Consider the following 144,179-nt stretch of genomic DNA (forward strand, 5'->3'; position numbering starts at 1 on the left):
AAAATCCGGAAGATGTAATGTAGCTGGGCAATCCAGCTACCCATTCATTAGTACAGAGACAGGGAAGACGACCTACCGCTCTTCTAATCTCCACACTAAAAGCACCAGAATGGCAGCACTCCAGCTTTCTGGCACGTGGTTCTTACACTGTTTTTTAATAGAAAAACCAGATCTCTTCCATGAATAAAGAAATGGTTTTAGGTCACAAACCCAGCTGGCCATTGAAAACAAAAACAAAGAGTGAAATATAACTTCTCACACTCCTCTGGCCCAAGACCCTCTTCATAGTTAGTGAGAGCAGCAGTCACCTCTGAGCCACAATTCCTCTAAAACAGGTCAGATAAATTGCACCCAGAAGCACCTATTTTTCTCCATCGACTCCCAAAAATGTTGGAGTAACTCATCCAGATATAGATCTCCAATACTAGGTGAGATCAATCCCAACTCTGGTCTTCAGTCACACACTGTTCTAGTGGAAGGAGAGAAAAGAAAGGAAAGAAAGCCTTCCCTTGGGTTAGGAAGTTACTTTTTCTATCTCTTCTGAGCTCTTTTTGTCCACGCCTTGATGCTATTTCACAGAGTGATTGTTGGATCTCTTTCAGAAGAGTTTCACACCATTTTCTGAAGAGTGATGAAACAGAAATTTTCAGTCCCATTTCTTCTCTGTACTTTCACGTAGCTCTCACAAAATTTCAGCAATGAAAGCTAGACTTATGCTTTGTAAAAGAGAACAACACAACAGTCTTGTTCTGAATAGGGTTTTTGGTTCAATTTCCATGTTCAGCTCAGTGAAGTAAATAATAAAATTATATGTACCTTTTGATATATTCCTGCAATTCTAATTAATTTAACCAAAATCATATGTGAGTTTCAAGAAATGTCAGCCTGCGGTCTGTATTCACATCTCAAGTGCAACACTTTAAACTTACATTGACTTCTTTGAAGTCAATGGATTCAGTTCAGCATAAATGACAACAAAGTCTACTCTGTGACCCTAAAATTCTCCTAGTAGAAGTAGTCCATCTGTAAATGTACTTTATGGCACATTACAGTGTAGGCAAACAAATTTGCTGCAGAAATCCACTTTTGAACGTTGCATTCTTTTCTTTAAACTGCTATCTTAGTGAAAGAATTCAGGAATATTTTTCCATCAAAATATGTAAAAAAAAGATATATGAATCAAACTTCATGAGCATAAGTCAGCAAGTATATTTTAAATCCTTTCAACACCACTAATCAGCTATTCTTACATCTATACAATTAAAATAATAGAAAACGGCTGCAAAGGTCTGGAGACATCATTCAGTTCATCCTTTACCCCAAAGAAGGTGTCAGCACTTAAGAGATTAGCTAAGATGATACACAACATAACTTTTTTTTTTTGCCTACCACAACATGAAGGTATTCGGAAAGTCCCATTTTCAGTATTTTCAGGAGTCCAGTCCAGAAACTTAGATATATAAAGGCAAATGAAATATTAGTTACCTAAATGTTTGTATGTTCAAGTTCCAGTTGGCAATTATCTATATCTACACATAAGGCCTAACCTAACATCCACTGAAATCAATGTGGATTACTTCATCATTAACTTTCATGGACTTTGGAGTAAGCCCCTGTCCAGGCCCCCACGTGGAATGATTATATACACAACCGCAAACATACAATGTTTCATACAAATCTGACTACATGAAGCTCATTTATTTGAAAGTTTGATCCATAAATGAACACAAATCAGCATAAATGTTGGAAGAAAATTTCTCCAGCTAAATTAAAGCATCATTCTTAAGATCAGAATATATTAATTAATATAATCACTAGTGAATACAAGGGTGTTTCCCCCTCTTCTCACATACTCTTGTTGCATATAACTTCATACACCTGAATAACTAGAAGTTTCTTCATGCAGCTCTAATAATAGCTCTTAACAAGGCTATGAGGACAACTCACATGAAAAATTTAGGTATCTACGGAGAACCTTTAAAAACACTAAAGCTTTGTTTTACTTGTTGTTTCTTGAACAACAACCTTTTACCATTCTGAGTATTTGCCGTACAATGGAGATGTTAATAGTTAGCCTCAGACTGTACCTTATCCTTTACTGTAAACCTCTTAGGACATTTCATGTCCTTTTCACAGTGCAGTTCACTTGAAGACAAAAGCAAGAGGAATTTGTTTCAGTTGAACTATTCCTTTTTAACAGACACTTTCCAGCTCACTTGCAGAAGCTGCCAAAAGGGAAATCAAGGATTGAGATTAGCATTTTTTTTCCAAGATTTGAAAGACAGGTAAGGTCATGGGGATTTTTAAAATTTATTTGTCATTGATTAAAGCGTCATTGAAGTATTTGTTAATTGATGGGCTGTCAACTATGGGACAGTCCTACACCTCCAATCCTCTAATTGTACAATCTTCCAAGATGTCATCATCAGATCTTAAATTTGTCCTGTTGGAAACTGCTTCCAAGTTTTACACTTTTCCAACCATTGTTATTGAATTTGTTTTGCTACAAGAACAATAAAAGACTAATTATGTCAGTTGTATATTAGTCTCAGGCTGGGCATTCTAGACACGGTGCTGAGCTTTCATTTGTCTACATGCTGCTCCAATCTGATGTTATTATAGATGCATGTAGATATATAGATGCATATATAGATGCAGGAAATGTTTTGTCCAAATATTTTTAAATATACTACTAAAAATAACAATGGGAAAATTTTTTCTAAGCTTTTGTACTTTCATATCTATGTTGCTTATGCACAATAAAGAATTAAGTTTCATTCAATCAGAATTTAACCAACTTAAAAGTACATGAAATTTTTACTATTTATTTTATGTTACACAGAACATAATGTCTAAATTACATATTACCTAAAGACCTTAAAGATGATTACCGCCTTGCAATACATAATATTGTTTTAAGCAGAGATGCACCCAGTCACTGATTTAAAGCCTCATTATGAGAGAACCTATTTCATCAAGAACTTATGATGAACCTTTTGCCTACTGCTTTCCATTGCAGAAATGCTGGAAAGCATATAATAATTCTTCTATGCATCTTTCTACTCTATTTGCAACCCCTGCACAAAATCTCATCACAGAGGGACCGCTGATGTTCATGGAGCCCAAAGATTCAACTATTTTTCTTGTCTCTAAATGGAGAAGAAGTGAAGTAAATGTTGTCTCCAACCTAGGTCTTAGCACTAGGTAAGCACAGTAGAAAAAACACTGTATCAATGCCCAATGTGGTGCTACAGCTGTTTTCACATTATATTCTCCAAAGCTTCCAGAGAGTGACCTGTCTCCAGGCCCTCTTGATAGCAAGGGCTGGTTCCCTCGCTAAAACCTATACCATTGTAATAACTTACAAAAGCACTTTAATATTTCCTGGGTTAAAACATACTACATAAATGTACAAAATTTTCAAAATTATTGAGCAACAGCAGGAGCAGAGCTAGAAGATTACTTAAAGGGGAAGGACACAACGCTGTTGTGCCTCTGTCGTGTTTTGTAAGGAGAGAGTGTAATAACCATTCGTTCTGCCCATTGTGTGGTTACCAAACCTTTCTTTTAAGGGTGAACTATTATGAACTAGTTTTGGATACATTTTACTGTGAATATGTAGATTTAAAGAAAAAATTGTACATAATATAATGGTGACAGTATTTGAAAAAATAATGTATTCTTTTAAAAATATTGTAATTAATACAGTATGTTTCCATAATTTCTTTTAAGGTTTGGGACCAGATCATACAAGATGGATTTCAGCAGTGGAAAGTATTATAATTTGGCATTTTTTATATATCTTCCAAACTGGGATGTTGTTTTTTTCTCCGGCAGAGGTCTGCACTGAGCACTACTGTCAACATTCCCACCAAGAAAAATACTACCAAAACTGGTTCAGATCGTCTAAGACCTACACAAGGGACAAGGCCGCCTATGGGGGTCTTTACCTTATTACTGGCATTGGGCCTAAGCCTTGATTTAAGTTCCCAGGCAACAGATCTATTAAAGCTATATTACTAAGGTTCACACTGCCCCTGAAAGCTTTATTAAATGATTTTTTCACAGCATGGAGGGAAATCTGTTGAAAATTAATATGCAGCATCAGCCAGTCATGGCTCATAGCTGAGATATGCTCTTTGTGTCAAAAACATAGAATTTTCCAAATGAGAAAGTGTAAGTGAAATTCCTCTCATTAACTTCACTTGTCTAATCTGACTTCTAGGGCTATAGTCAATGGGGAGAAATGGCCATTTCTAGAGTTGATTTCATCTTTCTTCTGTCCTAGGAGACCAATCTCAGGTAGGATGCATTGCCCTCTGGAAGTGCCCCTCTGTTTCTGCAGACCATAGAAGGAGCTGTCTCACCAAAGTGGCTGAAGTTAAACAACATGAACCCCAGCTTATGTGAAAGGAGTAAGATTTGGTGTATCCATCCGACCCAGGGGATTCTGACAGACTCAAAAAAGCATCTTGAATATATACAGGATTTAATCTATTAGGTTATCCTTTTTGTAGAAAACAATATCTGAGACAACAAATGCCAAGTAAAATCATGTCCACACATATTTCTTCAAAAGAATTGTTCTGAAACAGTTAATTCGCTAAACTTCTACAGTGTTGCCACAGTCAGAATATACATATTTTCTTCTATAAAAACACAATTACATGTTTTATGAAGGTGATTTTTAATGAACAGTTAAGATCTCTAAATAATTTAAAGATACAATTTAATCATAACAAAATTTGTCATTTTACATTATTACATAGCTAAGACATGTGGTAATTCGGATCATACAGTCCTAAAGTTATGAACAATTAAGTAAATGGGCAAGATCTCTTGCTGACTTCAATTAATTTGGAAGGTGAGGGATAGGAAGAGCCCAAGCAGCACCTTCTATCCCTCTGAGCACCAGGTGGCAGTTCGGCGTTGACTGACAGGTCTTCGTTTTCTTCTGCACTCCCCAGACCAAAAGCTTTCCTTGTTACAGTACTTGTCTGACTACTCCTGTTCTGAAAGTCTTCTACACTTTTCTATCTGCTAAGTAATATATATTCACCCTGGGGATTTAAGGGCAAAAATACTTTTTGCAGAGAATAAGATTCATGTTTTTCATAAACTTATCCATACCACCTTACTGATGCTGAAATGCCAGGGAATTTCCCTTACATAAAGAATATTTTCACAAATTAAACTCTGAATTTTGCTGGTAGGCCAGACTACACTAACATGCCCCCCAAAAGTTTAAATAATCTACAAAACCATGTACAGGAAATATGAGGCATATAAATCTTTTATCTACTAAGTCACCATGTTTTTCACAGCACATATAACAAAGATCGGTTCAAATCTCTATTACTCAAAATGAAAAAAAAAAAGAAAATCTTCACAGCTCCAAACGAACACTGGAAAAAATACTGGATAAGAGATAAGCGTACATTACAAAGTTTATAAAACAGGTTAACTAGTATAAAATCAGTATCTTTGTTAGGAAATTTGATGGTCTAAAAGGTCATGTTCTGGCTACATAAGCTATTTAGAACAGCTTACAATCTGAGAAGTTGAACTGATTTTATAGCTTTTCTTGCTAACCTCTAGAAGAAAAATAAATTTTATTATATATAAAAGAAAAAAATTATACTAAGATGTACATCAAATTTCTCAAACATCCATGGAAACTATCCTACTTTATTTGTTACTCATCATTGAGTCATTTTAACTAGCCTGGTGATCCATTTAATGATTAAATTTTGCTAACAAAGGAGGTAAACAACAACAAAAAATGGAAGGAACAGTAAAAATCTTATAATCTCCCACGTAGTGATAAAACATATTTTTTTTCTAATATCAGAAAAACAAGTTTTATTAACAAATACAAATGTTTCACTGAAAATGCCTGTTAATGCCTATCTATATAAACATGCAAGTCATTCTTATTCATTGGACCTTTTCTGCTAAGCCAAGCAGTCACTTTTCACCTTGTAAAAGTGTGCTCACAGATAGCTCAAGTTTCTAAAAAGGACCAATAATAATAATTTAAGTATTTACAATGTTGATTTATTTTTTATTTGTCCATTTTGGTAAACTGTTATTTGAACTGCATGGTGCTTCCTGTCCTCATCTTTGTGTAACCACCAAGGCTTACATCTTCTCCAGAGGATACCTAAAGTATTTCTGAAGCTGAGAAGGCTGCATTTTAATAGAAAATTTTGTTACTGAATATTGCTAAAAAAATAAAGATACATTAATTTAGAACCTGTGACAGTATACATGAAAATAAAGCTAGTAAAAATTGTGGGGTTTTTCTCAAGGAAATCTAACAGATTTGGAGAGGTGTGACCATGTTTATTGAACTATTAAATGTTAGATTTGCAAATGTTAAATTTAGTAAGAAACTATTGTTTTAATAAGTACTCACTAACAAACAGCTCAAGGACTGTTCAAATTACTTGCAAAAAAAGCGGGAAGCCTGTGCTCATCATCTTGACTAGACAACTGAAGAAGTTTACTAGTCTTCTATCATACGTACATTCATTTGGTTGCAGTGGATATATTAAGAATTTTAGCTTATGTTCCTTGTGCACTTTTTCTAAATTCTTCTCCACATAATTCTAACATTTGTGAAATCTCATATTATAATTCTAATGAGATTCTACCCACAGTGGGCATACAAAATACATTTATAGAAATTATATATAATTTGTCTTACAAAGAAACAAATTGTTTCTTCCAGAGCACTCTCATGTGGTTATACTCACTTTAGTGATGTTTCAAAATTACAGACTGAGGACAATTTTACTTACAATTAGTATATTTTATCCTCTCTTTAAAATACACCTGTGGAATCTTCAGTGTGCACAGACTATTCTCATCTTTTATGCTGTTGTGATAGCATGGAAGAGCTTTATAGCCTTAGATAAGTCTACGAGGGAAAGCCTGTGATGCAGACTGGGCAACTCCTGCTGTAGTAGGCAATGCTGGTGGAGGACCCAAAGATAGGGGCAGAGTGGCCTCTAATGAAGGGACAGGAACACGCTCTAGAAGGGATTTCAGCTAAAATTATTGCTCAAAGGGAAGCGGGGACAGCCTTTAAAGGTCATACCTGCTCTTAAAACCACCTACAAAATAGTATATGATCAAAAGTAAGAGAATTAATACTAACTGGTTTTCAGTTGTAACTGGGGTGGGATGAAGATCATACATATGGCCATGATCACTGCTTAGCTGAGAGGCAATACCTTGCTATGCTACAGTAACTCCAATGGTTTCAGTTTCTGTGTCCACACTTAAAATCAGTAGAGCACAATGAGGGCCTAAAGGTTTTTTCAATCCTGCATTCTGGGTTGAAAGTTGCATTTTAATAAAGATGCAGCACAAAATTTCACCATAGTTATCAGTAAATTGTTTAAAGCAGAAGTCTTCAACCAGTCCCTCAGACACAGCTTCCCTTCACAAATTTTATAGTAATCACTCCAGTAGACAGTACTTTTAAAACCAAAATATACATACATAAACTATTGACACTTTAATTTTTAGGAATGTCTGGGACAGTCATACTCCCAGAGTGCCGCAAACCCATGATGATGTCATAATTCTAACATCACTAGCTGTGTCCTATGAGGACATAATCTTTGTAGGTTTTGCCTTCCCTTTTTGGAGGTAAATACAAAAAAATCTTTGCCAGGGTTGCGAAATGGCTCTCTATACACATTTAAGTGTCATGTTTCACCTATCTATTTTGGGGGATTTCCAGCTTTCACTGGATTAATTACAGTTTATCATCTTAAAAGTATAAACAACTGAGAAGCAGGTATCATGAAAAAAATCAATTATTTGATATCAATGTATTCAAACATTATTTTATAAAGTTCAAATAAATTTAAAAAAGGAAATGTCTGCACAAAGAAAAGAAATTAAAGCCAGGTATTATAGGAAAAGATCACTAGTGATGACCAAAGGAATAGGAATTTGACAAACTGTACACTAGCTAACCTCAATGAGCCACAGGTAAAAGAGAGTAGTCCTGCACTTCTTAAAAATCTTTTTCTTTTTTCCCCTACCCTGAAGTGTTACCATGTCTGAGTAATAATAGCACAGTTTTATTCCACAGAGCCAGTCCTTTTGAGCATTCTGAGCGGGATCTGCTGACTTCAGTAAGGAGAAAAAAAAGTTTTAATGCTTTTTATTGCAGCTAGACCTGCAAAACCAGCACAGCCGAGAAAGATGGATTCTGTTCCTTCTTGTTCATCTTCAACAGAATTCTTTAAAATGCCAATGAAAAAAATGCCTGGTTGTCATAGGCCATTAAATGCAGAAGTTCCCAGGCATGAACTGTGCTAAAGAAGCAGGATTCTGTGCCTGCCTATAGGCTTGCAGGACAGGTGCCTCATAAATGACTTGGAAGCAGTACATATCTTTTCTGAATCAAACGCAGAAGGGGATACATATCATGCACTGAAAAACAGCTCACGTTCCCAAAGTCACTTAAGTGTAGTCAGTGATTGGCCTTGTCCAGTCAGAATCCCGGTGGCTTTGAAGCAGCTGAGGCAACCCCATAACCAAGTCTCCTAGACCAGGCTTTGGTGTCCAGGCTGCCCCACAGCATCTATATACGGTCCCGTGTCCCTATCATCCACAATGTTGACCACAGACTCCCTTTAGTATCGAAGAGAGACAACTTGGCAAAATGCTTATTCCAAAGGTATGTTGACACAGGAACTGGCTTTTGACATTGATCTGCCACAGCCTTGACTTCCTAGCCTTCAATATGTAAGAAAGCCCATTTTCTTCTTGAGTCATCTTTAGTGCAACTCTGAGCTTCAGTTAGAGGGATACATATTTGTTATGGACTATTTTCTATTATACTTGCCTTCAAGTTTTTATTCATGGTGTAAATTGAGACAACGACAATTAATGTTAATATGCCTATGGAGCAAGCAGTGCATGTAATGGGCACCTCTTGAGACTTTTTCATCAATCAAAAATAAATATTTCTTAAACCACACATGCACTCCGTGCAATATGTGATTTGCTGTGTCTTTTATAACATGAACTACTTGCTTGTCATTTTAAAAACTAGCTTTAATTGATTTTCAGATTTCGAGCATCACTACAAAGACCTATTTTTATTTTATTGCACTGGCTTCTACTTTATTGTTTCATTTTACGTTAGTCTGTTGAGATCTCTTTATATGAGGTATTTTCTTCTTAGCCATATTTTATTGAAATGTCAACTAGTACTAGGGATCTTTCCATGGTTTTTTGAAACTTAGAAATAGCTTGGCTCTTACATGATACTTTAATAATGTTGCCAATCCTCTGATAAGTTGTTCACATCAGATATTTAGCCCCAATACCTAATGCTTGAGAATCTACATTGATTCTCTTCACGTTCCGCCTCTGCATTCCAAGATTTATGAATATTAAGTTGTGCTTGCCCCAAAGCAAAAGTATACTCACTAAGATATTTGCTGAGATCAGGAGTCTCTCTGCCCCATTTTTAAAACAAAGGCATTAATAAGGAAGCACTATAAAATGTACGACACTGAAAAAATAAGGAAAATTCAGTATTTTTAATAAAGTGAGAAAAAAATCCTCTAGTTCAAAGCACCCTGAGCTACCCTAAATAATGCAAAAGAGTAACAATTTATGACACTTGTACAGAATTATGTCTGCTGAGAAGTGTGAATAAACCCTGATTTCTAAAACTATGACCATTATTTTTAAAAACAGTGGTCACCTAGTGTAAAAAGACATCGTTGTCTGTAATTTTAACCCTTACAAATACGTGGGTAGGTACCATGTACAGCATCTATGGAGGTCAGTTAGACCCAGCAGTAATGGTTGCATCGTTACCCAGCAAGCACATAATTACTTTGTGTACCAAGCACAAAAGTCATAGATCTATGCAGAGGGTACACATGTACATCTTTCAATGCTGAAACATCTTTCACAAGAACTAACTGAACTTTATAATTTTAAATGCATACATAAACATGTGTACATTTAAAATTCCTGAAATGTCATCTTTCTTTTTTTTTAATAATTACATTTCTTAAATTCTATTCCAAATGCTCTCATCTTCCTTTGGGATTTGGCCCATTTTTATGTATGCGTGAAGATAAGGAACTTATTTCAAACAAGCTGAAACTGGTACAAATGAAAAGGAAAAAATCACAGAAGAAATGTGAATTAGGTGGTTTACTGGTTTACCAACAGGTGGAATAAACGTGCTATGGCAAAAACATCCCATTGAGATAAGTGCTGAAGCAAACTAATACTAGTCATTTATGTAGGCATATATTAAGATACTCAAGGCTCAGTTTCTAAACTGTGACTACATATTACTTCTGCCCCTCTGTTTGTAATTACATCGCTTTCAGTTTTATATATTAAACAGTTCCCCAGCTGCTCTTTAGAAAATAATAAATTGGTTAATTTTAAGAGCAACCACATATGGTTAAGATAATTCAAGAGATACAACTGAGTAATGTAATTCATCTTTTTTTTTTTTACACAAAACTTCATATTAAACTAAAAATAGAGCTCGACTGTGTTTATTACAGAAAATATTCTTACTGAAATCAACAGTATATGAGGTATTCCCAGCAGGTTCTGTATAAGCCATTATTGAAATACCTCATTGCAATTATTTTTCAGCAATTTCCTCCCACTGCTATTCTATATATTACAATATATTGAGCACAAAATAAGATGTTAGTATCTCTCCGTATAGCTTCTATTGGATTATGAATTAAGATGGGTATAAACTGGATTGTAAATTAAGAAACACGAAAAGTCACCCCTTGGATGTAAAAGCTCACTCTGGGCGGCGGGGACCTCACTTCCCCACCAGCAACAGGGCTGACACTCGAGACACTTCAGGATAACGCTCTTATTCGCCACACTGGCAGTAATAAGAAATTCCCTGGCTTCAAGAAGAAGTGCTAGAGAAATTTTTTCTTCTCTTTACTGGCAATTGCTATGTAGGACATTATATGGATTCACGGATAGCATTAATGGTTCTGTTTTCTGCATGCCTCAGGCCACAGGGCTGTGATTACTTTTAATCAGTTTCAAGACTCCCCACCCTCAGCTGTGCTTTGGTTATCTTCAGACTGGATCAGTACATTGTAGCCTACCTGCCGTAGCACTTGGAAGTTTCCCTGAGGCTTTCAGGCTATGCAGAATGCAGCCAAAATGAAAGTTTAGGTCCCTTTCCCTCCCCTTCCTCTCCCTACAGGAACTTTGCTGGCGGTTCCCTGTTTCCCATCAGTAGTCCCAAATATTACACAGCAACCAGAAATCTTGCCCTTTCTTTTGTGAGGCAATACCATAAAACAAAAAAAGAAAGGAAAATAAAAATAGAATAGAATAGAAAAAATAAAATAAAATAAAATAAAAATTTTTCCTAGAAGATTGTAATGTTGTTTCTTATTTATATTACCCTCAAATTCCTTCTGAATACCCATGCAAATACATGCAAATTCACTTTACACATATTCCTGATAAAAAACAAGTCCCAAAATCATCAGTCTGTGTGATCAGAAATAAACTTTACCAGCCTTCAACCCCCAAGACTCAGTTTAATGGGTGCAAGGAAGAGACAATCCTTGGTAGTCACGCATAAACACAGTGAAATAGATTCTGCCATTCACATTCACACTTGTTCCTCACTCATTAGCCTTCTTCATTTCAGTGAAACTTATAACTTAAGTGTAATTGACCTCTGCCAATACAGCAAGCACCCTTTCTGTTTTAAAAGATCTATGAGATAACAGTCATTGCACAGGGATGACGAATCTTAACGTAAGTGCTTAAAGAAAGTGAATATTGCTGACAACAGTAAAATAATTTTCACTATCATGCTAGCTATCAGTGGCAAAACCCCACCAAATTATGTACCAATGTGGTAAAATCATGTCAGTGAAGGGGGTGGGGAGCAACTGGGAAGATGCAGTGACAGTGCCCTGTGCATATGCAATTCTTATTATTCAGAAAAAGAAAGAAGAGAAAGTTGAAGGGAATGTATTTATAAAAATCCCTGGTGAATAATATATTAATTATCAAAAAGGGCTCAGCCAAACACTCAGACAATTTATATAGCACATCAGAAAATATATGCCAGCTATTCAAAAAACCCAGGCAGATGAGATTAGGCTTGTGCAGGTTGTCTCACTGACATGCAGCGTCCTAGACAAGCAAGTGAACATGCTACTAGACAAGCAAGTGAACATATTACACAAGGACCTACGCAAACTACAAAACGATCAAAGACTGCTTCAATATCATAATGTAAAATTGTAATGGGAAGGCAGACAGGATGATAAAAAGAAGCAGATCTCTTTGAAACGTGAGTCAAGAGAAAAAAAGTGACAGGCTCATAACATTTTCAGATGAGGATTTAAGATTATGGCACCTTCCACAAGAAAAACATAGGAAATGAACACCAAAACATGCAGCTGTTAAAACAACAAGATTAGCGTAATTTTTACAAGCTATATAACTCCACTGTTAAAGAACTCGGTTAATTCCAGGGAGGAAGATATCCAAGGACAGAGGGATGGAAGGACTAATGAAATGGAGAGCAGTGCTGCTAAATAAAGTCTAGAGTGGTTTTCTGACTTCAGTACAGTAAAATAACAGGACTGGGTTCCACTGATTTCCCAGCAGCAATTCCAAAAGCAAGAAGCTGCAAAAGCTCTGTCTTTTTTGGTAGTTTTGTGATGAGCAGCCATAAACTCAATTTTAACTGAAAGGAGAGTTTTGCAATTGCAAAACCAAGAGCTGCGGTAGCACTAGCTTTTAAAAGCTGCCACTTGCAGCACTGGCTGTGGGAAGCCTAATGCAAGATTAAGACTCCAGCTGCAGGAAACCATGTGTTTTTATTTAATGTTGACTACAAAACTTCTCTTTACTCATTGTTGAAATACAGGTTGCAGGAAGAACAGTTTTGTCCTTCAAATGGAGAAGTACCCAAGTTCCAGTTAACTCCTGCCGGCGAGACTGGCTGACTGGCCATGCTGTGATGAAAAGAATAAAGGCAGAAGCTCCGCAGGAATGGACAAGAGACTGTCATAACAGCCATGAAAAAGACAGGCCAAAACCCTTCACAGTATGATAAAGGGGAAAGAAAAATAAATAAATAAAGACAAATAAGATTAAGAGACACAACCAAGTTACACTGGAAAAAGCAAAAACAAAATAGCTGTTAAACCATCTGTGAGCAAAACATGCTTTTCATACAAGAGGAAAGTTGTCATATGATGGCTGCCCCACAAGTCTTGTAATTCCTCTGGTTTCAAAATAGCACCTATCTTCCTGTTAAAATCACCAGTAAAATCAAAGGAGAAGTGGGGCAATCTCCCAGGTTTTGATGGATACTCAGGTTGCCTACCTCTTACAGTAATTCTGTAATGCAAATCTCCATCTTGAGACATAGCAAAACACCAGGTAGCAGGTTAAAAATGCTTCTAGAAGTATCAGAAGTATCAGTTTGGTCCTACAAAGTTAAAACAGTCTAATATATAAACACAACACTATACAAGATAAAGAGCAAAAAAAAGTTGCAGATTCAGTATTAGGATCTACTATTTTTATGGTAAGTAACAAACACTTTGTATTAAGCAGAAAACAAAGTGAATAATCACTTTTATGATCAAGCTTATGGAGACAGACCTGCAGACAGACATAGGAGTATAAGCTGCTTCTGCACACAATCTTTGTCCGCAGGCACACGATTCAAATACTACAGGATGAGTATTGGTTACTTTTCAAGATGAACTATTATCTCTTTGATAATCTCTTTGAATATCTCTTTCTGGCCTTGCTAGTGACCAATAGCAATAAGAAATCAAAGCAACATAAAAAGTAAATATTTACAAGCACATGTACCAAGGAAGCCAAAGTGGGAGAAGATAAGAAGCAGCAGGTTTTCTCTCGGTGCCAGCTAGCAGGATGCGTGCTGTAAGCCACATGAGGAGGCAGGTTGCCTGGCCCGCAGGAGCTCCAGCATTCACAACTGTGATTTGTGGCAGGGAGCAAAACTCCAAACAACTTTAAACATGAGGATCAATTTCAGCAGTTCATATACTACCAATAACTGAAAAATGGAGAAAACCGAAAACAATCGGATGTTTATTAAAAAATGAAATATCCTTTGTTCCACTGAGAACAGCAATTTATTTCTGCTGTGTATGTGCTTTGTATGAAGGGTGGTGATTTGCTGGTGTGTGCAGGGAGGGGAGGAAAGAAAAGGTGTTCAGGTTTTAAAAATACACATTTATGAACAAATGCTTGGCTTTGGTCCAATGGTTTACTCATTATGATCTTAATACAGTCCTATAGTTGTGAGATCTTCATTTTTCCTCATTTTGAGCTTAAAAAGAGGCCAATGTTCATAGTTCTTCATTTCTGTGGAATCCTTATAAATGTTTTTCTGCAGTTTAGCTGATATTGTGAATTATTTCCTTGCATAGCTCCACAAGCTACCCCCGTACAAGGAACAGAAGACAAGTTAAGAAAATGATAAGAGAAGTGCCTAGGGAAGACAGCACTGCACTGTATATTACAAAGATCAGAGGGAGCCCAGAAGCAGAACTAGAAAAACATTCTGTTCACAACATGCATCGCAGTGCAGAAATTCCCAGAAAATTCAGATACCATCGCCATTTTTTAAATCAAGAAAGCTGGGGACAAAAATTGCAGATGGGATCTGATAAAAGTACAAACTAACGAGTTGCTTCTATGGAAAGATTTTATTGAGACATTTGACCTTCAACAACAGACACAGTAGATTTTTAAGTCTAGTCAAAAGACTATCAGCCCTTGAATCCAAACCCCCTTCATATCGGGTGAAGAAAGCTACTAAAAATGCATATTTCATTTCCTTCTGCGGAAGGAATTCACTGAAACAACCAACCAAACAACAAAGTTCTCAGCCTAAGCAAACAAACAGAAATCGTATTAGGAAGAGTTTGGAGCAGCATATTCTTCCCGAAATACTTACCGTGACTGAGCAGTAAGGATTAGGTGAGAGAAGTAAAGGATGTGTCAAAACACAGAATGTGACAGGAAACAACCCTTAAGTTTGTACATACACAATACGAATCCCTCAGTTTTGTTTGCTGTCACATCTTGTTGACTGGCAACCTCAGTTCATAGAAGAAGTGATAGAACATGTTTTCTTGGTATGTTTACCAGGTGACTGGTTTCTTAGAAATAGAAACAAAATTGAGAAAAATGGCGTTAGTGCTTTTAATAACTAACTGGAAGAAAACATGGAACAAATAAATCTACCTGGCAACAGAGAGAAATTAGAAATCTTCAGGATCATTTAGTGGACTAAATGACTTGGAAGACCATTCAGAAAACCTGAAACACAGACATCCATGCTGAGCCTGATCCTACTGTACATAAATACTGATCCATAAACTGAGATGCAGTACAGAGAGGCTTATTTAAATTATTTTATTAATACTTATGACACTATCTGAGAAGCATGCTGTGAATTGGCGCAAAATTTGCTCATCAGCATACCAAGGAGAAGGATTGGTTACATTGCAAATGAAATAAAGATAAGCCTTTGTGCAGATGCCTGGCATATCATTGTAAGTCGTACAGTATCCTGTATTGTCTTTTAAATGTCAGCTAGTGGAATAAACAGTTTGTATGAGAATCTTTGTTTTCTTAACTTTTTTTTTAAGTTATTTTTGCTACTGCTTTTTAAGGAAGCATGTGGTTCCAAAGAAAATCTTGAAAATAAAAATTGTGTTTTCAGGCACCCGACTACTGGTCTGTCATCCAAACTCTGCATAGTTGTAGGTCATACAGTAGTAGATCAGTGATCTCTGTGGTTAAAGATATTCTAATATATAGCAGTTCATAAATATTAGTACATATGGATTTGTATTTCTATATAAAACAAATCTAGACATCACTCTAATTTGTGATATTCTGACATTTTGTTTATTTGAAGAAGGAAAAATAACCCCAAATGAAACATGAATTATAGTATGGCTAAGTTGGGAATTACAAGGTCTACAGAAAGGATGATGAAGTCTATGTCTGTGTCATTTGGGAAGCGCACATCAACATAAATTTTGCTCTTTCCTGGATGCGACGTTACTACTATCCAGAGAAGTCCAACTTCTACATGCTTACATGCGATATTCCCCTGACGCAGTCTCTTCCACTAATCTTCTAAGTGTTGTAGTGATTCCTTCTGTGTGCAAAAGCTACAGGGCAAACTGCGATCAATGTGTAATTTGACTTGATGCCCTTTGAGTTTCCCAGTACTCTGAAACAGGCAAAATCACTTAGAGTAGCTGATTCAATTTGTCAGGCAGCACTGTGTGTAACATGTGTATCGGCCCTAATTCAGCTGTAGCAGAATAGGGTGTCTTGTCAGTCCGTCAGCACGTTAGGTTATTCACAGGAGCAGGGCAGAGTGGGATGTGAGCCATAAGCACTCCAAGCAAGAATATTTAGTTAGAGGGGAACTCATGTGCATGTACAAATATTAACATTTACAGTTACATAGCAATACATTTTATAGAGATAAATTCAGTGATTGTAGATATTGAAAGGAAAGTTCACAGGACAGACGCTTTCCCGCGTACCTTACCAAAGCTCTCTGAAGGAACAAAGAAATTCTTCCTTTGGCTGTTTTTTAACATGGTTTCCAGTTTCCCAGGCTATCACCTCTCAGGAGGTTTTGCAGGTTTTGTTTTGTTTTGGGTTTGGGTTTGGGGTTGGGGTTTTTTTGCTCTCAGACTGCCTGACACCACCTGTCCCAGCACTCTGAGGTACATTTCTGAGAAGGGAAGGAAGAGGGAGATGCAGGTTCCTCCATTTAATATTGGTTTCAACAGTGAAGTTTTTCATACAAATCAGCAAAGGCAGAAATTCCAATGCCATAGCAGGCTGCTACTCTGCCGTCAGACCTTTATACGCAGTGCTTGAAATCAGCTTAACAATAGAAAATCATAATACAACAAGCAATGCATGTCTGTTGTTTAACATCTTAATGTCAGGAAATAATCCTTTACACTAATTATATCTACATGTGAGCAATCAGTTCCGTTGTTTATGGTTTAAAAGTCCATTAAAGAAGACTACGTATTGATACGATACCCTTAATTCCAGGATTTACCTGAAGGCTACGGTAATATTCATAGAGGTAGGCAGACAATGGGCCTATGCAAATGCAGATGCACATTTGTAATTCCCTTTTATAAATAATAGTTTTATAAAATATACAAATGCGGTGGTTGAGTTACATCTCAGGATCATATCTTATCTTCTGTTTGAAACACGCTACAACACCTTTGGCCTCTATTGAAAATACAAAAAGATCTAACCTGAGAAAAAAGTGAGGTATCCTACATTTATTTAAACCACATACTACACTGAAGAATCTTTTCTCAAAGATGCAGGAGCACTTACCTTTCCTGATACACTATTTCTTGAAATATCAGGATCCTAGAGAATTAGCATTAAGCCTCCAGACAGCATGTGCTTTCCCTGATTGTCTCTTCTATTGTTTTTCTGAGCTCAGAATTGGGCCCAAATAATTCAGACACAAGGTTTCAACATATTAACCCAAGCAGCACTGCATACAGTGTTGCATACATAATTAGTAAAAAATCAAGCATCTGAAATACAGTCAGCACAGAAGACATCACAAAAAAATTGTGCCTTTCCCATTTTAATTTTAACAAAAGGTTTCAAAAAGTCTTTACACTTTTGTGCAAATTGCCTGCCCTTTGCGCGCCAGCATCCTCGCTGGGGTGCTGATAGCCTACTCAGGGCACCTACAGTCAACAGGATCTTGCTTTTCACTACCCTGATTAAGTAAGTAATGTTCACTTCCCGGGAATCCCCCACGGAGCAGCAGCGTTCCTACGTGCCCGGCCGTAACACCAGTAATGACTGGATTCTGAGAGAATTTGAAAACCCTCCTCAACACACTTATTTCTGTTTTTCAACCTATATTCAAAGCCATACTTTGGCATTGTTATGTGATTTTTGACAGGGTTACAGTAAATTCATCATGCTAAACTGAAATATTTCTGGCAGATGTCTACTCTACAACAATCAAGCTATGTGTACAGTAAAATGTGACAACCACAGGGCTAATTCTAGTTGTAAAAATTACACATATAATACTTTATTAATGCTAACTGGGAGCACAATTATGCAGTATATTATTTATTTTTTCATTAGAAAATTTTTATTGCCAGAAGTTGCTTCGGTATGTTATATGGAATTAAAATTTTTAAAATTTAGTCCTGAGTCAAAAGCTGTTATTGGTAAAAAGAAAATAAACAAGTGTATGTGCTAATAAAAAAGAGTTTCTTTTTCAACCCTTCAGACTTTTTTTCTTAGTCACTATCAAATTATTTTTTCAGTCATTTCTACTTTTTTTTCTGAAAGCCACCCTGGAACAACGGATTTAGAAAGCTATTTGGTGGGAAAAAACCTTGAATCGTTAAAGGGGAATAACTTTTCTAAAAGCAAACATTATAAAACAGGAGACAAAGAAGTAGGATTTATTTTTAAAGCAATTTGAACTATTCATATTTACGGAAGTCAAGCTTAAATCACACAAAACAACTTGTGCCATGAGTAGTGGAATTAATTTTCATTCATGTGATTTCAGTCTCTCAGCTTGATTCCCTTACATTTAATGAAACGTGAACTTCAGCTGTAGGTTTTTCCACAATTAGACATTTTTAGTAAGTCTCCCTTCTGTGGATTCTCTGACAGCTTAAAAGACCTGAGCAAATTCTGCAAGTGTCCCCTCAGTGGGGTAAGAATAGGGACACTCTCCTTTGTTAGGTTTGTGGGGGTTTTTTATTTGCTTTCATTTTTTACTTGGTTTAAATGGGACCAACAGGCTTAAAAGTTATCAGGAGGGAATAAGAAAATGGACAAACACGCATGCAAGCATATACATCACAGTGGATTATTAAGCCCTTTTCTCTCTAGAAACCAGGCTAAGAATAGGGGAAAATTCATTTCTGTCATTGGAGAAATCCCCATATGTCTCAAAATATAGTCTAACAAACTAGTTATGATTTCCATAGGGGTCAATTTTCATTTTATCATTTGACTCCCTCGAGAACACCACAGAACCGAGGAAGTAGCCTTGAGGGAAATAAATAAATAAATAAATAAATAAATAAATAAATAAATAAATAAAACTAATGGTAGAGTTTGTGAGTAGGGGAATGCAAAACTATTGCTGAATCAATGTAACACAGCATTGTATTAACCTCTAACTAAGGAGCAGGGAAGTGAAATATGCAGTAAAGTCTCTATACATGCCTGACCTTTCCACCTGCTCCGTAATTTCCTGCATTGCAACATGTGGAAGGATAGCGTACAAAAGAAAAGCCAGTCCCCACTTCTTTTCCCTGGCCCAGAGGAACTGGGCCTTCTACCTCTGTATTTTTGCTCTTTTAACATTTCAGAGTAGATTTGTAATGGTTATGATGAGCCTACTGACAGCTCACAACACACAAATCCCAGTAGTTCTTTGTTTAATACACTGGAATGCATTTTGTCTTGTAAATTTTCCATAAATTTCTATATCATAGATGAACTTTCATGCTTTATTTCAGTGCGAGTGGACTATTTATCTTAACACTGCTGCTCATCTTCCTTTCACAACCCATTTTATTAACTTTTTTATATTAAGTAAATTCACTTTTTATCTATGATGTTTGTTTTACAGGTAATTCATCTAATTTAAAGTATTTTCTTAGGGACTTCAATTTAGCTTTGCCCTTGAAATTAACATTTAATGTGTTTTACATTTTTGCAATAGAAATTAATCTTTATTTGAATTATTAGTCCAGAACTGTAACCTACATTCACCATATTTGAATGTTGGTATGGGAAACATCTGTGACCACCACAATATCCCACACAGCTACTGTGAGAGACGACATACATCTTTGTGTTGTGAAGATGCTGCACTAGTGAAGAAAAGCACCGTTTCAAGTCCATTTCAATAGATTAGACACATATACTGGTACTTCTCATGCTCCCACGAGTAAGGGTAAGGAAAGAAAGAAAACCCCCACCAAATAAAACCTCAACCCACGGAGGTGTTGTAGAACCTGTTATGGGAAGACAGTCAAGGAGTAATCCACCTTGTAGACCCAGGAGACTTTATCTGATGCACGTATCTTACTTGCAGAGCATGGGTCAGAAAACGTCACTTCCTCATTAGATAATCTCTCTGAATACAGGTGATAAACAGCCCAGAATACTGCTACTTTTTTTGTACACCTAGAATATATAGAGATACTATGCCAATGAAAGTTTTATGGAAAAACATTTCCTTCTATTCTTTTTAATGTTTGACAAAAGTAAGAATTCTATGATCCCCATTCATTCCCCAATGATTAAAATAACCTATTAGTGCTGCTAACAATAAATTCATGAGTTATTATTGCACTACCTCACCTAACCTCTCCAATATGAAAGGAAATCAAATTCCATCCAGTTCAACTTTTATTGAGTACATACTTATTTTTTCTCTATATATGCTATATATAGTATGTATGTATGCATATGCATACATATGTAAGCAAGGACAGGTAGCCTAGGAGGAATACAGAGAAATTGTCCGAGCAGCCAGGGATCAGGTTAGAAAAGCTAAAGCCCTGATAGAATTAAATCTGGCCAGGGACATCAAGGGCAACAAGAAAAGCCTCTATAGGTACGTCAGGGATAAAAGGAAGATTAGGAAAAATGTGGGCCCTCTCCGGAACGAAACAGGAGACCTGATTACCCAGGATATGGAGAAGGCTGAGGTACTCAGTGACTTTTTTGCCTCGGTCTTCACCAGCAAGTGCTCAAGCCTCACCGCCCAAGCTGCAGAAGGCAAAGGCAGGGAATGGGAGACTGAAGAACTGCCCACTGTAGGAGATCGGGTTTGAGACCATCTAAGGAACCTGAAAGTGCACCAGTCTACAGGACCCGATGATATCCATCTGCGGGTCCTGAGGGAACTGGCAGATGAAGTTGCTAAGCCACTATCCATCATATCTGAGAAGTCGTGGCAGTCCAGTGAAGTTCCCACAGACTGGAAAAGGGGAAACATAACCGCCATTTTTAAAAAGGGAAAAAAAGAAGACCTGGGGAACTACAGGCCAGTCAGTCTCACTTCTGTGCCTGGAAAGATCATGGAACAGATCCTCCTGGAAGCTATGCTAAGGCACATGGAGGACAGGGAGGTGATTCAAGACAGTCAGCATGGCTTCACCAAGGGCAAGTCCTGCCTGACCAACCTAATGGTCTTCTATGATGGAGTGACTACATCAGTGGACATGGGAAGGGCTACCGATGTCATCTATCTGGACTTCTATAAGGCCTTTGACATGGTCCCCCACAACATCCTTCTCTCTAAACTGGAAAGGTATGGATTTGATGGGTGGACTGTCCCGTGAATGAGGAATTGGTTGGATGGTCGCATCCAGAGGGTAGTGGTCAACGTCTCAATGTCCAGATGGAGGTCGGTGACAAATGGTGTCCTGCAGGGTCCGTATTGGGACCAGTACTGTTCAGTACCTTTATCAATGACATAGACAGTGGGATCGAGTGCATCCTCAGCAAGTTTGCAGACGATACCGAGCTGAGTAGTGCAGTTGACATGCCTGAGGGATGGGATGCCATCCAGAGGGACCTGGGCAAGCTCGAGAAGTGGGCCTGTGTGAACCTCATGATGTTCAACAAGGCCAAGTGCAAGGTCCTGCACCTGGGTCGGGGCAACCCCCAGTATCAATACAGGCTGGGGGATGAAGGGATTGAGAGCAGCCCTGCTGAGAAGCACTTAGGGGTACTAGTGGATGAAAAGCTGGACATGAGCCAGCAATGTGCGCTCGCAGCCCAGAAGGCCAACCTGGGCTGCATCAAAAGAAGCTTGGCCAGCAGGTTGACGGAGGTGATTCTGCCTCTTTACTCTGCTCAGGTGAGACCCCACCTGGAGAACTGTGTCCAGCTCTGGAGCCCTCAGCAAAAGAAAGACATGGACCTGTTGGAGCGGGTCCAGAGGAGAGCCATGAAAATGATCAGGGGGACGGAATGCCTCTCCTATGAAGAAAAGCCAAGAGAGTTGGGGTTATTCAGCCTCGAGAAGAGAAGGCTTCGGTGAGACCTTATTGTGGCCCTTCAATACTTAAAGGGGACTTATAAGAAGGATGAGGACAAACTCTTTAGCAGGGCCTGTTGTGACAGGACAAGGGGGAATGGTTTTAAACTAAAAGAGGGTAGATTTAGACTAGATATAAGGAAGAAATTTTTTACAATAAGGGTGGTGAGACCCTGGAACAGGTTGCCCAGAGAGGTGGTAGATGCTCCATTCCTGGCAACATTCAAGGTCAGGTTGGACGGGGCTCTGAGCAACCTGATCTAGTTGAAGATGTCCCTGCCCATGGCAGGGGGGGTGGACTAGATGACCTTTAAAGGTCCCTTCCAACCCAACTATTCTATGATTCTATGGTATACACAGCCTTTTAAAGGTAAGCATATCTTTGAGAAAAGCATTCAGTTGTGACCTAAAACTATCAGGAGGCATGTAATCAAATGCTGCCTTTGGTAGTTTGTTCTACTCATTACTATCTTCACAGTTACATTCTGGTAAGAAATTGGACACCAATTTTTGTTTGGCTTTAGATTTTAGCTCTTTCTGCATCTCTCTGGCACAGTAACAAAAGGTTCAGAACACTGTAATTTATGCCTGTGAGGATACCGGTACGGTGTGATGAAGTCACATTTCAGTGTTCTGCTGGATAAACTGTGTAGAATAAGCTGTGCAATTCTCTCCTTTTAAAGCAATTTTATGTCTCTAAGTAATTTCTGTGGCTCTGTTTTGGACTATTTCTGTTTTTCAAAACACAAAGGTCAGAAAGCAGTGTTCTGAAACTGGTTTCCTAAGTACACACTCTTCCCTGCTTCCACTCACTGCATTACCCATTTAAAAATCAAAAGGTCACCATGAAAGGCCACAGCATTTCAACTGAAAACCATTGTTCAGTATGTTCTTTATTATGATCCTCAAGTCTTTCCAAAGTGTTGAAAATGAATCCTTTTTCTACAAAGTAAATTCTAAATATTTCCTTTCTCTTTCATATTTCTCAAAATAGGTCCATCCTACCAGGTCCAGACTGCTCTGCAACAAGGTACGTATTTAAATTTACTGTTCCATCAACTATTGATTCATCTACAAATTCTGCTAGAAATGCATCCAGATCATTGATGAAAACATTGAATAGTGGCACGCACAGCACCAATTTCTGCAGAACCTCTCTAAAATCACCCTTTTCACAATGATTTCATTTGACAACTACTGTTTGAGACCTATCAGTTACTCGGTTTCAGTCTACATCATCTGCACATATTAAAGTATAATCTTGCAAATCAGGATGTCATATAAGTCCTAAGTTAAATGTGTTAAGAACTCAAGTATACTATGGCTACACAATTATTTTATCAGCCAAAATTTTATTCTCATTAGTGAATAATAATTGAGAGGTATTTCCCATAAAACTACACTGATATGCATTAGTACTTTTTCCGTAATTTAATTTGTCATTATTTCCAGATCAACCTTCCAATAGTTTTCCCTGAGAATAAAATGAGCATTCCTCAAATTCTTCTAATTATGATTTTTGAACATGAAGAGTAGTAAGGGAGCATCAACCTTTTGAAATGCAGTTTGTTTATGTTAAAATCCACTCTTGGTTGAGGTCTTAAAACCACATTGTAAGGCTACCACAAATCTGCAGGTAAGTTTAATAAGCAAAACACCACTTTTCAGTAGCAGGGGTTTTTTGCATAGATAAATATGTATAAAGCATCAAAGCAGCAATGAGAACCAATAGAACTGGAGAGGAAGTTTTAGGGAAAACACGGAGGATGCTGGATTAGTAAACAGAATGCTGAACAGAAATGGCAAGCAGCTGAAAGCTGAGATGGAGCAAAAATACAGAAGTAATTAAAACTTTAATGACATGGTAGATTCATTTTCTCTGTTTGTTTGCTAAGACAATACTTGGCAGGTCTCCACCCCGGAAATTTTTAAAAGTGTTCTACAAATCCCATGAAAATCTTTCAAGCGTTGTATGTAGAAGATCATAATGTTGATTCTTTGGACCATTTCCTTTACAGAAGTTAAGGTGCAACTGAAATACTGTCAACTTTCTTGCCACAGAAATCCATGCATGTTATAGACATGAATGTATTTCTTAACTCAATACACCATCCAACACCTATGTTTCTCATTAGCAGAGAAAGTCCCTTCACTAGTTGTTCCTGAAGTTTTGTGATACTTCAAAAGGAGAAGCATAGCTCATACAGTACATAATGCCTGAAATGAATGTCATACTGAAGAAGACAGGTTGGAGAAACCTGACTGGATTTCATTGGACTAGGTAAGAGAAAACTAGGCAGGAGTACACAAACTATATGAAAGGTTAATATATGAAAGGTTATGACAAGAGAATGGTGATTGTTCTACACATCCACTGGGAATAGAACATGGATACATCAGTCTTACTTGCAGAAATGAAAATAAGATTAAATGGGATGTTAGGAAAAAAGCTTTCTATCTGTAAGACCACTGTAGCACTAGTGCGACTATCTCTAGAGTGTCCAAAATTCCCTTCATCAGAGGTTTTCAAGAACATGTTTTTAGACACTATTTCAGCTTAGACTGCTGAATTACAAGTTCTGTAGAAGTTCCTTCCAATCATGTACTTCTGTGTTTCCACAATATTTGTGTGTGCATTTTGGAATTAATCTCTTTCAGTATTAGCCTTATTTATACAAATGATTCTGCAATTTCCAGAAAAAGTTGGAGGTTAGTATTACTCAGAAACACAGTAAATTTTTGTCCTTTCCAAACAATGTGTGAGATACAAGTTTAGTATGATATAGCCTTTTTTCATTTACATGTACATATACTAAAAAAAATTGCAGTTCTGCTTTCAGATGCTATAAAAATTAATATTAGCTTTAAAAGGATGTGTAACATTGAAAAATATAATTTTAACACCAAAAAATACATTTTCACCACAGGTTTTTGTAACAAGACTTGTATATGCAATACATGGAATAATTTAAAAATCATTTTGATGCATTATGAATCACCTGTAAAAAAATAAATAAGAGAAGACATTCTCAATTTTGGTAAATATTTATAGAACCAAACAATATGAAGTATATGTAACAATCAAATTTCTAGTGAAAATGTGTGCAAGTAGGTTTATTTTGAAAGGAAAATTCCTACTCCCAGTGTCATACCCAATTAAATTCTCCAGGTAATGACCCCATTTGCATAGAGAGCTGAACCCACAAGTGGGAATTTTAATGGGCACACCACCTGAGTACATTAATTGAGAGTGACACTACTTGAACTAGTTTTGTGCTTACCCCACTGAAAATTCTACTCATATTATTTTTAATGTCAAGCTACAAGTCAAATTTCAAGATGATGGATTTGTTCTTTTTTAAGCATTGAATTTGAATAAAAGAAAGCTTTAATTCTGTTATGCATTGCATAGCTTTAACTAATCTGTAGTTCTGATTCTCACCATTGCTTCATTTTTTCAGTGATTGGAATTTAATTTTATTCATTAATTTGTGAATAATTAGATAGAAAATAATGCCTTCAGCAGCTAAATTGCTTTTGGATTGCTGCTTAATGTACTTTTACCAGAATATGTGTTACAGTTAAGCTGGCATAATAGTTTACTAAAATGTAATTGTGTAAATATGTCTAATTATTCTTTCTGAAGAAACAAGACTGAATATAAAACTTCCGTCATGGATACCTTAATTTTCTTAAACTTAACCCCATGAAAGCTTGGTTGCAAAGCAGATTACTGATGCAGAGACAGCAGTTGACAACAGTAGTGGAATCCTTGCACCGTGTTTCCCTTTATCCTTCACACGCTACTTGTAATGACCTTGAAGTTATTGTGGATTCTAAACCACTGCTGTTAGTCTACATTAAATATGTAATCAAGGTGTCTCCTCCTCACATGAAGAAACAGACAAATGGAGTTGCATTTCCTAGGGAGGAAAGCAAACCCATGTGGTTTAATACACTTCTTTTTTCAAGCTTGTTATTACTACTCTTCAGTAACTGAAAGTAGTACAGAATCTAAAAGCTACCATATATATGCTACTGTAAAAGGTATTCATTTTAAAATAATGTACTGGACTTATTCTTGTGAGTAGAACTATTTTGAAGATTGCCGGTGTGCAAGACTCTGCAGAGTCCATCTCAACAGAACTTTCAGTTCTTTATTTCAATAAGCAAGACACAATCAATATATTTTGAACTTCATATATTCAAATATAAAACACTGTTGAGATACAGTTACTTAGATATATTCCAAAGTTCCAAAGATACCACTTTCACAAGTCTATTTGACTAAGAGTTGCATATAGCAGTGAACATAGAAAAGATGAAGAAATAATTTACAACATAATATACATCTTGGTATTGTCCTAGACCTCCATAATAAAAGCCCTTTCTGTTCTCTTCGAATAACAAAGATTACAAAAACCCAAACAAACCACCCTGTGATAAAGCTAAAGAAACAAAGGTAGGCACTGTGGAAGAAGATTGTAATGTGAAACACATACAAGTTGGAGTACAGTGTATTCACAGTGTGGTCACTTTGTGCAACTTGGAGATGAGACAAAATGCAGAAGCCTACACCACTGATTGAAGAGGAATTGTATAGTGCTCGGGCACCAATTACATACCCTACTGAGATGATATAAAGAGCCTCAATTATAGTGGAGTATTTTGTCAGTTAAAATAGCATATGCATATCAGAATAAAAATTAGTAAGATACTATTAAAGGTATAAAAGCTATTATACAATCTTTCACCTAACATCCCATTTTTATGAGTATTGAATGGTAATGTACTAACGATTGCTATAATATACATACATACATAAAGGAGGCAAACAGGATTGCATGTAGTGTTTTATTAAATTAAGTTTTAAGTGAGGTGAACTGATATACTAAAAACCATATAGAGATTAAGATCAGCTAATCAAACTCAACATCTGCCTGTTTTGCAGAATGGAAATTCAGAGAAATTTCTCTCTTTCCAACTATAGTAGAAACAGCCCATCACATCAAAGATTTCTAACGAAGAGAAAGACCATCCTTTTATGTGACTTACACCAAATTGCTGGTAAATAGCGTAAGCAAGTGCTTATGAGGAGGTTGAATTTTGTACAAGCAATCAACTTCACATTCGAGTATACTGAGCACAGTGAACAAGTGCATCATGGAAGTGGGTGCAGGGTATAATTTTTATTGAACTACTTTCAATATCCTGATGCTAAAATTGAGCTAAGGTCCCCCTGCTCTCTTTGGAAGTTAAAAGAACTGGCAGAAGAGTCAGAAGGTAGAAAAAAGGTAAGATCAATGTCTATAGGATTCTAGGGCTACTACTGTCACCATCAACACTACCTGAAGTCTTCTAACACATGGTGTGCACACTCACATAGAGACAGAGAGAGGGACAGAAAGAAGATACCAGGGAGATATTTCTCTAATCTTTAATTTAATTTTGGGGCTAAGAGTAAGATTTCAGATATATCTGTTGCCTTTGAGAAAGTTAAAAGGCTGCTGACAGAAGGACCCTTGCTGTGGAAATACATCAATACAATTGGCATTGCTCTCCAAGAACATACATCAAATATTGCTGTCATTAAGACTTTTTTTTTTTAAATGTGTGAAGAGCTCAGAAAAGCTTTTCATTCAGACGATTACTTTATAAAAGCAATGATTCACCAAACTCAACAAATAGTTCTTAACGCAAGTACTATAGTTGAAATAGTCAATATTCAATCCAAAATCTCCCAAATGTTGATCACGATCCCTCTTCATAGAAGCCATTTCTTTCTAGAAATATTATGTACTATAGATACCAGCTAGAACACCTGTAATAAGTCTCAAACAGTGCTATTTGTCTCTGCTTTTATTAGTTCTCTTTCATGAACAATTACTTTCTAAGAGAAGTTTGGCATACAGTCTCAACAGCAAGACTTCATGGTACACATTCACGCACAGAATTTCTGTCAGTTTAGACATAGAAAAATTAGTGCAAAAGACTGTAGACATGCAGTTTCTGCAGTTTTAAAGTAGCATAGGCATGTTCACACTCGGCTTAAGCCAACATGAAAAAAATCTTTGCTTAAATGACAGATGAAGCGGTCTACTCTATCTGTGTTTACACTAACTGATTTTAAAAACATACCTTACTTTAAAACAGTGGTACTACGTATAAGCCTTCAGTTTCGTAGGCCACAAAGGCCATTAGACCTTAGTATGTCTACTGCAATACTATGAACTGACTACACTCTCTGTTCAGCTTGTTTTTAGTAAGCTGAAGGCTGTTGCAGCACATGTATTACAATAATTTTCATTTTCATCAAATTTAATCATTACTGGAATTCCACCTCATTAATACAATTACACTAAGGAATTAATTTGCCCTCTTAATGACAAACTTTTTTTACTGTTGGAGATTCATGCTAGCGCAGCTTCCAGCGTCTGAGTTGGTTTAGCTCCTTATGTAAGACAACTCACCTACACTGGCTCACTCTCTGTGCAAATCACCCAAAGGCCAAAGCTTTCACTGTTACAACAGAAAAATCACAAATAAGACATGAAATTATCATTCAGAAGAGTAACAGGGCAAGACTAGAGGAAGAAGATATCCCAAAGTTTCAAAATAAAGATCTTTATTTCAAAATAGTGTTTGAGAATAGCACATCCAGTTGATATAAAATACAAATAGCAAGTTACCATTTTTTCAAATGGGCCAGTTTGCAGAACTATATACTGAAACACTGTACAAGTTCACAAGAACTATTATAAAACAGTTAAGTTCTGATGTTTTAATTTCATTTAAACTATATCTTCACATTTGTCTCCTTCTAATTCTGCTTGTTTTAATTACACAAGGTGCTTATAGATTGCCTATAGAGTGAAAATTACAGAACAGAATTTAAGAATATAAATATAGAAAGGAATTCCTTAAACTACATACTAATATTCTCTGCTACAAAGATACATTTTACAAAAGTGCTGATATCTCTATGACAAGTAGTAGCAGATTACATTTAAATGTCAAACAAATCACACAAATTTTTTTTTCAGTTGTTCATAATACTTTGATACTTCTAATCACTATGAGGGCTAATAAACACTATTTTCACTTCCCAGTATTTCACAAATGAAGTGGGAAAAGAAATAGTATATCTGCAAATGTGTGTGTGTGCACATGTGTGAGAGAGGGTCTGTACACATATGCATATATGCATGAACAGAGTTCCTGTATTTAGTATTTGTATTTTAACAGTAATGGAAGTAAATGCTTAATAGTAAATACATTTCCCAGGTTTTCATAATTTCAATCAACCAAAAAAACCTCTAAGTTCCCGTAAGCAGAAACATGGGTTTGTGCAGAGTAAACTATATAAATAAACTTTTACACAGAAAAAGGACTCCTTAGAGTGGGTATGGACATCGGGCCAGGACAGGAGACTGGAAGTCCTCTTCCCCATCCCCTCTGTGACCAGAAGGACACAAGGAAGGACAGCTAATGGTGCTGCCTAGCCCCAGAGAGCATGTCCCCACCACCATGGTGTCAACCATAGACCTACAATGGGCAAAGCACTGTCTACACTTTTTCCAAGGTGCATCAAGTCCCAGTGCTCACTGTGATGCCCTCAATTTCCCCAGAGGCATTATGCCTTACAAAGGCAAAATGCCTCCAGGCACTGCCACTCAACCAAGGCATCTATTCCCCCTTCCCAATGTGGTTCAGACTTTTAGGAGTCATAATTGAGCCCCATGGGCCTGATTCTGAGCTCAGGGAATTTATCAATTTAACTATATGATTCCTTATTAGCCTGCCTATTACCATAATATCTTTGTGCTCTCTAGCTGGAGGTAAACCAATGGAATATTCTGACATTAATGGAAATGCACTTCGTTGGTGCAACACAGATCTGAATCTGGCCCAGTATACGGGGGAAAAAAACCATTATAAGAATCAATTCTTGTAGTAACTATCAAAAACAGTTAAGAAACCCTCTGAGTAAATCTGTATTGCATCGGAATACACCACAATATTGCAGATGTTAAGGCAAAACGTAACACCTCCCAGCTCCCTAGTATAGTTGAGGATTTGGCTGTTACCTTCAGTGATAACTTGCAGTAGTAGGCACTACTAGTCAGTGTTCACAGGGAGAAGCTTTAGTTAATATCAGACCATTCGTTGACTTAGCTTCACACTCCTGTGATCTTTAGCTTGTCACATTTGCATAAATTGAATTCACTACAGTGGAAGGAGACATTTATGGTCAATTCACTCAACAGAAATATGCTATTGGCTATCGATGACTCTTGTAACAAGGCCCAAATTTAGGAGATCCAACAATCTACAAATGGGAAATCTGGAGTGTAGATAGGAAAGTTTAAGTATGTGAGATCAAGATGTATAGGTGGTTTACAGAAAAGTTAATGAGCTACAGACATGGCGGGGAGAAACTAGCAGATGGTAAAGAAAATGGGTACCATTATTTCCTAAATCTGGGAATGCCATAAACCTCTTTATGTGTTGGACCAAATTCATTTCACAATTATGATGACAAAGACAGATATTTCTCAGAAAACCTTAATGGTATAATAGGCAAAGTTGCCCACTGGATCCTAACTGTATTTTTCAAACATTTTAAATCATATTCCTTTTATTTTTAAAGGATATCATACATTTTTAAAATGTTCATTTTTCACACAGTTATTTAAAAATAATACTTAAAATGTATCTGAGAACAAATATTTTTGCATTTGCTTTTTGCATTCAATGACAGAATTCCTTATCAAGTCAGTTTTAATTTGGTCGGTTGGACACGATCTTAGAGGTCTTTTCCAACCTTAATGATTCTATGATTCTATTAGGACAAGAGGAAACGGCCTCAAGTTGCACCAAGGGAGGTTTAGATTGAACATTAGGAGAAATTTCTTTACTGAAAGAGTGGTCAGGCCTTGGAACAGGCTGCCCAGGGAAGTGGTGGAGTCACCATCCTTGGAAGTATTTAAAAGACGTGTAGATGAGGCCCTTAGGGACATGGTGTAGTGGGCATGGTGGTGTTGGGTTGACGGTTGGACACGATGATCTTAGAGGTCTTTTCCAACCTTAATGATTCTATGATTCTATGATTCATACCCTGTTTAAATTCTGCCATCCTCTGTGGATCTTTCTCCCACAGCGAAGAAATAAATACCAAGTTATGTGATTCTGGCTGTAAAGCCACAAACACTGACAAGGCCACCAATGTACAGGTTTAGATTCTTGAGTTAACTTCTGATAATTTCCCTTTTATAGCCAAATTTTGAAGATTTGTTAGTCTATTAGTTCGTCTGTTAGTTTAAGGATATATTTCATGTCTACACAGATTTCCAAAGTCTCTTTCTAAAAAGAAGCATTTCAAGTAATATTAGTACTGAAGTGAAATGTAAGTTCTCTATTCTGTCGTGATTGATAACAATAAAATCTTGGTACTCTAGTCCATGGCAAAACTTACATTGACTTAGTTTGCCAAATCTTCCCGTCATGTCAATATTGACAATGGAAAATACCAGGAATCTCTCACAAACCAGTAAGACATTCACAACAAAAGAAATCTTGCCAATGTGACCACTGTAGCAAAACCAACAGTAGATTCCTGATGCTGACTTTTGAATTAAGTTTAAAATAACAGAGCAAAGTTGCTTTCAACCCAGAGAGATTGAAATAAAGACATTTTGCTTTTCAGAATGCCTGTAAAGGCATGTTATGCATGGGGGCATTCGAGTGTTTAAACATTAAAGTAGGTGAAGGCAAATACTTAAGGCTTTGCCCTTTAGTCTCTTCTCTGACCAAAACCTGTCACTCAATTCGAATGGCAATTTTGCCCTCATACAGCCCACAGTATCAGGCCTATAATTCGGTTTCAGTAAAGTCTTCCATTTGCAAAGCCAAAAGGAAGCTGGAATGTAGCTTCACATACAAAACTATACAATTTGTGTTAGAATACAGATTTGAGGATTGCTTTTAAAAAAAATATTTATATATAGGGAATTAACAGTGCAACACCAGTTGGTTGTGTGAAAATCTTACCTTGTCTTTCTTCAAATGTATTTAAAGAAAAGCTCTCCAGTTTTATAGAGAATAAAATAAAAAGGGATAAATATTTCATGATGGGAAGCAGATCCCACAGCATTCCATGCAGATCTCCAAGCAATCTGAAGATTCACAACATGCGTCCATTATGCCACAGTCCATATCACACGGGCAGTTACAGTCATCCCCCATCTCGTCCCCACAGCAACAGCAGCAGGCCTCCGATGTGCAGATGCCACAGGATGCTTGTCCCAGAACAATGTTACAGAGGGTGAGAAATTCACAGAACAAGCAAGCCAGGATACAGTGAACACAGCAATCTTCATACGTACCAGTTCAGTAGCATGTCATGTATGAACAAACAAAACAAACAAACAAAAAAAAAAGGAAAGAAAAAAGAAGAAATCATTAATATGTTATTCTATATGCAGATATATCACAATGTCAAATAAGTAGCTGAAAGATAATGATTCAGAATAGACATAATCTAATACCACAAAGAACATGTTTCCCATCTTCAAGGTCATTTTTGCAGCCTAACTCATCTCCAATTCAGAATTGGTTTTGGTGCAAGTTTCCTTTCACCACTTCACTTCATGCAAATCCCAAGTACTAAACATCCACTTAGATCCACTTCTCCAGTCATTTATTATGTAAAATATCCATATCTATTATCTTCAGACGTAACTTCTTCCAGCAGGCCCACAAAGTGATTAAAAAAGAAAACATTTAAAAATCAGCTTATGAAGGAAACTATTTAAAATTACTTCCAGCCTCTTCCAGTGCATCTTGCCCTTCTGCATCCATTTTGTTGGCTTGCTACTTATGAAGAAAAACAAGGAAGTTGCCACAACATTTTTGCTTTCTTTATAGTTGTATGCACACCTTAAAACTAGCATAGCAGCATGTTATATGTATTTCTGTACTTTCAAATTTTTCTATATATAAAACGTTCAGTCAAAACATAGATTTTTCTATTGCTTTTCTACACAAATCTCTTGGCAATCTACTACTTTAATCTTCAATAGAGTTCATAACTACACCGGAACATCAATATCCATCTCTCATAAGTACTACTAAATCACATGAGATAATCGAGGTGTCCCGTAAACTGTCTGCAAAAAATACGGCACCCAAAGAGTAAATATATGGAATAACTTCAAACAATTAATACATCCATGAGGCATAAGGAAAACACAAAGATTGGAACTAAACATGCGCCAGTGAAAAAGAGACTGCAGGAGTGAGGGATACATTCAGTTGTTTTCACTCTCCTCCCATAGTAAGCACATAACATGTATAAATATATTTGTATATGTATATGGACAAACATACGTAATTTCTAAGAGGCAGTGAACAATCCAGAAAGAAAATGAAAACTTAGAAATAGAAGAAATGTCCAGGATAGAGAATTATTGTTCTTTCCTAGGCTCAGCTTTCATTCTTCTTTTTACTGCTTGCAAGCCTTGAACTCCTTTAGCCACAGACAGCAGAAGATTGGGAAAATGTTCGGGGGAAAAATATCCTGCACCATCTCATCCTTTCCCTGTCCCTACAATCTATCACAGGTATCTGCTATGAGAGGCCGGTAGGAAAGACAGGATATTGAGCTATATGGGCATTTGGTCTCACCATCTACAGATGGTATGTTCTTACAGTTCACACTTGGAGACTGTTATCATAGGGGAAAGCTTGCAATTACTTGCAACACAATTACCAGGCCTCCTAAACACATTTATAATGTCAAAAATGATGCAGTAACTGTGGCAAGTATCTTGATTGATTCAAAGTACCTCTAACATTGCAGAAACTTTGACTGCAGGATAGTGTAGAGATGACTTTACACTAGCAAATACAAATACTTACAGCAATGCAGCGATAGAGGCTCAGACCTGCAAAATCTGTTCCAAGAAGCAAACTACCTGAGCTCTTAGCCCACTCTAAACATCACACTGCTGGGGATTGATTTCTCCTACTTACTACACTACTTAGTCCCAAACTTAGCTTGGGAATACCTGTACTGCAATGTGGTCACAGTCATAATATACATAATGGACACTTATGGCCAAAAGAAAAAATGGAAATACCAGGAAAAGCAAGAAGGAAAAAAAACCCAACCTCAAAAACTCCCTACTACTGTGCAGGAAGCAAAACTGAGAGGAAACCACAGGTAAGATTGAGCTGTTTTTAAAGAAAGTTGTTGCTTGTATTAAAAGGCTGCTTCTCCCAAAGAAATACTGTCGCTAAATAAATGACCTTCATAGAAAACCCAGAAGATATGTGAAATAAAGCTGGGGAGTATCAGTTCACTGAAGAGGACCAACGCCAGACCGATAGCGATTAATTAGCTGGTTGTCATGGAGATGGTGTTAAATTTGTTCAGGTACAATCTCCTTTTAGATTTTCTTTTAATATGAAGGAAAAAGATAAAGAAGCCAAGAGTTCTATCCAAGAAGCCTTCATATTTGAGGAACTGAGGTTTTTACTATTCTGCATCTTTAAAACACAGCTGAAAGAAGCTCATACCACAACAAATTTTGTTCTACAAATGTTTTTTTAAACAAAACACCATAATAAAACTTTATGTGTATCAGTATTGAAAATAAGATGCTCAAACAAATCTTTCCTGCTTCATGCAGGGATATGTAAAATTGCAGGAAGAGAAATAAACATTCACAGAAATTATAATATATGTATTTATTGATGGACAAGAGACAGAGTTCCATAGGTTAAGCAAAAGGAACTGCACTCAGAAAGCACTTTCTGGACCCACAAGAGAACTTTTCCCTCCTCATCTAAAAAAACACTAAATCAGTACTTACAAGGAGAGGCTGTGTTGATTTAAATAAAGGTATTTCAAAGGTAAAAGCTATCAAAAATGGTCCAAGACACAGAAAGAAATTTTGACCATTAGTGCTATGATGGAAACTCTGTGGAGGGTCTTTCTTTCCATCTGTTCTTCACTGACTGAAACACTAAAAGGATTTATTTACCTACTGTTTATTTTTATTTCCTTCTCCCCGGATTGCAAAACAATTTATATAACAATTTTATATATATATATATATAAAAAACAATTTTACTTAATCTACACAAACACTTAACATAAAGTAGAGATACCCTTTACTCTCTCTTCATTCTTGCAATGACTCATTTGTACAATGAACATAAACTTTGATCCACATTTCAAGGACAAACCTGAAATAAACATGTTTTTATATTCTTCATATTATTGATTTTTAATAGCTATCCAGGTAGCATTTATTTAACACATGACAAAACATGCTGTTACCTAGCCCTGCCTAACTTGCTGAATTCAGAATCATGACTCTAAAGGTCTGTAATACATTCGGATAAAATGGGTGGAAGAATAATTTCTTCCATGTATGACTCCTACTTCTTAGCTTCTTATCTACAGATGTAATTGTAAGGAAAAGGAAAAGACACAGTCACAGTGTTTTTTTGTAATAATAAAAAATCTACATGCTACACAAAATTCACACATCCTTCTCTAGTACCCATATTCCTACAGCAACCTGTCAGTGCCACAGAAAAAATTATACAGCTAAAACCCACTTCCTTTGGTTGCTGTTGCAGGGTGTCATGATCAGTGGAATCCAACCACGAAGAAAATGCTATATAAAACTCACTCCAAAAGAGATGACCTCAGGTTTCTCATTACCATGTTGGAGATCACTAAAAAATATTTCCCTGCTTGCACTAGACTCCCTAATAATTCTTTCTTCCTTCCAAGACCAAAGAGACTATTTTAAATTACAGATTATTTTAAATTTCAAAACTATTTTAACATGTTAAGAATAAAGATTGTACTGTACTTCCACTCTTTGACCTTATCATATCAAAATGCTAACAGTTTTTGCAGATGAGTGAGTAGTGGAACACATTAATCCAACTGGAACTAAACTTAATTTATATATTTGGTAAGAACTTGGAAAAACATAAATTTTATTATCTTAACGTGTGACAACATGTTTTCTGGAAACCTTGAATATATTTTAGTCTTTTCTGATAATGATATAGCAATATCAGTTATGAGACTGTGTTACTGTAAAGAGAGGTTAGCTTAAATTGATCTATTTCTTTACTTTCTTTTTTTTTGTTTGAGAATTAGAGGTTTTCTCAATCTTCTTTTCCATTAGATATACTAATGCAATTAAGAATTAGGGGTACGTCTTTACCAAGGACAAAACTCCATCTGCCTTGATGTTCATGATGCAGCACTGTCGATAAATAGTTAACTCCCAAGTTTCTTGGGGTTTAAGTTTTCATTAAATACTTTCACAGAGAAAGACGAAATTAGTCTATGTCTAATTACGTAAGCCCACCATTAATGAAGATTAGCTTTTCCTTAAGACTTCCACACTACACCACAGCAGTCTAAAATTTCCATTGCTTTTCAATTTTTCTATTACACTTTTCTCTAATTGATGTAGAAATGCTATACAAGATCGGCACTACACAAAAATGAGGATGTGGGGTGTCACACACTGTACAGAGGTATACTTTATACAAAAAAAACCCCAAACAAAACAGTACATCTGCCTTAGTTCCTTTATCAAATGCATTTGATTCCATCATAACACATTGCCGTCATAATACATTTGTTGACTATGACCCAAGCTCCCAAAAGCTATGCTGAATGGCATTAATTATGATAGGCTTGGTCTGTAGGCAGTGATAGTGTATTTTATCAGATCAACTCACAGTTGGGCAAAAAAGATGAGCTTTCAGACACAAAAGCTTGTGTTCAATTATCCTTTCATTTTACCTGGGATGAAAGTTAGACCTGAAGTTAAAAGGGAAATCCCATGCAGCATTTTTAAATACTGATGTAAGTAAAGCTGTTTCCTTAGTCCTTTGGCACATCCCCAAAAGTTACAGATTTGTTAGGGAACTTCATCAAAACTGTTAAACAATGCCAAGGCAAACAGAAACCCAACCAACTCGTCCAAGTTTTTGCTGCTTATATCATACATGCACATCCAGCTACTTTGTGCTGATTTAACCAGAGTGTATACAGTACATGTAACATCTACTTTAACTGGGTTATAAATGTTACCACAGACAATATCCAGACAAGAAATAGCCTAAAATCCCCTAAAACTATTTACACACTGTTATTCAGAGCCCCGAGGGCCCCACTCTGTACCTCATCCCAGTTGTAACAGCTATGCTCATTTAAGGAAAAGAAACTATCAACAATAAAACAACTTTAATTTTTGTCCATGTCTTTAAACATTTGCACATGCACACCCCTTTTTATTCTAAAATCTTTGCATACAGATATTACCCTGATACCCAATTCCTTTTAAATACTGAAATGTATATTTCTTTTATTTCAACTTCCCTTTTATCACTTCCTCTTCATTTTTATGAAAAGGTGCAGCTCTGCTTAAGAAACAGACTTTTAAGAGAACTATCGATCATCGAAATTGTACAAGGGACGCAGAAGTTAAACTGAAAAATGTGCAGAGAGACACACGCCCAGGCTGATCTGTGCTGCTTTTGTGATGTTTGACATTAACCTGTCACAAAATGACCCAATAAGCTTTCATACCAAGCAGGCAGGTCACATATGATAAAAGGTTTTCATGTCTGCAATGGTAAATAAGCTCACTTACAGGATGGTGACCTTGGTCAGCTTCTTACTAACTATATTCACCGAGTTCAGACAACTCAAAACAAATCTCCAGGCACTCTGCTGTCTCACAGCAAGAATCAGAAAGGGCAAAACCGCAATCAAAGTGGCAGCTGAGGTCCTCAGCGGGGGTTTACTCCGGGCCCCCGCAGAGCCCTGAACAGAAGCCCCAGCAGGTGCTACAGGCGTCCTGCCGGCCAGCGGCGCGGAGCCAGCAGCGGCAGGGATGAACACGCGGTGCTGACGGCGGAGGCAGCCCACGGCCAGAGCGGCACAGTGAGAGAAGAGAAACTACCCAGCACAAGTTTCTTAAAGGTGTGCATCACACAGAGGTGGGGCATAAACTTACCGAGCAGCGGCATGCACACCCTCACACAACAGTTCCTCTAACGTACAGCGTGGGTGTGCAGCCTCTGCTACCCAGAAAACACACTGCCCCCAGAAAAATGCTCAAAGAAACATAAGAAATGCAGAAAGAACAAACTGACCTGTTGCATGGATTATAGTTATCCCTAGATAACAGAGCTACATTTATTTAGATGGGGGGGAAATACAGTTACAAATCATAATATATGTGATATTTCAGCATTTTAAAATAGAAAATTATCATCTCTATTGATCAAGAAGATTAAAATGTTGCCTTAACAAGCAAATTACACTGCAAAACACATGGAAACTTTCATCAAAGCTTATATTCTAAAATCTTGATACAGATATAACCTCAGGAGTAAAATGATCCAGTTCAAACATACAGATGTACTAAGAAATGTGCCAATTTCCATCATCTAAGGCTTCCTTAGAATATGAAGCTTTCATTGCCATTGCTCTTCACTGCAAACACTGATACTAGTTAGGTGCTAGCTAGACCATGACCTTGTAAAATGGATACTGCGGGAAAGCCCTGTTTTCCACTCAGTCCTGTAACACAACATGTAAATCACCTCCCAAGACTTCTATGCAAGCAAAAATATAAACCATGCTTAAAACACACCACTCTTCAAAACGCTTTCTTAAAAATCACAGGTTTCACCATATGATAATGTTATGCATCCACTGCCTGACTGACAACTGTGTTCTGATACAACCTTGCCTAACAAAAACCCCTCTGTTTAGCACTTCGTGCTCAGACACAAATCCACTTTGAATCAATTTCTAAAAGATAACAATGGAAATTTTGGCCTAGGTAGAGAGATTTGCAGGATACTAACTAAGTAGCTGCCTAAATGCTACTTAATGCTATGGGATGGATTTCGGAAGTGTAGGTATGTTTAAAAAAAAAAACGAGAGAGAGAGAGATGGCCAGCAGATATTTCTGCAATGTTAGGGTATAATGGTATAATGCACACTCATACCGAATTTCAGTAAATAATACCAATCCAATGACAGAACAGTATATAAAAGAAAACTTATTGCTGCTCTTGTGGCACTTAAAGAGGGGGAAAAAAAAATCTTGTTCAAAATCATATGCCCAAAAGAAAAGTTGACTGAAAACTATTTTTCAGTTTATACAAACTTACGTAAACCGAAGTAAGATGCTCATACTTCAGAGGTCTGCTACCCTGCTAAGAGAACTACTGACTACTTCCCATGTGTATGCACCTAGTGGTTCTTAAGACCCTGGCTTAACACAAAGGCTATTTGGTGGACTTGCTTTGTCTTCAGTTAAGCCATCAATATCACTTGGGATACTCTTAATAAATTAATGTAGTCAGCAGCGTGAGTTAAATAGTGCTCACCAACCCCATGCTTGGACTCAACATCTAGAACAGATGAAGTTGCATTATACTAAAAAGGAAGGGGGGAAAATGTCTCATTCAAATGCACCCTGAAATGTTGAATTTTAAACACTGGATTTTAAAAAAACACACACATCGGGTGAGATTGTTCACTGCATCTCTAAGCTCAGTAGCACAAGATACACAGTCCAGAAGGCTGAGGAAGGTTGCTTCAGGCCTTGATCCTGGAAAAGCACGAGTGGTAACTTAAATCTGGTGGCAAGCCTATATTGCCTGTCCTTCCCCAGAGCCTCACCCCGATGCTGCAGACTTTCTTTATCTACTTCACTCCTGCATCTACCCTTATTACGCTTCCTAAGACCTATCTTGAAAAAAATCCTTGGAAAGAAGATGCCTTCTAGTGCCTCTCTAGTTTAGAGAGTCTGGGAAGGAATAAAGTGAAGATCTCACCGTACATACAGGAGGCAGGCTCATGATCCGCTCACCTTAGTTTAACAAGCTACCATTTCCAGATGAATACAGCAACTGTGTATGCTCTCAGCCTTTTGAATACGTGAAGTACCACCCCAAATACAAATTATCACAAGTTACTGGAGTTGTGGGAACTACCCTGACAAATGTAGTAACTTGTGAGGCCACAGCAACTTGAGGAGAAGTGAGAGCTCCATTTCAAAACTGAATTAAAACCTGTACTCCCTCCCTCTATCATTAACTTTTTATAAATGATTGCTTTGATTAAAAAAACGCGTAACATCAAGCTTCATAAGGTTTTGGTAAGAAAACTTGTTTGGTTTTTACAAAATAATTAGTGCCTACTTAATTTTGCCCGCTCCACCCCCTTAATTAAATTCCTCTTCCATCCCTCCTACTGCCCAGTTTCTTCTTCTCTTTCCTCCTCCAACTCTGCATATGTCATTATTACTTACCTTCCACTACTCTGATACGCGTATGTATGTATTCAATTACCCATTTTTCTTCATTTCCTAACATTTAGATTTACTGTTCAGCTGCCTCATTGCTGTCTCCTTTAGACCTTTAAGTCTTTTAAACTCTTTAAGTTGCTTTGGACACGTACCACTGCTTCCAAACACAGCAGCTAAACTGCCTTCTTTTAACTCATTTACAATTGCTTTTTCAGGTTTCCAAGGTGTTTCTCTGCACTACACATAACAGGTGCAAGAGAGCGACAATTCTCTTTCCTAGTGGTCTACCAACCAGAGTTTTGGAAGAACTGTGACACCTCTGACATCAATAATTTAAAATATTATTAAAATTTCTTTGAATAAAAAAAAATTTTTATTCCCAATATGCACTAAAACCTATCCAGTCTCTCAGAAAAATCTTTAGAACTGAAACAGTGTTTAAAAACTGCTTTTTAAGAGAGACACTCCTACTATTTCATAATTCCTTTGTTTTTTTGTAGTGTAAGTTATGGAGCTGAGTAAGATTTCTTCAGGGACAACATGGATTAATAATAGATGCAGAGGAAGAGCAGAGCTGGTGAGTGCACTCACACCCTCCTAAGCCTCACTGGATGTGAAAGTGTTTCTAAACAGCATATTCTGGAATGCTGACACAACTCCATACACTAACAGGCTCATTTAAAAAGGCAGATTTTAGAGCTTTTATACTACTGCTACCAAAATATCTGTGACATTTTAAGCACTGCCAAAGCAACTTCAATTCCAAAAGCTCACAAGATGTCATCTACAGCACAAGTGGAGTTTGCAGCTGGAACAATTAATAAAAGAGTTGTTAATTATGGTGGGGGGATTTTGGTGGGGTGGGGGACTGAGGGGTTTTATAGCTTGCATTAGGGCTGTCTAGTACTTTGGAGACCAACAGGAGCAGTACTGACCTTCTTCATGGGAAGACGTGATATCCTGGGTAAAATAACACTGGACTTCATTCAGCTTTCTGGTATATATACTGAAGTCTGCAGTATATGACGCAGCATGCTGCATTTGCTAACCTTTTAAATAAGCATAAGCCCAAATACACTCCTGCACAGGATGGGTGGCAAGCCTGGATGTTTCTACCCTGCTTGAAGCACTACCAGGTTTTCTGTTCTGTCAATAGATAAGATGTTCTAGAGCAAAATGCTACCAGATCTGGACTTATTTTGTATTATAAATAGGTGTGGTGCTCCAGAAATACTCACATCTTGTCTTTTAAGAAGAAACAAGAAGAATGAAGCTTTTGGGAGGGAATAAGAAAAAGTGAAAAATATTTTCTCTTTACTATAGTCTAAACTCAGCTTGATGACCAGAATTTTCACCTTTCTTCCTTCTGAAGACATACTCTATTTCTTTTCTCTGGCCACTTTTTTTCACTTAACAAAACCAGTTATTCTCCTGACTGGAACTGGAGCAGAGCACTCAAGGTGGAATATAAGGCAGATGAAGTAAAAATACATGGCATGTATTTTCAGGTTTAATAATTTTAAAAAAAGCTATAAATTAGATTATAAAATCCAAGGGCGTACATAAGGAATAGCAAAATTAAAGTGAATTGGAATATCTGAAAACGTTCAAGTTTACCTGTATTTCTTTCTACTAAAATTGTCTGGACACTATAGTAAAATGAAGTCACTGAGTTAATTCAGGTGATTGATTATTCAATACTCATAGTACAAAAATTAATATAATTTGTCTCCTTCTACATAAGATTACATAAGAAACTGCATACAAGTTATATTATTATACTGTATAGGTGTGCACAAACACAAACACACACCTTCAAGTAATCTCAAACCCAGCAGCTCTTCAGCAGTACCAATGCCTTATGAGGTTAACATGGTGCAAGTTAAAGCAAAGCCAAGTAGTTAAGTGACGTTGCAAATAATTTCCAGTAGTTTCTTATCTTTTCCATCTTCTTGTAAACCTTTTCAACAGTTTCTACAGAAATGTCATTGGATCAGAAGAGACAACTGCTCACAAAAATACCTCTTTGTCCACAAAAGTATGATTCATAATACAAAAAATCTGTAGAAGTTAGGTTCCAATTAATTTGTGTATATCATTTTGAAAGAGTGTCTATGCAATCCTCAGTCACAGGACTCACTAGTGTACTCTTCTAGTTTTGTATAGTTAGATGTATTCATCAAGTATATATATTGCTGGTTTAAATGCAATTAAACTCCTTTGAACAAATAACCTGGCTAATTGTATCAGTTTTTTAAGTGTAGCCTTCCAGTAGTAGTCATAAGGGACTAACATTTCTTAAATTCATGAACACCATTAGTTTTAAGTTATGGATAAATAATTTTTCCTTAAATAGTGATCTCTTCTTTGTGTTATTTTAGGTATTTCAGCTGACCATTGCCAGAGTCTCTGATTATGCATCTTATCAAAAAACTGATGGATGATAGAACAGATTATGTATATATTGATACTTCCTGCAAGGTAACAGCTTGATAAGAGTACTATTTATAGACTATACATCCCCCATGCAGCACTACAAGCCAAATTACTGAAAAGCTGAAGAAACTGTCAGAAGGCTTGTACATGTGTGCATGCAGATATGTAGACACAAATACCCTAGATATACTTTAATCATTGCACAATAAAACTTGTGCTTCACTCAGATCGGTTAACAGAAAACTTAGAGCAGCAGGTATTAGTAGCGTGGGTCAAGCTATTCAGAGCATATATCCAAGTTCCTACATTCAAAATGAGAACATTACATGGCTAGATGTATAACGTTGAATATATTTAATTTTAGCTATTAGGTGACTACACACAGTAAGGATTACCCTGTATTTCTGTACTTTGAAAGTATGTAAGTTAGACAGTGTGACAACACAATGTAACTATCTATATTGTAATCAGACATAGCTTTAAAAATATCAATTTCTGACTGTATATAAAAAATTGTATATTGGCATTTTCAGGCAACTAACACAACCATGTGCTGGATATTAAAATCAGACATTAGAATTTATAGCTATATCTGAAGGTATCTTATTAATTTTCTCCTCAATCACTCAGTAATTTGACATAATCATTGCCAAGGTTATTAAAAACAAACAAAAAACCCACTGACTGTATTTATTGCAATATAATTTTAGAAGAAAAAAGAAAGTGCTTGCCATAAATAATTACATAAGGGCATGAACAGGGCAGGCACCGTCTCTTTAAAACTCCGTAATTTCTTTTTCAGAGGTTGAATTTCCTAAATTTGGAAGCCTGCACTTTGTACCAGTCATGCAAACAGATCTAGGTCTCTTGACTTACAGTTTTTTGATCTATAAGAAAAATATTGGGCTGGAGAGTGAACTGGATTTCACATAACAGAAAGAGATAAGGGGAATATAACAAGTATGAAGTTGTGATTTTGGAAAGAAATTTTAGAGGATTGAAAGTGCAACAGCAAAATAACACTAGATTCTTGAGGATAAATATGAAAATAAACCACAGCAAGGAGGACCAGCCCATGGCACAGTCAGAGTGAAGCTGTGCATGATACTACCACACAGATTCACTCAGTAGGTTTGATTGAAGTAGTTGAAGTCAAGAGAAGTCACTCCACTGACATCAGTAGGCTTCATTCAGGCCACTACATGCGGTCCTTCTGATCCCTCTTCCTTTCATCTAGGCTGAGAATCTTCCCCATTTCACTGAACAGTACCGTTTCCCATTTCTCTAAGAATCTGTGTCTGTACCCACCCCCCAGAGTTTTTTTTAACCAGTCGCATCTATGCCTGCCTCAAACCAGTAAAATTTACAGAGCCTCTGCATCCCTCTTGGAACGGGCAGGAGCAAAGTCCGTTGAGTATATTAGTGCTAATGGGAAGGCAGTGGATTGAGGGGAGGCTCGGGAACTCTGGGACCATTAGAGTAATTGCAAGCAGTGAAAACATACACACACAGCTAAAACGTAAGGGAAATTATTTACTTTTGCTTATTTAAGCTGTGCATAGGGAGTACGAAGCTTTTTCATGCAAATTATTTACAGCCCAAATATAGCATGAGGCACGTTAAACATTGAAGCACAGGTCCAAATGTTACTATGTAGTGTTCAGACCTCATGGCTAGTCAGAATATCTGCTAACAGAACATTTTCAAAAGCAAACTCTACCCTCATGGAGCCTGCCACTACTGGATTTAAGTATTTACTATGCTTTGAACTACTGCTTTAACATTTTTTTCTGGTGTGTATGTGACAATGTTGACAGGAGTTTCCATCACTTCAGGATACTAACTAGAGAGACTAAAACATTATCAGACTACGTTGGCCAAATGTTTGAAAGCAAGAAATCTCCCATTGCTTCAATTTCCTTCAAATACTTAATATTTTCCTTTGGGGAAGTAACTTGTGTTTTATCATAATGATTTCTATTTGCTTCTGGAGCATGAGTCATGCTCTTCAATTATTTTCAGTTGATTGTGTAATTATTGGTGAGAATGAGGTTTGGCTAGTCTTTATTCAGTTTGGAGGTTTTTAATAAGAATTTCTGCTTACCTTCAGGTGAAGTACCTGGCTTTTGAGAAAATGCAGAGCTTATTTTACTCTTCTTGCTGCTGTTGCTGTTGACAGACAAGGTGGACTGAATTTTTCTGTGCATTTTTTCTGAAACAGGAGCTGAAAGTTTTCTGTTGTCTGCAGGTGCGTGCTTGACCCCGTTGTGAATTCCACTTCCATTACTCAGACCCACGTGGCCATTTTGGATTTTGCCACTTTCTTCCTCACTGCTTTCCAGTGCTGAAGTATTTGGCTGAGGCAAACGTTGAGGTTGTGCTTAAAACGAAAGAAAGAAAGGGTTAATTTAAATCGTAAATTGAAAACTGAACACTTTAGGCTAGCCTGGGAAGGCAACTTTCATTGCTTGTATTGGTCAAAGAATAGACTGAAAAGTTAACATTCCCCCATCGAAAAAAGAAAGCAAAAAATATCTCCACATTAAAAATAATTATTAGGTATTCAGAAAGCACCTCATGTCTGTATGAGACCTAGATTCCCCCTTTGTCACTGCAGGGAAATGTTCGCAATGCGCTGTGAATTAGATGGAGAGCATAAGGCAAGTAATTTGAAGAAGGAACAAATTAGGAAGGGAGAGAAAGTAGCAAAACTGAGATAAACTTGGCTTAAGGGAGCCAAATGAAGAATGGGGGGAAATGGAACAGAAGGAGAGAAAAAGGTATGGGAGAGAAGATACAGACTGCAGTAACAGAAGTGAAGCTGCAGGTTGGCCAACCTGCCAGTCTTCAGAAAATAACCTGAGTGAGGTTAGGGGCCCCCTGACAATGAGCCACCACAGACCAGTATATTTGAGAAGAACAGGAGTATCCAGGTAACTAACAACAGTTTGAGCTTAAATTCATAAAGAATGTGGATTGCTGGGAAGAATAAAGCCAATCAGAACCTGGTTTTGTGGAGGAGGTGATCCAGTAACCAGAAGGAACATGCATTCAAACACCGCACAGCTGTGGCAAGCCAGAGTCCTCCCCCACCCATATTCCTCAATTCAGAATCCCAATCTTAAAAATGGCTGTAATGGGCCAGTTAGGGCTTTAACAACAACAAATTGAAATGGCCAAAGGAAAAAAAAAACAAAACCTGTCAAGGCAGGAATCTGCAGTGGCCTGGTTGGGACTCCAAGAGTACATTCTAATAAGAGGGCACGAAACAGGACCGTTCTTTGTTGAGCTACAGTATCATAAAGGAGTGTATTTTTAATAACATGGAAAATACATTGTCTATGTATTTAAAGTCTGTATCTAAAGAAACAAAAAGATGCAGGATTTTTTCTTTTATGTAAAGCTTTGTAATTTAAAAAGCAGTTTCGAATTAAAGATTCTTATTTAGAAAAAAATGCAGACTTTGTTCAAAAACTAATTAAACTATACACATAGTAACACAACAAGATTTCATAATCAAAAAGCATCAGCCCAATCACCTCTCCTAATCAAAACACTACGTATCATGCTTGGACATAAAGAGGTTTTCAGACAGTCCAATCTTCAACTATTTATAAATCTAATGACAAGGAAAAAGCCCAGATTCTACTGAACACTCCACTGAAGAGAGATTAGACAGTGCCAGCAGTAAAGAAAAACAGTGCTGCCGTTCATTCTCTTTTCAGATGATTCATATCCATTTTTAGATGATTTCACAGTATAGCTTCGTATGTAGATTACACTGTGTCCAAGAAAAAAATATGTATTGATAATTATAATTAGCTTCCTCTAAAAGAAACATCTCCACTGATCACTTCAGGTACAAGTGACCAAACTTTGGGACAAATACTACTGGGACACACAGACCAACATGATCTCTAAAAAGACACTCAGTTCTGAATTTGTCTAACAAATCCTCAATGCTTCCCTTTTATCAAGGACACTGATACCATTCTCAGATTGCTTCCTCCAACTATCATATACTTGCCAGATTAAACTTCGGATAAACCTTAAACTTTAACTCCTGGTCATGTTCACAGGTAAAAAGAGATACTTTTCATAATATTTTAAACATGAACTGGTTCATGTTTTCTTGCCATTTGATTTTTTTAGTCACAGCAACTGAGATTTTAAGAAGATACCCTAGACTACCCACATCTATTTAGGTCAGAGCAACCCTGATTGAACCTACTTTACAAAAGTGACAATTTTGTGTGGCAGGAAAGGGAGGGCTGGAGGCTGCTTTAGCCTCCCCAAAGATCTTGCAGGGAAGACAGAGATCATTCCCTTCCATTACCAGCAGTAACTGCTCACAAACCTCCAAGCCAACAGAGCAGGAGCACAATGCCATCTGACACCTGATTTTGATTAGTGCTTGCAAAACCTATGAACAGAAGCATAAGCAAGGCACTTTCTGCACTCTGGAATTTCATTTGTAGCATATATTCTGCTAACATTTCCAGACTACCATAAAAGCCCCAAAACAAGTTTTTAGGGAGTCTTCTCCTACCTGAAAAAGGATTCTTCCTGGAAGTATACTACCAGGAACCCTTTGTGTAGGGCATCTTTCCACATATGTGCAAAACAAATTTTGTTAAAAACTAATCAAATCCTTCCATATTAAAAATAGTCATTGTAGACCTAACTACAGTCAAAAATAAAATCTTTAGCAACAACAGGAATAAAAATTTTTACTCTCTAATGTTCAGTGTTCATACCCATAGCTCCCCATAGCTTTATTTTCATTATCCCACTCAAATGTAAATTGTACTATTAAGAACAGTGTTTTTCACGTTCCATGTAATGATGTTTCCTCACACTGTGCCACTGCCTACAATTCCCAACTGTGGACTGGTGCAGTTGCACTAATAACCTAGAAATACTGTGGAGGGATTAACCTTCCTCAATAAATAAAAGCAACAAACTATACTACAAATTCTGTATGTCTGGACATGCAACTTTCTAAAACTGACAGTTATGACTTTTTCCAAGCCAGCTAAATTGGTGGTGGTAGCTTACAATTGTTTGTATATTTTTGGTGCTTTGCTACAATACAGTAACTTGACAAATTATCCAAAATTCCATCTTCAAAACTAGGTGTGTTTCTGTCAAACTGTGGGTGAATGGGAAGTCTTGGGGAATCTAAACAGTCATTTGTGTTTACTTTTATTATTATTTTTACTAAGTTTTTTTGGGGGAGGGGGTAGGTGTTTTTTTGTTTGTGGTTTTTTTTTTTAATAATCCTGTTCCCAAAGTACTCTTACTTCAGCCTTTTAGCATTAACATACAACTTTTTAGCTGACTGGCTTTACAGTATTCACATGTGATATGCAGGTCAAATCAAAATGGAATAAAACCCCAAATGGATTAGTTATCTCAATTTAAATTTATTTTAACTTTATTGATAATTTTGCACTAGGGAGACTTGAATCTTATGGTTAAAACACACTTGAAACCAATTAGGAACCATATGACCACTTTCTAGCATAAAGAACAAAAGCAATTGACAGTTCCAAGATTAAGCCACAACCACTCAGTTTAAAACAGAAATATTTTTACCTTATTTTTTAAAGGTTGTGTATACCTTAAAAAAAAAAAAGGTGTAATATGGGGAACGACACAATGCTTCTTAAAACACAGTGATACCCAGGGACTCTCACTCTCTCTTTAATGATCCACTGCTCTCATTCAGCTGTCTTTCTTTTTTCAAATCTTTACATATGTGACAGCTCTCAAAAGTAGACCATAGACCATCTGGCATTTTCAGAGGTGTAACTTGTGCAAATTCAGCTCTACTGGGAACACAATGCTATCTTCTGCCTGCGTTATAAAAGATACAATAGAATGTAGAACTTATGAGTTGTTTTGAATTATTCATTTTTTGCCTGTATATTCAAGAAATTTTACAAACTCTGCATTTTGTACTACATAATCACATGCGTTAAAGGTACAAAGAAACTTTTTGACACCTCTTTTCTACAGAAAGATGGCATTTTGTTTGATATGTGAACATTCAGCGCCTGTTATATCATTCTAAACAGGCCGTGTGCTGCTACAAAAGATCCCATTTTACACTCTATGTATGAGCAAAAATTTTATTCTTGATATTCAGTAACTAATGCAATACATATCAAAATTTCAAATATGAGTTGGATGAACATTCAGCATCTTCAAATCAGGATGGCACTGGTCACCTACTATATGTTAAAGATTTAAAAAAAAAAATCATTCCTCACACAACATAGAAATATTGTCATTTCAAACATCCACAATGAATAGTTTCAAATGTCCTAAGAAATACTGTGCTTTTTAGGTTAATATGTTTTTAATCTTTAGCAAAACCAGTAGATTTAAGTCAATATTTTATACAGTGCTAACACTAGTGGATTTTCAATAAGAATGATAAATATTGGATTAATGATTCAATAGACTGAATCTTTTTTGATAGAAAACTAGTAGATAATGTAGCTAGTAATAACTATACATGAATCTGCTGCCTGTGGAAAAGCAATAAAAAGGCAATATATTGCTATAGCATATAATCTATTAGTGTGTTTCACTGCTTCCTTGTCATTGGTTTCCTTGCAAAGTGGGCCTTAATACAATAACTTCTGCTGTTATTTAACTGACTTTACCTAATAATTTAATTGTGAGGTTACCATCTGGTGAATAAATATTCGAGTACTAAACATTTACTATGGTTTTGATGGTTTTGAAGTAACTACGCATGTTCTCATTCAGACTGTAAAATCCTTAGCAGTTTAAACGAATATATACGTATATATGCACACGGACAACATGTTTACACCTTGCAAAATAACAGCTATTCTTAGGAGGAAAATCCTGATGGATGCATTTAACAGAAAAATGTATGTCAACACAGGGAAACTCTCAACCAAAAGAGGACAGTCTAAGCTATCATTAGGGATTTTAGACAAAACACAAAAACAAACATACACGGAATACGGACTCCTCGGAGTCAAAGTGAATCAAAAGAAAACATCAGGAGGGAGAGAAGGACTGAGACAGCTGATTAGTAGCCTAATCACATCAAAAGCAATTCCAAGGCAGCTGATACAGATGCCCATGGAGTTTGGTAGGCTGGCCAATGCCACCGACGGAAAAAATACTTTCCAGTTTACAGTCTGGGTCATCTGACTGCATTCCCAGAGAGGTAAGAATGCTGTTTTTCTTCATTTATGACACGACAGTTTATGACATCAGATCAGGCCACTGAAGCAGTATTTTTGCAGGTGGACTAAGGAGGAATAAAAATGCATGACTCCGGGGTGGAAAAAAAATACAACCTTTGGGATTTTCAAATATTGAGAAAATACAAAGTATCCCTTCAGTTCAAAACATCCTGGACGCTTGTCTGCCTCCCAAAACAGTTGCAACTACAAAAAGAGGATGAGCTCTTTTTAGGAAATACAGAGGTCCTGCTTCGGTCCATTAATTTTGAAAGCCAAGATCTACAGGCTAATTTCAGCTGGGGAAATTGTTTGATCTCAGTGGTAGCTGCTCCTACTCCCTCTGCATGGATCACACGGAAGAGACCACATGAAAGGGAGGTAAGAATCAGGCCTCAGGTTTTTGTCAGTACTTTTTCGTAACACAGACCTAAGCTTGAGGGGAAGAATAAAGCATACGACAGATAGTCATGGATTGCACAGTAAAACCAGGGGCTGTCTGAATTCTAGAGTAAAATTAAGGTGATTCCAAATTGCTTCTGGAAAAGACATAAATTCCTGAGATATAAAAGGCAACATTTCTAACTGACTAGCAAAAAATCTTACCTTTTCAAAAATATTACAAATTGTATGCATTCACACGCTCAATAAGCATAAAATTTCAGTGAAGCTGGGAGAACTCAAATATCTCAATCTCTCTCCCTCCCCACTTTTCTAAGTAAAATCCTGACTAGTCTTTACATGGATCTTCAAACTACATCAATAGTTTTCTCTGCCTAGGTATCCAGAATATTAACATTCAGATTACAAGATGTACCTCTGAGTCAACCTGTGAAGTGGCTTTTGTCAGCAATTATTTTTGAATATTTTCTAGGACATAAATAGCATATACTGCAGCTTCCATATCACAGAAGGCATACATTAACTAAATAACAAGGTACCATCAAGGTACAATCTATCTTTTAAAATCAATTTTTTACACTGAATTTTTTATACCATGCTGACTTTACAAGGAAAACAAAGTACCAACTAACAGCATCAACCACCTTTTTAGAATCGCTTCTTGTAAGACATGAGGACATCTTCAAAATGAATACAATATATTATTATGAAACAGGATGTCCTTTGTAATGAAAATACTGTAGTAAAATTGCTGGTACGAGTTTTACAGGACCCACACTGAGAACACTTTGTTAAAATACGTCTGAGAACACACCCAGGGAACACCAGGTATAACAGAAATGGGGTTGGCAGGGGACAAAGGGAAAAGACATTTTATCCCGTCAGCTCTCAGTTGGTAAAAGGCTGATGAGAATGGCAAACGCATGTGTGCATGTGTGTTTATGGGTTGAAAAGGTGACACAAGTGCACGAGAAGGTGCCAAGAGTACTCTTAAATCTGTGCAAAGACACCTGCAGTGCCTTCCTTTGGAAGCACTGCAGGACTTTACACACTGTTTGAAGGGTTGCAGGAATTGTATAAAGATGACATACCCAGAAAGAAGCAGTTACCACAGGGAAGCATGAAAAGGGCTGGTAGCCAGAGGTTTACAAAGTTGATGATAGACATTCCCAATGAAAATGTGGAGTGAATTTCTCTATTTACAAATACTCTTTCCTGATATGTTTTTTCAAAATGAAGAAATGCCTGCCGATTTTTTAATGACAGCAACAGCAAATTTTTAATCGTTGCTGAACTGAGTAAACCCTTAGCATTTTTAATTACCTATCTTTTAACAATTATCTCAAAATCCAAATATCTTTTTGTCTTCTAATTACCATTAGATTATCAGTAAATTCTCCTTCTTTATCATACACAAATCTTGCAATCATTAGGAATGTTTTTTGTGAGACTGAAAATATTGGCATCTATGATAAACTTTGAAGATGATTTGAAAATACTTGCTAGATCACAATATAGTTAGAAATAAAGATGATTCACATAATGCAATGATTGCAAACCACATCTACATGAAGTGACATATAGTTCCTACTGTAGCATATAGTTCTTCATTTCTTGAGAACAAGCAGCAGTAGCTCGCCAGGAAATATCCAAGAGAAGAGCCACACACAAAACAGGACATTGTAGGTTACAAGCATTCAGACACCTGGGGAATAAATTTCTGTATAAAGCTGTGTTCAAAAGTGGGAAATTTTACTCCAAGCTTTCCACTTGCAACATTTAGCTATCCATTTTTCTCCTCATACATTCTGCTAGAGGATGGAAAAGAACTGCAGTCTATTTGCTCTTATGTTTCATAGCATTACAACTATTTCCAGCAGTGGCAATTGTTGCACAGACATGTGCAACGGCAGGTTAACTCATGGTCACCATTCCCACATTTCATGGTGTTTTACACATTAATCAACCACTTCTGAAGGTGATTATTTTTTTTTATTTGAGGCGAAACACCTAGTTATTTCCTCCTATGTTTTCTACATAGGTAACTTGTTAAGAGGCATAATGATCTACTTAGTTTTTCTTGCTGTTGTTGTTATTGTTAAGTCTTTCTTTATAATGCACCGCAGCTTGTAGAAATTGGATATGAGAACAAAATAATACAAAAATTAAAAATCAGAGAATTAGGCTTTTTGTTAATTTCTAAAGTGTTGAAAGTGATCTATTTCTGAAACACAAATAATCAGTAATTTAGTATACATGAACACAGTCCCCAAAACTATAAAGGATACAAAGGGATGCCAACCCAATACAATCCCACCACACCAAGGAACAGAATGCTTTGCTCCTGCAGCTTTAATTTTAAACGGAAGGTTAATTAACCACTAGACTCAAAAAAGTAATCCAAGCTGTTGGCATGACAATTACAGCAGTTATGCAATTAGTAGCTATTACAACATATGGTTATACACTACATAAAGACACACCGGCATCCCATGGAACTTAAGACATTAAGTCAAATATTCAGAACAGTTTTGATGCCCCTCACCATTGTGTTACTTGTTCCCAAATCAAATAATAAACATCAAAGAGAAGCTACAAACAACAGGATATCACTTGCTGGGTATGGCCTCATAAGCAGCAGAGCAGGATGTACCAGACAGGAGAGATAACCTCAATGTCATTAACAGCCGTAACCTGGGCAAGTGCACAAACAGGTCCTCTTGGCTCCACCACCTCCTGCTCCCTTCCTCAAAACCCCAACAACCACTGACAAACTAGACAATGTTTCATTGCAAGAAAAAACACGGGATGGTGAGGCAACTAGCTTCTCAGCCTAACCCTGGCCATTCGCCTTTGAGTGAGAAAATACTCAAAGGTCAGGTTTATTCTCCACTGAGTTTTCGGGTGACAAGATTACAGTGTTCAGTTAAACCCATACAAATATATACAAAAACTGGCTGTACTTGGTTTTAAAAAGAACATGAAGGCAAATGCTTGGAATGAGCAATTCCCTTAATGCTCACTGCTCCCTTGATTTCTAGTCCTCCACTCATGTAAGTGACAGAATTTCAGAAGACTCCAAAAAGTGTTCCACCTCGTGTGAATCTGACCCCCTGCTCTTAGTGCTCTGTCTTTTGTCATCTCTGTAATTCTAAATATTACCCAATGCTACTATTAACAAAACTAACAAGACGCAGAAAGAAAAATTAGGAGTAAAAACAGGACAGCGACAAAGAGAGGGTAATGTAAAAAGGTAGTGGGAAAACACAGAATATCAGTACAAAAATAGTAATGCATACATGGATATCTGAATTTCTGACCCCTTTGCTGCACTTATTTTCCCTCTGCTATTCTTTCTAGCAACCTAAAGCTGATGCTAAGTTTGGCATCAGCTGATACCAAGTACCAGAAAACCAAAGGAAGAAAGAGAAAGCACAGCTGCAAGGAAAATGGAAAAGGAGAAGCGAATGGGCAGTAATCATGAGGGACAGGTTAAAACTTGGGATTTTACATTATTAAAACAATAGTAGGGCAAAAACATCAAAAGAAAAAAGAGCGGATAGCAACCACCCAGAAGAAGACAGCACTGGAGGGGAAGAGACAGAAAGGGAAAAAATACATAGTGAGCTGAGCCACTTCATTCTGTGAGGGCAGAAAAGAGTAGGGAAAAAGAAACGAAAAAAATTCACAAGTAAAATCCCACTAGAGCTGAAGTATTTGGTACAAATTTTATAAGTGAGAAAAGAATTAAATGATAAATCATTAGTTGATAAGCAATGAAATAAAACGAAGATAAACACATCATACTTGCACAGTGATCTAGAGTTGAAGCAATAGTTCCCCTTCCGCTTGAGGTCAGAGAGGCTCCTGGAGCCCAGGCCAAAAATCAGCTATATTCAGGAACAGCAACATGATGGAAAATGGAAATTCTGTGTCAGAAAGCAGGGAGAGGACTTGAGGTCCACAACAATACTCCTCATGGCCCAGCTTGTCCTTACTACAGACCAGACAGTTAATAGAGTGACGGTCAGTGGGAAAACAGAAGTGGAAATGTAGCAGAGAGTGCAGCAAGTATCCATCTATTTCCCAATCTTGAAAAACCAAAGTGTGAGGAGAAAGAGAAGCACCATGTATCTGCATGGACAACATTAAACACACTGAGAATGGTTAGTCTCTGCTATGGATGCCCTTGGGCTACAGGAATTCCCTTAGGGGAAGCAGGGTCTAGGAGATGGGCAGAGGACCCCTGTCACCCATCCCACCTGGCCGCTTGCCTGCAGGCAGGATGAGCGGGGCCTCCCCATCCCGAAGCACTCCAGGGACCCCAGGGCACCAAAGGATTTTGAGTCACACACAGAAGGTCCAGGCAGAGCTGCCATAGGACTAGATGACCTTTAAAGGTCCCTTCCAACGCAAACTATTCTACAACCAAAGCTGGCTCTTGGACTGCTTTATGCCAGTAACACATCAGCTTGGCATCATGATGATCCAGAAGTGAGAGCTCTTTTTAGGTTTTTTAAGCAATTGTTTTGGTGTGCCTTGAAGAGATATAGCAAAATCTCACCCAAAATGTTTTTGTGTAAGCTGTACAAATCAGATTCTTGAGAATACACCTTGAAAAGTCCTCTGATGAGAGCCCTTGGAAAGCCTAAATTCTCCTTTTCTTTTCCCCTCACACCCTGAACCAGACTCAAAACTGCAAGCAGCCATGGAGTAAAGGCTGCATCTCTAAATCAGAGCTCACTGCCCTTTCCCTCCCTCACCCCAGAGGCAATTTAACTTTGTTTTACACTAAAACAGCAGTTTCAGATGCTGAAGGGAAAGGCAATGATGTATTTCAGAAAGTAAAAATTTATCAGCTAAGAGATTTGTGTGTTCAATTCAAAGCTGAATGTGCTTAACACATAATCATTGTCACCAATACTTAGCACAAAGAAAAATATTTAATTTTACTTACTTCTTATTTACTGCATTCTACCAAAATGATCTGGGAAGTCCTCTTTCTGACTCAGCTGGACAAACCCACCCATCCTGGCCAAGCTTTCCTACACGACCTCATTATATGAATTCAATATAGTAAAACAAACCATGCTAAATGAGTTTTTGCCTGCTGCTCACGCACACGTCCCTTAGAGCAGTGCAAAAGTCAGATTGCTGACTGTGCCTGGTGAAGACCAAACTTCCTGGAAAAATGATGCACTTAGTTTCCTGAAAGGAAGCAAAGCATAAGCTGCTCAAACAATTCACATGAAAGCTCTGATATCTGAGCCACACAGTTATAAATCCGTCCTGCTAGAAAAATACAGTATCACATCAGTGATCCACAAGCACAAAAATTCAGAGAAACAAACACATTAACGTAAAGGAGAATGTACCAGATTATCTAAAGAAACAGGTAAATTGTCTTAACAGGATGAAATGACCCATACAATTTTTTCTTTCATCCCACAACTGAGCTAAAATTCTGATTCTCCACTCCGTTCATGAAATGATATACAAATCTCTATGGAATTATTATGCTCAAACTATTTCAATATAGTAGAGACCAGTAGCACCTGCAAGTCCTTATACTGCAGAACTGACTGAATAGCAGAATACTGTTTTTTCTCTCTAACATACAGAAAGGGAATATTCTTATTTCAACATGTTTAAAAGCAATCATTCCCTATTAAAAATAGAAAAAAATATTTCTTTCAACTTATAAAACTACATAATTTGGCCCACTCAAGTTTATTTAGTTCACCTATTGTTTAAAAATACTTCTAAGTAGCATTTAAATTTGGACGAGGCTCATGCTTTGAATCAATGCTTCTTGCAACAAGGATCTTTTTTCTGAAAACCTTTTGTTTTGTCTTATTTAGAAGACATACTTCCCTTTATTTGAGGGAAAAAGAAAATCCTTCCGCACACTAATCACAATTACTTTTTTCCTAAATGGAGGGCAGATACCGCAGTGAAATCTGTGCTACGTCAGTGTTACTCACGTAACTGAAAAGTGTCCATTTTTACATTTTAAAACACTTTGTTATAAGATTTTGCAAATAAGCTGAAGGATTTCACAGGAAAGAAACAGCATTTTAAGTGAAAGCATTAGAATTTACAGTTAGGTTCATTTTTTTGTCCTTTTACAGTTCAAGAGCTTTGAAAAGTCACAGCTGAGACAGCAACCCCCTCTTACCCAAAAAGACCCAAAGTACAGCGGCAACCCTTGTCTCATAGCAAAGACAACAACTACATCACACGCAAACAACTTTCCTTCGCTGCTTACAGAAGCCTTCGGCCCCACAAAAACATTCATGTCACCATCAGCAACAGCAGCTCGACCAGGCTGGTGATGGGTGAGCCAAGCTGCTGCCTCCATCCCTTTGTGCTGTGCAGCTGTTTCGTGCTTGGGAAACATCTCATCCTCCCTTCTGGCATTTCTTGGCCCCAAACAGAAAAGCTCTTAGGAAACCATTCAAACAACTGCCAAAAGGACAGAACTGCACTGATTTTGATACATCCTTATCCACTCTACTAAAGATTCATGCCATCTGCCATTTTATTTGCACTGCTGCCATAGCCCTGCCACTTGGAATTAATTCCAGCACCCTTTTCTTTACTCTTCCTTCAGCATAACTAGCTACATTTTATCATGCCGTATCATTTTCTTAGGCTGCTGGAATTAACAACTCACAATGGGAACATCTCCCTGCCACCTTATATTTAATTAGTGTTACGTTAATTTAGACAAAATTCCTTGTTTCTGTACAGTGTGGTACTGCGAAGCCAAACTACTCAAAAAGCATCAATCACTTTATTTTTAAATATATCTTTTCTCTTGGCATTCTCAGTTTTGAGACTTTAACTTTCAGCTTTCATCAGTAGCTACAAACTAAGACCAGGTTAATTTGTTGTTTATTTTATGAAAATTTAAATCTGACATAACCACATAGACTCCAGAAGCTGATATTTTCATAGTCTGTTGTAATATGAGTTGTTTTTTTCTTGAATGCACAGTACCTTTTCATAATGTTTAATTTACTGTTAATTCTCCAATAGTCAAAATATTAATTCTAATAAGAAGGTTCATTGCTACTTAGAAAATAGCTTAAATGTTGATGTTAACTCACTGATGCTGAAGTGAACAGCCCTTTATGCTGAAGCCCTTTAAAAACATTTCTAGTCACCCTCTAAGCACAACCTTCCTGTCACTGCTTAGAGATATGTAACTGTAATAAAGAAAGAAGTGGAGAAACAGGAAAAAGGATTGTTAAAACAAACAAACAACAAAAAGAGGGTAAGGGGGGGACAAGAGAAAATTACGCAAACAGAAAAGAGAAAAATGGCTTAAAGACAGTAACTATAATAGGGATGGGTCAGTCTTTTCTCTCTTTTTTTACTTTATAAAATAAATATGGGAAAGAGGACACAGCACAATTTACTAAGAATGAGAACAAACCTTCAGCACTCCAACTTTGACTCCACCACGACAGCCACCACTCCTTTTCCTACCATATCACCAATCCATATCCTTTACTTTCTTCCAAAATTACCATAATTCCTAAAGGACTTTTTCTTTTAATAATCAACCCCCTGAAATGCCATTCCGTTTTAGTCACTGAAATGGATGTCCAACTCTAAGTTTAAATTTTGAGAGCAAAGTGGATCATTCCACAGGAACCTTCCCTGTGCTAATCAAACAGGTCTTCTCTCCTTTTCCATACGGACCTGTTCCACAAATATCCAACAAAATATTGATAATGAGGACTAAACTTCTTGCCCTATTCCACCTATCCCAGCAGGATCCCTGTTGCAGATGCAGACATGCTAACGAAAGAAAGCTTTTGCCAGGTTATTTCTGTTGTTCAAGGAGGCAGCACAGCACAGCAAATGAGGTCTCTGTTAGGCTGATCTGCTCACAGAGCTAGAGCAGCGGATGCTCTGTAATACACAAACGGTCAAAACCAAACGGTGATATATTTAAAATTAAGATTGAGTTTATCGATTAAATTGTAGGGAAAAGATTCCTCAGGTGTAACACTACCCTACAGATGGGAATCAGAAAATCAAGTGGACAGAGAAGTAGATGAAGTAACAGTCAAAGGAAAGGAAAAAGAAGAGCAAGGGAGGAAAAAAGATAACCTTTATTATTTTACCTTTAAAATGGTGTTCTGTGTTGGTTTTTCCCCTCCCATATCTTTTAAAAGTTAAACACTGTCTTATTTGTTGTAAATATAAAACTCATACTGCTTTCAAGTTTCCAAGTTTTGATCCAGCACAAAACAGTTTACAGAATGGCTGTGATGAAGACTGTTACAAAACATCTTTAAGAAAGATGTTTCATCTTGAAAGAAAGATCTTTATAATTACTTCAGATGCATGAACATACACTGCTAGATACTTTATAGAGTGATTAGTGTATAGTCTGCTGAAAGAGCTATTCCCATATAAAAATATTTCTCAATATTGATTTTACATTATAAATATGATAGTGACTATTATCACTAAAAAGTCAGCACACAGTAAAAAGAATATATATTGAGGTAGGGAAATACTTCATAAGGTCATAGTTACAAAGCAAATAGCTAGGAAATACTAAATTGTTAAATGTGCTGGTATAATTTAATAAAATTATGTGCGTTACCCAAAGTTAGTTCCGTATCCTGCCTCACCATCAAAATTTTTTTTAATATCACTTCTATGAAAAACTCAGTTTGATGACTCAGATAAACCTTTCCAGGCAGGCTGAGCCCAAATCTTCTCACCAAAACTTAATGTTTCCTTCATTTTGAAATTCAAGCAAAGGAGCATTTTTCACTTATCTCCTGTATTTCTGAATTGTACAGACCTAAAAGATGTTCACTCTGGTTTGACACTGCTCTCACGGCCAATTTTGGTCAGCGTAAGAATCTTTCATTGCTTTTCTGTTAAAATGTGAATTTTATTTCAACTTGCAACTTATACAATGCAGTTAAAATATGCATCTACCAAAGGGAAATGGGAAAAGGCACATGCCTTTTAACCGGCTAAGAGGTTTTATTTTTGAAGAAAGACATATTTCATAGCTACCCAGACTTGAAGGCAGCCTTGCTCCTGCTCCACTGAGGAATGGCTAAATGGCTTGTGCTGTCTCTCAGGGGCAAAAACTTGCCCTGAAGGTCAAATCTGACTCATAGGCCACATATTTTATAGGCTTGCCTAACAATTTGCTCTACTTGACTTGTCTCAAAAGCAAACTTCATAACATTTTATGCAAACATTATACAACCTTAGTCTGAGCTGTAAATCAATAAAACTCACTTAAACTTGAGGAACCTCTGCAACAGGAAATAGTCTCTTAGTTGAAATTCTGCTGTAGTTAACATTAGCATTGCTAAATCTTACGATTTTCTCTAAACAAGTGTCATAATATTTATAGCTTCAGATTAAAGTAAAAACATGCATATGCATATGCATACTGCATAGAATTTGAGGGAAGTAGGTTTAAAAATAAAATTTAAGCCTCTAATTTTCATGGGTCCAGACATAAAACTCAGAATTTTAAAGCTCTTGTGTTAGAATGCCATGGGTTTACATTTCATGATCACAAATTTCAAGAGCAGTCTCCATACAAAAACATGTTACCCACATGGCAGAACACAGTTTGTGTAAAAATAGCTAAGGCTCAGGTGGCAAATAATTCATCATTCTCTTCTCAATATTTCTGGAGGCCTACTTATCAGTATAATGAGTTAACAAAACTGGTATGAGAAATAGCCTGAGTGACCACAACTGTTTCACATTTGAATGTTTTTCAAAGGGATCCTTTGGGTTTGGATCATGAAGATTATTTTTTTTTTTAAGGGAAAACAAAAACCCACTACTACCACCACCACAACACGCAAATAGGTCATAGACTCCTGTTTTCCCTTGTCCTTTACAAAAATACCTTCAGGGAAAGGTACTTGTGGGTACTTTTACGCTGCAGATGTTACCAGAATGCAGAACAAGTAAGTAGTATTCAGACCTTTCTTTCCTCTGCATAGCTATTTAAAGAAGAAAAATGTTTAACCATAATCACTTAGCTAAGCCTTCTGCTGTGACCATGAGCCCCTCTTCATCTTTCACTTTTTTATCAGTAAATACAAAATTCAAAAGATTAAAAACTATTTTGACTCTCTAAATTTTGAAGAATTAATGTAATTATTTTGATGTACACACAATATACAGTACTACTTTTCAGCTGTATAAACTTACTCCAAGTGTTCCACACACATGACAGCAAATATAAAATAAAATTTAAAATGAGAAAAAATAAGATAATTTTTGCCATGGCTTAAGTTCAAGACATTTTTGCCAGAAAACAGGTTCCTAAAAGTACAACTTGCATGGTGATATTTTCACGCACTTTGTAATTTGGTGTTTTCTTTGCTAAAAATGGCTAACTGAATACTGTTACTACTGAAAATAGCAGATTGAAACCACACTGACTCATTGGTTTTGTGGTAGAATATCTCACGTAGAACGTGGTCAGAGTTTTATTACTCTTCCTCTTTAAGGAACCACTACAAATATATTGTACTTTTTCCCCTATACAAGGAACTAATCCAGGAAAGAATATATATATTCTTTTTCATCTAGGCATAAAAGCACATTAATTCTGAGACAGTACCAATACAACAAAGGAAAATATTCTGAAATTAAGATACAATTTACTTCAGGCTCAAACACAGCAAGCACAGTAATCTTTACATTACTTGAAGAATTTCACCTCTGTCTGGTACTGATGATTACTGCCATCCAAACTTCCTCAGCCTCAGACCATAAATTGAGATGATGTTCTGAGAGTCAGAAGTAAGGTAAAACAGAAAATAAAAGGCTCCAGGTAATTCTGGCTACTAGTGATATGCAGAATACATGCATCTATCTTATGTTCATCTGGTGCAGTTTAAAGTTCTCACTGAAGTTTGACTACTGTTCTGTGAGTGGATCAACAATAGCAAGAAGTTTCTTTCTCCACATGGAGTCACCACAGAGTATACAAATTCCTCACCTATGGCAGTCCATCAGTAACTGCATTGCTTCAAAACATTCAACCGAGTCAAAGGGGAGAGGCTACATAGAAAACATCTGCATCCCACAGCAGCTCTATTTACAAGTAAGGGACTACTAACTTCAGCAACACTCAGGTCGTTCCACAGGTGACTTCTGTAAACACGAAAGACCCAGTCTTAAACTCTGAAGACTGCAACTGTAAGGATACAGCTATCTGTGAAAATGCTTCTCTGCCCAGGAGAGGATTAAATGAAAATTAAATAAAAATGCTATGGTTGTGCAATAATGAGGTGTGAAATTCCTTGGATGTAAAATTGTCTCAGCTGAGAGGTTTGACCCCAGAAATCCCTAGGGGAAATGGCAAGAAGACAGACACACTTTCAGCAAGAAAAGGCCTATCTTTCTGCACAAGTCTTCCAGGTAGAGACTGGAAAGAGTGCATCATCATTAGTGCATCAAGACTGCATCAGGGGGAAGGCCAACAAGGCGGATATCATGGTGGGAGTCTGTTATAGACCACCTAACCAGGATGAAGAGGCAGACGAAATATTCTATAAGCAGCTGGGAGAAGACTCACAATCGCTAGTCCTTGTTCTCGTGGGGGACTTCAACTTACCAGATGGCTGCTGGAAATACAACACAGCAGAGAGGAAACAGCCTAGGAGGTTCCTGGAGTGTGTGGAAGATAACTTCCTGACACAGCTGGTGAGTGAGCCAACTAGGGAAGGTGTCCCGCTGGACCTGTTGTTTGCGAACGCACAAGGACTTGTGAGTGCTGTGACGGTTGGAGACTGTCTTGGCGATCACAAAATGATAGTTTTCGATTCTTGGAGAAGTAAGGAGGGGGATCAGCCAAACTGCTACCTTGGACTTCTGGAGGGCAGACTTTGGCCTGTTTAAGAGACTGGTTGACAGTCCCTTGGGAGGCAGTCCTGAAGGGCAAAGGAGTCCAGGAAGGCTGGACATTCTTCAAGAAGGAAATCTTAAAGGCGCAGGAGCGGGCTGTCCCCATGTGCCGAAAGATGAGTTGGCAAGGAAGAAGACTGGCCTGAACAGAGAGCTTTGGCTGGAACTCAGTAAAAAAAGGAGAGTTTATGACCTTTGGAAGAAGGGCCAGGCAACTCAGGAGGACTACAAGGATGTTGTGAGGTTATGCAGGGAGAAAATTAGAAGGGTCAAAGCCCAGCTAGAACTTAATCTGGCCACTGCCGTCAAACACAATAAAAAAATGTTTCTATAAATACATTAGTAACAAAAGGAGGGCTAAGGAGAATCTCCATCCTTTATTGGATGCGGGGGGAAACATAGTGACAAAGGATGAGGAAAAGGCTGAGGTCCTTAATGCCTTCTTTGCCTCAGTCTTTAATAGTAAGACCGGTTGTTCTCTGGGTATCCAGCCCTCTGAGCCGTAAGACAGGGATGTGGAGCAGAACGAAGCCCCCATAATCCAAGGAGAAATGGTTAGTGACTTGCTATACCACTTAGACACACACAAGTCTATAGGGCCAGATGGGATCCACCCAAGGGTACTGAGAGAGCTGGCGGAAGTGACTTTCAATCATTTATCAGTAATCCTGGCTAACCGGAGAGATCCCCGTTGACTGGAGGTTAGCAAATGTGATGCCCATCTACAACAAGGGCCTGAAGGAGGATCCAGGGAACTACAGGCCTGTCAGTCTGACCTCAGTGCTAGGGAAGGTTATGGAGTTGAGTGCCATCATGTGCAAGCCAACCAGGTGATCAGGCCCAGTCAGCATGGGTTTATGAAAGGCAGGTCCTGCTTGACTAACCTGATCTCCCTCTATGACAAGGTGAGCCGCTTAGTGGATGAGGGAAAAGCTGGGGATGTTGTCTACCTAGACTTTAGTAAAGCCTTTGACAGCATTTCCCACAGCATTCTCTTGGAGAAACTGGCTGCTCATGGCTTGTACAGGTGTACTCTTCACTGGGTAAAAAACTGGCTGGTTGGCCGAGCCCAAAGAGTTGTGGTGAATGGAGTTAAATCCAGTTGGCGGCCGGTCACAAGTGGTGTTCGCCAAGGCTCAGTATTGGGGCCAGTTCTGTTTAATATCTCTATCAACAATCTGGATGAGGGGATTGAGTGCTCCCGCAGTAAGTTTGCAGATGACACCAAGTTGGGCGGGAGTGTTGATCTGCTTGAGGATAGGAAAGCTCTACAGAGGGATCTGGACAGGCTGGATCAATGGGCTGAGGCCAACTGTATGAGGTTCAACAAGGCCAAGTGCCGGGTCCTGCACTTTGGCCACAACAACCCCAGGCAACGCTACAGGCTTGGGGAAGAGTGGCTGGAAAGCTGCCCAGAGGAAAAGGACCTGGGGGTGCTGATTGACAGCCGGCTGAACATGAGCCGGCAGTGTGCCTAGGTGGCCAAGAAGGCCAACGGCATCCTGGCCTGTATCAGGAATAGTGTGGCCAGCAGGAGCAGGGAGGTGATCGTGCCCCTGTACTCGGCACTGGTGAGGCCGCACCTCGAATACTGTGTTCAGTTTTGGGCCCCTCACTACAAGAAGGACATGGAGGTGCTGGAGCGTGTCCAGAGGAGGGCAACGAAGCTGGTGAAGGGCCTGGAGCACAAGCCTTATGAGGAGCGGCTGAGGGAAGTGGGGTTGTTTAGCCTGGAGAAAAGGAGGCTTAGGAGAGATCTTATCGCTCTCTACAACTACCCGAAAGGAGGTAGTACTTTTCTCCCAAGTAACAAGCAATAGGACAAGAGGAAATCGCCTCAAGTTGTGCCAGGGAGGTTTAGATTGAATATTACGAAAAACTTCTTCACCGAAAGAGTTGTCAAGTATTGGAACAGGCTGCCCAGGGAAGTGGTTGAGTCACCATCCCTGGAGGTATTTGAAAGACGTGTAGATGTGGTGCTTGGGGACATGGTTAAGTGGTGGACTTGGCAGTGCTAGGTTAACAATTGGACTTGATGATCTTAAAGGTCTTTTCCAACCTAAATGATTCTATGATTCTATGATTCTATTATCCATTAAAAAATGGGGAGGGAAATCTAAACAACCCCAGGTGAATTATCAAGACTCAGGTGAACAGTAGCGAACATGAGCTCCAGTTGCATACGTGCGCACCAGCTGCAAGCTCTGATTAATTCATTTGGAATACTGAAAATGTTTCAGGATACTTGGTATCCTGATAGTAGCGACTTCTGATTTCTTATTTGTATTTCTCAGCCTACTGCAAGAGCACTATTATTCATTCTTCTCCTCAGCTTCAACTGGTGCACCATCAGTAGGAGTAAATCAATGGGTCTTTCAGAGGCCCTAGTACTTCTGATGCGCAATACACTGGTCTGCTTTCAAGCCAACTAAATACCAAAATTTTGTTAACCAGCATAATTTTCACTACTACCTTTATGAGATGCTTTATCTTGACTGGCATGAATACTCTGAATATGCTGTAGAACATACTTAGTTAGCTTTTTTCCAGTTTATATAATCAAAGTCATATTTCACTACTTAATAGCTGAAAACTTGCCCTGATGTAACCCCAGTAGGCAGCTATGAAGAAAATTAACACTTTCCCAGCCAAAACCAGTGCAAGACTATTATAATTCATTGCCTTTTACCTCCTGTGTTGTGCTAAGGCAACTAGCTGATGCACAGTATTTTTAAAGAATGTTTTTAAAAATGCACGCATTGTCAGCCATCTTACAACTGGTTGGGAAGAAGTTAAAAATCCATCAGGCTCCTCAATAGGCATGAGAGGAGTTTTTGAGGACTTTTGGAACAGAAGTAGTAAGAAATCTGCCAGGGTGGGGGGAGAAACAGAAGTAACACAGGCTAGGTGTCTGCTGGGGAGAGGATTAGAAAATCTCTCCAGCAGAGGAGTTCTCAGAGAGGTCCTTCACACCTCCATTACTTCTACTGCCCAATTCCTCAAAGATTTATCTTTCTTAAAGAAGGATCTAAATATCAAATACTGCATTCCTGTATTTAAGTATTGAACTGGTTAAAGTTTTGCTCATTTATAGGCTCACACCTTTTTCACAGCCAGATGAAGTGAATACCTGGGTATATTTGGAACATTGTACACAAATTGCTTCTGTAACTAAAAGAATACACCTTTCAGATTCAGCAATATATTTTGAATAATTTCCATTAACCTATTCTGTGCGATTTCTGTACTCACACATTCAGTTACACTGCAAGAAGACTGTACCTGTCATACTTTCTAGCTTTGAAGAGAACCACTTAAGTTATCTGAAGCACTTTGTACTATTTTTTACACAGAATAAACGCAGTCATCTGAAATCACAATAATTGTAAGATGACTGTGCACTATAAATTAGCCAAGAAAAGATATATGGATTAATATCAAACAAAAAGAACAGTTCTAACAGCAAATTATCTTCTTCTTGTTGGGAAAAAAGTCCCAAACCCAAACTGCATCATTTAAACTACAGAAATCAATCACTTACTTAGCCAGTAGGAAAAAGGAATTTCCAGACGTTAAAATTAAATAAATAGTCATGTAAAGTAAAAACGTCAACATAAAAATATAGAAAACAAAAAGATAAAAAATATCTAGGTTTATATTTCAAGGAAAAAAAACGCAATAAAGAAGAATGTAAAGTAAATAAAATAGTGGGCATAAGAACATGCAAAATTGTTTAATCCTCAAGAGCTGAATGAAGCATCCCTTTCTCTGAACAACTCTTATCAGGAGGGTGTTTCATGGAGGAGAAAGAGACAATTGAAGCTAGGAAATGATGGATAGCAATGACCTTTCTATCTGTAAAACATGGGCATATTTTAGGTATTTAATCTTGAGAATTGGATTATTATTAATCAATTATTCATGACAATTTGAATCTATGGTAGATGTTTTTTGTTTTCTTAAATATCACATAGCTAAGGTCCTGCTTGAGAACTGGAAAGGAGATTAAATCCTCACAAGCAAATAGTGTTCAAGACTGGCATTTTCTTCCCTCTTAAACATTTCTTCCCCTGCATAACAGCACACACTGATGATAAACTAGTACCTTCTGTAAAAATTCTGCCTAAATATTCTGAAATCCACCTTTATAGTCTTTTTTTTAAGAGAAAAAAAAACACAACCTTTCCCAAAGAACAAAGCAGGGCATTGTGGTAATGTGGAGCAGCAAAAACTCCTATGGCTTCATTCCTATAGCCACAGGTTATCCTGCTGCATGTTTTAACATCCACTCACCACTTTGCCAAAGGTGAGCAATAACAGAAGCAGAGACCGTCTTCATTACAGGCCACCAGATCATACAATGAAAATAAGCAGAAGGTGTTTGCAGATATTTAAAATGCACTGCTGAAGAAGACGGAAAAGCAGATGGAGCTATTCTAAGGCTAAGCTCTTTTGAAAAGTAGAACCTCTACAGCATGAAATAAAATGCAAAATATGTGTGCATCTGTGAAGGGAAAGGAATAGGTCTCAAAATTGCCTTGAAGAATACCTGAGATGAAAACCCTAAGGTTATCCCAAATTGGGGGAATCACGATGGAAAAGAGACTGTCCCTTACTCAGGTTCTAAAATTGAGGATATGGATAGCAACAGCCACCTTGTGAAAAGTAAGGCTAATTTAACACACCTGAAAACACCAAACATTTGGCAGTTCTTCCTGTTCGCAACTACTCCGTTAAAAAATGCACACCTTATTTCTAGTCTAACTAAACTTCCAGACATTACATCTCGTTCTCCCTTTGTCTGCCACAGTTGAAGAATTGTCCTACTAAATTTCTGTTCATTGTGGTATCATGCTTCTTAGGAACTCGGCAAGCCCCTTTTTATCCTCCTTGTTAACACTAAACAGATTGAACTCCAATAGTTTTTCCACAATAAGGAATGTTTTCAACTATTCCAGTCATTTCTGAGATATTTGTGGTTCTCCCTGACCCTTCTCCAACTGAATGCAGTATTCCAGTAACAGTTATGAAAGTGCATTAACAATTAATACAGAAAGGTAATATAACCATTTTCTTCTTATTTAGCTCTCTCCTGTTTATATGTCAGTATACATATGCAGTGGTGCACTGAAAAATAACATTCCTCTACTATGACTCTCAAGCTCTTTTCAAAAACGATTAATTCCTTGGTTGAAGCTTCCCATAAGATCACCCATTTACCCGGGACATTATGAACATTTTCATTCAGGGGGAGAAGGGATGCTCCAAAGGAGGTGGGGAAAGGGCTAATCTGGGGGAATCTCATATGTAGAGATTAAAAAAAGGGGGCTTGAGAAAAGGACTGCAAGGGCAGGGCAAGGTGAACTGAAATCGTCTTACTGTGGAAAACAGGGCCAGCATTTTAGTTTATTGATGTTGCCTGGTAAACTGAGTTCACAAGTGCAAATGAGAAATCATACATAATGAAGTCATTACAGAGTCTCTAACACTGGACTTCGTTGTTGGTGTGCCAGTAAAACTGACTGATTAATCTACTTCCATATAATAGCAGGATAAAACAGCTGCAAACAAGGAAAACCTTGGAAATTAAATGCTGGAAACATTTATAAAGTGAAAACTAAGGCTAACACAAATGGAGTATGCATCAACTGTGGGGGTGGAAAACAATCTGTATGGGAAAAAAAGAAACGGAATCATTAGGATAGTGGTGAATGGTTGTTAATACCTGAGAAAACTGAAATATGCCCTATCTAAAACAATTTAAAGAAACAGTTTTAAAATATACCATAATGATCAAAACGCTGTTTATTTCTAACATCAAGCTTCTTTTAATATGCAATATTCTGCAAACTTTAGTCTAGTGGGGTAATTGATCTGGTTGAATCACAGCCCTTCTGAGCTATGATACTTGGTATTTAAGTGCAAATACCTAAGTAATGTTTGTGATAAACAAGCTTCTTTTTGCTCTACTTGTTCTATTTTTCAAACTTTAGTTACTAGGTAGATCAAGTTGTAAAACTTCTGCAAACTACAAGAAGTACTTGTAATTAAGCCAAACACTGTTCCTCAATTTTTTTAAGTAGAACAGACTTCCCTACTTAGAGCCACAGCCCAAAAAAAAAGAAGAAAAAGAAGCTGCTTTAATTTCATCATTTTTGTTTCTTCCATCTAGAATACTTTAACATTAAAGGTTAAAACAATCATGAATTTGAAACAAAGAGAGGATTGCATCATAGCAGCTACTCAAACATGTCTCATAATAAAGCCACTACACTACTACGCAAAACTCAATTATTAAGACTAGGAGTTTTAGAAACTTCCAGCTTTCACCTAAACTTGCTTTTCACAAAGTCAAGGGTAAAACTACTAGTGACTCCAGGAGGAGCGCAGTTATGCACACTGGAGCAGTACATTATACCTCAGAGTTTTATCCTATCTTTGCCCTTTTTCCTGTTACTTTTTTAATTCAGCAACAGATAACCCACCCGTCACAGAGACATATAACTGCATATAACTGTCAAGTCACTTTACCAGGGACTTGCACAATCTGCTGCAATTTCTACTACACGTTGAAAAATCTACCTTTTCCCCTCCCACTTCCCCACTGCAGCCACTACAGTATGTCCTTGCGGTGAACGGATTAGAGGAAGCACAGCACCATCCTACTGTCCTTGGTCCTTTCCTCCATAGTTCAGGCACGCTGCTGACTGCTACCAAATAAATCTGCTTTCCCATGGTCTGGGAATAAGGAAGCCTCTAGGAAGAAGGAATGAGAAGGAGGCCGCTCCAGAAGCAGCAGATGCCATACGCACCTTCCCATGTCCTCAACACAAGCGCAAAGCAATTGCTTGTCCAGGGACAGCTAGGTCTAAAATAATGATCTTTTGGAATTAGGTAAACTCTCAAACTGTGAAGGAAAATTCTTCCTCTTTATAGCCCTCTAAGAATTATTTTTAAATTGTCAGATACATTGTCAGATGAATATCTATCTAAATATCCAATACATTAAGGATATAAGTATTTATTGGGATTCATTATTTAGAAAAAACTATTAACTAAGGTTTGAAAAGAACTTCAAATGCTAACACAAAGTTCAGGAGAAGTTGACTGTATAGATAAGATTTAAAAAGAAAAAAAAAAACAAAATTAAACTAAAAAGAAACAGATAACTCCAGAAAAAATCACCAATTATAGCAACAGCAGCTTCAGAAATATGAATTTACCCCACTGTGTATCGTGTAGCAAGTGTGCAGTGTAAAGACAGACTGACCCTGAAGTGTGTGGTCAGACAACGATCTCAGAGAGCTGGAGCACCACTCAACATTTACTCCATTTGCTTTCTGAATACACCCTATAATTAGATAACAGTTTCTCATGCTGCTCCTCCCTTGAGTAACTAACGTTCAAGCATTCACAGAATTTTAAAGTAGTATTAGTTCTGGCAGTTGACAGAAACATTTTTGCCTCAGGAGGGTGCAATTGTGGATGATCTTTTGGACAGCATATGGTCTTCAATTCAAGACAGAAGAATGGGAATAATCTTGCATACCTTTTTACGTTTTAAAGCATCCAAGGCATACACTAGGAATGTGGGCTGGTAAAAACTAAAAAAAAAACACAATTCCATAGCACTTAAGGCCTAAAACCTTGTCTTACAGCATTCTTCTAGTTTTGAAAGGACTAGCTACTTTAGGATTCAAACCTCTTTATAAACTTACATCTGATTAGGACTCAGTGTACCTGGAAGCAACTGCTCTCAGCATAGTTTACTCTGCCACTTGAATGTATAACCTGAGAAACCAAAGGCGATGACCTAGCACAGTTGCATACTACAGCTCACGTGCCTACTAAATATACAGATCCCATTGTAATGCTAAGAGAAGAATATAACACTAAGGCTTTAAAATGTAGATGCTACAGAGGTCTATATTATACTGCACCACTCGAATCACACCTTTCTTTGAACTCATTGCTTACGCATGCTGACACGAATCATTTGGGAAATAAACTCAGTAGACATGCATTACAGTTGCAACACAATTGCATTTGACACACATTTAACTGAGTCAACAGGCAGTATCCCGTTACACTGCGAAAGCAAGCCTAAATGGCAGCAATTTGTTCTGGAAATACTTACTTCTGATGAGGTCACCATCAGTGCGATTTCCCCAGACGGACTGGTCTTGTATCTCTGGTTGTATACTTTGGTTACTGGAAGGCTGTTTTATGTCCTTATCTCCTGCCGCAGTATTCTCTTGGTCAGATTTTTCTAAGTCAAAAGAAATTTTAAGATATTAGTTTCTATGGTGTTTTTCCTCCATGTGAACAAAACCCAACTTTGAAAATTAAAAACAAGAGAGCACCAAATATAACTTGTCTTAGCATCTCATGTAGTTTCCTTAGAAATAATTCCTAATGAAGTTGATTTTCAATTTGTTTTCTTGTCTAGATCAAAATAATTCCTCTTTAAGAAAGTCTTTTAGCTATATAGTGTTTAATCATGCAAAATAATACTCAGCAGCTTTTGTAACAACAAGTTACGGTTGAGTTTGTTCATATTTAGTTACCTTCCACAAAATTTTCAGATAAAAATTTGAATCGCTTTGTCACACAAAAAAACATTATTTTTTGCCCACATACATGTGGCTCTGGCATATAAAAGCCACCAAAAATTCCACAGAAGTTTGTTATCTATTATTTATAATTGAATGTATAATTAAAGACAAATATTGTTGAAACTTCAAAACTGATCAGTACAGAAATTGAGAAAATTGATTATAACACAATTACCTATTTTTCATTAAAAAAAAAAAGCTTTTTAAAAGCCATTCCTGAATAAAAATCAATGTTTAGCCTATGATGAAAGGAAAATGATTTCTTCTCTCGCAGTATATACAAGATGCAGGGAAATTTCCATGGTAAGGTTATTTGAGGGATTCTTAACCTTATTTCACGGGATAGCAGTTCTTGTTGTTTTGATGATTTCACCAGTTAACACATGAAGTCCTGCATTTTCTCAAACCAAGGTAAGTGACAGCTTTCATTTTCGCTGTCACTAGTGTTTTAATAGTCAAATTCACATACACAAATCTTTCTGTCCTTGCTTGCTACAGGTTTTTCTTACTGGCATTCAAGGAAACATTTCCAAATCTGGAATTACTTTGTTCATTATTCACAGTGACAGATTATCAGTTTATATCACTTACTCGAGGGATCTGTAAAACACTAAATATTTTCAGTCTTGCGTATTTTTTGAGTATACGTACAACATTTAATATTTACAGTAAATCTAAACGAGCAACTGTTGAAAAGTCTGTTAGCTCTATTTATGTGTTTCAAACAAGAATGTGTTTATAAACCAGTTAGCACAACATAATGATACCATATCTTCTAGTAAAGCAATGATTCCAGTCCTGAGACACAGGAAAATCACTTATTGCTACTGCGACATATTAAAGGGTAGTTACTTTATGTAACCAACAGCAGTTTGATTTTAAATCCTAACTTTCTGCCTTTGTTATCCACCCTATTAAACTGAGGCATTGAACATCACTCAAAATAATATATGCCATATTGTATGTATAGTAGCATGTGCCTTCAAGCACTGCTGCTCCCCTTCTATTAATTTCCACCTCTGAAATGTCTGATCCAGCTACCTCCATGGTACTTATCTCTCAGCCCTCCCACCCATCGCCATTTCTTCAACAACTTGTCAATATTTCCTCAAGCCCATCCTGAGATTAACTGTTTCACTGGGATTGCTGTAAAATTACTCAAGCGATTGGGAAGATATCCATTAACTTCAATGAGTTTTACATTTTGCCCTGATGACTTAATCTCACCTAGGTACTTATCCCATCCAAAAAAACCTCCAGATTTTTTTCAACCCCTTTGACTGACATTAGATACAAATTATTTCTACCTGATATCGATCAGATACAAATCTGATTATCATTGAAGTATGATGATTTTGCCTGTGCAGTTAGGTGCAAATGTGTTTCAAAACTGTTTGAAAAGAGTCCTGAAATAGACTGAATGAAAATAAGTAGTGTCGTGGAGAAACCTAGTGTAAAAGCACTCTGCTTTCCACATAGAGTAAGCTTATATGAGCTTATGAGCTCTATTTTAAGAGATTTTGCTCTTAAATTACTTTACTGCAGTAACAACACCAAGATTACAACAGTATCTACCCAGCAGTGGTAGTACAAAACTGCAGAGTTACTGTATACAATTTTCTTGTATAGGATACAACTTTGCAGACCCCTACTATTTCATGTAGTAAACAATGAACAGCTCTAAGGAAACATTAATGTTAATATTATGGGGCCCTCAGTGTTCTAGAACACATTTTCTTTTAAGAAATCTGAAGGACTGCAAAATACAATCAGTCATCATTATTCATAGGGATTTAGTTTTCATTCCTCTGCTTGTTTTTGGTTCGGTATCTTTTTCTTTTTTTTTTTTACTCTGTAGGTTGTATGTGTATTTTTCATGTTTACTTTTACTATTCTAGCTGGATATGGTAAACGGCCAGTCAAAACCGTGTAAATTATATTAACAGTTAACAAGAAAGAAGTAAGAGGCACTACTAAAAAGTAGTTGCAACTGAACACCAAACAATTTTGATAGGAAGTTTACAACAATTAACATTAATTGAGTATCTGTTCTTTGATCTATTGAATTCACATGAAGACTTCCCCGTGAATGTGCATAACAGAAACCTACACCATTAAACATGTATTTGGTATCTTACTTTGCACTCCAGAATTACCCACTGGAGCAGCTATCTCCTGGCAGATGCTGCTCTGTGGGTGTGGTGGGCTGACCCTGGGCAGCAGCTAAGGACCACACAGCCGCTCCTTCCCTCCCCAGCCCCCAGCGGGACAAGGGGAGAGAACAGAAAAAGCACAAGTGAGGAAACTCGTGATTCGAGATATAGTTTAATAAGTGAAGGAAAGAGGAAGAAAAAACAAAATAAGTGATGCAAAGGCAATCACTCGCCACCTCCCACAAGTAGACGGATGCCCAAGACAGTCTCCTGGTAGCAATGGCTACCGCCCCCAAAACCTCCTCCCCTCAGTTTTTATTGCTGAGCGTTATATGGTGTGGAATATCCCTCTGGTCAACCTGAGCCAGCCAGGGAGGGCAGAGTGGGAAAAGAGAAAATCTTGACACTGTGCAAGTGCTGCTCAGCAACAGCCAAACCACTGGTGCGCTATCACCCTTGCTTTAGTCACAAATGCCAAACACAGCACCACAGGGGCTGCCATGAAAAATATGAACTCCATCCCAGCCAGACTGAATACAATGGGGCTTTAAAAAAAGTAGACCTTAAGCTATGTTTATTTAAGATTTTTTCATACATCCCTTCTGATGCATCAGAACACTGAAAATAGACAAGCACTGGTGTTCTGATTAATTAGTTGTTTTTTCTTGAATGTGCACCAGGTCTCAGTTTCAGTACAAAGGAATTTCTTGATTATTCCTTTATAATAAACAGCTGATGATGGGATCATAACTTTTTTTTTTTATTCTAGAGGTGCTACTACAACATACCAACTATAACCAATCACACATGAAGACAGCCTCAAGAACACTCTTGAGTCTGTGTTTTGTTGATGCCGTTATTTTTGTGTTAGGTGCATAAGAATAGTGATAAGAGTAGTTTATGAAAGATAACATATATTTATGAGTCCAGTAAGAATCGACGCAAAGACCTAAATCTTCTCTGATGTGCCATGCTTGTGGCAGAGCAGCTTTAATAAAGCCTAAAGCTGGCACAAATACTAATGGCTGGATCTGGCCATAGGCAGGCATGGCTTTTTTCTACTGCATCTTCAAATAAATTTATAACACTTCTCTGTTTTAATCAAGCTTAACCTTAAGAATTTTTATGTAATACTTCCTTAATATTTTAGCTTCTGCTTCCTTTAGTACACCCTTCCACTCTCATGTGACTAACCTTCAAAACTGACAGCCAAGAAGAAAAAGAGATGTTCTTCCTAGCAGTTCAAATAACGGAAAGAAAAGACTCATGTTCTGACTCTAGCAGTGCTGAGGTAGAAATGCAGTCTCTCTTCAAAACCACAGTAAGTTACTCTAGGTCATGTCACAAAAGCAACATAGTCTTCTTACCTACCACAGTTCAGCCCCCAGACCAGCAACCTGTGTGGGTATGTACCTCTCCCAAACTAACAGCAGTCCCTGGGCTGAAGAGCTTCTAGCCAAAAACCCCCCGGGAGTGACATCCACACAGGGTACCCTGTGATTTATCCTGAAGGTAAGCATGGGCACAAACTCTACTTATGTAGAGATTAATGCAAGTTTAAGGTTTAAATAAGGAAGAGATACAACATGCTGGCCAAGTTAGAACTGAGAGGGTTAACAGCCCAAGTCATATCTATATTACAGACAACCGGTAAGTCACTTAGTGAAAAAATTTAAAATTTTAATCACATCTCAAAATTACTGTTCCATGAAATAAGTGAACAAAGTGAACTCCTAATTTCTTGTCATTTGGAATTATTAAAGTATATATAAATCACTTTTATAGTACATACATTCATTTTACCATAGTCTTATTACATTTACTTTTAAAATTACACAGCAATACATGTATTTCATAGAATCAAAGCTTGTTTTCACCATTGAGACTATTGTAACATTGATTGTTAATTCCTGTTTTAGTTTGGAGTATGTGCCTCTGGTTAGATACATTTCTTTGCATCATGACAAATACATTTTACAAGACTCCACCAACAGAATAGTGTCAGCAGCCTGGGTCAGCAACAAGGCTACTATTACAATAGCCCTATCAAAAAGAAAATTTAACAAATAGCCAGAATTGTCAAGAAAGACCTATGTATAGTTAGGCAAGAAGGGTATACAAGGCAACCTCTCCAGATCCCTTCCAATCCTGTCTTCTATGCCTTTATAATGTTGCTGGGATATAGATCAAACTAATTCCTGAAAATTTCTTAGAACATCCCAGTAAAGTATGCCTCTTTTCAGAGCTATATTTATTCTATCTATCTCTATGATAATGTAGAGCATATTGATCGGACATCAAATTAATACACAAAACTGATAGAAAATACAAAAAAGACAGGTAATGGATGCACATTTGCAGGACACACCTCAAAGAGCTCAAGTTTTTGACAAATAACCAACTTTTCTTCTCCAAGTGCTTGTCCATTTGTACATTCACACTCCAGCTGCCCCCACATGCCCCACTACATCTCTTGAGTTTACTCAGAAATGGGTCCCAGTGTGTTCAAACGTGAATGCATCAGTACCTTAGTGCATCAGTAACTATGTAATATTCAATCTCTGAACACACACAAAAAATGGAAACAAGTGCCCACATTAAGTGGGTTGCACGTCCTAAGAGTGTGATTGGCAGCTGATTTCTGTTCATTAGATGACACATAAGTGCTTGACTAGCAACATGACAAACTGGACTTGAGAAACAGGTTTAGAGTTTGTCTATTGACACAGGGACACTGTGGATGTAAAATGAGTTAAAAATCCTGTCGCTGCAACAATAGAAGGCTTTGTTGCCATGACACATTCATTTTCTGTTCACCAGGAATGTGGGGACTGCACCAAAAAACAAGTAAAGCAAAAGCAACTGCTGAGAAAGGCTTCTGGAAACCTGACTTCATCATTCTCATCAAGGAGAAAGGGACAAGCAGAATGGACGGGCACAGTGGAGTCATTGTGATCTCCAAAAATGCAGAGTCAGGAACAGTCCAACAGTTTTACTGTTTAAGGGCGGAGGAATGATGGAAGCACATGGCAAAGCTCACTTAGGCACCTAAATTTGACCCAGCTGCTGGGATGTAAACATGAATCCTCGGAAGGCCTGAGTTATCCCTGAACAAGCAAATGCGGATTTAAACACACACGTGCAAAGCTCAAACCATCCCAAATGGAATTTTGTCCCTCAAAGCAAAGAGAAATTAAAAAAATGGAAAAAAAAAACCAAACACAAAAGTAGATCTATGAGGAGCAAAAAAAGTTGAAGAACGATTCCAAAAGGAAAGATAACAAAACAGTTCTCTGTCTCAAGCCTGCAGCGGTTGGGAGGGATTGGAGAGCATGTAGCAAGCACTGCATTTCTAACACTTCCTTTGTTCATTAATATCCTCGCTGGCAAGGAACCACCGAGAATGCTATTTCCTACCGAAAATTCCACTGTTCACAACAATAACACAAAGGAACCGCGATAATACCAGGTTTCACAATGCAACCATTAACAGTAACACCCACCAGCTACTTCATGAAATGCCTAAAACTTTTAGGCATTTCACATAACAAGTAAGTTCAACTGTGCTACTCGTGTAATAGAATGCCTATTCCAGTTCATGATTTGCCTGAAACAATCTCATTTTATTAATGACTGGTTGTACAATCTGATTAATATTGATAATCTACGAATTATGGAGTTGGAAGCCTCCATTTAGATGTTTGATTGTTTTAAAACTAAAGTAACTAATTTGTTTTTATTTCATTTCAGTGGCTTTCACTTAAGTGTCTCTTATTGCAACTTTCAATGGCCTCAAAAATGCCACTGAAAAAATCAGTCTCTTAAAATTAGAGCAATTCAACTGAACTTCTTGGAAAGCTCTTACACAGAATTTTCCAGGTGCAAGCAATGGAACAATTATGAATGTACTACAAATTTGACAGCCCTGGACAGATTTCAGTCATGATAAATTAAAAATTAATAGCAACATGCAAATAGGTACTCCGCACTATTAAAAGCATTAAAAAGTTCAAATACGCAAGTGAAGACTTCTTTTAACAAATAATCACACTAATTGTCATGCCATCAGTTATAAATTTATGTCATTCATCCAACAATGTTTCATATGCGTACAAAACTAGTTTCATGTAAGTGCTAAGCAATACTCAGTGGCTATGGCTGTGTTAGCAACAGCATGGGCCAATAAAAGTGGGCCTGTACAGTGAAAGAGTTGATTTTAAGGACACATTCCATATTATATGTGTTCCAGGGGCTTTCTACTTTGGACTAGCTCTCAGATTTAATCTCAAAGACTGAAGGCTTATTAGTGGCTGGAGTGCATCAGGCACATTCCTGCAGTGCATCTTTCAGATTATTTTGTCCAAAAGGAATCCAGTCCAGGTCTCTCCCCAGGATCACTCCACAATGCAAACCAGACTGGGGGAAAACAGGAGATTCACTTCAAAACTGCATTGCTGATCCAAATGAAAACGCTAGCATAACACACTCATTGCTGGATGCTACTTATTAGGAAAAAACAAGTGTTTAAAACGAAGAGAAATCTAACTTCTGAGGGCCTGGAATGGAATTTGAGAAGAATTATTCTGATATAAAATTAGCCTATGAGATGGAACAAAAGTATTTCAAATTTGATGCAAGACCTTTACAGTCAACTCTATGAAAGTCTATCACACCCATGTAGACATGACTCACTTTACTGGAATGGCATCCACGTGAAACTGAAAGCAGAAGTAGATTTTTATGACAAACTAGTGTTAGACACTTAAGAAAGTTGTAGGTATTTCAGTCAGTAACGTTCAATAAACGCCTCAGTACTGACAGACAGCGACGAAACAAATTAACAGATTCACTCAACTCTTGTCAGATTGCAAGTGGGAACACAAATAGAGAGGAAGTATTTGGTAAGTCTGAGCAATCTGAGTGCACTGGTTAACCGTTAAAATAAAAATCCATTACTCATAACACTGAGGCACTGCTGGTAAAGTGCAATAATTATGGTGATAGTAATCGTTGTTGCCTCAAGAATGTCCAAACATTCCCCGCAGTAAGTCTTCTGTCACCCCATCTCATCTAGCCAGCACGTTCCTTTAATGGTCCTCGTCATGAAAACAGTTAAGCACAGAAAACATGAAGAGGTTTGAATCACATTCTTGAAAAGGAGCACATGCTTTTTATTCTTTTCTGAATGGAAGTATTAGTTGCTGAATATAGTTTCTTCAGACACCAAATCAGAACTGCACCTTCATTCAGCAACAGTGACATGATTTGCACCAGAAAGAATGGTCACTTGCGGAACTTGACCCTTAATAGTTCCACCAGACTTCTCCATCCTCCTCCCCCATCCCATTAAGAAAAACAAATTCTAGTGGATTTCCCTCATCTAAAGAGTTATTAGAAAGTTCTTACAGTTGAAGTGCAATTATTAGTCTCAATTTCATACTAATTTTTTTATTATTATTATTTTATTTATTTTCTTTCTGAATTGAGAAAGCTAAATATTATTCACTTGTTATTCTAGGTCACATTTGGTTACCAACAAGCAAAGGTAAAAGCGTTCCAAATACTTTATAGATGACAGTCCTACATTTTCTAAAATGTGCCCTGATTCTCTAAATATAGTTCCGTGTTCATTGAATTTCTCTCTTGTATTACATGGTTTATTCAAATGCAGAGGATTTAATGAAGAAAGTCTAGCCATAGTCCAGGCAATAATCACAACATGACCTCTAACATATGAAACATTTTCCTTAAAGCAGAGAGGCTAACGGTCACTAATTGTCACATTCCTTGCTTAGGGACATTATTTTGGTACCTACCAGTGGAGAAAATACTCGATCACAGCCGAATTGAAGTGGTCTGAGCATATTCACTGACTACATTACACAGCACACAGGTAGAAGTAGTCATAATCTGATTCCAAGGCCTGTGGAGCTACAGGAGAAGAGAGACGGCATGACCAGGATCTTGAACAAGGGTGCACGACTAGAGCTATACTTTTGGAAGGATGTGGCAAAAATTAACTAGATGTTTGCAGAAATTAGATTAAACCTTTCGTCCTGTAGTCTGTACCTTAGAGCAGCAGGCTCCGTTGGCACAGATAATGGTTTAAAGACCATTGAAATTGAGTATTGACATTGCCATAAAAGAAGACGCTATGATTTCATTTGCTTTCTCTCATAGCACACTAATTGTGGAGGGGCAAAGTCCAAGAATCTCACTAATATTTATGCACTAATTCAAAAATGAACTAACAAGGAAGAACACTGACGGGGGAGATGTTGAGAAAGCATGTTGGTTGAAGTAACACACAAAAATTCTTTTTTAAGTTGCAAAAGCCAGAGCATGCCACATCTGTAGGCCAAACTATGTCTCAACCCACAGTTTTCACCGTGTCCACAACTGATGCATATCCCTGCAATCTGCCTAAGCTTTATTACTTTTGTCTCGTTTTTAATTAGGTTGTGGGAGAGCTATTTGTTGAATATTTAAAATTCAGTTGAAGTTTCTTTTCCTTTCATGGAGAAATACAATTCGGCTTCAGCATCTGAATGTATATGATAGCAAGCAAAAGGAGCACTTTGAAGATCTGGATTTTTTGGTGATACTTCAAAGAACTACAGAAGAGGAGAAGCTTGTTCTCAGGATATAAGGTACGTATACCAGTTAAACAAATATAGAAAGCATATTAAAGTATGCTGTTACCAATCAAAAATTCTTTCTCACTAGAATGCACTTAATACTTTATTATACGTACAACATAAGCCATTGTTTTCCTGATTTCAACTATCTCACTGTAAATATATGGAGTCATCACGTAAATATGATGAGGTGATTCTAAGTAAAGTAATAATTATTTCAAATTACTGCAGATTTTTCCAAATACCTCTAGCCTATTTCCAGAAATAATATGAATTTCAACCACAGCTTTTAAAATTATCGCCAAATTCTAGACAAGTCAGTGTACTTTTGGATGTCCTGGGGATAGTATAGAAAGAGTAGGGAGTGTTGCAAGTCCCAAACATATTATCTCAGATCTTCAGTCCTGGAATATCTGGACTACCTTACCCTGTAACCACACACTGCAAAGCTGACAACAGAAATGCTGGAATATAGACTGGAAATGTTATGAACTCACCTCTTCCTCTTTCCACCCCCATTTCCCCAACAGACTTAGGCTAAAAAAAAGCAACAAATATCCACAGTTATCCTTAAATCTAAGTTCATTAGAATAAAAATTATGTATTTAAATGCTGAATTCTGTAAAAAAACAGCCTTGTCTTTCTGTGAACTATACATATGCTTTAAAATTGCGCGTGTGCCTTGAAAGTTGTGGCCAGTGAGCAAACCTGAATCAATATATTACACTTGTTTGTACCTGACTGATCCCTAAGAAAGTAACTTTTTAATCCTCCACCTCAACAGCTGTGAGCTGTAATTGTGTCATTCAGATTTTCTCCACATAACTTGTCTGTGGACAGATCAGTATTTGCTTCCTTACTTTTCATAAAAAGAAGAACATGTATTGATAATCTTACAAAATGGAATCACATAAGACTATTTCATAGTGAAAACTCGATTTAAAGTGGCACTGTAAGAATGAGACCACTTTGCAGGCTAGTTAGTTCACTGACTTACAACTTCAGTAACCCTGATGTATGGCCTACATGCAGAATTTAACCAGTGTGGCCACTTGATCACATGACAGATAAAAACACCACATTGAAAATAAACATGTATCACAGATATTGATGTTTCTGGCAAAAACATGATTCTAACAGTTCAGTTCTGCATGCTTGATCTTCTGTATCTAATCTTTTTTTATTATTATTTTTTACTGTTTAGAAGTTATGAGTCATTCTCTAGGACAAAAAAAACCCCAACAATAAGATAAGTATAAGCCAATTTAATATGTCTCCCTGCCAGAACATTTTTTACTAAGCTACAGATACTTTCTGATTTCTCAAATGAGTCCTCAACTTTGATTTCACATACCTATTGATTTTCCAAGTTACAAAAACAAGACTGCATCTTTAATCCACAGTTGCACAACTGTATTACCAGGCTCTGCTCCAGTTAACCAGTTATGAATAAAGTTACAGTTTTTGAACAAGCTTATTTGTCTGTTCTTCAGAGACTTTTTAAACTCCTGTCAGAATTCTGGAAAATAAAGGTGTAGCTGTAAACAAAAAAAAAAATTAAGTCTCATCTTCACAGACCAGGGCTCAGGAGGCAAACATACTTCCCTATTTTGAGGATAACCTGCAATACACCTTGTCAAACTTCCCTACATGAAGGTGATCAGAATATCAACGTATTTTGTGCAAATGCAAATAAGATGTAACTTAAGGAATTTCTCTTTAAGATGAATGTACTTTTAAACAACCTTTTGAACAGCTGATAGGAAACAAGCTAATACTCTTAGAAACTGGTTTTAGCTGCAGCATCACAGAGTAATCTAAGAAACAAACAGGAAAGTGACCTCCAACCTGAAGAACGCTCCTGCTCTGGGATCAACCTTTCTCAATTTACTGCAAGACCTGGAAGGAGAGCTTTACAGGAAAGAGCTTCTAAACACAAACACAAAGCTGAGAAACAAGAAAGTGATTTTTAAGGACCAGCATCTGCCTCTGAATGACTGCAGTTTTTCAAGTACTGAGAACCGGTGCTGACATCAGTGCATCTTTATTTTCTTCTTTTTTTTGCATTTTCTACATAGGAATTTCTGGTTAGAACAATGAAGAGGTGGAAATGAAAGTGTTACAGAGTTACACCAAAGAGGGGAAGTGCGGGGGAGGGGAAAGAGAAGAGGGGTTAAAACCCACAAAACAAATCAGTAAATGTATCATTCAAATAAAAGGCGCAACAATTACAGAGAAACTTTAAAGCGACTTACCTCGAGGGAGAGAGATCAAAGAGCTGCTTTCCGTCGGAGCTTGCTCTGGCCCTTCAGGCCCCGGAGGAAGAGGTTCTCTCACTTGGGACATCTGCCAGCTCTCTCACCGAGTAATAACGAGCCTGCACCCCCCTCCAACAAAACTAACACGCCGCCCTGAAGGAACAAGCAAACGAAAGGGCTCGTTAATGTAGTTTATGCAGAAAACTCACGGCTCGGGGGCGAGGGATTGAGGAGGGACAGCAATGAAGCGGCGGCAACTTTGCGGCGCGGCGGCGGGCGCGCCGCCCGCCCCCCGCGGCGAGCACCCGCGGGGCCGGGGGGCGGCGGCCGCGGGACGGGGGCGGCCGCGGGCCGTCAGCCGCGCGGCCGCGGGGGGTGCCTGAGCGGGAGGCGGGGGGGGGGCCCATCCGCCGCGGCGGAGGCGGCCGGCAGCGCGGCGCGCCCTACCGCCGCATTTCCTCCCGCTCCGCCGCGGCGCCCGGCCCTCCTCCGCGCCCCAGCCGCGGGAACCTCCGCGCCGCTCCCCGCGCCGCCGCCGCTCCGTCTCCCCCGACGGCCGCCGCCTCTCCCGCCGCTCCCCCCGCCGCCCGCCGGCCTTCCCCCGGGCAGGGGCGCGCAGACACTGGCACTCACACCCGCTGTCCCCCCGCCGCCACAGTCACTCCTTCTCCATCATTTCCGGACAATGAAACATCCCACCCCGGCTGGCGGCGGCCGCGGCTCGGGGCGGCGGTTCTGCAGGTCCTGCCGCCCGCCAGCGACGGGCCCGCGGGCTGGGCTGGGCTGGGCTGCGCGGGCCGGGGCCGGGACAGGGGCGAGGGGGCGGCCGGCGGGGCGCCTCGCTGCCCCCCGCCCCCCGCCGGGCCTCCAGCCACGGAAATTCCCCCAGGAGGCTGAAATCCGTCAAGCAGAAATAGGGAAGAAGGGAAAAAAAAATCTGAAAGGCAAGCTTTCATGCCTGGACAGGGTTTGCAGCTGTAGCGCTTGGCAGCGGTGCAGGGGCACTTTTAATGGTGCAACCGCTGGCTCAGAAGTTGTCCGCCGCGGTTATTGTTTGCCGTCAACCAGTTGCGCCTCTGAAGCCGGGTGGGCAGGCACGTGAAACGCCGTAGGCCTCAACGCCTGTCCTCCCCGTCCTTCCACCCCTCTCAAGGACCAGTTCTAACAAAACCTAACCCTCTCGTGTACCTTAACTGGTAACGTACAGATATGTCTACAAAAAGGACTTCAAAGCGGACATACAAAAATATTCAAAGGAACACGAAGGACAGAACAAGCATTTTTCAAAAGTTGAACCCTAAAGAGCAAACTACTTCCTCCACTGTCGCCTGCCAAGCGATGTTACCCATGCTTTCTCTGTATAGGAAATACACTTCTTTCCAATGGCACAGATTGATTTGATTGTCAGCCTCATGCTCTGTTCTTGCCCACACCATGGAGTACTGCAATTCTTGCTCATGTGTGTGCTGGTGTCCACAAGCTACATGCTTTACCTTGCTTACGCTATCATAGTATATCACCTTTCTTTATCGAAGCGTGTCCATGTTTAAACTGTAATTTTCTTAAAACTTACAAGCAGATTTTTTGTTACGGTTTAATAGATATACTTTACTAGTATGTCTCATTACAGTGTACAGCCAGATATTTTTGGGGAAACAAAAGTAGGAAGACAAAATAGCCAAGTCAAGGGCTATCTACATCCTAACATAAGAGACTATAACTGATGGATATTTATTTTGATATCGTAAGTGCTAAGGCATATGTTCAGATATTAAAAGTTCATTTCTTAAAGTTTAGCATTTCCCTGCAATGCTTGCAAACCAACCAGGATAGAGGGTAAGTACCTGAGCAGGAGCCAATTCTGTGTGAGACTCCACACACTTCAGGGCCTCCTCTTATTTCAGAAGTCATCAATAATTTTGCACCACTCTGTACTTTATTACTGGTCATTATTGGTGCAAAAGAGAACAGTGTGATGAAAGGTGCATATACTTTCCTCTGAGAAATACAATCCTTTTTAAGTGTTTGAGTAACCTAGGATGTTCTCTGGTACAACATAATCTTTCTTTAAACTTTTTCATGACAAAATGGAGAAAAAATGTTTTATGTGGGGAAGAAGCTATGTAAAAAATCCATTCTGGGCACACAAAATTATTATCTTACAGCATAACAATAATATTGGTCTCAATATCTACATCTTCATCTACGAAAACATTGCATAACTTTCCATAGTTCCTTCTCTCCTTGCTGTCCTGGGGGCAGAGCGATTGAGACATAAGGTAGAATGACTTACCTCAAACTCCCAAATGAGTCAGTAGCAGAAGAGAGGTTATGACTCATACTCAACATACAAGCTTGTGTTTTTCCCTCTGAAACTGGAAACATAGCAGAGAACAGTGGGAGGAGCAATAATGTAGCCAACCACACCCTGCCTTCAAAATATTTCATTGGATAATAAATGCCTACGAAGAACTGATACCATCCAGGGTTGGTGTTTGGGTTTGGTTTTTTTTTTTTAACCTTATCTATGAAACCCACATGGTAAACTCCATGATGTTCAGTTTATCTGCTTAAAAAAGATGATGGGATGAGCTCCCCCTGCCAAGGTTCAACTGTGTAGAAGCCTACAAAGAGTTTAAAGTAAGTAAATGAATGGAAGAGTATCTTCAACTGATATTGCCATATTGCAACTGATGCAGTGGGAGATAACCCTAAGCAAAATTCAGATTAAAAAAAGGTAAGAGAATTCAATACACAAAAAGCACAATTCACTGAAATAGCACATTAAAAATATTGTGCAACACATAATACACTACATACCAAAGACTGCGATGATTGTAAAAAGATGGGTCCAGATGTGGTCACTGTTAATGAGATACCACAGATAGGCAAAGTTCACTGGCATAAGACAACCGTACAGCACTTCCTGACAGTACAACATAGTTCTAACAAATACACAGCTAATCTAAAATAATTGTTTTATTGCTTTCCTTTAAAATATGTATCATTCTAAAATGTTATTGAAAATTCTCAGGAGGTGGGCAGTTCAGATATTAACATCAGCAGCCTTTCAAGTAGGCTACAAATATGAGATATGTTGTATCTTACCACAGCCACCAAGTTATAGGCTGTTGCACATATGTATTCCAGTATGCTCTTCCATTGCTAGATCACAAAATTCAGGTATGATCTTCTAGACCATTAATGGCATATTTTGGGATGGATGTGAAAAGAAGCTCAAAACACTTGTAAATAGGCAGGTAAAAATTTCCTGAAAGCAAAAAAAAAACCCAAAAAAACCCAAAAAAAACCAACCCACAAAAACAAAACTTCCAGGTTTTTTCCCTATTAAAAAATTCTGTAAAACAGATTCCTATTAAAATGCAGAATACAGAATATAATCATATGTCTTCAGGACAAAATTGGTCATCACCATTTTCTGGTCTGAGCTTTTACACACGCCATACGATAGATATTGCCTCCAGCCAAAACAGACTTGTCATTGAATGAAAGAAAGTGGTGTAGAAAGACACAAGTTGTTTTTTAAAGTAAACCCACAATATCCTGAAATTAACTGCTGCAAAGATTATTTACTCACATTATTAAAAACTCGAGCTATATTTCTAGCTTGAATTTTCCAAGGCAAACTTATAGTCTGAGTTTTTTTGGATATCAGATTGTTTCTTGTGAAGGAAGTTTTGGGTGGCACAGTTGCTCATCTCAACAATGCTGTAGAAAATTTGTGCAGAACTCTTCAAATAAAAAATATTTTATTAAAAATATTACTGCTTACACAGTGAAGTGATCAATAACTATTACTTATGGATCAATGCAGCTGTAGGTACCCAAATTTTCTCCCCATCCTGACACTTACCTTCCCCTCCTCAAAGCTACCCTTTAAAGGATGACTTCCTTCCATCAGCAGGAACAGAGGAAACTGGAAACATTTTATACCCTTCCTAACACCCTGGATCACTTAAATGTTTCTGAAAGATGGACAATAATATTTAGTAAATCTTTTTGTGAATGATTGCTTGTACCTTAGTACCTGTGAGTTCAAGTTATCCTTCTGCTATGTCTAAGAACATGATTTGTGACTTTGTAATATGCATTTTTAACACATGTATTACTCTAAACTTCACAGCTCTTTTCAGTATTAGGATCATGGCAGGATCTCTATCCTAAATATTTTATCATGTGGCAACACTGAAATGGAAAGACTGTTATAGTTAAAAGGGCTAAAGAAAAGACTTGGACTTAAAGCCACATTATTTTCTGAAATAACAGTATTACAAATGAAGCTTATATATTGTTGGTGTTGGTGTTTTTTTTTTAAGTTTAGATCAAAAGCAGAAATACATGCAGTATATGCATAAAAGCACAGCAAAAGGGAATTTGAAGGTCACTGCCATGCCTGGTTTGGAGTACGTTTGGGTCCTGGTGTTCATGGCCTAGTTTGTATATCACCCTTCTCCAAAACGTCCCATTTAAAGCCATGTAACTTGTCAGGTGCCAGAACAGAGCTGGATGCAGCTGTGTTGTAGATGCAGACTTGTACTCTATAAAACACAACCACTGAAGTGCTGTGGGATTGACAATGCCATAGATGCCAGCTGGTCCTAACAGGGCAACGATCCCCTTCTAGTCCAAGGAAATCCACCTCCACAGAGCTCAAACATAGAAACAAATAAACAATAGGATGCCTAAAATGCAGATTCAACTCCTTTCATAACCAGAAATGGAATAAAGAAATGCATTCTCTTTTAGAGAAGCAATTGGTTCCAGTAATGCTGTACATTACCCTGGGAGCAAGAAGAAGTCTTTCTACCGTAAATGATTCTTGTCCAGGTTTGATGGTTTTCTGCCACAGGATGGACTCCACAGCGGGGAGAAAGAGAATATGAGGCTTAATGACTGCTTTGTGCTCGCCTAAGCTGGCAATTGAGAATTAAACTCAGTGTAAACATGAATTTAAAATATGAAAGGTAATTTTTGCCATTTTATTTTTCTGTTTATAGCAAGTATAAGTATAATAGTATAAGAAATATTTTGTTTCTGTAAAATATTTTCTAACACAGATGGCAAAGATTTCATTAAAATTGATAAATTATGAAGTAAAACAAAATAAAATATTCTGAGATGAATTATTTCTGATGTAACCCCAATGAAGTCCGAAGAGTTGCATGAAGATGAATTCAGCTCAACAAGCTTTATCCTACTTAGGGCAAAACACATCACATGGCATGGTTTATGGTAGTTTCAGATATTCCTTAGCAAGCTCAAGCAAGTAGCTCACTCAAGCAGGTAATAGATCTCACATGAAAAAGTAACAGATCATATATTGAGGCACGCAAAATGACGTTTCATCACAACAAAATGTCAAGTAATAATTCATTACATTCCTGCAAATAAGTCAAGAAGAAATATTCGGTATTCAATTACAACTAAGTGTGCTGGATTGCAACAGTTAATTTATTTGCATATATTCCCTTCAGTTATTCAGCTTTTCACTCTGCAGTTAATATTGCACCTTAATAAAAAACTTTTTTAGGACTTCAGGAGAAACTTGAAATTCAGCAAAAGTGAATGTTTCAAACTCTGTACTGAATTTTAATGCATTCAAGATTATTTGGAACTTGTCTTGACATTAAGGATCATTTCTGCAAAGGCGTATGATGGACCACAGCATCTTCTGAGTTAATGGGACAGGAAGTTTAAGGGAATATTGGTTAAAAAGTGTGGCTAACTGAACACAGAATATTGTAACATGAACTATATAGAGACTTAGTAAATTTAGAATAACTTAATGAATTTACCTGAACCACTTAGTCATAATAATCCTAGAAGCTGGATTCATAGCAAGCAAAAAAAAACTAAGCCAAATATTTCTGTTGCTTTTCCGGTTAACAAGGCTCCTTTTGCTTCTGCAACCTGAGCAGCATCTGGATCTGGCATTATTCTACGTTAGTATTTTATGCACATTCCTTACAATTGTGAGTATTCATGAAATTTACATTACCTTTTCTCAGCAGTATCAAACTAATTGCCGATATCAAATGACGTCTGCAAAAATACCATATCTAGAATTCCACAAAAATAAACATATTTCCATATGAAAAGAATAGCTAGTCAATCCTTCCTAAAAATATTAAAATGAAAAATACTAAAACAAGCATATTTTACAAATAGCATAAATAACGCAGTGGAACAGAAGACTGTATGTTATATTGCTGTGTGAGATCATGGTATCACATCCAGAGATCTATAAAAAATTAGTTAATTTTGTGCATCTTCAATATGAGTTCATAATACACAGTACAGTTGCTCCTTTTGAGCTGCCAGAGAGTACACTATGAATGAGTATTAAAAATATTGTGCATTCTGTGTTATACTTTCATAATATAGAATGTTCTTACTTACATATTGTGTATTATTCCTAATACATATTCACAGCATATATTGTAACAGCTCCTTTGGAACCACTAACATGTTTGCTGTGAATGTGTATTAACAACAGAATGCATTTGCATATTATGAGTCCATAATACTGAATGCACAATCAAGTCTTTGATGTCATTGCTATACATACAAGCAGAAGTTTCATGCTTCTCACTCACAACTGTGCCATCTTGCACAGTCATTTCTCACCCATATCTTTACAACTCACAAAGAAAAAAAAAACAGTACTGCAAAAATTTTATGAATTATAGTTTTCTTGAAGTAAAATATTTCATGAGGTCTTTTTTTCCTCTCTTTGTTCTAACCCATAATCAATATTTTCTTTAATCACCTGAATATATCTTCTTGGTTTTTCATTTTGGCATCCATGTAAATGACTAGACTAAAGTCTTAGCAACAAATGCTCATTTGGATATTATATGTAAAATACAGGTCATGGGAAAAACAAACATAAAAATAAAACTCAGTCAGTTCTACTGGTATTTTTAACTATCGTGATTTTGTTTGTATATTTGCCTAAAATAATGGGGTTTTTTGCCAGCCAGGACCATACAAATCTCTAGACTGGACAGAACTAAAATTACAAAATAACATTACAAAAGAACATTACAAAATCACATGATTACAAAACTTCATTTGGATCAAAAAGTTATTGCTTTTCTACATTGACAGATGAGCATCCTGGCAAGCCATGCAAGTAAAGATGGAAAAAGGCACCCTTACTTGTCTAAAATAAGGAGTTAAAGAAAAATAGTCTTCTGCCTCAGTTTCTTGCTTAGCTAAATTACAGTAATGCAACTCTTGGGTCCAGGTCTGATATAATTCTGTGTCTATGCTCAGAGGATGGGTATTTTCCCCAGGCAGCAAAAGAAAAGCTAAGGACAACTTGGCTTTTGCCCAAGTTCCCTTCCTCATCGTTTAGACTTGCTGGAATAGCTAGAAAGACACAAGAGGAAATTATCTTATCTATACTATTTCATGGACTGCATAGTGATCATACTGACTATTAGTTTTAAAATACTTTCAGTTGTATTGTTTTAATTAGCAGTACTGAAAGGTATTTTATAGTTCTGATATCGCCACAGAGACATTAACTCCAAAAAGTATACAGACAAGTATTCTGGCAATTAATAGCAAGTATAATCTACCAACCATACAAGAACCAAATATTTATGGATTAATATGATAATACCTCAGCTAAAATATTAATAAAATCAGAAAACACAAGTTAGATTCAAAGGGTCCCCCATATAGCTGGTACTTTTGGATCACATATATGGGGATGCAGTCCTGCCCACTGAATGGTGGACACGATTATATTCCCCATTAAGGTGTGTAATACCTGCCACATATCAGAGAGAGAGAGAGTGTGTGTATGTGGCCATAAAATCCCTGGAATGTTAGTGTTTTCCCTTTAAAAGAAATGATTACATTTTAGTTTAGAGAGGAAACCTATTACACTGTACAAATTCCTTCATTTCTCTTTGCCTTTTTCTGCGGTTTATTTCAAACATTTCAAAGTATTAATGAAAATGCTGTAAAAGTCATAATGTTAAAGTATAATTTCATTTAACATTGTTTTACATTATAAGAGCTATAAACAGGCTCCTGTAAACTTATACAAGCAGTTATTTTGACGTCTGAGCTGTTTTTTTTCTTTTATGATTGTAAATAAAGTAAGATAGTTTGTACTCAATTATTTTATAATTCTAACACACTAGCTGCTCTCTCTCAGAGATTGTTTCAAGATATAAATGCCAGCAGTCTGTAAGTTACCTTGATCATCAATGATCAACAAAACCAAGTTAAATACTTTTCTGTGGTTTTCCAAAGTGAGCTTTACATCTTCTCAACAAATTATTTGGATTTTCAGTTTATTATAATAAAAGTAAAGTTCTGATAACCATGATCTACAGCCAAGTAAAATTTAAGCAATTGTGGCATGGGAGCTTTCACTGTAGAATCTCTGGTGTTCCAGTCCTGGTTCTCTGACCAGTTCCCTGATTTTTGCCCAATTTTGCTATATTAGTAAAATAATTTTTTTCAATGTAATAGTGGTAAACCAATCCTGAGCTTGATCCAATACTCTTCAGAGTCTAGTTAAACTTTCAAGTACACTTTTATTGTGGGCTTCAAGAAGATTTGACACCTGGTTTTTAGGGTAAAAGGTATACTTTTAATTACTTTACACCATAAATATAATTAAGGAGTAAATCAAGGGAGTAGCACAAATGCTACTGCCATTTTTTCTCAGGCATTTGTCACTTGCAGCGGGGACGTGCGATGTTCCAGCCCGCTCCATTTTTCCCCACCTCAGCATCAGTCTGTTCTGGGGCTGGGAATGGGAGCAGTCCTCCTATGGTCACCCCGCACTCTCAGCCCAAAACAATAAATACTTCTCACCAGAATTGTATCTTGCCTTCTCATATTACCCTTTGTGGGTCATTCTGAAAAAGAATCATGTAAAATTTAGGAAAGGGTTACTGAAGTGCTCTCTCAAAACACCATAGCATCACCAAGGTCTTATTTTCTTGGGGAAAAAAATACAATTTACATCTGGAAATTTATGTGAAGGAGCACTCAAGGCCTATATTCAATAAGTATCTCCTTCTGCCTGCCATTGTAATGGGATCAAATTTGCTAAGAATTAAAGAAGAACACCTGAAATAATCTGTGAGCATGTGAAAATTATGCAGGTCATGCTGTAAAAGCTTGGTGCCATATATGAAGAATTAGTACAAAAACCCTAAATCTTCAGAAACATCTAAGTTATCAGCCATTGAATTTTCTTTTTATAAAACTGTAGCTGGAAAAGACAAAACATGAGGGTAAGCAGAAACACAAAGGTATGCTATTTTTTCCTTTATAATACAAAAAAAGAACTCTCTCTTATGACATCCACAGCTTCTAATGTCTTGTCACACTTAAATTCTTCTCCTTTATGAGATTTGTTATGGAATGAGAAGTGGTGAATAGCACCAACAAGCTCCTGTGACAAAGGAGACAGTATAATACTTTTTAAAATAAAGCAGAAGATATTTGATCTCATTTTCTCAACATAAATGAGTGAACTTGGGAACAATGGAGTGACTTTGGCCTCACATTGCTGCAAACGACATCAGAATCTTGACCCATGGATATGGCAATCTGTAAAATATTACATTAATTTGCTCTGCAGTTTGCAGAGAAATACACAACTTGGGAATTTGGTAAAATAAAGTGAAGGTTTTAGAAATACACAACAGATTTCTGTACATATACATTAGTGTTTGTCTAAGTATCTGTCTAGACACCCATAGTTAACAACACTCACAATGTGCATGCGTAAAGGATATGCTACAGTAGACCATGAGATTATACATTTATCCTCATTTGTGAAGGTGGATGCCTAGAACTCATGAATGGAAAAAGATATACTATAAAGTATTTAATCCTAATCAATATTTATTAAAGGAGACAAAGTAACAGTAAGGCAAACCTACAGTACTTTAGAAAAAAAGCAGCAAGCTGGATTTCTTATCTTGCAATAGTTAATGAAGTTCTATGATTTATTTTAACCCTGAAGTGGGTTTTAAAAAACCCTAATTATATTAATGTACTAAAAGAAATACAATTGTCAGTTAGTTTCATTAAGCATGACAGGTGACAGTTCCAAAGATAAATACTGGAACTTGTGAAAATTGCAAGTTCAGGTTGAAGTGACAATAATATGGTAGCAATGGGATGGAATTGTGCTTCTCACTGCATTAATCAATACTACAATTTATTTTTTAATGTATGAAGAATGTTTAATTTCATTAATTTATGACTAGGTTCTTTCTACTTAAGTCTTCCTTTTGGTCTTTGGATTTGGGTTTCATTTTAAAACATTCTGGCTATTTATAAAACCACAGGCAATCTCATAAAATATCACTGTTGGGAAAGAATCAGTTTTCTGCATGCCATGTGCAATTTGGGAGGTTGATAATATAACTAAATCAATTAAAGGGGACGTGGCTCTGTTAAGACTGGAAAAGTTGTACTGTTGTCACCTGTGCTATACTCTGTGCAAAATTAAGATTTAAATTTGTTCAGTTTATGATAGCTCACTTACCTTTGCAAACCACAGGCTACACCTGCAGTCCTCTAGCAAAACCTAGCTTTTTTGTTTCCAGTTGTGAATACATACACTGCTGTACCAAGTCGGTGTTATATTTAGATTAGCACAGCCTGTATCATAGTGTCACAGATCTGAAGCTCTTGAAATGGGACTGAGAGGATCCCACCATAAAATATTTTCATTACAACTTTTACGATTCAAAACACAAACTCACACACACACTCCTTGCTGCCGTATGCGGACGGGGTTTGCTTATGTTGTACTTTGTGATAGCCCACATAGTTGAGTTTTAGTACTTTGGGATAAGCAAGCAATTAAAAACTTTAATTTCTAATACATACAGTTAATGAGCCATGGTAAGGTGTGTGTACAGTAGATGTTTATGGACAGCTATCGGCAAGAATGCTTCCAGCACCTAGAATAAGCACGTATTTGGGCTATTTTCTTTAAGTATGGTTAAATAACATATATACAGTAATTGATATGTAAATCTAAACTACAAAAATGGCAATAATGAAACCATTTAAGCAATCTCCTTCACCGTACTATAAAATCAATACGTGAAGGGTTTCTGGAGCAAACTTTTAGTTCTGGTTCGGGATACAAAACCCTTTCCAAGTGAAAATACAGGCAGTACCGAGTATCAGACAGTACTGAAAACTACCCCCGTCAACATGTCTAAGCGTGTCTTTGACCCCATTAGGGCCAAGAAAGTATTTAAACATTTTCATGTTGAATGTAAATAAATACATTATGTCAAGTGTAAATGACCATGAACCTGTTGGTCGCTTCCTTTGCTAATATCACGTATTTCTGCTCTCTGCATGTTGTATAAGCTTTAAGTTATGGACTTGCAACTTATATTGCTCTTTACATCTCCTGTACATCTGGCTCATTATTCTCATGACCTACCAAAATTCACATATAAATGGGTAATGTCTCTTAAACTTATTAATCCAGTTTGATTAAGAGACAATGTTCATAGTGGAGGAGTATATGAGGCAATTTATGGCTTTTGAGGGTGATTAAATGCTGAAGTGGAGCCGAGGCATTTGATAATCAGAAGAGCTATTTATTGCTGGAATATTCCAGCCACATGAACGTTTTTCCCATCAGCCAGTAAGAGAAGCACATTTGACAAACAACATTAAGAAGTCAGATTTTTCTACGTAAATGAAGGTTTGAGATTCTATAATGTAACTGCAGTTGAGAACCCCCACTCATGTCCCATGAAGGGCAGGTATAGGTAAAGCGTATATAGAATTCAGAAGGAATATGTTCCTCTCCCTAAGAGTAGGGCTAAGGACAAATAATTGCGTGAGGGAGTTACCTGTGTAGAAACTGAGGGCTGAGACTGAAGTGTGAACATACGTGATTTGAGTTAGGATTTATGACTCATTTTCATGTTGCTACTGTAAATGAGTAACAATTATCATCTGCCAAAGTGGCCTGTTAGCACATGTTTTAAACAAGTCCAAAGCGGCTGCAATTCTCCAATCTCATGGGAACCAGCCTGTTTCATTTATACCTCCAAAAATATAAATGAAGTAAGGAATGACGCCTTAGGAATAGGCCACTACAGAATTAGGAGAAGGGAGGCTCTGGTGGAAAACACTCATAAGAGCTTGGAAAGGAAGTTGGAGTTGAGGATTTGGGGGATTTTTTTAATTTTTGCTTTTAATTTATGCCATGACTCACAAGTAAAAGGCCAATGCAGGGATACTACTCCATATTTATTCAGACAGTGAATACCGAGAGACTCGAATCATTCGCAGAACACATGCAGTAGTCTGCTATACACAAAATAGCAATGTTTGTTTATTTTATTTTTTTACAAAGAAAGTGCCACTAATACTCATGTAAAAACAAGGTAATATCTTTTGCAGCTGAACTACTAAACCCAAGAACGTTAGCTGTAATCTGGTGACTTCCAGAGCTGGGGCAACTGATCTGTACATGCCCAGTGACATTTCTGATCATCATTCTGCTTCGTCCTATTCCTCTGAACTCATATGCGTCAGTCTAAAGCGGTATAAAATTCAACCCTCTTTTCATTTAGTGGAAATGAAGAAGAAAAGTGGAAGGAAGATGCTGGAGAGCCGGGCAGGCAGGTTTGGAGAGTCTGTCCAAGTAGACTACCCAGAAAGAAGGTAACACTGCTTGCAGAGGCAAGCTGGCACTTCCTTAACTGTTAGCCAGAAAAGAAACATAGACTGTGTGTCCTTCTCATGGACCATTATGGAGAAAAAGAATTTGCCCCAACAGTTTTCTGTCTTCAGTTTTCTGACTTTCTCACTTCATATCCACTAGCAATGATTCACAGAGATAAAAGGGAGGAAATCCAAATTTCTGAACGTACCCAATAGTCTTTTTTAACAGCATCCTAGCAAGGACTGGAGATAGACTATTACTGCACCGTAAAATACGTGAGTACTTTTATTTACAGTTGCTAGATGTCGAATTTCAATGTCTAGTTTCTTCTCCCTAGGTAATTTCAGAAGGAGGTGGGAAGACAGAGGAACGCAGCATTGCAGGGGGGCACTGACTTTCACTCCCCTTTGCTCACGGATGCTCTATAGCTCCCATTACACACATGGTCTTACGCGGTGAGGGGGCAGAACCGAGGAGCTGCCATGTTGAGTCACTCCAGAGACTCTCCCAGAGCAGTCTGTCTCAGAGAGCAGGCAACACCAGGTATTTCAGGGATAAGTGCAAGAAGTCAGTGATAAACGTGTGGAATAATTCCTGCACTCTACACACAATGAGATCTTATACTAATTTGCAAAGAGCTGCTTTTTCTTTACCTCAGACATCAGACTTTGTCCATACAAGAGACCATCCCTATGCATAAATGGTTTATACAGTTCAATCATTTCATTCTGTTCTTCACAAAGAAATGTATAAAATCTCACTCTAATGTGATGAGGGATTCCATTTTTTCTCTAAAAATCGCTCAAGCTTCAAACTGAATACAGTCTCAGTGCACCTAAATTCTGAATCCCAGCTACGTTTCTTCAAACACATTTCTTCTGCATCTGCTATTGCCTTTTTTTTTTTAATGCAGGAAACCTCAACTCTCTTCTAAAATCTACCACAAACTTTCACTGTATCTACAAGCAAAACACTTAATCTTTGCATGTCTTCTTTTTATTATCTATGAAATAAGGATGGCAGTATTTGCTTCCCAGGGAGGTTATATTTGCCTGAGATCCTGGGACAGCAGGTTCCAATGAATTCCAAGCAGTAATTATTTGTCAAAAATCTCAAGACAAGAATTTGGGAAATCAGCAAAAACACCTGTCAATCATCTTCCACAGGACCATGTCAGGAGCTCTATCAGGAGGCACCATTACCAGATTTTCAGTCTTGCCCAACTATCAGTGTTCAAGTTTGGCCTAGCTCACCTGCGGTATTATTGACAGAGTCGACTTTACCCGCTTTCGCTTTCCTCAGGCCGTCAGAACGGATGTGATGACAAAATAAGAGCTACCACCGAGATAGCAGGGTAGTTATCTCTGAAAGCGTGCTGGGCCACGGTTTCGGAACAATCCCACAACACTATTTAGAAGTTGACTGGCTTCTTGTTAAGGACATAACAAATCAGTTTGTTCATTCTTGGGATGATAATGCCATTTTACTGAAGTACAACTGAGTTCCTTTTACATTTTCTGTGTGCAGCAAAAAACCCCATAACAATACTGTTGAGCCTTCTGAAATGAATACCTCTTGAAGCAATAAATCTGTTAAAAGAAAAAATGGTTTCTGGGCACCAGGGCTAGGTGTTTAAGGATTTGAACTTTCTTAATGCCTAAAACCTGGGAAAAAAGTCCAGAAAGGACACCCAATTAGAAAGATATTGACTCACCCTGACAAAGAGGGGGGGGAGGGAGAAAGGGAGGAAGGAGGGAAGAGATCAAGGCTCACAACAAAAGACCTATTCATTTATAACAGCTTGGCTGTGGAACCATTCCAGCATGCTTAAAAATACTTTATCCATTAGTTGGGAACTATTTTCTAAATGACAACTTGCTGCCCACATCTGACCACAACCAGCTCCCTTTTCACATTGAACGTAGCGAGGTTCACGTTGTCAAAAGCAGCTTGCCACCTCTTCTGGATGTTGTAGGGGGGTAAGGCAGAGGTAGGCAGAGGTGCCCTGTGCGAAGCAAAAATCCCTGACCTCCAGCATATAGAGAGGGGAAGTACAATGCCTTTCAGTTCCTCCCAGGCTATTTTAAGAAAAGAGGACAAAGGAATACAACATTTAACTAGACTTCTTCTCTCACAAAAAACAGGAAGAGCATTTTAGGTTAATCAAGTTATTAAAAATAAGATCTGTATATGAGCTCAATGATAGTCCTTTGCAATTTTATATGAGGCTGCTTTATGTTAAGCTCTGATTACGCACCCGAATAAAATCACCAATGTTCCTAGGTATTAGCCAACAGATAAACATTTTTAATTACAAATACTATATACTTGTTGAACAGCAGGATTTTTTTAATCAAATGATTCTCTCCTAGGAACACTTTCTCCTCAGTTATAAAGTGGTATAGCTGGAACTATTAATATTTTATGCTAGGGACTGTGGTTACAACTTCATATAAAAGCTTTTCTTTATCTGAAATGTGACTGTTGGTGTAAAGTCGGCATTTCTACCTTCTCCCAGTATTTTGTTGCATATGCTTTCAGAGCTTAGTTTGAGGAAAATGAATGTCTGGTTTAATGTGTGTTTATTTCTCTTGACACATACTTTGCATCCTTATGTTAGTTTGCATTGAGACTCTGGAGGAGATGCTGGGAGAATATTGTGCAGTTGATCTTCTCATCAAAGTATCAGCTTTTCTAAACGTGTCAGTCAGTTACAGCAAAAAGTACTCTATATTACAATATATGTTATCTGATTCACCTTCTTACAGGGATCATCTTTGTAACCTTTTCTCATGTGGATATTCTTAATAACACCAGCCCTGTGTAAATGCAAAAAGACTGCATCTGTATCTACAGCATTTGTTTAAAGTAAAAATGCAGTGAACAAATGGTGAAGTTCTTAAAACAAAGTATTCAATAATTTATATTTGGGATTTAGATTTTAGATATAGAGTCACAGGGTTCGAAAGAATTCCTTGCTTTCTTTTCTTGGTTTAGTTGATTACTTTCAAGCCAAGTGATGAAATTGGGCATTGTAAATAAATATTCATATGTGTCCAGTTGTGCAGAAACATGGTTGTATTGTACAGAATGCAATGAATGCACAATAGCTGCCTTTTTAGCTTCCTGAGACATGATAGCTCTTAACCTAGGTTTGCAGGTACCTTGAAATATTTATGAATAATACAATACAGATTCTAAAATATAATGTCCTTTTATGATTACTGGCACATTATAACCCAGCTCTGCAAAAGGCCTATGAAAAATGGAAGGGCAAGATCAAACATTTGTTTACATCTCACCTCCGACAAAATATAATTTTACTTTGGCTGACCTTTAAGTAGATGTAACAATTACGTAATGAAGTAAACCACAAGCCAAATAGAGAAAGAGGTCACACAATCCAAAATGTACGAAAACCAAAATCTAGTTATAATTTTATCATGAGAAATGCTATCTAAATTTTATGTGCAATGCTGGGCTTGTAAATGTTTCTAATTTAATGGGGAAATGTATCCAGATTTTAATAGCTCATTTCATTTTCTAGGCTACATCAAAGAGTGAGATGACCTCAACGCAATACCAGGAATGAAAAGAATTCCTGAATCCTGAGCCCAGCCGCAGGGTAATTTCAGAAGCCTTCCTGTCACTGCCTGGCTCCTGTCTTCTGACAAGTCGGGATTTTTTTATTTAATGGCAACATTTACCTACTGCGTAGGAACACTGTGAAGATTAATTCACTCGCATGCCATGTGAAATATGAAATGTGCTGGGAAACAGATCTCAGTTGTGGAAGTGGAAAGGGCAGTTGCGGTGCGCTCGCACACTGTCCAGGAGAAAGTGCCTGGTTGGCTCTCTTGACTTTGCTCTGTCACTCCCTCCTCAGAGAACTCATTAGGGCAGAAAGGAAGGGGTCTCAGGGACTGGCTCCTCTTTCCAATCCACAGTGAAAAATGCTCTGTGGCCCTCAGCCCAAGCCTGTGCAGTCTGCTTCCATGTCCTTGGAACATGGACAGGTGTTGAGCCTTGCATAAACTTCTCTCTCATTCACGCCTGGGCTTCTCTGACAAAAGTGCTTTTAGCTGAGGTTGGAGATTAACATATGTACAGAATTGCTAATGAGACAAATTTGACCCTCAAGCAAAACAGAGGATGATCAGCTTGGCTACATAGGTGTAACCCATATAGCATGTTCCACTTGATTATTGAATTCTAATTTGTGGGGCTAGTGGAGTCCTTAAAACAAAGAAAGGCTTAGAAATCCCTGCATCCTCAAATGTGAGCAGTCTTAAGCAAGAACTTAGCACAACAAAAGGTAATTATTAATAGCAATATAATATTTTTACAATGAACACCTCAGAAACACAAAGTCACTATTCTTCGTGGCTACAGTAGCAGTGTCCTGTGCTCCATTGCATGTTTTAATTACTTAAATAAACTTGTCTAGAAAGAAAACTGTACCGAATACAACAAGAAACAGAGCTATGCACTTGTTAATTCTGTTTATAGGGATATATAAGAAAAGGAATGTTTGTTTAATGAAATATAAAAAATAAGTAGACAACATAATAGACCACTCATCTCTGTACCAGGTAAGACCAAGTTCAAAGTAGCTCATTATCTTGTCTCTGACATTAGCCAGCACAAATGCCTATGCAAGAACAATTATATTTCCTGAGTCTACTCTTCCAGGCCACACATATTTGCAGTTCAGAACTAGCTGAACTAGATAATTCTTCTTATTCAATAGCCTTTTTGGGTAGTTCATGCATTTTTTTTCCGATTCTTTTTCAAGCCTCTATCAACTTTTAACACCACAAATGTCCTGTAGTAACTTAATTACATGAAGAGGGGTTGTTTTTTGTTTTGAACTTGCCATATTTTAAGTTCATCTGACAGCTCCCTTTTCTCTCTGCACAATCATTCCCTTTTTAACTCCTCTATAACCTTGATGATTTTATAAAATGCTGTTACATCCCTCTTCACTTGTCTTTTTTGCTAGCCTGAAGAGTCTTAAGATGTTTAATTAAAAATCGTGCTGAAACTGTTTCATACTTTTGATCATCCTTGTAACCTTCTCTGTATCCTTCTGACTTGGGGAGGAAGGGGAGAAAAGTGAACCAGAAGTATATACAGTGTTCGAGATGAGGGCACACTGTGGAGTTGCATAGAGGCGAAATGATATTTTCTGTTTTGAGCTGACGTTTTCATAGAACTGTTTCTCTACACTTATCCACTATTTATAAGTTGAAGATCTCATTCCTGAGTGACAGGTTGTGTATGTTAAGTTAGATTTATATATAATTAAAGCTGAGGTTATTTTTCCCCATGGACATACTTAACATTTATTTACATTTCATTTAACTTGCTTTTTTATTACCAAGTATTCTGTTCTACAACTCTTCTCAGTTGGTCATCATTCTTCTTGTCCTGAATAACTTTGTAATACCAGCAAACTTTATCATCTCACTTTTCACCCACCCATTTTCTACTGTGTTGAAGAGCACAGGTCTAGCACACACTTTTGTAGGTCTCTGCTACAAGTCTCCCTCAACTGAGAAAATTGACTATATAAACTTATTTTTCCTCTACATTTTGAGCAGTTATTCATCCATTCAAAAACATTCCCTCTTACTCAATGGCAGTGTAGTCTGTTTTACAGGTCCTTGACAAGGAACATTGTAAAAAGCCTTTTGGAATTGCAAGATGACTTTGCTTTACAAAAGCCACAGAGCTTCTCCTCACACAATATATTATATTTATTCACATCTACTAATTCTATTCTTCTATTCTGTTTGTATTTGCCCAGTTCAAATGGGAACAAGTAGTTTTCTTGATCTTCCTTGGAATTTTTTTTTTTTTAATCAGCATCACATATGCACCTTCCTTTCCTTATCAAAAGGTATCAAAGCAGTTTAAAGCAAAAAGTTACACACTGTAGTAAATAATCTGGCATCCTCATACCTAAATTACTCTCAAGTTCTTGATTTTGTACACGCTAAATTATCTTTTAATTTTGTAACTTCTTTCCATGAATTCTTTTGTTGAAACAGATGCTTTGATGTCAGAACCTGTTTTTCAAGGGCTTCTGACATGGGACCCAAGTTTCTCCACAGTTAACACAGATGCAGAAAAAATACTTGTAGTTTCAGCTTTATCTTCACTAAATCTTTTTTGCATACCTTGATTATCTAACATCTCTACAAACTCTTGTTTTCTTCTTGTAAGCTTCTTGTTCTTCACGTGTTTGGAAAAAAAGAAAATCTCGCTATATCTTTTGCAAGTTTTTCCTTAATTCATATTTTCCCCTTTTGGCTGTCCTTTCCAGTTTCTTCTTTAAGAAGTTTCTTCATTCTGATGTAGTTCACTTTTTCAAAATTAATGGGATTTTTGGCTTTGTTTTTCTGGCAATGATTTTGAAATTAAGTACGTTATGGCCACTCTAAGCTTTCCGTGTTGATTGCAAACCGAGATTAAAACATTAAAACCTGCTATAGCTCTGCTTGCAATGACATTTACATTAACACCTTTTATTTTAATGTAAGGGAAATGAAATGAACTCTTGATGTACCTAGAAAAGGGCATACACATAGTAAAGAAATGGTGGTAGATCGTGGTACAAGACTATTAGGATAGCACCCTGGAATTTAAAATTGTTCTTGATCATCTCAAAGATAGAGAATGACAGTAGCCAAAAACCAGCATCACCCAGTGCAACTGACCTTCACATCAGCTCCAGCCAGTGGCAGCTGGACAATGTCCTATGTGCATTGCTGAGCTGAGGATCACTGTCAGCACCAGTTCACAGGCCTAGGCAGAACAGATGATTGCTCCCACAGCAAGCACTGGGATATTGGCTCACATAATAACACATTTGTCTCTTTCCCAAAGCTTCACTGTTTTTGACACCCTTCTCTGATTTGTATTGTCTTGCCACAGTATACTCAGGCAGTCAGGTCATTGTGGTGGTGACAAGCAGTGACAGGCACAGCCCCTGTATAGAGCTGCTTGCTGAGGTGATGGATCATACATGATGCAGAAAAGATAGCTATTAAAAAGAAATAAAGGGCAGCATGTTAGGGATGCAGCCATTGTATTGGGCCTTCCATGAGCACCTGATGGCAGCTAACTTGCAGTCCAGATGTCAAGATGATCCTCCAACCTGGAACAGTCTGTATGTGGTCTCTGACCACCACAAATGGCACTGTGATTGACCCCCACAGATTAGACTCTGTGGAAAAGCCCAAAATACTAAACTGGATACAACAGGCAACACTAAATAGAAAGAGGAAATTGGGATCACACTGGCAAAAAAGACATTAAATGGGACAGAGATGGTGATGGATTTTTATACAGAATGGTTAAAGAAAAGTAAGAGATGCTGCAGGATGGTGAGTACCTATTCACCTAACAGGTAAGACAAAATTTGAACACAGAAGTTTGGATAATAGTGATAGCTTTCAATACTCACGGCTACAAAGTCACTCTGTATTTAGGAGGACGGCTGAAGAGCAGTTCAGAATTCAGTCAGTCATGGAGCGTGTTTAACATTTGGCTTCCAATTTGAAGGATCCCAGCCAGACCGGCAACAGTAGGCTCTCCACGACTTACCCTTGTGGCTGTTACCTGCAGCATTTATAGTCTTAATCAGCTGTTAATGCTTCCCCTGTAAGATTATAAAATAATTGCAAATAGCTCAGATCAGGACGTGTGAATGTCACTTAAAGCTCATTTCTCTTTCATATGCTATCCAGCATTCTCTGTAGGCAGCAGATGAGGGTCTACAGAAAAACAGGAGCCTAGAAACAAACAAAAATAACAAGCACTAATCAGAGTGTAATAATCTTTTGAGTTGCACTTATGTTAAAAGGTAATCACTGATATTCACACGGCACTGAATAAGTAGCATTTCATATGGACTTCATAGTTACAGAAAGAAAATAAAGAATCTTATTTCCTAAAGGACATCAGCAACAAAGCACGAAGAAAACACAGTTTTAAAGTTTTAGCACTGGCTTTCAGGAGAGCTGCGTTTTCTCAGTTACGGCATAAGATCCTGTGAGCTTAAGCAAATTTTGCATCAGTTCTGTGTTAACACTGTGCTTGAACACACCTTTTCAGTTGCGATATTGCAGCAGATGGGTGTCCACTAGGTCAGCAGTATTGAGACAAGCATGTCTGGACGTACTTGAAAACAGGTGCCTAGATAACTTAGCTGGTGGAAACTTCTCTTAAAAAGAGTGTAAGCACACCCTGATTAGATGGCAGATGAGGGAATGTTTTCATGACAAAGGGTCTCAAGAGATACCACCAATGTAAGGAGTTGGCATCCCTATGTACCCTGTTCCAGTGGCAGCTGGGACAAGCAGGGTTTGCCATACATAGGAGAGCTGCTGTTGCCACAGCCTCCATACGTGAGCATGCGAGCTGAGAGGGCTTTCACCACAGAGATGCAGTTAGACACCTTGATCTGTGGATTTAACCATATAGGCCTCCCATGTCTCACCTTTCATGTTTTTAAAATACAGTAATAATACCTACTTCACCAGTGTCTGCAAACATTCATTTCCAGCGTATAAGAGGTACTTTGAGATCCTTGAAGAAAGGGCGTTGTTGAGAAAGAATTACTTTTTTATTTCTGTATCAAATGCAGGAAAGATGGTATTCTTCTAAGCGCTATTAAGATTTCTTCACAAAATTGAGATGCCTGAATAAAATAAGAAATTAATAGCAGAAAACTCAACGCTAATTTCAAACATAGATGAACAGTATTTTTCACAACATAACTAATACAGAAAACAAATAAGATTTCAAACCTCTACTTTATTTTATGCCTTTTTATATGCATGTACACTAAAACAATATATATATACATTACACACATGCAAGGGCATAATACATGTGTCCTAGCCACTTGAAAGCTTTTTATCCGCTTGAAAAACAAAGTGTATCTGCAATATGATACTGAATGCATACATCTCTTACAGGTTTATTTCTTTGTTTGATTAAGATTAAAAAAATATGCTTTGGGGTCTAAAATATAACAATTATGAATATCTGAAAGGAAAAAAATAAGCAGTAAATTATTTATATATTTTTCATATTCCATCACATAATCTTTGCATTCATAAATATGGTAATAAAGAACTGTGGACTTTAAAATCAATGATATAGTAGCATGTGAAAAGTAGTACAGTAGTTTTTCATGATAATAACCTTAGTGATATGAGATTCTTTATATACACAAATATGATCTTTAAAATGGCCTCTATCAGCTTAAAAAATGGACAATATCATGAAACTTGTTAAAGCCAAGGTGAACCGTGGCACCATATCCAAATGCAGAAAAAGACAATCACATTTTTCGACATTTCTACAGCTGATGGCATTGAAATGTCAGCAAAGCTCAAAGCAAAAGTACACAATAAATTTGATATTACACCGCATGTTTGATTAAGCCCAAGGGTAAAATTGTAACCTGCAATTTTATTCTGAGTCAGTAGATTTCTGACACATTTTGATTTTTAACAAAGGGAAACTCAGGCTTCACAGAATTCAGCAGGACTGTCATGGTTTTATTCAGACTCTCCTAGAAATTGGTCTTTACAAGGCCAGTGGACACAAATACGTTAATAAATTTTATTATTGTAAAAAGTGTATTATTGTAAAAAGGAATTGTTTCAAATCGCAAGGCTGTGACTATACTCAAAACAGTTTATTAATTAATGACAAAAGTGTGTTGAGACAGTATCATTTTCATCAGAAAATACTGTCTGTTTTCTACTTCAGATTTTTAATACATTAAAAATAGTTCTATACATGTACCTGAAGTTGTTAGTTTTTAAAATGCAAGAGTGTTGTCTATAAAAACCTCAAGGAATTTCTGACCATACATAGTTATTTTTTAAAAATCCATTTATACTCATTATAAAGTATAGGATAATTCCAATAATAGTTAAAAAAACCAACTCTGCCTCACAATGAAGACACGGGGAAACTGTATCAGTTATTGTGACAGGTCTCAGAGAAGAAACGCTCGACTACAGATGAAAGAAATACAAATGGTGAAATCCGCTCTGGTTTATGACCACAGAGCATGGTAATTAACTGACACATATTCAAACACTTTTTAAGAAATAGCCTATTCAAAAGCCACGCATTGTTTTTGTTGTTTCCTAATTTTTATCACACTGCTGGATGGCTCAGAAGTGATGCTGTCAAAGCGGCAGTCAAGGACCGAAGTAATTGGAACTGCTGGGTGAAAAGACAAGCTCCATACAGGAATTTCCTGCCACTCCGGTGGCTGTGACAGAAAAGCCCTGAAAATGCTGGTAGAGATTTAGAATGATGAATAGCTGCTACGGTTAGTGAGAAATCTTGGAAGTTCAGTTTTGTTTTATTTGCTGAAATATTACCAAAGAAGGCTTGAAGCCTGTGACTTGTAAAATGTGACTCCAGAATGACCTCTGACAGTTGGGGTTGCTGTGGATGTTATGCTTCTATTTATCTGTGAGTATTGTCAGGTCCTTTGTCTCATTTCTCAAAATAAAAGCACAACCTTTGTCCCACTGTTTGTCATTATTTATACACTACAAGGTCAATTCCTTTATTTTGAGACCTCCTAATTTTCCTGACATTATTTGTTGGGGCTGTCTTTTCTACCGTTCTTGATAATTATCCCTGTATTCCATTCTCCAATCTTCAGAGATAAACTAACAAGGCTATGTCCACGTAATGGACTTCAAAGTAAATTGTTGCAACGTGGAACCTAATTACCCTGCTGCTCGATGGAATCTGTAACCCTGCTACAGGTACACGGGCTCCTGCTGCCTTGAAGCTCCCAAAGAAATAGGCTTGTGAGAATAACATCCACCGAAGGCAGGCAAATGACACAAAGTAGGAAATGCGACTAAGGATACTGTCCTGGTTTTGGCTGGGATGGAGTTGATTTTCTTCCTATTAACTGGTATAGTGCTGTGTTTTGAATGTAGTGTGAGAATAATGTTGATGACACACTGATGTTTTGGTTGTTGCTAGGTATTGTTTACGCTAGCCAAGGACTTCTCATCTTCCCATGCCCTGCCAGATGTGCAGGGGGCTGGGAGGGAGCGTGGCCAGGGCGGCTGGCCCAGCTGGCCAATAGGCTATCCCATACCATATGACATCATGCTCAGCATATAAGGCTGGGTGAAGAAGAAGGAGGGGGGGCGTTCGGAGTGATGGCGTTTGTCTTCCCAAGTAACCGTTACGCGTGATGGAGCCCTGCTTTCCTGGCGATGGCTGAACACCTGCCTGCCGATGGGAAGTGGTGAATGAATTCCTTGTTTTGCTTTGCTTGCATGCGCGGCTTTTGCTTTCCCTGTTAAACTGTCTTTAATCTCAACCCACGAGTTTTTCTCACTTTTACCCTTCTGATTCTCTCCCCCATCCCACCCGGCAGGGGTGGTGAGCGAGCGGCTGCATGGTATTTGGCTGCTGCCAGGTTAAACCACAACAGATATCTATCAGCACTCCCAGGCAGGGAGCCACCCATCTCCTGGCTGGACGCTGATTGACTCATTCCTCTGCTGAAGTTCTCACATATGAACTCTCTTCTGATTTTAGGCGCTTAGCACAGCGCTTTATTCCTACGACCACAGCATAGAGCTGGGAGTAGTAAGTTAGAGAGTGTAGGTATTACACCCAGTAGACCCAAGTGGAGCATTCACCTGGAACTGCAGGAGACCCACACTCAAATCCCCTCTCTGACTGACTCAGTCTCTCTGGTCTTTGGAGAGCATTCCCCATGGTGCAGTGGTTAGAGCAACTGGGAACAAAAACAACCTCTTTATTTTTATATGGTAAGTATGATTTGAGGATATCTACATGACTAGATGTAAGAGGCAGAAAGATGAATTTTTGAAATCTTCAGGTATTTGACCATTGGCCTGTTTGGCACCACCAGGACTGTGGTTGTGATATCCCGAAATGTATGTCAAGTAGTTTATAGGCAGCACCTTGGACACACAAAACAGCAGTAGAGCAGTGGCTTTGAAGATCTAAATTTTGACCTGAAAACATTAGGCACCTACAAGTTATTTGAAGTGAATGGGCCTTCACATGGTTTCACCCAAGTGGATCTAATTGCAGAAGCAAGGCCTGAAGACTTATCTGGAGAGCATCTTCCAGAAGCATTAAAACTGAAGACTGGTGAAAAATCCATTGGTACTGAAAAAGTGTCTGCTAGACACTCTTAGAGATAAAACCAACACCCAGAATAAATGCTAAAACAATTTTATTTTGTATACGATTTTTCAAGATAGCTACAAAACATCGCATGAAGCAGACAAAATGAAAGCAATAATCTTCAAAGCCTAACACCACATCCTCTTCCTTCCTGGCATACGTACAAAAATGCAAGCTAAAAGAAGGTAACTTCTTACTGAATGAAACCGCTTTCACAGAGACTGGATCTAAACTGCTTTCCTCTCTTCTGCTGAAGTCTCTTTAAAAAACAGAAATAAACAAATCTGAGGGAGCAGAGGAGAAGGACTCCAGCAAACCTAATAAAAAAAGAAAGAAACATATTATAAACTTACTGGTTTCGTTGAACATAAAGTTCTTTCATAACTTCTTTCCAGGAATTACTATAGTTGAACACTTACAAAAGGAAAAGTTCACTGCAAAGTTATAAATGCAAATATATACAATTGATAAAGTTAATTGTCAAATATGTAGGCTCTCACTTTCTCTCTCAATTGTAGAATATGGAATCCCACAAAAATATACACTTTTCACAAAGCCATAGTGAAATGAATTTGCAGGCCTCTAAAGTATTTTTCTTCTGGTTTCTCTTATTTCTCTTGCGCTATTCACATAGCATTCTTTTTCCTATACAACTTCTCTTTTCCAATCCTACTTCTAAGTATTATACTGTATTCCTGTTAACTTTATAGCAATGAACTTTTAAAAGACTAAGTCTCAAAAATTATCTACCCAATAAATTAAAAGCAAAAAACAATATGAAATTATTATGTATTTTTATTTACTTATTATTATTACCTTGGTCCAGTTTACCTAATTATAATGGGCGCTGTGCTATACAGCTGAACAAAAAACCCTCAGACTGTTACCCATCGTTAATGCCACAACTGATTCAATTGAAATAAGAAAAAATATTGACAAGGATCAATGCAATCAAGACTCACCACCAACAACAACAATTAAAAAATCCTAAAAGAAATGTTAATTTAAAAAATCCTATCTTAATTTTCGATGCAATAGATATTGAGAAGATGTAAATTGAAGAATCAGCGCAGCACTACTTCCAGGACACTTTTATTATGGCAGTGCTCAGCTACTTATCAAAACACTGGATAGACAGATGAGAACAGAAAACATTTAAATACAAGCCTGATGCTACTCTTCAAACTACCAGTCATGCTCTGAGAATAACCTCCCAACTTTACCATTGCTTTCTTTGAGACCCATGTCCTCACTCTCACCAATGTTTCCAAACTGACTCTGTGTTTTCTCCTGAGTGTGCTGAAATCATACAGAGCGATCCCTTGCCAACCTTGGAAGAGTTACTGATAACAGGAACATAGGGCTCACTTTGAGCTAGGTTGATATTTTCATTTAGTCTACACATATGTGTATATTGTGAGCTGTCCCTTTGTCTTTGCCCAGTCTGACGGATTACCTATGATTAAAACAATGCCATGATCAACGTAGTCTTTCTGCTCTCAGCCTGCTGGAGCTGCTTTTTGGAGAGAAAGAGTCACAAAACATGCTGGTACTCTTATAAAGGTAAGTGCTTCTTGGCCAGTGGAAGAACAATAGACAGTTTTCCATTACATTCATATAATGTCTGTAAGTTATTAAAAATGCTCTAAGGCATGCAAGTCCCAGGAGAAGTGCCAATTGAAGGGAATATCATTTATATTGTGCCTATTTAAAATATGTTCAAAGAACATTAAAGTTGAATAGCCAGTGTTTCAGACAGGATTCACATATTAGGGAATACCAGATGAAAGGCTATCTACCCAATTTTCATATATATCTGTATGTCCTTGGCTCCTCGATCATACATTATTTTCCACTTCACAGAACATCACCTGGACCTTATGTAGAGCCTTTAGACCACCAACAAAAAATCCCTAGCCTTTAACTAGGTATAAACACTCCTTGCCAGTTGCAAGGCAAGCTATGGAACAAGAATGAGATGCAGGTCAGTTCTCATCCATCTTCCAGGAGGAGGTTGATCTGCTGTCTATAGCCTCTATTAGCTGATAAAGCCAACCACATTGATTTGGCACATTCATTCCGAAGTGTGTTATGCTTACATTTAAGTCCTGGCTCTTTAATATTAGAAATCAGTTTTTCACTCTTTCTGCTAGATCCCAGTTAGATTGATTCTAGCTAGGAATCCATGCAGTTTTACCAAAGCAAAAAGTTTATTTCAGGGTTATCTCATCCACATCTTTGTGATTTTACCTAGAGCATGATCAAATGTGACAGGGATGTCATTGGTGTGATCAGCATATGAAATCTATCTGTTCGGTGCCAGATACTCAGATGTGCTTACTCCTGCCATTTCTTGTCCTCTTCGACCGTTAGGACTTTGGACCTTATCCTAGTTTTAAAAGAAAGCTAGACCCCTAGATGTTCTTTAATTGCTTTTCATTTCTCCAAACAATTTTCTGGTTTTATTCACTTTCTCAGAGAAGGGGAAATTCACATCCAGGTAATGCCACCCTTTGTGAATTGGTATAGTCTGAGGGACACAAATTTCAGCAGAGAATGTACATGCACTTTCCAAACAGAGGTTACTAAATAATTTTATTAGATTTTTCTCCAAATCATCCTTGTGTGAGAATAGACTCAAAGCCAAAAGGGGAATATTTAGAGAGACACAACTGTCATTAATTCGGTGGTTTTAATTAATGTATATCATCAAGTATCATTATCACTTAATAGCTTGCTACTGTGGTCCCGTAATCAGCCGGTGACCATAGCTACACCTATGTCATTTCTGAAAGCAGGCAGTCTTAGCTGATGCCATAGATCTTTATGTGGCTGTATAGATCACACAGCTGGAAACTGAGAAAAGCCTTTAAAACGTCCTACTGTACATTTTCTCCAGTTAAAGTGAAGGGAAATGAAATATTCATACGACATGAAGCTTCCTAGGCTGGAAATAGGGTTTCTCTTGCCAAAGGAAGCAAGCACCTTCTATAGAATATTTTGCTTGCCAGAAATATGGAATAAGCATTACCTGACTTCTTAAAATCACCCTTTTATTTGATTTCTTACCAGACTGAAGTGAAATGTGAACTGTAGCTTTAAGGCCTCTCCCAGACTTAATAAGCTCCAGGTGTACTTGAAGCAGTTAATTGCTTCTGAAGGGAGCTAAGAGAATATTGTTCCAAGAGCCTGTTATTTCTGAAAAGATACTAAGATCAGGGTTTGCTGCCTCAGTGAGTTCCTATGGTGAAAGTTATTCATGTGCAGGAGCTATCAGGCTTGAAAGAAAGAGCTTTTATGGAGAACCTCTTTGTGGAAGGATGAATGCACTGAAGATTCCCTACAGAAGGCTATTTGAATTACATGCATCTTTAACAGTGTATGTTGAACTAAACCCCTCTGAATTTTATGGAAATGGGCCCAAAGTGTGAAGCTGGGCTCATGATCCAGGTTTCCTCCTAATAGAGGGGGCTAAATTCGGTTTTTACATAAGGCTCCTCTCCAGTTCTATTAACTATGAACTCTAGATGGCTGTTTTGACAACTGAACTGAAATCTCGTGGTGTAACTAACTTTCTTTTGAGAAAAATAAAACCTTCACCGACAATAATTCTGCAGCTATATCATGTTCTAACACAGTTTCTGTTTTTCTAACACTGTACAATTAAAAATGCATTTGTATTATTTATGGTAATTAATAATAATGAGATATACATGAAGAAAAAATCTTCAAGATCAATTCTTTCCTTTCTAGCTTCCACATTATCACATCCTGATAACTAACAACGCATTGCAGCCAAGAGATACCATAGCTACTTAGTTATGCTCTTGCAATTTTACATGACTGTCATGTTTAAAGTGTGGAGGGGTTAGTATAAAAAAATAACTTTGGCAAGTGCTTCTCTCCAGGGACACAGGTTTTTAGTAAATCACATCAAATTATGAAACATACATATCATGTTGATCTGTAAAGAAGATCTACCTGGTGACTGAGACACTATGCTACAATTTCTAAGGTGCAGGCTTAGTTAATCTCTTTCAATTTTCCGTTGTGGCCCTGGATAAGTCATCACATTTTTCAGTCTAATCTTGTTCTTGGAAGAAACATATCTATGGGGATTGAAATTTTCCAAAAATTCAGTCTATATGGGAAATTTTAGAACAGATGTTTCAGGTTTGGCAAAATTACAAGTAAGGAAAACAGGCTCTTATTTTGGGAAGCGTGAAGCAATTTTAATGATTGATGAGCTCTCTCTATTTGAGTGTAAACAGGTTGTACAGGAATAACTTTTAAAAAATAACTGACTTTGCCTAATTTTTTACATTCCACATACTTATCCTTACTCTACTGTCTTTATTTTTCTGCACTTGGTTCTTTACTTATAATTCCAAGATCTCTAACACTTTCAGAAGACATGAAAATGTCATCTTCAAATCTGGCGTGACTCAAGTACTATAATATTTGTGTCATTTTCTTCTTATTTAAATTTTCTAAAGACCTTTTCCAGGCATGAGGTGAAAAATTTCAATGAGACACTATCTCCATATCTAGCTACACTCCAACTCAATTTCTTCCACTTCTTGTCATGCTAAACTTAAACATTTCTGTCCTAATAATATAGCTGTGTTTCTGGGTTATTATATATATGGCCCTTCTACACCTTTCCTTTCCACAACTTTCGACACTACTTGAATTTCCATCAAGTCAGAAATCTGTTCATAATTCCAGGAAGGTATACACAATCTCTTGTTTTTTCTGGCACTCTTTCTCAGGGGTTGTTCATTGTTTGCAGGTGATTGGTGGCTGAGACATTATTTCTAAATCCAGGCTACTCTTGAGCATGATTAGAGTGTCATTAAATATTTTTTAATGTACATAAAGTGCTGGCTATGAACCCCAACCATCTGGCATTGCTGTGTCCTGGTGGTTGGTAAGACAGTAAAAGTATACATTCAACCCATTTTGCCCCTAGAACAACAGTAATAATCCAACAGAAACCCAGGATTTGTTTGCCAGAGGAGGAGCATTTCAATCCTGCTGAATATTATTTGTAAATCATTATTATTATTATGCAGTATAAATACAGCTGCATCTTGGAAGGCCTCAGTATCAAGATTTCAGACATGCTCTGTAGTATCAGTAGTTTAATAAGGCACACCCTACTCTCAAATGATATTACAGTTAAGAATCTGGAACGCTTTGGATTTCCAGGAAATTTCTAAGAAGCCTCAATCTTTGTTTATTTAGTTTTACAACTAGTAAAGTGTGAATATGTTCAAGATGCAGGCAGAGTGTGCTTGACAAGGAGGAGTGTGTAGATGGAGGGGACACGCTGGGATGTCACAGCAAAGCAGCCATGCCACTGTACATGTCATACCTAAGAGCACTAAACGTGGGGAGAGGGCCAACAACCCCCTTACTCCCTCCCCCTTTAATAAATTAAATTTAAATATATTAACTTGAGGGCCTCGCCTAACTTAGACATCTCTTTATCTTTTTTGTTTTGATCTCGAAAGAAAAATTCTTTAGGTTCTTCCCCCAAAACAGGTATAAGGGAGTCAATAAGTGATACCATACTTTTAAAAATATGAGAAAAAAAAACACAAAAAAAATCCTACCAGTTTTCTATCACACCTTAAAGTGCTGTTCCACATCATAATTTGCCTTCCTCAGAACCTAAATAAGATCTGGTCGTCCTGTGTTTCCTGTAAACTGTTTGGGCTATTTCAGACCAAGGCAAAAAGCCAGTTTGAAGAACTGCTTTCGAGAATACCGCGTACCAGATGCCCTTCTCATATGAATAAACTTTACTTTAAACATCTTTCCAATTGCAGTTTTGGCACTGCATCTCACAGAGAGATAAAATCCTCACAAATAATTTGTTTTCAAACTGTTTAAGGTGGCATAACCCAAAACTTTAAATTCTACCCAAAACCAAATAGGAACCAGAAACCAACTGATCTCCTCCTTTACTTAACAATTTGATTTAAAGTGTATGTCCCCATAGAGATTCTGAAACACTCCATAGCCGAGTTGATGAAAGTATGGATTTCAGTAACATCTGAAACAAAACAAGACACATTGCCATTTCAGGAACTCAACAGTATGGACAACCATCCTGGCACTTTTAATTTAATTGACAAGTATTGTGCCCTTTCTAGAGTCCTTATACCCTCACATTACGACAGTAGGTTGAAATCTTAGGATGCGGCAGCTCTGTCCTTGTCATAGGATTTCTTAGTATCTCTAAAATTATGCCATCTCAAATTAGTCATGAAGCCATGAATGTGCCACCCAGGAGAATTTTTTTTTTTTTTTTAGGTAGTCGTCTTGTTCTACTAAGATATTTTAAGCCCTCCAGCAAATTATTAAAAAATCTCATTGCCTTTCCCTTCTGTCTAGGCTGTATTTAAATGCAGGTAACTGAACTGCGGCAAAACGGTGTGCCCAGTGGAGTCAGGCTATGACTTCTAGCAACAGCACTGACCAGATGTGTTACAGGAATTTTACAATATAATGTTTGAAACGTATGTTACTATTCAACCTCCTCTGTCAACGCTCGAATCCCGCTGAACAGTGTCTGCTCCGATCATGAATCTTTTTCCTACATGTCCTGTAGTGGGGAACAGCAAGAAAATGAACACTGTCTGTGGTGCTAATGCTATCGCACACATAATAAAGGACAGTCTGTTTGCCGAGTTGGATGGGGTAATAGCCTTTGCATAGCACAAGAGGCAGGCTCAGAAAGTGTTTTACAATAGTAAAATTTGTAATGTTCTCATTTCCACCCATGACAGTGGCTAGTAAAACTTTAGGATTCCCTATGGGTTACCAGGGCATGTGACTAAGAATGGAAATCTTTGGGGTGAGGTGGTTCATAGGCATTCCTTAGCATTTGCTAAGGGTCGTCCTATTCTCCTTCCATTCCAGGGTGCACGAAATAAAAATAAGGGCTATTTAATACCATGGAAATTGAAGAATTATGCTTTCAAACAAATAACAGAAACCTGTTTTCTATAATAGAAACCCTATCCTAAAATCCAATATGAAAAGGCTGATTCAGTGCTAATATTTTTTACCAGTTTATTGACATAGAAGGTACACTGAAAATGTATAGCTTCCTGTTCCAAAGTTGGCTGTTGTCCAGTTTACAGGTCTGACTACTAACTGTCTATTCTAATACCAGTTCTGTAGTTATCCAATTAGGTAGAGCTGGGAAACACACATCAGACATTCACAGCCACATCTGTATGTGACAGACAGAACTTCTGATAGTCAGTGAAGCACACGGAAAGTGGCTGATTAAATTCTTCCATCTGAATTTGTAGGCTGAAAATCTGATCTCAAGTTTTTCCACTCTTTCTAAAATCTGACAGTTCGACATCCACCTCCCCAACTTCAACTGATTCTTAATGTGATTTAGAATGACATGAGGCTGCATTTTTACTCCATGAAATGTGCACTGTAATTTGTTCTAAATGTTAAAGGAGGAAGATTAGTTAGATTTCTATATTAATAACCACTCAAACTAAGCAAAAAATCACTGACTTCTACCTGTTTAGACTTAGGTAAAATATGGAAGGATTTTTTCCTATAATAAAAGCATTATAATTAATCTTTTTTTTAACAAAAGTTAAATTAATAAGCATAATTAATACACATCAGCTTTCATATGTCTTGTTATGAGAATGTACACCCGTATCCTCTTATTGTTTTTGTTGAGGAAAACCGAGGAATCCTTTAAGAGGATTAATACATGCAATGTGCTTTTAAATTATTAAAAAAACACAAGATTTGAAACATTTCTGAGCAGAAAACACTTAATAAAATCTATTAGCAGTAGTAACAAAATATTCAAAAAGTCAATTTGTAAAGCATTTACTTATATTTCCTATGTGCAAATCATTTTGTATGGACTACAAGGATCAGAGAATGAAGTGTCAGCAAATAACTTCTGAAATACAAGATACCCTTGTAGTTAAATATTTCATTTCTGCATGAGTGGTCGTGAACATCTATGGATTTACCAGCCTTTTGTAGCCTATATAGCAGGATAATATGAGAATACCTTCTACAAGTGAAATTGAATTTTAAGATATTCAGATAAAGTGGGTCAGAATAGTATAGAATTATCAACAAACTTAAAACACTTCATGTCAATTTTTATTACAATCAGTAGAACAGAGCTCTCAAAAATGATATAATCTAACCTTTTCAATAATAAAAAAGGAATACTCCTTCTTTAAAAATCTGATCTCACAAGTATTTTTCTTTAGGGAAATACAGCTCATCTCAGAAATATCCCTCTCTTCCTTTCACTGTCATTTATCATTGAATTCAACTGAATCTCTTTCACTGAGACTTTATAATTTCATCTTTAATACCCCCCACTAATCTCCCTCATGGTGGCCTTCAGCCAACAAATGTTCTTTACATTACAATACCCTCATTTATTCAATTCCCAAGAAACAGATCTGTGAAAGGGTTAACCATTTGATTGTCAAAAGCTTTGGGTTCTGCTGAGCTACTAAATTTCATGTGCACTTATTACCCAGGTTAGGTTCAAGCCATTGCTGGGCTGGCACAGCGTTTGCCTAAGAGGGATAGACCCCTGTAGGGAAAACTAGACAATTAGATGATACTCTGCACACCTAGCATTTACTCAGCCTAAGCCATACTGGTATAAACTCAAAGGTAAACCATCTTTCCCTGATTACTCACTGGGAGTGCCAGTTCCACAATAAGGGGTTGCAACTAAATCTAAATTAGAGGAATGAAATTAGTTTACCAGTTCACAGCTCCTGCTGCCCCTCCATGCAATACCATGATGATGTTCTACTTTGTTTCAAAAAGAGGGTGGGGAGAAATCATTTCCAGCTTAAATGGGTAATATGAAAAGACTTCTTTTTCACCATTTATTTTATCAAAAGGAAATTACCTACCAAACAGGCAGATGCAGCATCACAGGGGCTGAAGTGACAACAGCAATGTATTTGTCTCCTGCTCAGTCTTCCCACTTTTGGTATGTTTATCTGACAGTTACTAGGTGAAACTTAGTCTCTCTACCAAGTGACCTGCATTTCATATAAATAATTAAGCATTCTTTGGAACAGGTACATGAATATAAGTTTCCTGTATCCCAGGAGAACGTCCTTGCTTCCTCCCTCCTTAACCTTTCTCCTAATTCACATTTAGTTATTTAATACTGCATTTAATAGCCTTAACAGGAAATGTTGAGGAAGCTTTACCTCCTTTTCGAGAAGCCTGGTGATTAGGACGTTCCCACATTAGATGTGGAGGATTTGGCTTCAGATTCCTGCTTCAAATTACGCTAATTGCAGCATCTTAAGGAGGTCCTGCCCTGTATATTGAGACACATGCCAAGTCGGTATCTCTTTCCAGCTCTTTTCTGTTACAGTGTCCAATTCCTGTAAGGTCTGAGAACACTTCTGAGGTTTGAACCTGTGTCTTGGACTCAAGCTAGAGAATTTTGTTGGTATTTAGGCAGGTGGTAAGCATCTGGACTCAGGAGCATCAGCACCCCAGCCTGCTCACTGGCTGAAACTTAGGAACTTGCACAGCTAGCGAACAGCTAGCTGGGCCGAGGATTCACATAGTGCAAAATATGAAGTGGATTCAAGTAGGCGGGTGCCTCATACTCCCTATTTCTTTCGTCCAAAGACAGGTCTTCATAATTGGCCACCCACAGCCAAATGAAAAAACTGGGTGTTACTTTTACCTTGCCGAAGAAACAGTCTGAAAAATGTTCTTAACCCCCTTGCAAAGTCTCGTTACTGACTTTCTGATGGTCTTGTCACTTTGAAATGGGGGGGGGAGCATCCTGTGATTTATTTGCCAGTCTGCATCATGGTATTGTGAAAACCTGAGTACACTGTCCAATTTTACTAGAACCAAAGAAATGATCCAATCACTTGGAAATACAAGGGATAAAGTTCAGGCATTATAACATCCCATTCTGTGAGAACAAGGGCATATCCCACCCATTCATTCATTGAAAATGAAGCAGAGAAAATGGAGGAAAAGGATAAAATTTCCTTTCTTGTACCAAAAGAGACTGGGTGCATTCTGGGCATAAAGAAAACTGCTACTTGTGATACCAAATGGCAGATAAAGGTTGTTTGATTGCACGGAAGAGGGACTAACAGCTTTTCCAATCTTAAAAACGGTCCTATTAGAGACAAATGAAGGAGTTCTAATCATCATTGAAACAACTCTTTTTGATTAAGTCAGACAGAAGAATCATTTAAGATATAGGAGACAATCAACCATGTTCAGATTTGAAGAGAGCATCTAACTGACATAGCACAAAACAAAAGAAAGGCATTCAAATTATTTTATTTATGAAATATCCCTTACTTATTAAATGCACATTCATATGAAGCCACAGCATAATAATAATTGATATTTAGGCCAAGATGGGTAGGAATTAATATCTTTATAATATAGATGGTGAGTTAATTAAGACAGAGAGGAGGGAAATGGTCTACTTCAGGTCATACAGAAAGCCAGTGAAAATAGTAGGAAGAAGCACCAGATGTCCTGTTTCCGAAATCTCTGTTATAACCATTAGTTCAATAATTCCCAGTCTGGCAGCCCGTAAGGTCTTCTGCCATGCTTCATGCCAGTGTATATTAAAAAGCTAAAACCAAAGCCAAGAGCAAAACTTTGCCCATGGCATATTACTTGCTTACTATTCGGCTGATAAATGGAGCCAATTAGAGACCACCGACGAAACTGCCTAATTCTGCTTTACATGTCTGATGTGTAGAATCAGGTTTTGTCCAATCTGTAAACCTGCCTTTGTTGACTTGTTAGAGAAAAATAAAAGGCATAAAACACTACCAGCAATGAGGCAGCAAAGGCAGGCAGCCGCTGCCACAGTAAGCGAGCGGCTGCAGTCGCGTGCACGAGCACCGCAGTGCTGAGGGGTGGCAGCACCCACCAGCTCCCGCTTCAACGCCGGCCCCAGCAGCTGCCGCGCCTGGTCCAGCAGCAGAGGGTCATTGCTCTAACCCCAACACCGCTTGCGTATGACAAGGAAGTTACTCACAGAGCTTGTCAAATAAATACGGGCCAAATATAAGTTAAATTGAAGCAAATATGATTGACTGCTGCACACTCTAAATACTATGTCATGCCAACTTACATTTTTCAGCCTGATTCTTCACATGTGTTGTGGTGCCACTGCATTAACGTAGCTAAACATACATTACAGGCTTTTCCTTAGAACCTTTTGTTTCAAACTTGGTTATTGTAGTCACCACAGAAATATTAATCAAAATTCATTGCAAGAGGATATAGCTAAAGAGATGTAAAAGTGCTTCTCTGAAGCTATTCATTGAACGTTCTCGATATGTGAAATGAGGTATCACATCACACCATAGTAACTTTGTTTTGTAGATTGCCATCTCTCCCAGAAATCATGGGTAATAGAAGTTTTAATGTTCTTTCAGTCACATGAATGCATATTTCTTTAATTTTTGCTATTTAAAATGAATGTGAATTATAAATTTTGAAAGCAGTAACAAGAAGAGTAACAAGAGATATTAGGAAAATAACTACACTTTTGGCTTTCTGTTGACCATAAATATGAGAAAAAAAGTTAAACTCAGAGAAAACAATTTTTCAATTATGGCTAATACAGAGGAGTTTAAAATACAGGCAACACATGTTAACTTTACATAGAGAGGTATTTGATTTTTAAAATAATACAAGATTGAAACAATACAAGTTATCCACAAACTTAATCTCTCCGATTATGTTTTTTCTTACCAGAGTATCTGACCAGAAACACTCTGAAGTAAAAACAACAACTTTAATAAGGCTATTGTGTGTCTGTGTTTCCCTGGTCTTGGTGATTTTCCTACTATAAATTTTGCTTGGGCAGGATTCATCCTACTTCACCCAAGATTCCAAATGTCTGGTAACATCAGAAAGGCTGAGAGGTCTTGGGGAATCCTAATAGCCTAATGCAATCACATAGCTCTACATCCACATTCAGAAGAGAATAAATCAGACTCACTGCAGGTAAGATAACCTGATCATGGATCTGTATTTCCATGGGAGAAAAAATTCCCCCTGAAAGATTGCAATACTGTGCCTAAGTGTCCAAATATTGCCCCAAAAGCTGCCCTGAAACTCAGATCTTCTAGGGTGTTTTTTTGTCATATGACAGACATACTGTCTATTTGCCTCTGGGAGTTCACCCACATTACCTTGCCAATATGCCTTAAATCTGAACTGGAGAGAGACTTGTTTAGCCCCTAAGTTTATTCATTTTAATATCTTTCCACTGACACTGCAGATATAGGTGGCAATCAAACAAAAAGCAGTAATAGGCTGTCCACATGATGTGGACACTAGCATAGGAAGAAACTAATAACAAAGATAGATATCGGTTACATATAGTCACCCAATGGTTCTTTCTTTTAAGATAAATGCAGTATAAACAATTCTTGGTTTCTGAATCATCCTTTCCCTTTGTCAACAGATATTTTATATGAGATGAAAGACAATAATAATGAAGAACCCTGAGAAAAATGTATTTGCCCCTCATACTGGTTCTGCCCTCCAAATATTAATGGAATATTAACAAGTAATTGAAATTATTGAAATGAAAATGGATTTCCAGTTATCTGAGAATAAGCTTGAGACTACCAGTAGGTTTGTTTTCCTCATTTACATAGAAAATTATACTTTTATCTATATATACTGCTACGGTTGCTTGAGAAGGGCCTTTTATACATTCCTGATGTTTTGATAAGTGAATGTTACATATGAGGACAACTCCCTTTTCATACGTTTTAAACTGTCTACATTTTGAGTCCATTCTGTTCTCTTGTATCAGGAACTATTTAAAAATGCTTATAGCACAGAAATTGTCACTGAAAGGATACCAGCAGGTGGAGGATGAATGCTGCCAATGCTTCCAAAAAAATCAGTCATTAGATTTAATATTAGAGTGTACACATTTAATACTAGAGTGTAGAGGGGGGAAAAAGATGGCAAATGTGGACTTTTCACTGAATTTCTACATGTTTTACTTACAAAGACAGAAGTTCAGGTCTGAAAAGGACTGAAAATATGCCAGAAGTGCACAAAAATATCCTGATGTGAAAGTCCAAGTTTCAGTTACCTATCTGGGTATCTAATTTTAGCACTTTTATATACACACACACACACACACACATGTTCAGCCTTTCATATATTAAAAGATGTGTCCTGGTGATTTACTTTCAGGCACCTGAAATATACAATACAATAGTACAGAAGACATAAAACAATTCAAAATAGGATCGGAGCAAGTGTTTCACAAGGAGTGAAACAATGCAGCAAGTGCTGGAGATAGATAAGGAATTATACTTGGCAAGTGAGACACAGAGAGAAACTGTTCACAAGATCTCCAAGGAACAGTCTGTGCCTGTCAGAAGCACTGAATCTACATTTTGTTAGGTTAGATATCTTCGACATTCAAAGAAATAAATGTTCCCATATCCTTTTCAAATGAGTCCCAGGTTGACTCAATTTGCATGGAAATGTTTACACTTCCTTCAAGGTAAATCATCTAAACTTACTTTTTACTGCGTTGAAATGAAAACTAATTTATCACTTCCTATTTACAGTACTGGACTATTTACAGCCAAATATGTACCGCACATAGATATAACAAAGACTTAACCAGCTAGAATCTTTTGCACTAAAAGCAACATGTAGACATAGTTATAATATTTTTTACGTGCTTTCAATAAATGAAGTCAGTTTTTTAAACTACCAGTATGCACAGGAGAGTTAACAGGGTTTTGGCCCAGCTGTGTGAAGGAGCTGAATCAGGAGCAACATTCCCATATTTTGGTGTCAAAGAGCCAGCACAAGTGGTGACTCTCGCTGCCTCAAGTATGCAATCTGTGAGCAATAGCCTTGGTCATAGCTTTGTGATACCTACCGCAGGATCCACTGGTTATTTGATTAGTGCCTAAGGGCGAGTACCAATGACAGCACTTACAGCATCTTTCCAACTGCCTGCAGGACTCACTAGCCAGTCCAGGCTCAGCGAGTCCCCCAGGACCACTGGGTGTTGAGAGGCTGTCTTCTAGCACTGCCAGTTTTTTTTAAATTGAGACATTGTCAATCATCGCCACAGTTTTCTGGAGCACATTAGTGAAGTCATCAACAGGGTTGATGGAATTTTAAATAAAAGGCACAAACCACAGCTTAGAGCAAATGTGTGGGTCTATGGGATATTAATGTAGCATTATGTTTGTATGGCATCTAATGAGATTTGTTGCTGTACTCGTTCTCTTGCAGTACTTAGCCATGCAATGGGAAATAGCTGGCAGTATCAATGTAAGCGTCGAGGAGAGCATGATAAAGCTTTCAGGACCTGGCAGCATTAGATTTCCCAACATGTGTGCCATGGTTCTGATTCTGCCTTTGCATGTTAGGAAGAAGATCTCACTGCTCTCTTGAGCCTCAGATGGAGCCAGGTTAAAGGTTCAATGGCGCAAGAGGAACGTGAACTCGGTGCAGTATTGGTGTGCAGCAGCTGTGCTGCTGTCCCTGCTGGTTCCCATCTCCTGACGCTATGGGGCGGGATGGAGCTGGGGGACGGCAGCAGAGCTGGCACGCAGTGGGACCAGGGGTGCAGTCAGCAGTGCTGTCATTGCCCCGGGGTTGAACCGCTTTGCTGCTCCAACAGGCTGCCTAAGGAGCTGCCTGCTCTGCTCACACGTATAGGCTTCGTGTCCTCTGGTCCAAAAGGCTGTGCAGGAAGGCCGTGCAGGGTTAGGTGGGAGGCACAGCACTGTCACACAGCTTCAAATGTGGGATTTTTGCCTTTCAGTACAAGGCTGTCTCTGCATTCGAAAAGAACCATAAACTTCTTAGCCAGACAGGCACGAAAATATGAACTTGTGTATGTATGTGTAAACTCAGATGAATTAGCTTTGACATTTAGATTTCCTTAATTCAGGGGAGCCCTTGCTTGCAAGTATTTTGAGCCACAAAAGCCAGCCCTGACAACTTTATTTGCTCGCCATTTAGTAATTGTATATTTCAGTCACCCAAAGATGTTCAAATGCTGGAAACTGGAAAGAAGTATCAGACATTTTTATAAATACAGTGACTGATTCCATGATTTATTCATGAGGTTATAAGGTACTGTTGGGTTTAGCAATCACTCCATAAATAGGGCAATAAAAGCACAGACCAACACCTTTCACTTACCCTAGTAAGTAACTTCATGGTCAGATTTGTATGGTATACTGAGCAGAAAGCCATTTTCTATCAGATAATGAAAATATTTAGAAAACCTCTAGAGCAGTGAGGGCTATAGAACTCCTAAAACTGTAATTGTTTTACGCCATTATTAGGAATGAAAATATTGGGAAATTATTGAAGTTTCCCAGTAAATAGGGTGTTACACCAAATAACCCTCAGGCTGCTAAGAAAAGCCTTTTTGAATTGCGTGAAAAAGGGTGGTTACTTTTTCATGTATCTTCTTCTACCGCATCACAATAATTATATGTGTAACAATATCCTTGTTGTCATAAATCTTGTTTTATAAGCAAAGCAGCTATCATTCAGAGTACAGTGTATTTTATAAACTGAAAATCAGAAAAAAGTTAAAATAAGTTTTAACAAATGTAATTGTGTAAGGCTCACCAAAAGCAACCACACATACTCTGCAATAACTCTTTAGCATATCAACTCAACTCTAAAAAAGTTAAAGACAAATGATAACATTCATTATTTAAAAACGAATAAACTATTTGGGTTCACTTAAAAGTTGGGCGTGTTCTAAGCTGATATTTTTATTCAGTGTGTTGGAGAAATATCTTTTCTCTGAAGTGAGACCTGGGTCTAAATCTTTCTCCCCCACATGGAAAAGGGGGCACCATGCATGGCATGTGTGGGTCTGATTTTGAAGAGTTTGTGTGGGCTCTGCTTGATCAACAGCTGAGGCATCTCCGAGGAAAACCTGGGGAGGCTCGAGTGATAGCAACAGTTACACTGGCAAATATAATCCCACCAAACTGCTTTAAATTATCTGCATTCACTACACATTAGTAACCTATAAAGAACCAGTTTTTATCCTTTAACCAAAAGTACAACAGAAACTCCAGATCTCAAAGAACCCAAAAAAGCCTGAAGGAAATCAGAACAGTATATTAACGTGACCAAAATGTTCTTAAATCAACTGAAATACAAGCTTCTGAATTTCTAGACCGTACTCCAGTCTACTAAAAATATATAATCAGAAAGTCTGCTAAACCTTTCTTAACAGATTCAGCTCAACGACTAAATGTAATATTCATGTCACATAATGGAAGCTGTCCAACATTATTAAAAACAAATATACTTTGTAATGATTTATTTTACCAGTGCATTAGATCACATAGCTTGTTTTTTATGCAGTATTTCCGTATATTTTTGAAATGTTATCATAAAGTTAAATTACTTATAAAGGATGAGTACGTGGCATTAAAATAATTGATAGATTCACCAGAAGGTACGTTAATGACTGCAAATCCTGTTTAGGTGGTGTGGTTCGGTTAAGCCCAGGCAACAAGGCAGAGTTAGGCCTGGTAAGTCCCACCTGGTAAGTCATCACAGCCCACAAGATTTGGCTTCCCAAGGACAACTGGATTGGCTTTTGGATACAGGAGGGAATTATTTAGTCTGCATTTACTTACTTTACTTTGGGGCGAATGAAAGCAGTGATCCCACCTGCATTTAAAGCAATGATGGTGGCACAATACCAACACCAGCTATCTCATAGCGTATATGTCTGGGGAGCTTGGCTAGGCAAAGCCAGGTAGATTTCTAGTTGCAACTAGCCAAGGTACTTTAATGGGTGTAAAATATTCTCAGTGATGAGATCCAGCGTGATTCCAGGGCTAAGGGACAATCTTAACAAAAGAACAAAGTGGGTGTAAGTTCTCGAACTATCACCAGGGGCTCGACTTGCTCTTGGCCATCTTGGGCAGCAGGTTCATACAAATAAACTCTGCAAAAATATTTTTTTCTTTTTAAAATGCGGCACTTCAAGATCTGTGCCTGCTAGAACAGCTCCTTCTCCCAAATAAACAAACCAGCAGTTAAGTTCATGCTCAGCTACTGCCTTCCAGATCTTTCTTCCAGCAATAACAAGGAATTTTTCATATGCCAAACACCTTCCTAATTCTCAGACAAATCATTAGCAATGTGAACTGTTTTACAATAAGTAAAACTAAGGAGGTTACACATGATTAGCCTAAAACCACAACGGCAGCCTGTGTCTGAGCAGAATACAGAGCTGAGCTAAATAAAATAATTGCCGGTCCTTCTCCCTGACTGCCTTCAGAAGCCAGTCAACTTTGTGCCGCGATGGGAGAAAGTTACCATTTACACTATGTGTTCAAATGTATTTATATACTTTATATTGTTATGCCAAAAGTAGTTCAGTCAGCTTTTAGGAGCCCATTTGGGAATTTTTCCACTATCGTTGGCCACATCTGTACTTCCTGTTTTTATGGATGATTCGTTTCAGGAAGTGCTGAGGCCACAAAAAATACACAAAAGTATCAAAATAAACCAAACCCAACTGAACCTATGTTCTTCATGTAAAACCAAAGCACAATCTCATGACTTTGCAGAAAAAGTTGAACTTTGTGAAATTTCAAGAATTATTTTCAGCCTTTTTCAGCACCTCACCATTTCCTTTGTTTCTCAGCTACAAAGTTTGGCGCTGAACTTGCTGAGTTTAAAAGAATAGATTAAAAGGGGGGAAAGATAAGGTTGTTATGCACAGTGAAAAAGAAACTCACTGCTCTGCACCACCTTTTTCCATCAGTCAAAAAAATATAACTCCAAATAGTTCATTTACAGCAAATTAATTTGCATAAGGACTTTGCAAAGTAAAATATAGTTGCACTCTCTATAACTGCAGTATACTTAACTTCATATTAAATAATCTACTCCTATATCAGTAGCGCGATGCAACTTCCATGAGAATGTCAAAGCTCTGCTTTGTTAATGTAGTTGGGTTTTCTTCCCGAAATAGATTTAGAAAGAGTCAAAGATTTCTTTCCTTGTCTGATCACATCTGTAATGTTACAATGTGCTCAGTGCGCTCACATCTCAGGAGTAAACTGTTCTGCTGGGTTTTTTTCAAGGCAACTAACAAAAATCATTATTATTTTGGCTACTTACTAACCTTTTAACTGTTGCGCTAGCTACATGCTCACCAACATCTTTCTCATAAAACTTCTGTAAGAATCACAGAATTACTGAAAAAAAATATTTTTACAGTGCAGTAGAACTGCTAAGCTTTTGCCTCGTTTTTGATTAATTTCATGCCTGACTCAGTCAGAGATTAGGCCCTGACACAGGTTATAATTAAATATTGAAATCATGAAGTGCAAGAATGTTTAATTTTTAAAATATGAGTTTTAATTTACCTCATACAGAGAATAGCTCTGGTCACCTGCAGAGATGCATTACACACTACATTGCCTAATGTAGGATGCCTGAATAAGGCTGAGCATACAGTTAAAGTAAACTAATGCAATTTACTGAACAGCAGTCAAATATTTATCCAGTTGATGAAGCAGACTTTATGTGAAACTCAGACAATAATTAAAGAGAAGCCTTGCTTAAAACATGCTTATTCCAGTTTTCACAAATATGTTATACCAAAGCAGCATCTTCTTTTTCTCAAATATTGATGTTCTCCTAACACATTATACAGTGAGCTTGTCCTTGGCATTCTCTTGACTATTTAATGAATACATTTCCTGGCATTTGCCTTATCTTTGTTATGTTGTTCTTTGGAGAGCTAAAACTATTAGTTAGCCCTTGACAGAAAAACATCAGAGCAAGCTAGTAAAAGGTCTTACAGTGTCAGAGTTATTAACATGGTATTTGATTAAACCATAGAAAGATGGGGAATAGATACAACAGAATATGTCCCCTGTACTTAGACTTTCACAGCCTTGGATGTTTTTTCATAGAACTTTTACATTTGTTTTTGTCGTTTTATCTGAGCAATAGTCTGAATAGTCACAGGCTGAATACTAATCCTACGATTATTTTGTAGTGTTGTATCTCTATCATTCCAAATAGAATTGAATATGTCAGATATTTCCAGTTCTTCAGAACAAATATTTTTGCTTCAAGTTTCAGTTTTCATAGTAAAAAAAATTTTTAAATCCTTTTATACCAACAACCTGAAATACGTGTTGAGGAGATACAACTTACACAATATATAACAAAAGGTAAACAGTTAGCATACAGACATTTATAAAACTGTAAATGGTCTCAATTTTTAATTTATAACATTGAAGTTTGTGTACTGCATAATTTACAAGCAGTATTAAATCTTCACATTTCAAAGCCCTATTAAAATCAGGAAGCCTGAGTAGTTGTTCATCAGAAACACCTAATACTGACCACAGTAACAGAGGAGACAGAGTTTTGACCTGATCTATATTCCCGAAATAGATGGAAGCATATTTCCATAATAATCTACCTACCAGTGAAGAATATATAGTCATCGGCTATTAACGGCCATCAGGAAATCCACAAATTTTTCAGTAATACAAAGCTGATGAAACATTGATGTCCATCACCTTCAAAATACACCATATTTCAAAATACACCCTGCAAATGACAGTTCATTTAATCCAAACACTACTATTTTTTGCCACACAGCTGGATAATTCAACATAAAGTGACTGCATGAGGTTTCTCCTACACTGAAGTAGCATTTTTGTTTTGACAGCTTTTTTTACTTTGATAATGTCACACATAAACAGCCTCTGCATCGGGAAGTCTAATGCTGTGTTTTTAAGAAATCAGGATTATCTTATTTAGATCAGAAAAGCAATAAAGACAAATGCCAACAACACCAAGTTAGCACATCAGAAAAGCTCTTGAGCAAGAGCCTAACTGGCATAAACTACCATAACTAGTTCAGCGGAGCTGTGCCAGTGTGCATCAGCTGAGGTTCTGGCCTGATATTTAGAAGCTGCATCCAGCCACACTTCATTTCCAGCTGCAGCCTCCAACCCAAACCAGCTGCATCTGCAAGCAGCTAGAAGGCTGCCTCGCAAACTCTGTATCTGGACTATTTCTATTCTTGAATGTACAGTATCACCTCAGTCTTTGCTGTGCTTAAAGCCAATATACCACAAACAGTTACAGATTTAAGTACAATGCTGCTGTTCTTACGTGCCCTAGGGGTCAGGAAAATTTAGAGGATTTCTGCATATGTGAGCTCCGTAAAGTTAGAAGATTAATGTGTATTAACAATAGGACAGTACAGCAACTAGTTTGAGCTGCAGAGGATTTGGCATTGTGTTCTGCCATTCTGTTTGCAGTATTCATGTCGTTGCTCAAAGCATGTAGGAAAATGACAAATGATAAAGTTTAACTGAGACACTACTCACCAGTAAACTCATCTGGGGATTATCAGCCAGTGGTTTTTGTAGGGTAAGGCAACAATCCCACCTAGCTTGTTTCCTCTCACCTAAATGGGAGAGGTTGCTGTCAGCCCATCTTTCTACCTGCCTTTTCACTGATGATTGAGGAACTGAGAAAAGGCAGCTGGTTTAATTTTAAATCGGACATAAACAAACTCAGTCCTATTCACCAGCTGTATTACTGTTCAGATGATTACATAAAGAACCTCCTTGCTAACGCAGGTACAACACATATAGGAAGAACTGAAGCACCAGAAGCTCAAGCAAGACTACTAGTGCTGTCATACTGTATCAGATTTTGTGGTGATATTTACAATCTGCTGTTGTGGTCGATTTGTACAGGATCTTCAGTTTTGTTACACCATGACTTAAGGCTGTATCCAGCCCTCAGATTTCTAGGATTTAAAGACTAATGTAATGTCATAAAGACTAATGTAATGTCACAAAGGTTTGTCTTTATTACACTAATGTTTTTGTTGGTTTTTTTTTTTTTTGAAAGCAAGTGCCCAATTAAGCAATAAAAGCATTGATTAAACTATGAAATATAGCACAAATTTTAAAATATTTTGACTACAGTATTTTATAAGTAACCATGTTTGAACACTTTTAAATCCTTTTCAGTATGGTTGGGTTTGTGTTCTTCTCCCCAAAAGGTTTCAGAGCTAGTGAAAATATTTTAGTAACTATTGTGCACCATCAAACAGATAAAAACCTGACCTTTTAGCTGTAAGTGAAACAGGATAAGATTATAGGACATCTGCCATTTTTTGAGGATCACTTTGGTTTGTCTGCAAACATTGTTGAATGTCTATAAACTCTGGGCCCTATTCAGAGCCAGCTCTGTGGTGATTCACATTAGATGACATTACACTGATTTTTTTCTATTCAGCTATTTCCCTTTAAAGATCCCATTTTAACATAATAGAACTTTTTAAAAGACATAGGAGTTTTATGGCCCATTTGTGACCCAAAGTCACTGAAATCAGCCCAGTCCCTACCTCTCTGTCCATAAACACACACAGACGACCCCAGGAAATCACATAGTAGCTGATTAATCCACAAAACTTCCACTCTGCATTTCTTTGTACTACAGCTACTGAGCGTTTCCCAAGGCCATACAAAAACTCACACTGCTGCTCCCAAAATTTCTGGCACTGCAAAAGATGCAACTTATTCCAGCAGGAAATATAAACACAGGCAAAAGTCTTAGGTGAAAAAACCCAAAGATTCTTGTCTCTAAAGCTCACATTTTTACACCTTTATACCTCCTTTGTGTATACGTAACCTGACTTATTCTCCTTCTTGTTATACCTATTTACTCCACAGATCTGAATGAGTCTAATTTGTGTAAGAGCACCCTCATGCTTTACTGGCTTTCACATCATCTTAGCTATAATCCTTGCACTTTGTTTATCAAGATCTAAGATTGTATGTCAGGGAAGCTGTCACAAGATTGATTCTGTGTTGTCAAAAAGAAAAAAATAATGTTTGAAGGACTTAATACTGTGGCCCTTAATTACAAGACTAATTGTACTTAATGGATCCACTCATGGGGGCTGCAGGAGTGGGTCTGAACAGATTATGTATTGCCCCCTAGAAACCTCTACTTGCTTGGCACGCACCCACTAAGAGTAAGGCTGATTGACATGCCAGAGCAGATGCCACTAACACAGAGGGCCGTGAGTTTAGCCTGCCAGAAAGGATTCATTTTCACATTGAACCGTTCGCTGCAGCAAGATACATGAGTACACACTGGCTTGTGACTGTTACAGCCCCATGCTATTTTACAGTGCATAGAATCTGTAATGGAAGAAATCATTCCACAATAAAAATTATTTAAGATGGCCTTACTTAGCCTGTATGCATCATAGGGCATCAAATTATTTTACATGGTGCATAATGACCAGCTATTGATGTTCTCCACTCAGGCTTACCAAGTGAATGGAAAACTTCACCTATGCAAAAGGAAGGTTCATCATGCCATACTGTACAGTGTCTTGCCTTGATGGCTACTACTGAGATTAAATAACAGCTAATGGCTACTTAGACTAATTCCAATGTTCTTACAGGTATTTCTTCTGTACCTCTAGGCATGTTGATGCACATATAAATGTGTGTGTATACATACAAATCTATACCTGTAAGTACTAGTGTTGGGATCACATTAGCATAGTGTAAATGTTTGTTTTATCTGAAATGTGACCTCAGTACTAGGATCCTTTTGATAATTGCAATGAACCATCATCTCACTATTCGAATGAGTGATACTTTTTAATAAATAAATAAATAAATGAAGCTTTAGAAGACTTCATATTTCCTTCAAAGACAGATATTTTTTTTTTTTTAATGGGAAATGTGGCTCCTAAAAGAAGTCCCACTCATATAGTCTAATTTGGAGACTGTCTTCTTGATGCTTTGGTAAAAAAAAAAATATCCCCCCTGCCCCAAGCCATTCTTAGTGCTGATAGATCAATTAGCTAGATTGGTTTTTCCATCTTTATATACGTGTGTGTGTGTAGACACAAACACTTTCTTTCATTTGAAATGTAAAAATAATGCCAAATTCTTGTTTGAAGTTGTTAGATGACAATTGCTCGTAGAACTATAACCTTACTTATGCAAATCACTAGAGTTCATGGTAAGTCTGACATTTACAGAATTAATGAACTAAATAATTAAGTGACCTGGTAAGTGAATTGGTAAACCAGAACTATTAATCTTTTAATGAATTCTTTACTATCACTTAAATAATAAATTTTTTGCATAACTTTAAAGGATTACAGTAAAGAAACATTAGAATAGAAAATCCATTATGGAAAGGAACGTTGCTTTTATAAATCTGTCATTATGTCTCTTTTTATTGAATTCATTTCTATTCAAGATTTAGAAAAGTGGCAATTCCTGCACTGGTGACTAACAGTCCCCAGCATTTTAGTGGTAAGATTTTTTTTCTTGCTAAGACAAAAAGTCTAGGATCATTTACTGCTTCAGACAAACCACTGCCTAAAGTGAGTAATTAGCATACAACTGTAATTTAAGAAATCCCCTATTTGATGGTGTGCATCACACATGTTTCAAATTTTCAAAGCACTAGTAAGTTAACTAGGCTCAGTAAATGATGTTTCTGAACCAGTTCCAGTTAGAGATAAATTTTCTTTTTTTTATATGTTGCTGGCTTTCACCTTTCTACCAGCTTTGCACCACATCTCTTACTTTTTCATGTTAGAGTATCCTGAACTCAAATGCTCTCTTAACCTCCAACATACCAGTATTCTTCATATCCTATCCTGATTGGTACATAAATTTGTCTTTCCTCATCTTCCTCTCTATGGAGTCCACAGTGGAATTAGACATATTAGAGTGGAAATTTGGAAGTACCATATGTTTCTGTATGGTACAAGAAATAAAAATTATGTATTTCTCCCACTCAGGAAACCATTGCTGTATGGACTTGAAGAACACATTCTTTTCTATTATATCTAGATGTCCATATGTACCAGAGATAACATACAGTACAATACATGTGCATTTTTTTGGCTACATAATCTGATATGGCATGACTGCCAAAGATTTCAAGGACTTGTAAAAAAGGCTTCAACATTTTTTCCCTTTTTAACATTGCAGCCACTGAAAGCAGCCAGGTAAAAACAACAGCATGTGTCCAAAACTATTAAAACAACATTTCAAGTCATTTTTACAAAATTAATACTTACACTTAATTTTTGATAAGTCTCCTTTGAAAGATGCTACACAGTGTCACTCGTCTCAAGGTTACAAAACATTTCAAATTGATATTGAAATGTCATAGGGTGATAAATGTAATAATGGAAATAATGAAATTAGCATCTGACTAGGATCTTTCTTTTGAAAAATTATCTCCATGACATACAAAAAAGCAGAAGAGCTACCTGTTGTGAAGACAAAAATAGCACTTGGTGGCTCAATAAAGAAAGAATGGAGTTCTACACCATTTCATTGGCATGTGCCAGATAATCAAGCATCTTTCATTGCAATCCAGCAAGTGGATTGTGTCCACACAACATCCCTGTGAGCTTTCTGAGCAACATGAAACCATTTGAAAGGTCTGTAACATAATGCAAAGACTTTAATTTTTGATCTTACAAATGTTTCTAACGATGTTTCCTTTGTGAGTACAAAGGAATGCACCGAAGATTGGCCATGGCTGATGTTTACTCTAGCCAGGTTTAGTTTTTATAAATAGATCCACTTAAATGACAGTAAATAAAAAGGGCAAGGCTACATGAATATACTACTGTTACAGGTGTGCTTGGGGAACAAAATCCTAAAAATGAAACCCCACAGCCAGCAGAGCCTTACTATTTGAAGTGAGTTCAACTTACATTCAGGAAACTGGTGAAACTTCATCAACAGAAAATCTCATTCTGCTGACCTATGCTGCACCCACACAGTGGGGCTTTTGCAGTTCATTATGCGGGCACAGCAACTGCAGCTGGCAGTAACACCCACAAAAAAAATCTGAAATCACAGAGTACTATTCTGTCCCACAGAACACACTATCATTAGGTAAAAAAGCTGTAGGAAAGCAAGAAGTATAACACAGGCAGCATGCTATTCTGCAAGTTCAGCCACTAATTGTAGCTGCTCAAAAATTTTCTACCAGAGAAGACAAAAACATTTGAAAAATCACATAAACTTAAGTTTTCAATATATTTCATTGTGAAGAGTGATGGGAAGTGTGCAGACAGAATCAGTGGGGCAAGGTAGAATAAGTTCAGTTCACATGAGCATTTGGTATACAGGTGTGCACATTTGTGTTTCATTAACTCCTCTGAACTAACACCCATGCAGAAACTTACCTTGTGTAAAACATCAGACAAGCTATTCAACTTTTCGAGTCAAATAGCATATCTAGAACAAAATACCTGTCATACAGAAAGGGTTTTCTAGTCTGTAGATGATAATGTGATGTAAAAATACCCAAGGAAATCAGAAACCAAATGGAAGGCACTAAGGACTTGCGTGAACAGTGCAACTAAGACAGATTGGTTTCAAAAGAAATTGGGTTGGTTGACATTTTTTACTTAATTATATTAAGGCTGCAGTGTAAGCCAAGCCTAGATATCAAATAATCCATAGGGGAGAAAATAGCAAAAAGACCTAATCATAGCAAAAATGTAAATCAAGATATGATCTCCAATAGAAAATAAAAAATACACAGGACAGAGAAACCTAACTGAAGATTGGATGGTTTGATTTGTAATACAGTGCAAACTTCAGTTTTATAGAAGTCCTTAATTTTTAGAAGTTCTCGCCCTTTCCCCAAAACTTAAATGTTGATTCTTTGATGTCTAATACAAATCAAGTTTAACGCTGCAACTGTTCCTGCAGTAGAGAAATTACCAGGATCTGTTGGTATTTTGATGAAGTTGGTAGACATTTACAGATATGCATAGAAATAATTTAGTAGGTTTTAAAGTTCCTAGATCTCCCATACACATAGCACGAACGTGTACAATGAGAACAGACTCTTTAGAAAACAAGATAAAAATGAGAACAAAAGAAGCTAGCATAAACTAGAACAATGGAAATCAAGACTTGGCAGAGAGATTATCCTTGGAGATTTAAAAATGCATGGGTATATATCAAAAGGCCAATTTTTAAAAATGGAATTTGATTTTGACCCTGAAACCGAGGGAGAAAGTCACAAAAATTTTGGTTACATCCCATTTAAGTTATGGATGAAATTTCTTCTCCAAGTACAAAGAAACTGGGGGAGGGGGTAGTGGAAATGCTGAGTAATTTATTTGAAAAACATTCTAGATGTCATCTACAGTTTTTATGTTATCCAGCTATGCTGGTAATTGCACTTTATCTTTCTAGCAGCCTCTGCAGGAGGTTCCCAGCCATAGCAATCACAACAGTCTTCGGCTTATTCAGAAAACTGAGTATCAGGCCATAAAGGGTAAATATGTAATGGAAAATAAAGTATATGAATAAAAAGAAATAGCAGAGAGACCAAAGCAAGCATAATCTGTTAGCAAGACACTAAAATAATCTTTTTGAGCCCATTATTTTAAGATCACAGATCAAGTGACTCCAAAACGGTATCAGTTTAATGTGCACTGGCAGAATCCAATCGTCAGTGCTTTGGATTGGCCACAGAGAGCGTACGGGAGGGTTCCCTGGGCTGCTGGTGCCTTTAAACAGAAGCTCTTCAGACTGGCAGCGTGGGAATACTCCTTTTGAACAGCTGAGTGATATGCAAAAGATATAAAACCAGATATAAATGCTAATAATTAAAAACTAAATGAATAATACCCAATGCAGAATTTTTAAGAAGGCTGAGAAGGCTTTGGCATTCAGAGGCAGTGCCAGCCAGCTGTAATAATCATCTTTAAACACTCCAAGAAAGAAGGAAGACATTATTAGCATTATGGAAACAAAGCAAGTACTCCCATGGATAAAGGTGTGTTTCTACAGTGAAAGCTTCTGTAGCAAAGCTTCTGTAGTAAACTGAAATGGTTACACAGTTGAATCTCTCTGCTCTGAATGAGCAAAGCAACATTACATTTATTGGTCTGAAGAGACCCTGCTAGAAACATATGGCCTTTTATCCAAGCCTACCCAGAGCAATAAACTTTGAAATACTGTAGTTGTGTTTTTTACTTTATGGGCAACAGAGTATTAAGAAATAAACATTTTTAGCACTGTACTTTTTTAAAATGGAAAACATTCATTCTCCTCTGGAACCACCTAGATAAAGTTTTGCTTTCATTTGATGGTGCATGTTCCTCAGCTGAAAACCTTTGCTTAAATTAAATTGAAATAACAAAACCCAAATTAAAGAGCTGAAATAATTTATTTTGAAACCTGTGAACTAAACACACTGTGTATGATCTCTGAGATAAGTTTGATTTATGAGCTTGCTGTGTAATTGTGTCAGGGATATCTACCCTGTAGCTTTTTGGCTGGTGTTCCTCATTGCACTTGCTCTTCCAGCATCTGCGAATACCAACAGCTTCTGCAGGCTGTCCAGTCCATCCCAGCCACCACATGGCTCTGCCCACTGCTACAAACAGCCCAGGTAAATTCCACTCTCTCGAACATAACTCCCCCAAAATATTTTCAGACTACAGGTTACCACTGCCACACACTTTTTGATTGTTTTTTCATACATCAGACCTCTTCCCTTGATAAAAACCAAAAGTACCAGATGAAACGTGAGGGTGAATAATAAAGGTAAAGACTGGCTGGTGTTTGAAAGCTCACCTTCTTCCTCCTTCAAATGCAAAGAGGTCCAATAAAACAAGAACAAAATAAAGAATAAATAAAGACGAGTGGTGGATGACTGATGTTGTCCAGGCTATGAATTCCAACAGCACCAGAATCCAATATCAAAATACCACTATCATGGAGACTGGAAAGAAAGCTAATCTATGCACTGGGAAATCTAATTGTATGTAGATTTTGAGCTGTTCTTTCTCTAAAAAGGGAAACAGGCATGGCCATCAGAAAAACCCAAACCCCAATTTGCCCAGAGGCCCTGAATTTTAGTGAGACTTAAAATATGAATCAAGTTCCAAACCCACAGTTGTAATATAGGCCTGCTGGTCTGATAGAGAGATAACACATACAGCATCCAGGGAATAAAACCTGCCTTTATAGACACATCAGTGAAATAAAAAAAAATCACAGACCAAAAATACATTTATCTCCAAAACTTGCAAAGAACCGTGGGTATGTTTTGGTGTTGATTTTACCCTTGCCAATAAAACAATCATGTCACATAAGCAGCAGAAGGAAGCACAACTCTGTCATGTTTTCTTAAATTATCTAGGGATTGCTTGACCGGGAAATCGCTAAGAAAATCACACCATAGCTGATCGATGGCTGCAGCACAAATGTCACAGCATTAATAACTTCTCGCTGAAAGCTGAGAACTTTGCACCGCGGCTGAAGCGTAACATGGTGGTAGAAACCCCCTGGTCTGCAGAGTCCTTCCTCCAGCCGGAGGACGGCAGATTTGGGTGCTGAGCTAGTGAAGCGGAGAGGACGGGGACAGGAGATAGAAAGTCACCTCTCAGCCCCTCTTTCCAAAGCTTAATTCCCAAGCTCGTATTTTGCTTTCTGACCCTAATACCACTGGGAAGAGCGAGAATGTGTACCATGTGCTGGTCTCCAGCCCAAGCTACTGTGATGAGGACAGAGCTCTAGTGTCTGCGACGTAGGTAAATATTTCTGCTTTGTAGTATTTCCTGAGCACTAGTACTGCAGCCTCTTGCTGCTGATGTACAGCCCTCTCTCGTGCAGTTACATGAAAAAAAATAGTGGGAATGTTCTCACTTTTGGGGCCTACTGAGATGAGATGTTTTAGTAAGAGACAATCATGAACAAGAAATATCTGGAGAGCAGCAGTGCTGGGAAACAGCTTTGGTGCAGTGGTTGCCATACCACAGAACAAATACACACCAGGAAGAAAACTGAACCGTTGTATCTTGCCGTTGATCTCAGAAACATGAACCTCTATCTTTCCTTTGAAAAAAAATCATTGAATTTTTAGGAAGTCAAAACAAGGAAAATGAAGGAAAAAACCCCAAACCAACCTCCAGCATTCTTTACTGTTAAATTGATAAAATGCACGAGAACTCACTGCCATGAAAAATACAGCTTGTCAGATCAGCAGACCACAGATACCAACTGGATGGTGTGAGGTTTTCTTTTCTTTTCCAGCAGTAGAAGATACACATGGATATTTCTATATTGCCTAAAGTATAAGAGGGCCAGAGCTCTCCTCATTTACACTGTGCCTGCCAACCCCACTGAGACCCACAAGGTCAACCAGCCTGGGACACCCTTCAAGGTCCCTGCACGCAACAGGCAGCTGATGAGCAGGGAAGGGCAGGGAGGCGTGCAGGAGCCCTCCAAAGCTGAAGGGGTTGAAGGGCAGCCTGTCTGCAGGTGGTAATCCTTCATGCTCAAGAAAATGAAGGAGAGGAGAAGCACATCTGAGGACGTGGCAGCCCTCACCTAGCGTGGCAGCCCCAGGTTTTTCCTATTTAATCGTTTTTGAAACCTCATGCAGATCTGAGCATAAACTAGTTTTCCACAAAACTAATAAAGCACCTTCCCAAGGTATCTGAAAAATGCTTTCAAGGCATTTTCCTGCTGTGGGCATGATTTTCTCTTGTGAGCAGATCAGATTGCTCAGGACAAACACTGCGTCCTCAATTGTGCCTTCCCTTGCTCCTTGCAAGAGTGTGCCTTCAGCAGGCACCATCATGTCCCAACACCACCATACTTTCAAGGCAGGACATTCATATTTCAGGTTGGCCAGATTGCAGCTTTCCATTTTGTAGCCACAGCCCTTACACCCAATCAGGTTTTTTGGGTAGAGAACCAGAAAGTAAATAGAAATTATTTTGTCTCCCCTGGGATTTTCCAGGGGTTTAGGTTGTTTAGAGGCAACTTTAGCCCTCTCTGCAATTCACAACACCATTTGATAGACTTCTCCAAGCCATTTGACTCTGAAGGTTGAGCTAGGACTGCACTTGGACCACATGGGGAGGCAGAGGTATGAGTGCTAGGCTGCAGCTGTGGACCTGGGTGCCTAGAAGAGCATCTTTCATCTGTCCAGAAGCTATTGATAACATATGAGATCACAGAGCCAGGAAAAAGGCATTGGCATTAACTGTAAATGCACAAGACATAATTCCACTAGCCGAGGAGCAGGCAGATGATCTGAATTGCACACTCAATATTCAAGACTTCACGGGTCCACTAAGGAGCCATTTCACCAGCCAGAGGAGAGCAGCATAATAATATGCCTCCCCTTCCCTGGCCATGCTGCACAATCCAAAAATACTCCCTTGCGTACTTAGGACAGGTTTATAGTTCCTGTGCACTACCAGAGCAGTACAAAGGGACCCTGGTGGAGTCCTTGCCTTATTTAAGCTTGCTGTGGCTGTAAGATGATATCCCTTGCAACAACTCAGCGTTCTCCTTGCTCCTTCAGGAAAGCCAGATCCATATTTCCATCATTTGAATAGCATGAGGCCATTATTATCACAGGCTCTTATTTTATTCTGGGGTTCAGAAAAATCCATTTTAGGCAGCATTGTGAATATTTAACATACTTTCACAAATGAAAATCCATAGTCATTTTCACGTTATGAAACCTACCCGACTGCAGAAAGCTTGCCCGGTATATATAATGATTAAAGGAAATTCCGTCTATCTTATATGGTATTTTCTTGTTTATTTCCCAATCTCCAGAGAATTTTCTGAACTGCCTTGGAGAACTGGAAGAGGTCTCTGAAGAATTTCCAAGGCTCTAGAAGGCCCAAGGCAGCATTTCCAGTGCCAGAAGGTGAATGAAGAGCTGTATTAGCCTGTAAGCTTGCCTGTGATGACTAATGGCAGTATTGTGAGATGAAAAAATAGTGTACAAGACAACAAGGCTCAGATGAAACAGATTCTGACTTATCTGGCAGGTCTAAATAATTTAAAAGCACAAAGCATAGCAAGCCTGCTAGAATGAGTAAAGCACATCCTGCTGTGAATGAGGAGACCTACGTTTTATCAGTTTAACATTTTGGACTACAAGGAAAGAGATTGGGGGGTTCAGTGGAGTACAAGGATAATAAATTTATACTTGCTCATAGCAGCAAGAAATAGCAACAGTTCTAGAGAACACAGAGGTGTGGCACATCAGTGATTATTTCTATCACAGCGGTCTCCTGAAACCCTGACCAAGGCTGAAGTCCTGCTCACCCAAATGGTAGCTCCCTTGATGGTTTCCTTTAAACAAATGCACTGTGAGACAGACAGAAGTATATCCACAGTCCTGGGATATACAGGCTGGCATGAGGGAAGCTGGGATCTGGAATGATGATCAGGCTACAAATGTAAGACCATCCTGTTCACTTTCTCCTGTTATAGTATTTTTCTTCATTATCTTTCCCAAAACCTCCAGAACCTATAAATTCTGGCATTCCTTCAGTGTAAAGAGCAGAGGATGTTTTTAAGCTCTCCTCCCCCATACCAGTACCTTCCAGTTCCTTTCGTCTCTCCCAAGCCAGAACAGCCACGTGCCTCCCTTCTAAACCTCCTTTTCCCCCTTGAATCTACCTGCCAGACACCAAACTCCCTGCTCCATGGCTAACTCTTCTGGACAGCCCAGAAATAGGTAGTACTGTCTTTGAAGCTTTCCATGCTGCCATTACCCTACCAGCCCAGCCCAGCCCTCACAGAAATGGGGTATGCTGATCATCGGGCACTCTCTGCAAGTCATCAGTGAAGTCATTTCTCAGGGATGTACAGCAAAGTCCACCCACTGGTGCTTTAATTACAAACTGATTTTGATCATTAATGATGCTAAGCACATAAAGGGTTTTACCTAAAATAACGTACAGAGCAAAGTTAGTATTTCTGTAGATAGCCCTCACCTCCTGGAAACCTCTAAGACAATGTCAAATAAAGGAATACCCACTCCTAAACTTAAAGTAAATATGAAATTCTCTATACTTAAAGTTTCATCTGTGGTTTGATGCATATGTATTTTACTGAGCTGTAACACATAAATATTTTTATAGAATAATTACCTGAAGAATGTGTTCCTCCCTTTCTGGTTCAAAACTCCCTTAGAAAAAATAGAACTTTTGCCTGTTAAAGAAAATAAGGGATTTAGGATTTAGTGAACAGTTCACTAACCTCCTTTGATGTAGTTAAGATATTATTTGTGTTTCCGAAGTGAAGCAGTACATGAAGTAGCATGTGCCAGTTATTTTTTAATTTTTAAATCCAATTAATTGTTCTAGTTACAGTACCACTAATTTTTATCTAGCTGATTAACTAGAGAATAATCCAAATACATTTCAAATTATAAATCTTTCATGATTTGGGAGATTTTATACAAATGTACGTTTGACAGTGCTAATTTAAAGCAAATATCAAGCTTGATTAAACATTCCCAAGATAAGAAGGATAAACGATTGAATTATTTTATAGATTTAACTACCATTGATATGATGTTATAAACAGAAATATTTTGATGTTCATCATTAATTTTTAAAAATAATTCTTTGGGAAACAGCCAAGAAGGACTGGAGAAGTAGGTCAGAATGTATGCACAAAACATTTGTATTCTTTACTATATAAACACTAATTTATTTATTGAAATAATACACTGTTAATTATTTATTAAAGAAATTATAATTTTGCTGAGCTTCCCTCTGAAAGAAAAAAAAATCATTAAAACATGGCTAATGCAATAGCCAAGGCTATGATTGTTTCACATCTCTGCCTCCCAACTGTTTGCCAAGTATTTATTTGCAAATCACTATCCGTTGAAACATAATCTGCATCAGAGCATCTCCAGCAAGCAAGTGAATTACAAAGTGGTTTAGCAAGCTTTAAGTACTTTAAAAATATTCAGGATTCCCCATCACATTTTCTGTCCCCATATGCCAGAGACTATAGCAGGAGAAAAACTCTTTAGGGATCTGTTTTCTGGAATTGTTGCTAAGGAAGGTAAATTTCACAATATCACTGGCTATTTCCCCAAATCCAGGCTTTTAAAAATGCAGATATACCAAACACTATTAAGTAATACAGGAAAGGGAGGGAAAAGACTCTTTGTGAGAAGTGACGTTACACACATTGAGGCTTTTTTCTGGTTTCTTTTTATTTCTTTTTTTTTCCTTTTTTTTTCTTTTTTCTTTTTTTTTTTTTTAAACCAAGGAACACGACTGATTCACCAAAAGTGTTTAGGACTCCTCTAAGCACAATCAATCCTCCAACCATGAATTAGATAGACTTCATGGAAACACTCAGGTAAACAGAGAAAGCAGAAGCATGAAAACACCCATTACCAATAAAAAATTGAGCACATGTTCCCAGCTGGAGAGTGAGTGGAACCATAGTCAACAACAGAGAAATATGCACCAGCACGTTATTCTCCAAGGCAGTGCTGTAAATGAAACAGTGTCCAGGGATGGCTTGCCTATACTAATCTCAATTGGCCTCTCTAGTTAATACATTTAAACAAAAACATGGATTTTCTGCAATCTATTACTATGCTTGATTAATTTGGGCACCAGGGTAGATAACCATTTTTCTCCTATTTTCCATATGATGCACTTAAAATGAGCATATTTTTCTAATGATGTAATTTCATTTTGTTTCATTAATTCTACTGAAAAACAAGCAATATTGTGTCCAGCTAGTGCATTAATAAATATAACATGAAATTGGTTAATGCAACACACATTTCTCTCAATATCAGTTAGCTCTGTGTTACAGTGCAAAACAAAATTAAAGTATGATGGTTTTAGTTTACTTTTGCTTTTTCCAATAGTATGAACTGATCCGGGGGGGGGAGGGAGAGCAGGTTGCTTTTGTGTCAGACTTACTGGTATTTATTCTTTCTTCTTTGGGGAGCTTGGTTACCTGCATTTTACTAAACTTCATTGAACCACTTTGCAAGTGGCACTAAATCAAATTCTTTACTGAACTCCAGGCAGATTAGACCTACTGCATTTCCCTTACCTAGGAAATCAGTTATCTTATCAAAGAAACAGATCAAGTTAGTCTGGCAAGACATCCCTTTGGAAAGTCCATGTTGCATTTTATGTGTTATCCCTTGTTCCTTAATATTTCTTTCAAGACTTTCCCTATAGCCTTGTGTAATACTGCGATCGGACTAATGGGCCTCCAGTGTTCAAGCTACTCTACATCCCACCATCATCTAAAATATAAGGGCTCTATTTCCTGATCCCTGTCAGGAACTTCCTCATTCCACTTGACGGATGTGCTCAGATCACTGCCATTGTACCTGCACTTTCATGCACTGACTTATTTGGGTGTTTTGGGGATAGAGATGCTTAGGCCTATGATATGACATATCTGCATTGGGCTTTTAGCCTTACTTTCAGCCTGTATTTTTTAATTTCCAACCTGTCCTCACCTCCCATAGTCAGTGCTTCTGTCCTTACACAAAACAAGACATTTGATTTAAATTTGATGCCACACCCGAACCATTTTATTCTTGACCCCCGATTCATTACACTGTGGTTGAGCTTCTCCTTCTCTCGTCTATTTATACATACATGGCTGGGGAAAAAACCCCAAACTTTATGCTGTTTTTTTTTTTAATTTACAAGGTCTAATTCAGCTTGACTTCTGGCACATATCTCTATTCTCTATTTCCTGGCCTCTCAGACATAGAATACTCCCTATCCCTTTAGGCTATCTGCTTATTTCTCCTGCCCTTTCAGAAGTGGTTATTTATCCAGTCAGCTCTGGAGCCCTTCCCTGCAAGATTTTTCCCTTGATTAAGATGCAAGTTCCAGACAGTTTTCACACCTTTGATTTAAAGAAATTTCACACCTTCTCCACATTAAAATCCCTAAGCTCTTTAATCCAGTTGACCTCATTAACTAGTTTCCTTAATTTTTCAGAGTTTATCCTTTTGAAATAGAAATCCTTACAAGCTTGGATGCAGCTGTGCTGGTGGGGGTGGTGGCTGCATCATGGTGCAGCTGCTGCGCCAGCACGTGAGTTGGTGCCCATGCCGCACCCAGTGGTGCTAACGGGAAAGGATGCAGCCCTCCCACCCCCCAAGCTACTTCTCTTCCTGTTAATTAAACTGAATCAATCAGTGATCATTTGATACTAGGTTATTTTTTACCAACTCTTTATGCCCCCACTGCAAAAACCCAAGATACAACTGAATAATTTGTTGCCTGGATGGAGGAGGACCCTATCAGTCTTACTGATACTTCTAGCCTTCTGTATTACCTTGTTCATGACTGTAATTGGTTTTATTTGATTGTTCTGCAAAGCCAGGTTTTACCCTATGCCTTAGAGGAAAGTTCAAGCAATTCTGTAGTTTACAATTGCTGTACAATCAGGAAAATTTCTTCCTTACCTGTGACAGAAGTTAGTTGTCTTATGACCCAAGACACTGAGGGTTTTTATTAGTAGCCTGTTCAAAGTGGAAGTTGTCACAAAAATAATGTAGTATTGGGAACTAAAAGGTGACTATTACTGCTGATTTGTCATTCTACCTACTAATACTGAGAAAGTACCTTATCTCCTTAAGAACTGATTGCTAACAAGATTCTTAAATCTACAGATACACAAACAGGAACTAACATCATAAAACTAGAAGATGGAGAAGGCTTGTTATTGCACCTAGGTCTTCCTAAGAATAAAGAATGATTCATTCTTGCACATTTTGTCACATTCTCTACTTTCTAAACCTACATGTTGGAAGCAAAGGGACCTTTGTAATTTCTCTTGGGAGGCTACTGCACACCTTAAAAGGTCTCAGCAAGTACAAGATATTCACTGGCCTTTAGCAATATTCTTCCTTTCTTGACTTAGTCTCGCCCTTCCTACCAGTGGCAAGAAAACACAACTTACGCACTCATGGCTATGTAGTAACAATAATAGCAGAAAGACATCACCTCTCAGACTTCCCTTCCCCATTGCTGGCTTTTAAATGGCTCAGCCACTATGCATATGTGTTTGCTGGATCAGGCTCGGGAAGCCAGAGTGTACACCATCCATTAACTGTCAAGCTCCCCTGTGTTAGATACCAGCCCCAAGGGACTAACTAAAACACAGCAGAGCGAACCTAACAGCAAAATGAAATGCGCTTGTGCACTTGCCTGTGAAGATGGGCATCCAGTTCAGTGGGTATAGGCCTGTGTTGCAAAGAACAGGGTAGTGGTGTGTTGTCTTTTATGTGGGGCAAGCAAACAAGAACATTTATATGTTGGTGCTGCTCTGATTCTGTGGAGTATAGTGAAAGATAAAAGTACACACGGCAGAGCATGTGTCTCCTAGGCACAGTCATGCTGTGGAGAGAAGTAATTTATCCCTGCTGGGTACATCCATCATAATCCAGAGCCTGGAAATATCTGTTACTAGCGTGCATTCATTCCAGAGCTTATACTATGTATGTTTGCTATTTAAGTTGATTTGCTGCAATGGTAGTGTCAATTAGCTTCCGAGATCCCTTCCTATGATTTTGCTGGTAATGAGCATGTTCACCTGTATAAAGTTAACAAACTAATACTGCAAATATGGGCAAGTGGGAAAGTTGCTTCATCATAGCTTAAAGTCTGAGCCAAAAGAAAGCAAGTTAGAAGAAAAATGGCTCCAAAATTGGGGTTAATGCCTTCCTCACCTGTACCCCCTGAAAATCCAAAAGCTCACATCATGAAGATTAAAATGAGATGTATCCAGAATTTAGGTAATCTTACCTGTTAATGATTTACCAGAAATCATTAGGAGTCTTTGGCAACTGAGTGTTTTTACTTGAGCACTCTGTGGGAAACAAACACACTAATACTTACTTCTTAGTTATGAGTTACCTTTGCAGACAGGCAAATTCATTTTCTCTTTTTTTTTTTTTTTTTAAGTATGCCTTGTTAAAAGTTTTTTAACGTGGCCTCAAATAAGTTCAGGTCTTAACTTATGCTGGGAAAGAAGATAAAATACTGAAGACTGAAAACTAACACTTACGTTTTTAGATTCCCTTATTTCAGGAAACCAGTGTGGAATTAATTTTAAAAAACTCAGGAAAATGTTA

General features: G+C 37.8%; 1 protein-coding gene and 1 long non-coding RNA gene across 2 annotated transcripts; one reads left to right on the forward strand and one right to left on the reverse strand.

Annotated features, from left to right (window-relative positions):
- Positions 1 to 28,770: 28,770 nt before the first annotated feature.
- On the reverse strand, positions 28,771 to 83,705 carry MDFIC (MyoD family inhibitor domain containing). The gene is given in 6 exon segments (XM_075147373.1): positions 28,771 to 32,535; positions 45,074 to 45,349; positions 70,660 to 70,791; positions 82,184 to 82,339; positions 82,820 to 82,833; positions 82,835 to 83,705. Coding segments are annotated over 6 exon segments (1,134 nt in total). The 5' UTR covers positions 83,143 to 83,705; the 3' UTR covers positions 28,771 to 32,287.
- A 4,389-nt stretch (positions 83,706 to 88,094) lies between these two features.
- LOC142080999 (uncharacterized) lies at positions 88,095 to 103,976 on the forward strand. Its single transcript, XR_012673194.1, has 4 exons — positions 88,095 to 88,179; positions 94,804 to 94,894; positions 95,233 to 95,438; positions 98,443 to 103,976. It is a non-coding gene; the product is annotated as an uncharacterized LOC142080999 (long non-coding RNA).
- Positions 103,977 to 144,179: the final 40,203 nt, after the last annotated feature.

This window comes from Calonectris borealis, chromosome 1, assembly GCF_964195595.1.
Source record: "Calonectris borealis chromosome 1, bCalBor7.hap1.2, whole genome shotgun sequence".
Taxonomy (NCBI): domain Eukaryota; kingdom Metazoa; phylum Chordata; class Aves; order Procellariiformes; family Procellariidae; genus Calonectris; species Calonectris borealis.